At 38.3% G+C, this 123950-nt stretch overlaps 8 protein-coding genes, 2 long non-coding RNA genes, 2 other non-coding genes and 1 pseudogene across 16 annotated transcripts; 4 read left to right on the plus strand and 9 right to left on the minus strand.

The window, feature by feature from the left end:
• Window positions 1-15158: 15158 nt before the first annotated feature.
• On the minus strand, window positions 15159-22921 carry LOC131329528 (heat shock protein 90-6, mitochondrial-like). Its single transcript, XM_058362694.1, has 20 exons — window positions 22623-22921; window positions 21271-21438; window positions 21118-21191; window positions 20180-20305; window positions 20009-20102; window positions 19802-19885; window positions 19556-19699; window positions 19336-19449; window positions 19108-19167; window positions 18890-18964; window positions 18664-18768; window positions 18317-18457; window positions 18123-18215; window positions 17955-18032; window positions 17451-17705; window positions 17201-17303; window positions 16694-16868; window positions 16495-16600; window positions 16277-16366; window positions 15159-15546 (listed from the first exon to the last, which is right to left on the minus strand). The coding sequence occupies exons 1-20, from the start codon at window positions 22734-22736 to the stop codon at window positions 15373-15375; spliced, it is 2373 nt and encodes a 790-aa protein (XP_058218677.1). The 5' UTR covers window positions 22737-22921; the 3' UTR covers window positions 15159-15372.
• Window positions 22166-22273, minus strand: LOC131331603 (small nucleolar RNA snoR100). The gene has a single exon (XR_009201417.1). It is a non-coding gene; the product is annotated as a small nucleolar RNA snoR100 (small nucleolar RNA).
• A 1075-nt stretch (window positions 22922-23996) lies between the features above and the next one.
• Window positions 23997-32617, minus strand: LOC131329490 (probable serine/threonine-protein kinase At1g54610). Of its 2 annotated transcripts, XM_058362630.1 has the most exons (9): window positions 32182-32617; window positions 31283-32045; window positions 30242-30526; window positions 29730-30047; window positions 28559-28786; window positions 27530-27630; window positions 27010-27124; window positions 24581-25045; window positions 23997-24440 (listed from the first exon to the last, which is right to left on the minus strand). In XM_058362630.1, exons 2-9 carry the CDS (start codon window positions 31706-31708, stop codon window positions 24219-24221), a joined length of 2160 nt encoding a protein of 719 aa, XP_058218613.1. In that variant the 5' UTR covers window positions 31709-32045; window positions 32182-32617; the 3' UTR covers window positions 23997-24218. The 2 variants fall into 2 exon arrangements, with proteins under 2 accessions (XP_058218613.1, XP_058218612.1); XM_058362629.1 differs by having other exon boundaries at window positions 31283-32617.
• Window positions 32618-43276: 10659 nt separating this feature from the next.
• On the plus strand, window positions 43277-44355 carry LOC131329261 (uncharacterized; annotated as a pseudogene).
• Window positions 44356-46816: 2461 nt separating this feature from the next.
• LOC131329534 (mannan endo-1,4-beta-mannosidase 2-like) lies at window positions 46817-51446 on the plus strand. Its single transcript, XM_058362704.1, has 5 exons — window positions 46817-47597; window positions 48149-48346; window positions 49400-49522; window positions 50034-50245; window positions 50806-51446. The coding sequence occupies exons 1-5, from the start codon at window positions 47241-47243 to the stop codon at window positions 51212-51214; spliced, it is 1299 nt and encodes a 432-aa protein (XP_058218687.1). The 5' UTR covers window positions 46817-47240; the 3' UTR covers window positions 51215-51446.
• A 687-nt stretch (window positions 51447-52133) lies between these two features.
• On the minus strand, window positions 52134-53380 carry LOC131329254 (uncharacterized). Its single transcript, XM_058362352.1, has one exon. It carries the CDS (start codon window positions 53057-53059, stop codon window positions 52397-52399), a length of 663 nt encoding a protein of 220 aa, XP_058218335.1. The 5' UTR covers window positions 53060-53380; the 3' UTR covers window positions 52134-52396.
• An 8507-nt stretch (window positions 53381-61887) lies between these two features.
• LOC131330516 (probable ubiquitin-conjugating enzyme E2 25) lies at window positions 61888-70597 on the plus strand. The gene is made up of 6 exons (XM_058364137.1): window positions 61888-62070; window positions 66521-67081; window positions 67175-67238; window positions 67502-67641; window positions 67726-68037; window positions 70140-70597. The coding sequence occupies exons 1-6, from the start codon at window positions 61993-61995 to the stop codon at window positions 70380-70382; spliced, it is 1398 nt and encodes a 465-aa protein (XP_058220120.1). The 5' UTR covers window positions 61888-61992; the 3' UTR covers window positions 70383-70597.
• LOC131330518 (uncharacterized) lies at window positions 64610-65914 on the minus strand. Its single transcript, XR_009201134.1, has 4 exons — window positions 65833-65914; window positions 65685-65756; window positions 65502-65615; window positions 64610-64994 (listed from the first exon to the last, which is right to left on the minus strand). It is a non-coding gene; the product is annotated as an uncharacterized LOC131330518 (long non-coding RNA).
• Window positions 70598-71411: 814 nt separating the features above from the next.
• LOC131330517 (major strawberry allergen Fra a 1-E-like) lies at window positions 71412-72622 on the minus strand. The gene is made up of 2 exons (XM_058364138.1): window positions 72430-72622; window positions 71412-71882 (listed from the first exon to the last, which is right to left on the minus strand). The coding sequence occupies exons 1-2, from the start codon at window positions 72599-72601 to the stop codon at window positions 71599-71601; spliced, it is 456 nt and encodes a 151-aa protein (XP_058220121.1). The 5' UTR covers window positions 72602-72622; the 3' UTR covers window positions 71412-71598.
• A 310-nt stretch (window positions 72623-72932) lies between these two features.
• Window positions 72933-102778, minus strand: LOC131330515 (two pore calcium channel protein 1B). 3 transcript variants are annotated; one of them, XM_058364133.1, is made up of 24 exons: window positions 102433-102778; window positions 99439-99582; window positions 99146-99253; window positions 98919-99014; window positions 96199-96329; window positions 92499-92559; window positions 91835-92001; window positions 89480-89585; window positions 89217-89294; window positions 87134-87195; window positions 86210-86282; window positions 85036-85101; window positions 84802-84945; window positions 82115-82172; window positions 81144-81251; window positions 80000-80063; window positions 78195-78363; window positions 77814-77878; window positions 77254-77344; window positions 76074-76160; window positions 75148-75225; window positions 74281-74315; window positions 74085-74192; window positions 72933-73398 (listed from the first exon to the last, which is right to left on the minus strand). In XM_058364133.1, the coding sequence occupies exons 1-23, from the start codon at window positions 102580-102582 to the stop codon at window positions 74105-74107; spliced, it is 2229 nt and encodes a 742-aa protein (XP_058220116.1). In that variant the 5' UTR covers window positions 102583-102778; the 3' UTR covers window positions 72933-73398; window positions 74085-74104. The 3 variants fall into 3 exon arrangements, with proteins under 3 accessions (XP_058220116.1, XP_058220119.1, XP_058220117.1); XM_058364136.1 differs by lacking the exons at window positions 91835-92001; window positions 92499-92559 and having other exon boundaries at window positions 102433-102777; XM_058364134.1 differs by lacking the exons at window positions 72933-73398; window positions 74085-74192; window positions 74281-74315 and adding an exon at window positions 74341-74373.
• LOC131330519 (uncharacterized) lies at window positions 92566-96309 on the plus strand. Its single transcript, XR_009201135.1, has 2 exons — window positions 92566-93745; window positions 93839-96309. It is a non-coding gene; the product is annotated as an uncharacterized LOC131330519 (long non-coding RNA).
• Window positions 102779-106735: 3957 nt separating the features above from the next.
• LOC131331435 (callose synthase 12) lies at window positions 106736-116374 on the minus strand. Of its 2 annotated transcripts, none has more exons than XM_058365367.1 (3): window positions 115165-116374; window positions 110445-114776; window positions 106736-107255 (listed from the first exon to the last, which is right to left on the minus strand). In XM_058365367.1, exons 1-2 carry the CDS (start codon window positions 116191-116193, stop codon window positions 110463-110465), a joined length of 5343 nt encoding a protein of 1780 aa, XP_058221350.1. In that variant the 5' UTR covers window positions 116194-116374; the 3' UTR covers window positions 106736-107255; window positions 110445-110462. The 2 variants fall into 2 exon arrangements, with proteins under 2 accessions (XP_058221350.1, XP_058221349.1); XM_058365366.1 differs by having other exon boundaries at window positions 106736-107129; window positions 115165-116373.
• Window positions 112754-112834, minus strand: LOC131331714 (small nucleolar RNA J33). Its single transcript, XR_009201513.1, has one exon. It is a non-coding gene; the product is annotated as a small nucleolar RNA J33 (small nucleolar RNA).
• Window positions 116375-123950: the final 7576 nt, after the last annotated feature.

Below are 123950 nucleotides of genomic sequence, written 5' to 3' on the forward strand. Positions count from 1 at the left end.
AAGTACCAAAAAATTAAATTTTAATAAATAGGCGCATTATTCATCGTCCAAGCTTTTTAAATTATCAAGAAAAAACTAAAAGCTTGACGTCCAATCACATTGTGATACATCCAAGAACTTCATTATTAGGGAGAAAAAACTTCACAGATGAAGTGGACAAAATCTCAAATACTCACAATTTGCCACATCAAGTGACCAGCACTTCTCAACTTCATCAATGACAACTACTGTATTGTTCTTGATGTGATCATTTCCGCAAAATCAAGTCTTCAGTGTGCTCATCGTGAATTGGAGGCAAACTGATCCAATCTACTTACGGTTGTGAAACTGTCAAATCTTCATACGAAAAAAATCCTTCCAACATGTTTTTATCTTCAAACACCATGAAATGAAAACTCAACAAGATGCATAGTTGTACTCTAATACCAAACTGATGGCAAAATATTGAAGAGAAGGAAAGAAAATTATAAAGGGATAAAAAGGTGTAAGCCACCCAAGATAAGACTCCTAGAGATACAGATAATCATCACTTGAGGTATCCAACAAGGGATACAGGGCTTAAAGAAACTCGCCACATATCGAAATCCATCAAAGGATAAGAGTTAACAAGAGGACTTAATCTTCTTGCAAGCCAAAAGCCATTAAACTCAACACTCAAAACAACTCATTTCATTCATAGTAGAGTGTGTGTGTGTGTGTGTATATATATATATATATATATATATATATATATAGAGAGAGAGAGAGAGAGAGAGAGAGAGAGAGAGAACTTGTTGCAACATTCCAACATATAGGAAAAATAAACTTAGATTTTCTAGACTATTATTTAATAAAAATAAAGATAGTTGACTACTGAAAACTAGGAAGACAGCTTAAGAACTTAAAAGACACCTAAAAACTTAAATAGACTCTTAGATTGACATAATGACTTCTTAAATGACTTCAAGGACTTTGACAGGCAATATTTTCTCCCAGTTGAGAGAAAACTCATCCTCAAGTTTCCATGGCTTGAAATAGTTTGGATTGCTAAATCTTATCTACATCAACCTTGTACCTATATTGATTTTTTCACACCTAAACTTTAAAACGTTGCCAAAAACTAAACGAACTATCTCCTTCAAATTGTATTGTAGGTATGTAACACTTGAATTCTTACTTGCAAAGCCTTCAAAAAAAATTCAAAATGAATCTACATTTTGAGTTTCAATGGCTTGAAATAGTTTGGATTGCCGATTCTTGTCCGCGTCAACTTTGTACTCTATATTATTTTTTTCAGATCTGAATTTTAAAACATTGCCAAAAATTAAATAAACTATCTCCTTCAAATTGTGTTGTAGGTATGTAACCCTTGGATTCTTGCTTGCAAAGCCTTCAAAATTTTCAAAATGGAACCCACCACGTGTTTGGAACTCATCCGCTTTTGAAATTTCTTCATCAACAATAGTCGTTTCTTCATTGAAATTTGACGGTTTACTCCAATCCGCAATTGGATCAAGAATAATTTTTGATAGTAAAGGGCCACTCAACAGTATCATCGTTCACCTTGAAATCATCCTTGTCCTCCACATGAGGTGGACCTTGAAGAGTTAAAATTTCTGTAAAACTCTTAACATCGAAACTAGGATCGCAGTGCTCAATAGCCAGTGAGGCAAAATTCTAATGCCCGTGGATAATTAAGAGTCCATCCCCATCTTTATATACTCATCGTACATTGAAGGCAACCTCCAATTTTTTTTATTTGTGGTCGTGAAACTGTCGAATCTTCATACGAAAAAGTTTCTTCCAACATTTTCTTATCTTCAAATGCGCCATTAAATGAAAACTCAACAGGATGGATAGCTGTGCTCTACCAATTTGATACCGGATAGTTGACAACAAATTGACATAGGAAAGCCATTCTCTATGTTACCTGAAATCATTGGGCACCTACCTCTAGTCAAATTTCCCCATTAATCTATCATTACTCAGTATTACCGAATAATGCCCGTGTTTATATTCTCTGTCATTCACCCCCCCTGGACAAACTAATTAGTTCCCATAAGTGTTCTAGAAGTACAAAATTTCCCCTCCTAGTCTTATCAACAAAGCATATTAATTTTGGGTTCTTGTGATTAATTTGTAGATGAGTTTTTTTTTTAGTTAAACTGACATTGAGATTTCAAGTTGAATCTATTGATTACGAAGTGACCCTACTAATAGGTAAAATTTTTGAATCCACTACTGATTACCCCCGAAACCTCTCACAGAGGAGAGATATTTCCCAATTGAATTTGTTGCAACTAGCTAGTTGCTTGTATACCCTCAAAACAAGAAAATGACAATGGACATATAGTATAGAACAAGATATGAGAGGATAAGAAAGAGTGATAAAACATTCACCAGCACCTGTACGGCTATAGCCACTGATACATATTTCTATAGTTCTAGCTAAGATAAATTTCCAAGAATTCTTAAAATTATCTTTTACAGAAAGAATAAAACATCGGAGTAGTATTTATTTATTTATTTATTTATTTGCCACAACGATAACAAGTAATATTATAGATCAAGAAAACAGAACATGGCAGAAAACTCAATCCATAAACAAGGATCAAAAGGAGGGGACTCCATTCAAAAACTACACCCAACTCCAACTAAACCCTCAACTCCAAACAAGCGGAGTATAGCAAAAAGTAACAGAACTACCCACGCAGGGGTGAGAGAAGCCCCACAAATGTGAAGAAATCTGGGGACACCAAAGAAAAGAACCAAAAGACCAAAAAGAAAAACCAACCCAAATCCAACCCTAACAGAAAACAAGACACCACTCCCGAGAAACGCCGAGCAACATCGGTGTTGTCTGCAGATGCTCTGCCCCCAGCGCCGAAATATGAGAAACGCCAGAGGAGCCAAACCGACTCTAGATCAACGTGCCTTGCACCCTGTTAACGCCAGATCGAGCTCCAAAAAGAACCAAAGAATCCAAAAACGTCTGTCTCTGCCCCAACCAAAGACCGCCGCAACCTCACCACCATAGCCACCACCGAACCCATCCACCATCACACGCATAGCAGGAACTTCGGATCTAGGAAAAAAGTGGAAAGAACGAGCTTTGAATAATCAAAACAAAGGAGGTAGGAAGAATCTGTTCACAAAAACACCTAAAAATCTCAAAATCAAAAGATTGGGAGAGAAAAATCCCACGGAGGGAGAAATCCCTCCCCTCCTGCCGCCAAAAATGAGTGTAAAATCCATTAGGGAGGAGGGGAAGGAGGGGGCTGCCGTGGCTTTTGGGATGACCTAGCATAGAGAAAACTCAAGATGAATTTGGTCCATAACTTCAATTTCCTTTACATTTTTTGTTTTGTGTTAATGAATACATATGGGAAAACTAGATTCTTGGAAAATGTTTGTTCTCTTTATTCATTAATGCTAACAATAACATCTAAAATGGTAAAGCCACCGAAACCGACCGGCACGCGGGTTCCATGCAAAAAATTTGAGCCGTTCAATCATTATTTATAAAAAAAATATTGAGTGATCTTGAAATTTGAATAGAAAATGACAAGACTGGATCAAGTATCTAAACTTATATATTCAATTGAGCGGATTTTTCACAAGGACCACTCGATTTTTTTTAAAAAGAATTATTTAATGGTTCGGATTTTCCGTATGGAACACGGATTGGGCTCTGCGTGCTAGTCAGTTCCTTGTCGGTGCAGCCACCGTCGGTGGCCATAGACGGGTTCCAATAACATTATGGGAATTATTGTGCATCAGTGATCACTGGATTGTCCACCTAAAGAAACAGCAAACGAAGGAAGAAGTATTCACATGAAGAACCACATGAGATATAAATGACCTACAGCCCCAGAAGAGGGGACGAGAATTCTTATTCATGGGCTGCCAAGCAGAGCACCCTCAGTATAGATACAGATATAGGAGATCAAGAATCGAGATCTTCTCATGTGATAATCCCAAATGAACCTTTATGTGATGCAAAACCACTACAAGAATTTTGGGATCTCCCAACGGTTTTTTAGTAACGGTTAAAAAAACCGTTGGTATAGATGGTGTTTAGCAACGGTTTTCCAAACGTTACTAGAAATAGGACTATAGCAACGGTTTTCATGCCACCGTTACTAGATTACAAGACTATAGCAACGGTTTTCCATAACCGTTACTAAAAACCGGACTATAGCAACGGTTTTTCATAACCGTTACTAAAAACCGGACTATAAAGACGAAAAAATTGGCTTATTAGCTTATTTTTTGTCTTTATTCAAAAAAATTAAGTTTTGATTGAAATTTTTTACTTTTATGATTCCTCTCGTCATGACGAAGCAATAATCCCAAAAAAATTGATGAGAAACTAACAAATGCAAAAAAAAATTGAATAAGGACAAAAAATAATCCGAACAAGCGTAGCTATCTTTACTATGTAAAAAATAGACGGTTCCAATGGAAAAAAAAAAGGTGTTTGTATAGTATAAACCGAATTTAAAAACTTGGATTAAGAATAAATCGATAAAACTCTGATGACATAAGCTAGCCCAACTGGTTTGCATAGTATAAATATTAAAAGGCCCTCAATATTACACAAGTGCTGGGCTAGCCCAGCTGGTTCGTACTCGCGCGCGCATACGCGAGGTCCTGGGTTCGATTCCCAGGAGAAGCAAAATTATTGTGTTGCCTTCCATGCGCCACGCGAGCAACAGGTGGGGGGCCACGTCAGCGCCACATGGGCGACAGGGGGCCACGTCAGCGCCACGTGGGCGATAGGGGAGGCCACGTGGGCCACAGGTGGGGGCCACGTCAGCGCCACGTGGATGTCACGTGGCTGCCATGTCATATTGTACCCCAGATTTAAAAAAAAAAAACTTGCCTTTAGCAACGGTTAAGAAACCGTTACTAAAAAATTACCCCAGATTTAAAAAAAAAAAAATTGCCTTTAGCAACCGTTGCTAAAGAAACCGTTACTAAAAAAAAATCTGTACCAACGCTCGTCAAAACCGTTGCTATATATCTACACCAACGGATATCTCGCAACGGTTTGGGCAACGGTTGGTGAACCGTTGGTATAGCTTTTAGCAACGTTTTTTTGTGTTTTTTAGTAACGGTTTTGACCGTTGTTAGATCCTAATTTTTTTGTAGTGAACAGAGCTGATCAGGAGTCCAATATTTGACGATCCGAACAATTCATTTTGTATGTCTCGATGTGCTTAATTTCCTTGTAAAAAATCAGGTTCGTTGAACATTGGTATCCATTTGTAATAATCATATTTGTCACAAGAGGAATAGATAATTTGACCGTTTATTTCTCTTCAAAGAAATATGATTAGACCAAGTTTTTAGCAATCTCGATAAACTTGATTTTTGACAAGGACGTTAAATATGTTGAGACTTTCTTTTTTTTGAACGGCAAAAGAATTTTATTAATCATAAAGTTGTTACAAGACTAATAGGCGCAAGGAAACAGTATCATGTTCAAAGAACAATCTTCTGTCCAATTCAAGACTCAAACCTACGATTGACAAGAAAACAATTGAGAACACCCTAATGGGACGAAGCCCACTTAAAGAGATCGAAGCCTAAACACCCTAAATGAGTCTAATAATACTCCCTGTCATCCAAACAGTTGCCACAAACGGGAAATGTTTATGAATGCATGAACGTTTTGGATCGTTACATAGGATCTTGATCGTTCCCATTTTGCATCACACAAGGGGCCGCATGAGAGGATCTTGACTCAGGATATCAGTGAGGGAAATAATCTCAAAACAAAAACAGCAAGTCAAAATGATCCCACTAAACGGAGTCGATCTCCCACTTAAATGTGAGCCAAACGGAGTCTTCATCGAAATGGTCTTTTAGTAGTGAAACTAAAACCCAAAAAACAGAACCGGCCGAAAAAAAGTGGAAACAAAAATTTTGGTTCGGTTTGGATTTTGTACTGAACCGGTTCGGTTCGTTTTCTGAAAAAAAATATTCCGGTTTCAATTTAGGTTTTGGTGTACATCAAGAAAAACGAAGTTTAGACCGAACCTAGCTAACCAGACTGATTACAACCCTATTAATATCCTTTGTAAAAACAGATCACAAGCTTAGATTTGGCTTTTGTAAAACCACAGATGACAAGGCAAATCCCGTTAAATTAAAAGACGCAATCCCTTTAAAATTTACGTTAGTTAACTATGATTGTAATCACACTTTTGATCTCTCACTCTTTGTTAATCAAACTTTTTTCACTTTTTTACCTTTTTCTTTTCCACTTTTTTGAGTAGAATTAATCATCGTTATTTACCCAGTGTCATCCGAGTCATTGTTACACTGTAAGAGATAAGATCAAAAAACAAAAAAAAACAAAAAAGAGGATCAAGTTGGGACAATTGATGGTGAAAAGAGAAAAACGATTTATAATTAATTAGAGACACATAAGCAGGTTTAGTGTGGTTAATTAATCATTAAATTAGTCTATCGATCTTTGATTAGATGGAGTAGTTGTACGCTTCCGCCTAAGAAAGTCACACTAGACTAACAAAAGATAATCATAGCTTGGCAAGATTACCCCACATTGTTAATTAGATTTGGATAAGATTAAATTCCTTGCTGGATTGGTCCCAGGGAACAGTTACTAAATAGTACTAGTTTATATGTAGTAGTGTAAAATAAAATGTGGATTAATTAATCGTGGTAGCTAGTTTCAGTAAGATCATGGTTGGAGCCATTGGAGGTCAGCACGGGCAGTTGCCCCTGTAAGGAAAAAAGAACCTCTACTATTCTATTTAAAAAAAGATTTTTCTATGAAAGTACGTAGGCTCGCCCCCATTCTAGTATTTCCAAACCCTACGTTGATATACTTGTTTATTTTTATTTTTTGTCTTGATACATGGTAACCCTCCGTGTAGAGAAATTCTTGGCACCGTCCTTGAGTGAGATTGGGGTGGGGGTTCATCTTGTTGGTATTTTTTTTCATCCTTTGGGTCCTAGATGGCATATGATTATCGAAAAGCATGGGTGCCTAGTTAGTTGAAATTCACGTTGTTCGTTGCAATGTTATCATGCCTTTTTAATCTTTATAACCTACTTTCGAAGATTGATAAATTCGTTTTTTAGCTGTTCAAAAAATAAGATTTCAGTAGGGTCGCTAGGGAATGGGGTGTGTGTTGTGCACACGTTATGGACCCACCTCGGATCGTATTATTTGATCTGAACCATTCGTTTTGTTCGTCTCATCGAGTACGTAGTCCGTGTTTAAATTCAGGTCGATCAGACATCGGTAACTATGTTTTAAAAATACATTTCTCTTCGAAAAGAAACAGTCGAAGAAACAACAATAGGTGATTTTTATTTATTTTTTCAAAAGTGAGTTAAATGTTCGCCGATCAATCTAAATTTTTACATGGACTATGTACTTGACGAGACAAACAAAATGCATGATTCAAATCAAATAATGGGACCCGAGTGGGCCCTGTAACACGTGCAGGCACCCTTTCCTGGGTCCTTATGATTCAAGTATATTTCTTATTAGCACAAATTACACTTTGATCCTCCAATCAGATACATTGTCGGTTGTATTCGCAGAGTTCTTAGTTAGTGAAAAATTTGACCCTCTTTGTGCTCTAAACTCTAGCTATCATAGCCCAATGTAACGCGTGACAGACGGAGTTTCTGGGTTAAGATAGAATTCTGACAGTGATAATCACTGGCTAAAATACATATGTATATGACGCCGTTAAGTTTAACTCAACAAAACAAAATTTATAGGCGATGATAGAGCGGTGATAAGAAACAGAAGTGCAAAAACCATTTACCCCTGTGAAAACATATGACATATGTTGATTTGATCAATGCTTGTGAGGATGCATGCACGATTTCGTTTGTCGACCGGGAAAAAAAAAGGTTTATTTATCTTCAATTGTGGCATTAGGACTCTGCTTGAAAGTTGAAAGCATTGCTCAACTGATTAAAATTAGAGCGGAAAAAATCTAGTGGTGGCGAGACTATATAAGTTGGGCATAATTTTTTTTTTACATATAATAATTGCATTTTCTAAAATTCTTGTTGTGGCGATCGCCGCCACTAAACCCCCGATCCCATCCTTGAGTATAAGTTTCTAGTTCGTTCTCATTAATACTCCAAAATTTTGGGCCACCCTCCTTACAAGCAAAAACTTGTATGGAAGGGTTTTTTTACTTTCAATTGTAGCATTAGGACCCAGCTTTTTAAAAGTATAGCGCAACTAATTAGTTAAAATAGTGGAGATAAAGTGTCTTTCACGAGTACAAATTTCTAGTTAATTCTTTGGGCAAAATTCATTTTAACCCCCTGTGGTTTGGGAAATGTGCAGACACATTTCCTATCGTCATGTTTTCCATTCATATTAACATAAATAGCATTAAAAGTCCGATATGCCCTCATCTTCTCTCTTGATTCTTCTTCTTCCTTGAATCTAACCATCCATCCCATGTACTAAAAGTTGGATCTGAAGCGTTGATATAGTAAAGTTTGGCGAATACTAGTATACTACATCTATACCAAAATTCAAGTCAATCAAAAAATGAAAACCTCATGGTCGAATCAAATTTATTGGGAAGTAAATTTTAATCTTAAATTTATCATTCATTTTAACAAGAATTAAATCACTGAGTTATTGATGTCTGATTCGAGTTGATTTTTTACAGAGATACTCTATTTAGAATAGATTAGTACATTATAGACGGCTCAGATTATATTTTGGTGGAAGAGTATTTTTCCTCTTATATATATATATATATATATATATATATATATATATATTTTTTAAATTCAAAATTCAAAATTCTATTAATATGGATGCAAAGTATGACGGTAGGGGGTGTATCTACATATTTCACAAACCACAGGGTGTTATGTGCACACTTTTGAACCATAAGAAGTGTATCCGCACTGGCCTGGCCTTGAGATTTCCGAGGCCCTAAGCGAGATTTGAAAATAGGGCCTCTCATTTTCTAGTATATTTATTAGTTGTTCAATGTAGGAAACAAGCTAGCCTTTTTTTTTGTTGTACAGATTCAAAACTTTGCGATAAAAAATGAAGCTGCCAGGGATCATACTCAGGATCCCGCGCCCTTACACGCGCGTCATAACACCAAGCTACATTTACTTGCAAAATTGTTCAAACATATAATATTTAGTATATTTTACCATTTTCTTATCAAAAAAATATATTTTACCATTTTGGGCCCTATTATTTGGCCCAAAACGAGAGGCCCTAGACGGTCGCCTGGTGAGCTTATGCCCAAGGACGAACCGCACGTAGCTTAAACCGTAGGGGATCAAAATAGACTTTGCCCTAATTCTTTCGCATTAAGAGGGGAAGAAATTCATCGGGTCGATCACCCTCCTCTCGCAATGAAAAACTTGTACGAAATGGCTATGGTCTCAGGTTTACCATGTGGTTTTGCGACCTAAAGTTGTAGTTGGTGGGATCCATTTTGTATTACTAGTATATTTTGAAGGGGAAAAAAGTTGCAATTGAAGATGAAAGTTGGAGAGGAAGTGAATCCAAAGGAGTTGGCCTATTGGTCAAGGCCTGAAATTTAGAAGGTTGCTTTCTCCTCAGGTTTTCAGTTCAAAACATCTTAAGTGCTATCAACTTGTTTGAGGTTAAAAGAGCTTTGTTTTGGTTTTAAATGGGCTACCGCTAGCGTAAACTGACCCGAATACCCCTAGTTACAAAAAAAAAAAAATGGAGAGGAAGTGGGGATTTTATCCCATAAGCGTCACCAAACTGACTTCAGATGTCATGCATCATTAGCATGTACACCAAATTAAAATATGTCATGTGACACTTTCTCTTAGAACAAGTGAGCAACGCCCATTTATGTATGGACTGTATTGCAATTTATACATATATCAGGGAAATAGTGTATAAAATCGATTTTAAATCAAAAGAAAACAGAACAAGAAATACGACGACAAAAATTGTAAATACATTTAGGGGGCGACTATTCGCAACCCCGTATTTCTGCCTTAACCCACTATATTTCGGTAAATAGTTGTTGAAAATCATACATAACATTTCGGTAAATAGCTGTTTAAAAGAAGATTATATTTCGATAATTACATGTCGAAAATATGTTCAACCTTCGGTAAACAACTGCCAAACATACATTTTCGGTAAATAGCTGTTGAAAAAAATATTATATTTCGGTAATTGTATGCTGAAAATGTATCTCAATTTCGGTAACTAACTGTCGAGTATAATTGAAAATTTTTAACGGGCTAAGGGAGAAAATACGGGGCTGCGAATAATCGCCACCTACATTTAGGGACAAAGGCATGCAGGGGAGGGCCAAGGGTGCCCACGCATGGTCCCTCGCAACTTTTTAATAGTACTCCCTCTGTCCCGATTTGTTTGTCCATTTTCACTATTTAGGACTTCTTACAAATTTGTCTATATGTTTCAATTTATAATATTTTTTATATGCAATATGTATCTTGTTTGATAGATCTCAATTGATCTAAAATATGATATTTTTCAAATTATGTAAAACATTATAGATTGTAAGATATAGAAAAAAATTTAAAAGACACGTATGTCGAAATTGGACAAATAAATTAGGACGGAGGGTGTATCTCGTAACTTTTATACGATTTGTACCTTTTAGCAATACGATTCGTAACATTTTCTCTATAATTCATAACATTTTGGGGGGTGCATATGATACACACCCAAATAAGAGGTGCATATGATTCTGGTTGATCTCAAGGACGCACACCCAGCCCACTGCCTAGCCAAACGGGCGTTGCAGTCCTCCTCTACATTTCCAGCAGCACGGGGAATTTCGTTTTGGATAGGAGCTACCACGGGCCATTTCTTTTTGTTTATTTAGCCCCTTTACTCATTTTGTTGTCCTTGTTGTTCCCCTTTATGTTTTATTGTATCTGTAACTCTATAACTCCATCCTTTTATCAATGCATTTCTATCATGTTTCAAAAAAAAAAAAACTCCCCACAAACCTCCTCCTCCCCCCCCCCCCCCCCTTCCCCGTTTTCTCTCTCAATTTTGGGAAATAAAAAAAAAAGGTGATAATGTATATAATAACAAGAGAAATAATTTAGCCGTGGTTCGGGCGAATGCACAGACTTTGAGAGTTTTCCTCACGTTCTAGAGTTTGATTCCCTACCGGGTGAATACTCTGAAGTAAGTGGGGGCTGTGACTGGTGTAACCACGCTAACTCTCCCGAAAGATTGGGTTGCGCAGAGGTCTGATTGTAGGGCTATTCCTTTGTTTAAAAAAAAAACAGAGAGAGAGAGAGAAATTATTAGAAATTGGCCTAGTCAAGTTTTATATTGTGTATGAGATTATACGCAAAGGGCATGCAATGAGCAACGGCCGGCCACCTAGTCGCGAATTATCCTTCAAGTCTATGAAGCGCCAACGTGGTGTCCGGGTCAGAAACTGGGACACACCGGAGACATGGCGAAATTGTTAAATTTAATTAATTTTTTTAGGGGACATGACGAAATTGTTAAAACTGTAATATGGTATTTGTGATGTATATGATGCTTGTTTATACATATTTATGCTTCATGCTTTCACATATAACTATGTTTCCACTGATATAAAGTAATTATTATTTATCTATTCCTACCGTGTGTCCTACCGTGTCTATGTCCGTGTTCCCATTTGCTTAGAAATTCAGTGTATGTATCTGTATTCGTGCTACATAGCTTTAAGTTAATTGATTGATGGAAATTGATGGAGTTTTTCACTAAGTAATCATACAACGATGACGTGCAAGTTATCATTTTTTAGGCGTTAAATTCTTTTCTTGCTAGCTATAATTACCATGACCTCTGCAAGCTGGTTTCATCCACTATTACAAAACACAACAGTTTCTGTTAAATATGTCCAAACATATAAACGAGAGCAATTTCTACGACCGTTAAATCACTTCTTATTAATTTTGTAGCCATCAGATAATTTATTTTTAAAAAAAATACAAAGAATATTCATTTAATAAATACGTTATGTATCTCTATGAAAACATTGTCTTTTATGATCAATAAGGAAATATATATCAAAATGGTAACTAACGCTTTGTGTTAATTACAACTATAGCATAGAGAAGTTAGGTAGAACAAATAATTTATCTAAGCTGAAAACGTCTATGTTTCATTTCAATGTGCCTTTAGGCATAGGCATCCGCTAGTTCCTGATAACATTTGCTAGTTGTACGTAATATTTATATTCAATATATATGCTATCGGCTAGCTAGCTAGCTAGCCGGATTAACTTCCCAGGTTTTTTAAAGTCAAGTCCATATATTCAAATTCAATAGTGTAGATTAATGTTTGAATATCATTGGTTGTATGTTGAAGTGAAATCCGGTTCATGCATTTTAATTAGGTGAAAGTACATCAATACTCCCTCAACTATCACTTTTTCTCATAAACACCCACTCACATTTAAAAGCGCCTATAAAGACCCCCTCAACTATTGAAAATTGAATTAATCGCTAACTCCGTTAATGGAATGAATGAAATGACAAATATACTCTTTTTACGTCTCATTCTAACGTCTCTCTCCCTCTCCTGACCGAACACACCCCTTTCTCCGACGCAGCCAAATCCAAACCCCAAAAAAAATTCCCAAATTTTTTAAAAAACTATATAATTTTCTCCAGATTCAACCCCAACAACAACAGAAAAGAAAATTGCTTTCCACCACTGCCTCAACCCTCCCTCCAATGTACGACACCAACGCCATGAACATCCAACAAGAACAGCAAAGAAACCAGATCGAAGGTGAGGAAGACGATGACGTCACGAGCGGGGAGTTAATCGACAAGCCCAACAACATCCGGTTCTGAGACAATGGGAAGGGTGAGGAGGGGGGAAGGAGCGCGATGTCATTCTTTCAATGTTGCAGGAGAACGGAGAGAAGTGAGAGAGAAAGCCCTAGAGGCCATGGACGACTAGGAGGCCGTCGTCGAAGAGGTCGGGGTGGGTGATCTCGACGCCGCCGACGAAGACCTTGGAGGCGTTAGGAGCGAAGGAGGTGACAGTGAGGCAGCGGCGGGGACTAGGGTTTTAATCTTGGTGGCGAAGGGGAGGGTGCGGAGGTAGTGGAGGGAGAAGAGGCTTGGGACGGTGTGTTCTCAGAGGAGGAGGGGGAGGGAGCAGGAAGGGCCGCAAGTGAGGAGGGAAGGTTGAGACAGTGGTTGAGAGGAGGAAGGCGAGAGTGGGGAGTTGCAGAGGGGGGAGAGAGAGAGAGAGAGAGAGAGAGAGAGAGAGAGAGAGAGAGAGGGTATATAGTTGTAAAAGGGCATTTTTGTACAACAAAAAAAAAAGCCAATGTGACCTTCCAACAAATGGTTTTGAGACAGAAGGGTGTCACTTGGGTAATGAGAGAAGTTGAGAGGGACTCCATGGGCGCTTTTAAATGTGAGGGGGTGTTTATAAGAAAAAATAATAGTTGATGAGGTGTTTATGTACTTTCACCTTTTAATTATAGTATTTTGGAATTTAAATACAAATGCATAGGACAACTCCATTCTTTCAAGGTCTCTTCTCTTATTGCTAAATATAGCATTTACTTCAAACTTAGTTGGTAGACTGGCTTATAAATATATTTTTTTCTCTAAGCTAATAATGTCTCCATATCTAAAAAAAGGAGTCTTCCCACATGCAAGTCGGTCATTGAGGAGACATCCTTAGGTAAAAGACCTCCAACCAATGAGCATATATAATAAAGTCTTCATTAGCATGATCATTTTGCATTAACAATTACATTAAACGTGATACTTTCATGGATCCCCTACCAATAAACCACATACTTAGCTTTGGGTTGGTTAAGAAGACACTAATAGGTGGCTAGCTAGGCAAATACCCACTAAGCTAGATATGTAATCTCTTTGGATATCATTACCTCTCGAAAGTACTTGCTAGTATTAAGATGCTCATGCCTTTTCACTGTTTTCTCCACTTGAAAGACCTCTTCTTTCCCATTTTTTAGTAAAATATTTGAAAGAAGTTGGTTTTTCTTTATGTCACCCCTTCTTTATGCTTCCCACAACATCCAAAGACACACGAGCACACAAGTTAGTCCTAAAGGTGCCAATATTGTAGAATCTTGATAATGACACCACTATATATTTAAGCACTAAACCTAGTAATGTACTTTTAAGAAGTATCTCTGCTTTTTTGCTTTTGTACTTGTAAAATCTACCCCGTATCTATATCTGTGTCGTATCCGTAAGTGTATGTCCACGGGTCTCCCAAAATCTCTAGTGAAGCAAGAAAGTACTCCTACTAAAGGAAACAGATTAAAGGTAAGTTTTTGGTGATGACGAAAGAAAACCTTGACAATGCAAAAGCACAATTAGGAGGATGCAAGGATGGATGCCACCGGCGTAAAACTTACAAGATAAACAAAAATGATATGCCCACCACACCACCCACCCACCGCACCATCCATCGTTCGCCACGGGGCAGTAGGCCCCACGGTTTAAAAAAAACAACAAAACATCTACATTCCCCCGCCCTTCCTGTTTGTTTTTCCCCAAAGCACGTTTGGCATCTTACAGCGATTCCATACAATGAAAAGAAAAATTACAATCAACCCATCACAAAAAAATACACAAGAAAAGCAAAGACAGAGAGAAAACTAATGTCTAGATCCTAAGCCTAGCCAAAGGCTCACTATACACCCCCTCTAAGAGTTGGGTCACGTGGAGTTAGCAATCTATCCATCCAACCGCCCCGGTTGGCACAGAATCCAAATCAAAGACAGCAAACTCATTGGCATTTGAAGCCTCCGTTTTTGGAGAATTGAGTCTCCAACTGTCCAATTGTGTCCAAAATTTGGAGACCAAATTCAAGTATTCATTTTTTAGAACCAAAATGGAAACGGGTTGTGGTGCCTTCATTTAGGAGAAACCATTCTTCGTCATGTCGAGATAGAGATTGGGTTAGAGATTGCAAAGATAATTTTTTGCCAATAAAAAGAAAAAAAATAACTCCATTTTTTTTTTTTTTTTGGGGGGACCCTACTAGCCTTCCTCCTCTATTAGTCTATCACTGTGCCCTGTAACAGGTTTTGTGCTTGGAAGAACCTGTGTGAAAAGATTCCCATAGAACAAATCCAAGTGCATTTCTGGCGAAAAATCTAATGACGAATGCAAAACACTACCACAGAACAGATCCAAATGCATTTCAACCATTAGAATCCATTTGAATTCATCAGGCATAGCAACAAATACCCCTTATCATAGAACACATCAACCAAGTTTCTCAGCTCAATTTCCCCTCAACCAATGCCTCTTCTGAATCTCTCATCTATTACTATATACCGATGCATGAAACTACAAATAAATAATAAATAAAAAAATGATATCTGCTTCTCATTTCTGGCCACCAGCTTCAACTGGCTCAACAATGTCAGCTTCTATCGGCTCTGCATTGTTCGGTTTCACAAATGATTGATGATACTCAGCAGCAGGTGTTGCCCACTTGTCTGATATGGCCATCCCCATCATCTCGTAGATCTTCCCACCAAGTTGTGCTGGGTTATCAGGCTGCAAGAATCAGAATATCCAATTGTTAGGATGCATAATTTTCTTAAAACAAGTTAATGGAATCTATTTCCAAGTCATCTCATATTCATTCTGCAACATCGGTTAAGTTTTCCATCGCCATAATTTCTACTTAATTAGGAGACTAGGCTTGAGTCTTCCAAATCCCCGTCACCTCATCTGAGAGGTGGGCCCTTTAGGAGGTAGTGTTGCACTTCTTGAGCCCAGGTGTGGTGGAGATTGTGCGAGTTACTTACCTTCAAGATAAACAACATTAGCAAAGCACGTTGGCAACCACCTGCCATTCATTCAAACTCGCGGACAAATTGTGGGCATCCTATTATTCAAAAACCAGAGTACTCTCACAATCCACACCAACAAGGGCGATCGCTTCATAATCCGAGCCACCCACGACAAGCATTATCAAGTAAATGCTGTAACCAGCCATACAGTCCACCAGGGAATGTGTTGCCAATTGAAATTAAACTAAAATTCCAAGCAGGGTGTCATTCCAAAGGTATTGCCCTTGGAAATAAGTACCTTGGATTTGGAGCACAGATGCATCATTACTCATTAAAAGTGTACGGTGATTTAAATTTGTGCAGTTCATGGTAAGAGATACCTCCAGTGGCCCCATTTTGTTCGCAAGCCAAATGTCACACTAGAAAGAGCGACTCCCACTACCCCAATTTCAAAGCGATATAAAGTAGAAGGTGTAGAATAAGTTACTTACTGTGAAACCACTGGAAATCAAAGCAGTATCATATAAGAGGTCAATAGCTCTCAAAGCTTCTTCATCATTCGGGCTACTCTTGCAGGCAGCCTGAGCATACAAACAATACAAAAGGAAATGAAAAAAGAAAATTGCTTGCAGTCAGGTGCGGTTGGATATGCAAAGAATGTTAACGGTTGTGAATCTTATGATCTTAATTATGGGCAGAGCAATCATACGTTCAAGGTCCTAATAATAGGGTGCTGAGGATTGATCTCAAAGACCCTCCTGGCTCTCATGAATTCCATGCTAGAGGTATCACCAACCGTTTGGGCCTTCATCAACCTGCAAGAGATTCACCATTCATTAACAATGTCAAATTAACTGTTAAAAATTGTATCAAGTACTAATAACTAATTAACAAATAAGCGACTTCACCTCTCCATATTGGCAGACCAACCAAATTTGCCAGATACAAGAACACAAGGTGACGCGCTCAGACGATTTGAGATTTGAACACTGGCAACTTTGTCACCTAGCCTGTTCTTAATCCAGTCACAAGTCTGGCCAAACTCCTGCTTCATCTCCTTTTCCTTCTCCTCATTCTTATCACCTGAAAAAGTTCAACATGCCAAGAGGTAACAAACTAAACAAAATGTTGGTGTGAATTGAAGAACTTTCCACTTCCTCTAGGTAATTGGATCTCACAACGCACATTACAAGAATTCTGTCACTCAAATTCGACTAACCAAATCACCACCTAACAATTTACCAAACCTTCGAAACGCAGATTAGAGTCACTACAACCTAAGCACATTCTAACTTCTAAAGTAAGAAACGCTAGTAATATCAAGTCGTGTGGTGGAAAACAAGCAAGATCCCAATATCATCCAGCGCCATAGTCTGGACTAGAAGTTCCAAAAATGAGAGACTCAGTACACTTACCTAGATCAAGGTCTTCCTTGCTGATATCAACAAAAAATTTCTCCTTGTATGATTTCAGGTTCTGGACAGCCACCTCATCAATTGGATCAACCAAGAACAGCACCTGCAGCAAAGACACCAAAAGATATCAATACGTGTAGATAAAGCATATGACTATATGAGGAATCCATATTGATGCACAGCTCCTTTTTCTACTCAGAAGTATATCTAATCATGTATCTATTATTCTATTCGGAAACACAACACATACTTCAAGATCCTTCTCAAAAAGTCTCTCCAAGAAAGGCGTGTTCTTCGCACTTGTCACGCTGTCAGAAGCAATGTAATAAATATCCTTCTGGTCAGGTTTCATGTTCTCAACATATTCATCCAAGCTGATCATGTAATCCTCGCTCTGTGAAGAGAAAAATCGAAGCAAAGGAGCAAGACGCTTATGGTTCTCACGATCTTCAATGCAACCCAATTTCAGGTGTTTGCCAAAGTTGTCCCAGAATTTCTCGTAATCCTGGAATACAGCGAAGGGCAAATCGATCACTAAGCCAAATAGGAGGAAAAAGAAAAGGCAGGACAGAAGGAAGGGAGGGGGAGCACTTGGAAGCCTCTCCTCTCCAACGTAAATCTATGGGTATATATTTGTATATTGTATGCCCATACAGAAAAAGCTAAGGGAAAGGGTGCAGAGTTGTATTAAGAGACGGCATATCTACAAAAAGATGCAAACAGAATTAAAAAATAAAAATAAAAAGTGGCATACATCTCTGTTCTCACTCATGGATATGCCCAAAATCATGTCAAAAGCCTTTCGAACCAAACGCTTCCTCATAATCCGTACCTGTCAGAATGGCATACAAGATTTTGGCAGCATTTAGTTTACTAGAATTATGGAAATTATACATCACTAAAGCATAATAGATACACTTACAATACGACTTTCTTGAAGAATTTCACGCGACACGTTGAGGGGAAGGTCATTGGAGTCGACAACACCTTTAATGAAGCTTAAATATCGTGGGAACTAATTCAGATTTGCACCCAAAAGCAAAGCAAAGACCATTAGTTAGCTTGGCTTCATCACATAAAACCTTCTCACGAAAAACAACACCAGATCATTCTTACCAACTCTCCATCAAAGTCATCTGAAATGAAAACCCGTTTAACATAGAGCCTAATGTTCTTTGTCTTGGGGTTGGCTATGTCATCCTTTCCCATGGGAGCAATGGATGGCACGTAGAGTATGGACCTGAATTCCACCTCACCCTACAAACAAAGAAAAAGTTTTACCCAGGTAAGCAAGCCAGTTACCACAAAAACAGATGGGTAGTGAAAAGATATGTATTCTTCCTATTGTTATTCATATATACTGAGTCAGATGTAGATGTCAACCAGCCAGTGATCTGATGCTTCATAATTGAGATACAAAAAAATCTATCATTGCAGTTCCTTTCAAACCAGAATGTTAATACCTCCGTTGTGAAGTGTGAAGATGCTGAAGGCTCCAAGTATTCATTGAAAGTCTTCTTGTAGAACTCATTATATTCCTCTGTAGTGACATCCTTAGGGTTCCGAAGCTGAATGCACAAAAAGGGGGGCAACTCAATTATCCTTGAGGACAGTACCATTAAGTACATTAAGATTATTCTTGAGAACAGTAGCATTAAGCATAGTAAGAAACAGCATAGAAACGCTCACCCATATGGGCTGAGTCTCATTAGTAAGCTCCCAATCCCAGTACTTCTCAACAACTTTCTTGGTTTTCTTCTTTTTCTATGATTAGAAAATCACACAGCAAAAGATTATAAACGAATAAACCAATGAGTCCATACCCAAAGAGTGCAAATAAGAAATGAGAAACAAAAGATAATAGGAGAAGCAGCTTTTTTATTAAAAATAAATAAAATTGGATTTACCTCGGTTTTATCATCTTCCTTGTCCTTATTCGCATCGGCCGGATCCTCCTCAACCTCAACCTGTTATACAGCCAAATATTAGTAGAGGGAAGGGCAGAAAGATATCGTCCTAAGGACAGAAGCACAATTATTTGTGTATGCAATATCCTACAAATCAGCAAGGATAATACCAAAGCCCCAGAATATGAAAAGAAATTGCAAAAACAGACACATACTCAGCTTTCTTACCTCTTTAGTATAGCCCTTTTCCTGCCAGGTGTAAATCGGGAATGAAACAAACTGGGAATAATTTTTCACAAGCTTCTCAATTCTTTCTGGATGTGCAAAACCTTTGTCATCGCGCTGATTGAACAAATATAGGGGGGGGTGGCGGGGGAACCAGGGTTAGCTGCGAGATTTGGCAAAAGAGATTAGAAACTACCAATCTTTAGTGCTAAATTGCAAGGACCTTTAGATACAGTGTGAGGCGAGTCCCTCTAGGAATGAGCTTCTCAGGGTCAGTCTCCTCTCGAATAGTATATGCACTAGAATTGGCCTCTCCTTTCCATACATATTGCTTATCAGATTTTGGACTCTTTGTTGAGACAACGACCTTCAAGTAACAAAAGGTGTGAGACATGGCTAAAACCAATAAGTCCACATTCATGGGCAACAGAGAGATGGTAATGTTGTTCAGTTTAAGAAGGCGTCATACCCGGTCAGCAACTAAAAAGGCTGAATAAAATCCCACACCAAATTGACCGATTAAATTGCTGTCAGATCCGGAACCCTTGCTCTCCTGGAATAACAGAACTTTGCTAAGTAAATGATGTAACTCTACTCAAGTCTGTTCAACTGCAAGACGCAAATGTTGCTTAGAACGGAGGCCTGGAAGGTGCAGATAATGGATAAATAGGTGCACCTTTAATGCCTTTAAGAACTTTGCAGTTCCGCTTTGAGCAATAGTACCCAGGCAGTCAACAAGTTCTTGACGATTCATTCCAATGCCAGAATCCCTGTATAACACGCATAAAATTGAGATACCAGTAGGAACGAAATTAACAAATAGAGTTTCCCAGTTCGAAATGCTTACGTGAGTATAACAATCCCATTATCTTTGTCAGTCTGGATACGTATATCAAGATCAACCCCATCCTTCAACAGTTCAGGCTCAGTAACACTGAGAAACCGCAGCTTGTCCAAAGCATCACTTGCATTGCTATCGTTTTATAGAACACAATCACAATTAATTAGCATCAATTAAAATTGAATCCAGGGTTAATCGATTTATACAAATGCATTAAACAAACTTCTAATAGTTCTGTATCCGCATTGGTGTAACTCAGTTTAAAACAAATATCAGCAGAAAATTAGTTATTCGTGGAACTTGTAGACCATCACTGCAATCACGGGGCACATAATACACCTAAACTACCAGATTTCAAAACAATTGAATGCATGATAGATGTCTACCAAAACATGATGACCTAAAACATTACAACTAAAACAAGTAGAACCTCTTGCTTTTGTTTTATTGTGATGTTCACCTACCCCAGGCTTGCTTTAATAATCATAGACAACTCACCAGACTTTATCGATAGTATTTTTGCATGGCCTTAGGAGCGTAGTTACCATCCATTCACTAACAAAATCAATATGCTCACAGGCCAGACAGTTATTTCTCAGGTTATAATTATCACAATTCGCAAAAAGAAGTAGACCCTATTCCTTTTCATTAAATTGCTACATCCTTTTACCCAGGGCTTGCTTTTATCTTGTAAACAGCTCCCCTATTACAAGAGATCAGTACTTTCCCAAGGCTTTTGCCGCATATACACTATCCATCGCCTTCCAAACTCAACATGCTGCTCAAATATGTGCTAGCCAGCACTTTTCTCAGGTTTCAAATATTGTTGATCAAGACAGATGCAGTCAAAGAAGCATTCCTAATCTCCTATACTCGATAAACAAAAACAATTGTAGTAAAGTAAAGAGACCCAGGCACAAATGTGCTAGTATAGCATAACTTGCCTGATAAGCTCCCGAAGAAAAACTTCCTTGTTGCTATATAAGCTGTTAACAATAAGGTCCATGAGACGACTAACCTGTCAAAAGAACCGAACACGTTACAAAATAGCAGTTTATGATAAAAACCAAATCAGTTCTACTGTCCAAGAAATGTACCTCCGCCTGATATTCATATTTCTCAGCTGGAGGGTCTGATGCATCAGATGCTGCAGCGGTTGACTCATATCGGTTGCCAAGGAACATACCATTTTTCAGGTTCAATGAATCAAGAGAAACTTTGGTCTTTCCGGTTAGCACAGAGTACCATCCGACCTTAGTATCACTCTGTCCAATCACAGGTAAAACTAACATATTAAAAGCAGACAGGAGAACTATCATCAATTCTAATCAAGCAAAGTCCTACAGCATAATGCTTTGTCTTGTTAAATCCACTTGAACAAGGATAACAGGGAACAGAATCAAGCACCAAAACGGGTACGAATTTCAATTGAAACAAGACAAACCACCCCAAAGATCATTTCGCAAAAAAAATAAAAAATCCTCCTGAACCCCATGGAAATAACAAAAATGGAGCCAAATATAAATGAATGTACACTACAGCTACACCATTTCAGAGCTACAAGCAGACACCAGGCAGCTCGAAATGAAACAGCATTAACGAACTACAGACTTTCAAACTAATTAAAGGATAATATGTTACAGACTCAGAAACTGCTTGATTCGCCATAACAATTGGACTATGAATCCAAAGGGAATGCAATAACTGGAGGAGGGATATGCATCTGTTGGATAACCAATTCTCAAATCATGGGCTATGCAATCCTTCAGCAAGGCTATATTGGTGATTCACTCCCCATTAGACCGATGGAATTACTACAACAACAACAACAACATAACAGGACCCATCTAGTCCCCAATCATTGGGGGTATGGGCGGGGGATGATTGGAGACAGACCTAACCTTTGACAATATATGCACAAAGTAGCTGCTCTCAGAATACCACTGAAACAGTGGCCCCCCTAAACCTCCAAAAACCGAGGAACTACAAGGACGTTTTGTTGTAGAACCATGCCCCCAAATCAAAGCCAAATGGCATCAGAGAGAACAGGCCTAGAGACCCAAATCAATTTATGTGCACATTACCATGCTTCCTTCATTGATAGTCCAGAGCATCGGTATGCACAAAAACCATGCACGTGCAAGTCCAATGGCGTACTTACAGTTAAGTCCATGTACGCGCAAGTCCAATGACGTACTTACAGTTAAGTTCAATTTCTCGGTACTTCAATCCAAACACAATAATACATCTAGAAAACGCTGACACCAGAGAACGAAGTTGGATTAAAAACAATAAATTGGTTCAAAATCCAAGTTATTACATGACTGTTAAATACATCCATACACATTTAAAGATACCATCTTTCACTAATCACACTCTTAAAGGATCGTTAACAAACGAATGACACACAAGATAAATCATTCCCAAACCCTATTCCGATAAACCCTACCGATTCGTTGGGGAGATAAACAGGAGAAGTAATTGAGGCAGCTGCGGCGTTCCTGTACCGTGCGCCACGGGTGTGCAGGATAGCGGAGACGGAGCGCCTGGAGAGTCTGTGCATGCTAGAGACTACGGAAGGACGCAGAAACGGCAACGGGGGAGAGGGGGAGAGAGAGAGAGCGCTGATTGCGCTGGGGAGCAGTGGATTGGAGAAAGGGACTAGGGTTTTAGTAGGGTTTGTGGCCGATTTTTGGGGTTTATGGAATGTTCTGGAGATGGGTAAGCGCTTGATTTCGTTTCGTTTCGATTTTTTTTTTTTTTTTTTCAGCTTCTCTTGTATATAAACTAGTAGTAGTAAAGAAAATACGGCAAAACCAAATTCCCTTGAATTGAGATGCCCCTTCCATTAACCTTCTTAAAAAATATTAAAAAAAATTTTGCAATTTTTAAATTTAAAAATAATATACTTATGAAAAATAATTTTTTAATTTTTTTTTTGCATCGGATAAGATCTTTCATACTTTCAAATAAGATTCATATTATATATTTTTAAATTTCGATAAATCTATTATTTTTAAATTTGAAAATTACAAAAAAATATATATACTTATTTGATATCCTGGAATGGACTACTTAATTAAGGTTGAAGAAGCACGAGAAGTAGAGGCACCAATTGTAGCGTAAGTGGTTTATGTGTTTTCTTGTAAAGTCATCAACGAGTAGGCCTACACATGAGAGATCCTGAGTTATGAGTTAGGATTCGTTTATTTTCAATTTACTCCCCTCCAAACAAAATGAGTTCCCTCCATACCTCTACTCAATTATTTTGGCTTCAACCAGAGCCACACAAAAGTAGGATTTTCAAAAGTATATAAGAGAATTCTACCCAAATATATGCAATTTTTTTTTAAGATATGGCTCGTACTACATAAGAAGTATGAACTTAGCTGAAAACATTCTAGTAAAATTATGTTTGGGTTATCAACTTGTGGAAGAAAATTTCTGAACTTTTTCTTCATGATTCATGAGCACAGAAATTACAGAACCAAATAATTTCGTACATGAGCAGGCTCCATAAGATCCAATGACATAAATAAAATTGACCACCTATTATATATAGAAGGGCATAAGATCCTCAAAATTATTACATTCTATGAGACAGTTCAGCTCAAGCAATCATATAGGGAAAATTCTATAATCAGTCCAATGGGCTGATAATAGTGAGTGTGTGAATGTGTATTAAAGGGTATAAAAAGTACACAGAAATACGTATTTTCCTTGTCTTTTAGTGTGCTAATCGTCTGCCCAGTGGGCTGACAATAGCAAGACCGATTATATAGTAACTAGCAAACTGCCTATGGACTACTACAAAAATGCACAATTTGGTTCAAAATTTGGTGATTCCTTTTATTCTCACACTCCAATGTTACAAAGTACTTCTACTAAATTGAGGAAGATTTATGGAAATTGATTTTTCGCACTCCACTTTTGAAGGGAAGATGTTAAATATGGAGTGCCAAAATCACTGTCTAACTCAAAATATATGTACACAAACTATAATTTTACACGAGACCCCTCTCTCTCTCTCTCTGCGTGTGCTGATTTAGCCAGCGCCACGACTGGAGACATATATTTGATTGGTGGCCGGTATTTGCATGTCCGAATCCTGACCTTTAGCTAGCCTCGCCTTCTCAAGCCTTGCTCGTCGACCAGCTTCTTGAATCCGGCGCTCGTGTTCTTTTAGCACTTGATCCATGTTAGTATCTGATGGACGAAGTAACGGACCAGAGTAATGCATCTTGTTGCCCTTGGACCCATGACCATTCTAAAGAAAAAGGGGGGGAGGGGGGGAATCAGGATTCAAGCATATCGAATAAGGAGGGACAAAAATATAATCACATGATGAAACCGATATGTAGCTTCAAACATGACATTTATGTAGAAACTTATAGTCAGGAAACTCACCAGAACGGCCTCTTTGACACTGGCTCTGGTTTTTTCTAAGCGTTGAGAACCGACACCGACAAAGATCCGATCGTTCTTCCTCATGGGTCCCGAAACTTCATATTGTACCGACGACATACCCAATTGATTTTCTGATTCTAGTTGTGAAGGAAAAAGTTTATCGGGGCACTCTTCAGACAACAACGCCCTTGATGCTACTAAACCAGATAAGGTTGATAAGTTTGCTCTGCTGGAAGGAAAAACAATATCATCGTATTTCTTCCCGGCCTTTTTCCATCCGCTCCCCGAAACCAACGGCCCTGAATTTGGAGCTCTTCTAGGATTTTGATCCGCTAGGTCTTTGTCCGCTTCTTTTGCAGCTCGTGTTTGTCTCTGTGGACCAATAGGAAACCCTGTAGCACCGTCCTCCTGATAACGGGCGAACTTCTCACTGCGGCTCTTTGAACCGGAGTTGCTTTGCCGGGTCTGTACACGAAACAATTTTTCTTCAATATTTAAGGAACACCAAAATGTTCAGGTAATCACTTTCACATGAACAAGGGGAAAAAAATAGTCACTTGCATGAAGAATGCATCGGAAGACCTAAAATAGTTATAATGGGTGAATTCGCTGAAAGAACTACGGAAATAAAATAACAAGGAGAACAAAAATATCCCAAACGAAGAATATGTAGGACACGGGTGTCCGACACAGTACAAGATAAAACCTGTTTCTATTCCTGAAGGCGTCAGATCAGAAATTTTGAAAAGATTACAATAGCATGCCGAGCAAAAAAAAGAAAAGAAAAGATTACAATAGCACTCACAAGATAAAGCATGTTCAATCCCATCTATAATTTTCGGCTCTAAGCCTTTCATTGGTTAGTCCAGGTAATATTCCTGCAGGCTGTGTATTAGTTTGAAATGAGGTCGTTGGTAACACAACCTAAAGATTGCTTATTCTTCACTTAAAACTGTAGTAGAAATTTCATTTTCCAGAAAGAAAAACAAAAACCTTAATTGAATTATTAACATAAAAAAACCAACAGCAATCTTGTTCTAGAGAGAACGATGAGTTAAGTCATAAAATATGGTCAAAATGAGGGGGCTAGGGCATCCCAAATCTTTTTTGATGTATCACAAAACAGAACTCAAAACCGTGGCAGCATGGTATTCCAAACTATGCCATCAGCAGCCCATAAAAAGAGAATCCTCCTCCGCCCGATCAGCAAATGGGGTATCACCTTCTGAAAGCGAAGTATCTATAATAAACTTTCATTGACTGATTCCCACAAAGATAAACACTGACGGATAAATAATTCTGAGCATAAAGTTTTATTGACGTTACATACATACGGCAGGGGCGGAGCCAGAAATTTTGGTTAGTGGGGTCAAAAATTAAATTCATATGCAATACATTTTTTCTACACACAAGTCCAAAAATAACTAAATTAAAAGGTTAATTATAAGATCGACATGCACTAATAATTCATTTTGCCTCATAATTGGCCCCAAAAGACTTGTTATATTTGAAAAACAATACATGATAGTCTCATTTCTAGCACTATCAACTCTCGAAAAGAAGAGAACGCTTAGGATTTCTATGCACTTAAAACAAGTTGGGGCAGTTTAGAGATTTTTTGTGGGGTCAAAATAGCTAAATTATACCTATTTCCTATGAAAATTTGGGGTCAAATTAATAAAAATGGGGTAAAAATTATACATATCCCAAGGGAAATTTGGCAGCCAATGGGGTCGGCCGCTCTCCCTTGTACCCATGTGCCTCCACCACATACATAAAACATCATACTTTTAGAGATTTTGTCTCCAAAATGGGAGTAGGGTCTCCATATTTGGAGAACCAAAGGCAATTTGGAGACCCAAATATCTAAAAAGTACGATGGGTCCCTCCTAGATTCTCTCATAAAGTGAAAGAGTGGGAATAAATTACAAAATCTCCCTCTAATATGTCACATCCATTCTCCATTTTGGGGTTTTAGAGATGGGTTGGAGATGCTCTTAGACCACCTGAATAGAGGTTTATTCTCAGCCACTGCAAAATCAACAAGGAAGCCCCAAAAAATAGCGAAACAAAGACTCAAAAGGCACCAACAAGAACAAAACTTGGATCAAACTACGTAGAATGCAACAAAGAAGGACTACCCAGTAAACAATATCAAAAAAGTCGTAGGAACCAAGCAGACAAGAACAGAATCCAAACAAGAAAAAGATATTTTTAAAAGATTTTGACTTTTGAAGCCTCGTGACCCCCACTAGCATGTTTGGCTAATCCTCATAAGACCAGGTTGGAATTATATAGGTCTACATAAGTCCAGTAACATCATGGGATTTTGCAGAACTTTTAATGTTTGAATACCCAGAAGGAAAGAATGCTTAGAAAAAGCAGAACGGGTGCAGGAAAAAACATGAATAACGATTTGTATCAGGCACCTGCAATGATTTCACTGCCTCGGCATTAGTATTTTGTGCTGGAACTGCCCGAGGTTGTGTTGCTGCTCCGGTTTCCTGGTCATCCCTCTGCCCCCTGCCTCCTGTCACTTCTTTCCTGTGAGAGTTGATGGAGAGCGTTAAAATTAGGATGACTCCATGGTGTGAAACTTAAGTATTAAAAATGCTATCAAAAAGGTTAAACGAGCAAAAGCTTCTTCTTTCCTGGTAGTCCATAGTGATTATATGCCTATATGTCATTCTTTGCTAAAGGAAGTTCCACATTATCGTATACATGCCAACAACAGTAATAACAAGACTGTAGAATATCTGCACCCATACGTAATCTGCGACTATGAGATGGACCATTTGACAAGGTGTTCAATTTTGCACCTTTCATACCCTAAATAATAGGACGTCAAGAGATGTTCTTGTCCGGTACTACTACATTCCAGGAATGTAAGTAGACCAACAAAAAGTGTGTTGCTCTGTAACAAACATGACAATCGAACATAGTGTGCACCTTTTAGCATCTTCATGCCGCAATTTGGTGTCAATCTCTTTGCTGGGAGGATATTTTGGCAGAGATGAAGGATCACAAGCAAGCGGTATTGTGGTAAAATACTGTTCGAGAAAAAAATTATAAAATTAAAAATTGAGGAAAACTAACAAAATTTAAGAGTTAGTAGAGTGATATGATAGCATTAAATCCATCCTAGATGTAACTAATATGACAACTGAAAGGAAAACATGAAATGAGATTTACAAAGATTGCAAACTCAGAAACAATGGTCAGTCAGTACTGAGAAGATATCTTCTGAATTTCTCCATCTTATTAATACATCTTCTTGGTAATGTGTTCCAAGTCTTTCCCCAAAAGAAAAGGAATGAAAAGGTGATCATTCAGAAGTTAAAATACAATGGGAAGAATGTCAACGAGCTATTTGACAACTCTTCCAAGCAATGTGCATTCCTAATGGTGAGAACCATACTTCATACATCCCATGTAGGGTGTTAGGAAAAATTTCACAGGAACTCTTTCAAGAAAATGTGCATTCCCTAATGGCTAGTGCACACCAACTGCCCTTTTACCTGGATAAAATCAGCAACGTGATTCTTGTTAACTTTCCTCCATATTTTTGTGTTCCCCACGGTATTAGACATAACATACAAACCGCATATTTGGCTTTGATGTGGTCAATAATGTGATTCTGGTTAAACATGTCATTCAATTGCCTTAAATTAAGGAGTAGAACATCAAGGAAGATCCAAAAGAAGGACTTCTCATTGTTAGGCTTTAACCTGAAAATTGCATCAAGTAACTCCTATTGTAAAATCTCTTCCCTGTGATTGGAATTTTTGCCCTAATCAACAAAAAAGTCTCTAAGAGTAAAAAGAATAAAAACTATTATCCTTAGAAAGGAAGCATTTTATGTTCAAGAGAATATGTCACGAAAGAAAGAATTTACTCTATTTTGCATCAAAAGACCAACAAAAACAAGATTTCATATGGACGCACAGAACTATACAGACAGACAAATAAATAAATTACCTCACTTTTGAGTGCAGAAGCTGCTGTTCCCCGATTTTCAGGATCTACAGACAATAAGGTCTCCATAAGCCATACAGCAAGAGGAGGAAAATCCTTAAACGTCTCCGCAAGACGTTGCTTATAAGGTTGTAGAGGTTTGAACACCGTCGAATGAGGTAACTTTGACTTTCTCCAATAGTCTTCCGACGGAGAGCCACAAAGCTTGAAGATTTTATGCAATTGCTCCACCTAAAAGATACAAACATGTACATTCTTAGTTGTCATCTCAACGGAAACCAAAATATGTACCAGCTACATCTTTACAGTATGTAACCAAATAAAATGTATTTGATATTTACATTATGTTGCACATAACTTAAATATATATGCATATGAACACAATAGGGAAAATGCCCTACATGACCATAACCAGGATGAAGGTGAAGTGTTCAGTTAAACTGCTCATTGTACCACAGAGAAAGGACCACTTCTGAGTTCTGACCCGGAAACATTATGAATGTTGCTGGTGCATGAAAGACCCTTGTAGCATGTCATTCACCATACAGCATATTGGATTGTTACTCATTTAATTGCCCAATTCCTGAAGACAACTAAGAATACTTCAAATAATTTTCTCTCAACTGCTTGATTTTCCAAATTTCTTCAGAAGTGTTTCAAAGAAAGGGTTGGCAAAAGGCCTTCTGAGCATCATCCTTTTTTCCTGTGTTCGCAAAACATCTGCTGAAACTGTATAATAGGCCCAAATTGTTCCATTTTATCATGATGATAAAAAAAATACATTCACTGAAGCTAAGCATGGAATGTTCATACTCTATTATGTTAAATAATACTCCACATGAATTCAGAAACCAAGCATTTTGGATTAGATCCTCCTTCAAATCTTTTCTCCCCCTATAGAAAATCAGCAGACAAGGCTGAAGGCTTAATGAATGCTCCCTATATTCAGTCCCTTTTGGAAGTTCCAAACTGAACAAGTCCACGCATTTAATCCAAGCAAATTCATACAAAAAGTACAAATTTCCAATATTGCCCCTTTCTCCCTACTTCCAAAGTATTAATAGTGACTTGTAAGGGACAATTTTGGAAAACTTAAAAGGACACTTCAAAGTGGGGCATGCATTGTGGGACATCCAAATTGGAAAGATGCTCACAGAATAAAGACGGACTGTACCTCCGTTCTACCAGGCATTATAGGCTTGCCAGCATATATTTCTCCAAGTATACAACCAGTGCTCCACAAATCCACTGAAGCTCCATAATGAGCTGCTCCAAGTAAAAGTTCAGGTGGACGATACCAAAGGGTCACAACACAGCTTGTCATTGGCACTCTCTGGTGAGGATCAAAAAAACTTGCTAAGCCAAAGTCTGCAATCTTCAGTATTCCATGATTGTCGACTAAAAGGTTTGAACCTTTAATGTCACGATGCAGAACACCACGACTATGACAATGGTCAAGTCCACTTAGTAGCTGTTGCATGTAACATTTGATCTGAAAAACACAAAAGGAAAAAAGGAGCTTTACTTTGAGCATCAAACACCATTTTGCAGATTGCTGGGTACAACTCTTTCAATTAACCACAAGAAGAAAAGCAAAGTTGTAACCATGTGGCATGTGATTATATTGAAAGGAAAAAAAACCCGCATGAAGTGCATTCCAAGCTTAAAGAAAAATTAATCAAGTACCTGTGGTTCTGAGAATTTGACACCAGGAAGAGATGCAAGCCCCATAAGATCATGTTCCATATACTCGAACACAAGGTACAAGCTACAAGAAGTCCTTGATGTGACCAAGCCTTCCAATGCAATTACATTTGGATGATCAAGCCTGCGCAAAACAAGGATTTCCCTTGCCATGAACTTGACGCTTTCAGGATCCATGTTGTCAAACCTCACTCTCTTTAAAGCAACCACTTTCATGTGAGTTAGATCACGAGCCTTGTATACATTGCTATAAGTTCCTTGGCCAATCTGCAACAATGAAATGCGATACTCCAGCATCAAAATCAGGACAGAGAGTAGCCAAACAGAATGCAGGATTTACGCTAAACATGTAAACAACATGCGAAGAATAGCATGAACTTCTAACAAACTAAACCAATTTCTTAAACTAACGCTTGCTAACAGTTAGGAATGAATAAAATGCTACTATAAGCATTCTTACTTTATTTAAACAAGAATTAGAGAAAGATTATAATTTTAGTAACTGCAACTCTCTCAGCACTCCACAGTTTGCTTTTAGAACTTCGGTCCATTGATGCTAGTTAAAAACCTACTAGTTTTCAAGGTTAATGAGTTAAAGCCTTGAAGATTGTGCACTTTCAGCATCCATTTAGAAATATATCATAAATGTTAAATGATGTTTACTCAACAGTAACCAAGAATAAAATACCCTAGATAAGTTGTAGAACACTCTAGGTGTAGATAGTTTTAGTTCAGTCGAAGAATATCAGCAAAGCGTATAAGTGATCATCACTGAACATAGATTTTAAAGGTAGTTAGGCAGAACTTCGCTACAGCACTATTGCCTTTCGACATATTTTATTACCATAAGTAAAAGAACTAAGATCAAGACGCACAACTATCCATCCTCCATGAAAAGTGAAAACCATTCAAGCTTTAAGTAATGGTAACCTTCGCGCCACAATTATTACCCAGAGATAGCAGTTTCATAACTGTAATAAACAAATAACGGCAGTTGACCATTACATCAGAAAAGGAACATACTTTGTCTAGCCTCTCGAAGGTATTAGCACGCCGTGGCACCCATCCACTGATAGCCTCTCCAGCTACCGCAGCAAGCCAAGAAGGCCAACCTGCAGCAACCTGTTCCCCTTCTGTAGCTTTTGGGATGCTTGCTATAGCTGGATAATCAGGAGCAACTATTGCACCACCATCTAACAACCTCTCAACATAGTCCCCCCCGACCTGATTTAAACCGGTGAACTTCTTATCTGTAAACCTGACTCTATTGTCACCACCATCTAACAACCACTCTTTCACCGGAAAATTCTCATCTCTCTTTGAAGAAATAACTCGAGGTGGTACATCTGAATTCGACAACCCTTTATTCGACTCTCTACTCAACTGTCTCCCCCTCAGTGTCTGTCTGACATCTTCTACAATATTAGGCTTTCCGCAAACGCAACCCATGAATTACCAATAAAAACCCAACACAACTCCCCAAACCAAACCGAGCCTTGTCTCACAATCAACAGAACTCCCCCTTTACTAATAATACATAAATCACTTGCAATAACTGTAGGCAGCATCAACCAGTCACTCTACCAAAAACTTCTCTTCTTGATATCCCTATAAAGAGAACAATCAACTGAAGTTCTGATCCAAACAGATAGAGAATCACCAGCAAAACCCCCTAAACCAACAACTAACTCTATCTGAAAAACCCTCTTCTACTTGAGAAAACAATGAACTCAACTTGATCCAGACACAGAATTCAACTCCTTTACCACCAATTTATCAGCCAATACTACTCCCATGCAATAAAAAAAACCAGAAATTCAATCAGCCATCAATGCTACAATGCTATATAAATTCCTGTATAGATTCTATAATCCAACAGGACCTGAAACTTCAAACATGGAGAGCAATCAGTGCGCATGTACCTCGAATTGGAATTGAGTGGGACCAACCCAAAAACCCCTGATCACTGATTTGGGGCTTTCTGCACTTGTCTGCCGTTTCTTGGAAAAGACAGTGGATTGAAAAAGTTTGGTTTTGAAAAAACCATTCCGTTGTTGCTTTTTTTTGACCATTTCAGCACAGTCGTAGTACAAGGATACCCATATACACTTGCCCAAAAAAAAAAAGAAAAAAGGATACCCATATACAGACGCACTCAATAAAATATACATACAACCATTGAAGGCTTGCCGGCGAGGCTCAGTCTCTTTTCTTTTATTTCCAGAAATGTAAAAAACAACTCTTTCTCTGTCCAATCTCCAACGTCTCTCTCTCTCTCCCTCTCTCTCTCTCTCTCTCTACTGAAAAGTAGGAGTAGTAGTTGCAGCTGATTAGTGGAAAATGATAGTAGTATAATGAGGTTGATTTCACCGATCATAAATAAACTTCTCATCAACAAGAGTAAAAAATTAGTAGTAATACAGCCGCTGATCATTTTTTGTTTGATTTGAATATACTATAATTTTTTTCTGATGGAGTTGTTCGAGTTAGTGGAATTGACTACGAATTCCTAATGGACCAAATTAATTACTCCTACTGGTATCTGGTAATAGGTTGGAGTTCATAGCTCAAGTGATCAACTATAGTATGTTTTTTTATACTCCTGTCTGTTTTGGTAATCGATGTCCGGATCAACTTACACGTATCTTAATTAAATTCAGAATCACAAAATTAATGACCAAATAATTTTCTAAAAGTCACAAGGGTTTTGCTGGCGAACGGAGTTGAACTTGGTGAGTCAAGCCACTTTGGGGTAACTTTTGGGAAGTCTTTTTGGCATCGTCTTTTTGTTATTTTCTCTTAATGTTGACTAGCTTCTGGTATAATTCTTACGTCACATCGTTCAATTAGACGAGAAATCGAAAAAGTATAAAAATGAAGCCCAAAGTTGAAAAAAAAAAAGTCACTAAAGACAACCATAAATACAATCTTCGAGTCTTTTGGCCATTTGTAAGGAATTTTTTTCAAACTTTTGACTTTATTTTTATACTTTTTCGATTCTTCTTATCAAACCGAATGATATACGTAAAAACAATACCTAACTATAATAAAAATTAAGAGAAAAACAACCACAAAGACAATGCCAAAAGTCAGTGAATAGTTAGGCCAAAGGAAGCGTAAGCAATCAACCATGTTAATTAAGTTGGTCCGGATCGTCATGCCTAGTAAAAGGATCTCATCCTGAGCTTAGAATGTGATTTAATTTTGCTCATTTTATTCGACTCATCCACTAGGTAATGCTTGCAAAAAATGTTTAAGTTCATCAAAATCGCGCCAATATAAATGAAACACGTTTATTTTGAAAAAAAAAATTACTAGTATAATATAGAGAATAAACTTTAGAATATGCATGCGTATTTTGTTCACAGGATTTGATGTTCAATCAATCTAATTTTTTATATTCATAACTTACTTAACGATAATAAAAAAGAAACAAAACTCACAGCAGGGTTCCTGCCTTCCTGGTATAAAAATTCCAATTTGGTTTCATAATTACAAGTAATTATCATGATATTTGAAAGAGAAATATTTTGTCACGTTACTTTGTCAAGATAAGTTTGATAAAATTATAAGGTTATTGTGTGTAATTAATGATGTTTTCTCAAGAATAATGTTATAAGTATATTTTTTTTAATTCTAAAATTCAGGAAAAAAAAAAAAAAAAGGTTGTTCACAAATTAATCAGGTGTTGCACGTACTTGGAGCATCTCCCGACCTCTAAATACCAAAATATCAAAAAATAGCTTGTACTCCATGATCCATCAATAACTCTAAATTTTTTGTCTGATTTTTTACAGTATTGTTTAATTTTTCGTTTATCCTTTCGTTGTAATTTTTTTGATTAATCACTCATCTCGACAAATAGTAATCAGAAGAATTTAAAAAATATTGACCAAAATTGAAAAAAAACTTATAAGTCGACACTGAAGGCAAAAAATAACAGCTATTTACTAGTTTTTTGCCTTTTGTGAATTTATTTTTTGCTTTTGGTCATAAATTTATACTTTTAGACTCCTCTTGTCAAGAAAACTAATAAATTCAGAAAAATATAACGTAAATCTAACAAAAAATTTTAAAAAAAGGACGAACCAAAATACTAAATCAAAAAATACAAAAAAAAAAAAAAAAAGAATAAATATCACCACACCCTTTAAACTTCACTTTTTAACTTTTAAATTTTAGTACACGACTAAAATAGAAACGAAAAAAAAATGAAAAAAAAAACTAAGGTTAATCAGATATTGGAGGCTAAACAATCGGCTCGGACCGTCAATTTTTTTTATTTTGCTCATAATTTTATTCCATAGCTGCTGATGTCAAATTAATTTGATATTTTGCATGAATGATGTGTTCAATGTGTCCTACGCAACGAGCTCGAATTGTTAAATATAAGATCAATGGTGAGTCTATCATCAAGGCCTTCACTCTACAATAAAAAAAAAGGTGTCCAGTTGATAAACCAAATCTTTTTTCTTGTACGAGATATGGATTGAAGCCAGTAGAACTGTCGACACTGAGATTACAGCAATCTCAGTTAATTTTGTTTAGACTTTTGGATGATCAACTCAATCAATGAAATTAAATGCAACAGATGTATGCATGCATGACTCTCGAATTTTGAGTCTACAAGGCACGTTTCTTTGATCTCGTCGTGGTCAATTGGACGGTCCGAATGCGTATCCAGTCCGTCGATGCGGCTCTTAGCTTATCTGGTTGTACCTTTTTGGCTTTCAAAATTCAAAAGAGAGGCCTGGTGTTCTCTTTTATGGAGAGACGTCGAACCCCCTGTCGTTGTTATTAATACACTAATTTTCCTCTGACACCCAACTAATGTACTACACAGTATTGGCGAAAAAATTGGACGGTGGTCCGTACGTATGCAAATTATACCAGTTTACTATAATATTTGGACTTGATCGCAAGTTTAATAAACCATGGGACGTGACTTGCAAATTTAAAAACTATCCAGCTAGCCAGCGTTGTCAAATAGACTTGTTGAGAAAAATTAGACGTGGGCCGATACGTGGGTGTGTATGGTTCCAAGATGCTGGCTTAAATTTCATTAATCTAGCTAGCATTAATTTTACACAAAACATTTCAGAGTGCAGCCATTGCTTTATTTTTAATCTTGAGGGATAAATGATCACACTCTCTGAGCTACAATACCAGGACATGCACGTACTACACTTACCATGTTTTGCGCACCAATTATAATTAGCTCTTGTAGCTGTGGCGAAGAAGTACGATGACCGCATGTTGGATGTCTCTTTCAGTTGGTCTCTAAAGTTATGAATGTTGTTGGAACATCGATCAGGCAAGCCACGAGACATTCTTAGGGAGAAACAAGTGGAAAAAGTTGTTGAAGCGCTAATTAGTCTTGGAGAGTTTGCAAGTGGGTGAGGGTTGAGTCAAGAAACTAGTCTCAAAAGCGGTATGGGGATACACATGTTGGAGCTATCATTATAGTTCTTTGGTTAGCTTAATGAGTATGTTTGCATCGGTGATTGATGTGCTTGAAATAATCGAGGAGGATGGTACATACTTGGAACAAAGATTAGAAGTAGCTTCATTGTTGGAGTCAATTCAATCATTTGATCGGACGGCTTCGAACATTTGGAGTTTGCCGTGCAGTAATAGTTGACTAGGGATGTTCTTGCCGAACTTTGGGCAATCAGAACTTGGATGTAATAGTTTTATGGGGGACGGCATCGAACGGTCTACCATGCCGTGCCTCCTAGCTTAGGGATTCCATAGCGCTTTTACTTTGATGCCCTCGAATGACTTGATCAACTTTGTAAATGGTTTTGATATTCATTCTGATGCCTTAGCCTTTTTTCATGTCTTATAATTTTTCAATTCTGATTGTTTTTTGTTGTGACATCATTGTTCGTAGCCCCCACTTTGGTTAATGGCTCGGCCAATGTGCCAAGCCTTAGCCAAAGTAAGAAAGCCTGAGAAAATTTTCAATGAGTGCCCCCACTTTGGCTTAGGGCTCGGCCAAAGTAAGAAAGCCTTACAAAAATTTCGATGAGTGCCCCCACTTTGGCTGAGGGCTCAGCCATGGTGCCAATCCTTAGCCAAAGTTAAAGGACCGAAAAAAGGTTTGTGGGTGCCCCCACTTTGGTTTAAGGTTCGGCCAAAGTGCCGGTCCTTGGCCAAAGTAGAAAGGACTAGCGGATTTTTGAGTTTGTGGGTGGTTTACTCACCGAAGCGTGAGCGTAACTGAGCTGTGGCCAACCTTAGTATTTTGCCAAGCCGAACCAGAGTGTAAGTCCCAGCCGTAGTGAGGGTCTTAGGTTCGGCAGACCATATGTCCGGGGTGCTTATATGGGCATCATAATGGCCGAAGCGGTGGCGCGGGCGCCGTTTGTGCGGGTGTGACCGAAGTCATCGTTAATATGCTTGGCAAATGCCGAGGTTAACAAGTCCTGCCAGAAACAAACAACAGAACCTAAAACTCAACCACTCCTACTAAAATGCTGTCATTATTTTTTTTTTATCAGCAAAAAGAGATGTGTAAAACTCGATAAAGGGTGTAGGGAGAAGATAAACCAAGCTAAGCACGAGCACCATGACAGCATGAAGCAAGTGAAAGCCTAGAAACCTAGCAAAAAGGAAAACATCCAACGAAGTGTTCAAAGCAAAGGAAAAGCAAAAAAAGGTACAAGACAAAACAAATACTACAACCTAAATAAGTTTAAGTTAAGCCAATGCCAAGACTTGTCTGGGTAAAGGACAAAATCGAACATGCCACATATCTGAAAACATCCAAGCGTGTATCATCTCCAAAGAACTTCCACTGAAGCAGATTAAAGGTCCCAGGTATGACTGTTATACCATGGCCTGGCCAATATGAACCATCATATCTCAAAACAAGAGTCATTAATGCAACAATATTCATCAAAGTATCCACATATGCAACAGGCATCTCCGGAGTTCCTCCCGCCTGATTAGAAAGCAATGACGCGTGGATCATTATACCCGACCTGCTTTGAAACAGACTGCATACGTTGAGTTTCTAGTTTTCTCAATGTAGATCATATGGTTGAAGCATAGAAATATTTTGGTTGGATTTCAGCCTACCTTTTTTTTTTTGACAAGTACAAGTTCTTTTATAACAGACCAAACCAAATACAACTCAAGACTAGGATTCAAGGAGGAAAACATATCTCAAAAGAAAAGCACCCTATACAAGCTGAGAACAAACCTATCGGGTTCTATGCAAAGAGATACTGTACAAAATAAGTAAAGGAAACAAAGAAATCACTACGTATCTGTTTGCTGCAATATATGCCAACTTGCAAGACCCCAATTGTCACATTGGGTCTTATTCTCCACAGAAGGCTCGATCTTCCTCATCGAGCTGAGATAAGCCCATATTGATCTAATAACAAAAGCTGAGCTAGCTGCTTGATCATTATGGAGGCGGGGGGCTGCTGTCCCCCGGGGACAGCAGCGTGCTGCTGGGCCCAGTTTTTGGGCCCACTCTGGTCTCGCTCCGATGATCGGAATCGTTCACTTTATAGAACTCGCCGAGTAGAACAACCATCCAAAAAAAAATCAACTTAATTGGATATCGTTAAGTGCCTGATCGGAACTTTTTTATGTTGAAAAGAATGGACCCGAAACACTGGATGTAACCCATGAACCGAGAGTTATATGGGCCTGATTAGGCGTTTAACGATATCCAATTAAGCTGATTTTTTGCATGGTTATTCTACTCGACGAGCTTTACAAAATGAACGATTCCGATTATTGGAGCGAGACCGGAGTGGGCCTAGAATCGAGCACAGCACCCCCCCCCCCCCCCCCGCTTCCGATCATTATTAGACATAAAATTCTGTTGAAAGGTTCCTTTCCATCCATATAAAGTAAACTTGAATCTCAGTAACTACACAACTTTCAACAACCCCATGAGTCAGAAAGTATGAGCCCCATTGAAAACAGCATCGATAGCCGATGGAGTTTCTTCTTGTGGTCATATTATTATCATCCTTATGTTTTCTACTAATGTTTATTTTGTGCATTTGGCTTTTGACCGCAATGAAGTGGGTGATAAATATGATTTGATCGATGCTGCAAAACTCAAACACCTTTTTTTATCGAGAACTCAAGCATGTTGATTTAGAGGGACTGGGGAAGGTGTTGCGCAACCCCGTGCTGCGCAGCGCGCTGTGCACGGCAAATTGCCGCCGCCCTCACTACAAGAAGTAATGGTTTTAGGGACCAAATATGATTTGATCGATGCTGCAAAACTCAAACCCCTTTTTTTATCGAGAACTCAAGCATGTTGATTTAGAGGGACTGGGGAAGGTGTTGCGTAGCCCCATGCTGCGTAGCGTGTTGTGCACGGCAAATCGCCGCCGCCCTCACTACTACAACAAGTAATGGTTTTAGGGACCAAATATTTTGGCTGCAAAAGCTAAAATTTTAGTTGCCAAAGACATTTCGGGACAACATTCCATTGTCACGAGGTTTGTGCTTAAAAAGTGGTCCAGGAAAGTCCAAAACCCAGTTTAGGGGACCATATAATAGTTTTGTTGCTAAAAGGGATGAATTAGCAACCAAATCCACAAAAAGTCCACAATAGTTTCATTTTCTTGGACAAAAAAACTGGTCCCAAAAGGCCATCTAAATTTTGTCCTTAATAAACATTTTGTTGCTAAAAGCTTATGTCAACTACCGATAAATATGGTCTCCAAATGCCTTTTGCTTTTAGGAACCAAATTACTAGAATTCAATAACCTCATAATTTTGTCACAAAAAAATGCATTTGGTTGCTAAAACATTATTTTTCTTCTACAATTACCCATCCTAATTGCCATGAGCACAATCTGTCCAATCATTCATTTTCAACAGAAATGATAATAGAGTAAGATCATGGAATTAGAGTAAGCCTTTTGGCTCAGAAAATGAACAATCTTTCATTCTTATTTCAGTGGCTAGACTAACATCTCTTTACACTTCCACATCTGTCGCAAAGTGTATATACTGTACAAACTAAGAAACACAATCCAAGATCCACTCCAACCTCACTTTAATAGCAGGAAAAAAAGAAGAAGAGGAGTTTGAAAGCCAAGAGACATTCATTTCGTAACAAGGAGTTGAGAAGATCTCGAACAGACTCGTATCCAACTCGCAAGGCTTCAAGCACACGTTCGAAACCACAACGTGGCAAGGAATTCTAAGCACGCCTTTTTGTTTTCTGATTCTTGCTGTTCTGGTGATTCTATGGGATCGTTACAGGGGCTCGAGCTAAGGTTTCCTCCTGCAAGATGGTCATAACATGTTCAAGCTCACTGGAATAGATTGGGGTATACAAAAACTCACAATAATCTCCCAGTAATAAGAAAAATAGGACCAAATAAAACAGAGTTCTTCTACAAGATTAAAATGTTATCAGCTGCAAAAATAAGTACGAGGTACAACTTTTTCCAAGTTTGGCGATAAAGGTGCAAGCCTCATGAGAAGTCCAGTTAGTCAATGCAAATATTAGCCAAATGAACCAAACACAACCAAGTGACCTGACTAGCCTGACTCTAAAACTCTTGGCCGTTGATCAAACTGAACTGCACAACTCTCACTTGAGTTTAAGATAACAACTATATCAACTTGAAATCAAGAAATTCAATGGTGCATATGAATGACATGACTGTTTTGGTTCTGAAGTTGGCCTCTTTTACAAGAGATTAATCCACAGCCAAGCCAGCCAAGAAAAGAATTTCAGATTGACTCATTGTGCATGTTTCCAAGCATTCTAAGTTGACAAGTATTTCTGAGCTATGTTACATGGACAAGTGTAGAAATGCCATATTGGTTTTGAATTGTTGTGTCCAGTACACATTCCACACCCACATCGGTATTGTGTTGTCTCAACAATGGTGCTTCACCCAAAATGGTGGAACCACGTAACATAGGTTGTGAGATGCAACATGACTTTAGTGAGGACCAAACATTAGAACCATCAACTAAATAATGTAGACACCTATATTGTTGATAGCTCGCGTCAAAGTGTAGAGATCTTATAAACAGATTTCATCAGGAGACCCCTGGTTGTTAATTTGTCTTCGCTGGCAATCTTATGTGCAGAACTGTAAGTGTTTTTTTGCGAATCAGGCTGTTTCACCCTATTATTTCTGAAAAAATCCTTACCGATATCATATCGAGTTGATTTTTTACAGAAACTCTTAAAAAATTATTTCAAAAATAATGAATGGTTCGGATCATATTGGTGGGACCCGAGGTGGGCTCCATAAAAGTATATGTACAAGATTTGTGTAAAAATGTATGTGTCCTTAGATTTATATTGTAACTGAATTGTTGTTCTACTCTTCCCAACATTTTCTCGTGTGGTGTACCCGTATCCCAGTTGAATTCCTGCTACACACTCTTCGCCCCTCCCTCTTCGGATAAATCTTAATCGCTTTCCTTGTTGTTCATTTATATACGTTTATTCACTGTCTTCAAATTACAACAATGACTATTATACATAGCTTCAAATAAAAAATAAAGGTCCAGATTTACCGTCGCAAAGGATTTGTCTAGAGCTAGCTATATATGTATGTATTACTTGTAAAACTTGAATTTGATTCGACGATTTTTCTACTTGACTCTTCAACCAGTTTTTGGCATATTTTGAAAGTCAACAATATATATTCTTGATACATGACCAAAAGAGATCATGATTCATCACCCCCCAGTGCAAGGCATCCACCACATGCACTTACCTTTTCGTATTTTATGGATCAAGACTCCCAAAGACAACAGTTTTCTTTAGGAATGGGACCCTAAGGGAATCTGCAGGGTTGGAAAGTGAAACAAGAGGTCGTCAAGACAACCCAACAGAGAGAGAGAGAGAGAGAGAGAGAGAGAGAGAGAGAGAGAGAGAGAGAGAGAGAGAGAGAGCTTGAAACCAAAGCCAAGTAGCCAACCACAAGACTAGAAGAGAGTAAAGGGAACTGCTGTTTGTTCAACTTGCAGGATGGATACATGAGCTTTTGGTCCAAAGTCTAAATCGATGTGCTTTGATCTTTCGTTTCACCGGTGCCATTAATATAGCGGTGGTCAGAGTGGAATCTACGAAAAATTGTGCTGTAGTAGTATTTGCAAATGGACAAAAAAATCAGGCTATCCGTGTCATGCAGGTGTAATGCAAAGACATTGTGTCGTGGTTCAGGACCACAACGTCAACTTTGGCCATCGAGGACTTAGATTGCTCCCGGAGTACCACGTGGTATTGTTTATGTGGTATTCCAAACTATTTACGTAGCGACCAATTTTGCGTTATCATTCACTCTTAAAGACATGGATTGACTCACATTGTATGGTAGTGATATTGACCAATTTTGCGTTATCATTCACTCTTAAAGACATGGATTGACTCACATTGTATGATAGTGATATTTTATTTACGGAAAGTACCACATGACAATTCTAGCGGGTGCTTGGGAGTATCTGACTTGTGATTCATATTATAGAAACTAGTTTAGTTCTAGATTTTACAATTTCCAGGAGGTCCAAACACGTAGAGTTTCAACTTTCAAGTCTCACCTTTTCACAGAATTACGGGGTATTTCCCGAACCAATCTACAAGTTGTAGACTACAGGCTTTTTGTTTTATTCTTATTCGAATCTTTTTCTCGTTTGTTAGTTTTGCGTCAAATTTTTATGTACCATTGGTTCGTCTCGATGAGAGGAGTCAGAAAAATAAAAAATAAAAACAATTTTTACACAAGTATTTTTTGAAATATCCAAGAAAAGAAACACAAGTCATTTTGGGGATTTTTCTTGGATATCAAATACACAGTTGATATTTTGTAAATATCAATTCGCGTTCTCGGATTACTATTGCAATTTTGCAAGTATCAACACATTTTCCACTCATTATCCCTAGATTCCCCACCATAAGGACCCGTTTGCGAGAACGATATGTTGTATGCTCGAATTAATCATTCGTCCCCAGTTTGGTCCGGTATCAAAGCATATATTAATCCAAAGCGGTTCGTCTGCTATCAAAGTCTGAGACTTAAGAGTCGATCTCTCCTAAGACCTCAAATTCAAAACTTTTCATGTGCAATCATTTCCTTTGGACCCAATCTATGCGAAGTTTTGCTCAAATTTTAATAGAGATCCCACCAGCAGAGATGAGAGTGATCCCCAAAAACAATCGAAGAGCATGTAAACTAGTACGTACACTTAAGTTGTAAGAAAAACAAATCAAGCACATAAGTACATATCTCTCCTTCTATACAATACCCATTTTGTGTCTCCTATCATATTCTCTAGATGCTAGAGGTGTGCACGGGGCGGGGCGGGGCGGCTTTGACCCGACCCGATCCGACCATGTCAGGTAAGAATATTTAGGCCCGCAAATTAAACCGCACAGGTGGTAAGAACCGTCCGCAAACCCAATTCTTTACTTCAGGTCCGGTTGGGTTGCACCAAAAACTAAATTGAGCTTTATGGATTGGTCGGGTCGGGTCCGACCCAATGGGTAAGGAACGCACTAACCCGAACCCCAAATCGAAATTTGATTTCTAACAAAAAGTAAACCCGCACCCGTCCGAACCACATGCTCGACCTTGCCCGAGACCCTTTGGGTCCAGTTGGGTCGGGTCCGCAGCCCCGCGGATTTTTTGCACACCCCTATCAAATGCTATAATTTTCTCTCTCCTTCGTGTCTCTCTCCTTCGTGGATCTAGGGTGGCTATGGTGCTGCCTGCATCGCAGCGCTACAGAGAGTTCAATAATTGATAGCTTGAATTTTAATTCAAACAATAGACGATATAGATCTGTAGGAGTTCGGATCAAATCTGAGCCATCCATGCTAAAATAAATGACCGAATCGGCTGCCCTAACACATTATAGTGAAATAGATGGCCGAATCAGCTGCCGTACAACACTGCGGTGGCGGGCTGCACCACAGCATCTCCCAAGTCCCAAGCCGTCCTTCTTTGACAATTTCCTTTGCATAACAAATCGATCCCCTGCGTTGAAGGGAATACTAAAACCCATCAGGCCATCCATCACCTTTCCCGCAATTTCCCCGTGAGTGTAATTATTCTTCCTCCCATATATCCATCTAGAAATACGTACGGATTATCTCTCCTTCTGTGCACTAAACAAAAGTCCAAGTCCACACCCCAAGAAAGAGATAAACGAACGTACAGAAATAGAAAGAAGGGATAAAAGGAGATTCTCGAGAGAGAGAACCAAACCACAACTGCAAGCATTGAGCATCCATGGCAGCAAACACCACAGAACAACAACAACAACAACGTTCAACATCACTCACCAAATCAACGTCAGCATGTTCTCTGTTCATAACAAGGCTCATGATCCAAAGATGAACATGGGTGTTCCTATCCATTCTAGTCTACGCAATCCTCCTCTCATCCTCGTGGAACATCCTCAGATCCGTACTCTCTTGGTACGAATCCACCATTAACCCGTCTTCTTCGACTTCAGGGTGGTGGCCGGCGCCGGCCCTGTACGTGGCGGCGGAGCTGGGGGCGGTGTTGGGGCTGCTGTCGATGGCGGCCGCCGTCGCCGTGGCTGTGCCGGCCGCCGTGGTGACGTGGATCACCGTGATGGTGCTGCTCACCTTCTGCGGGAAGCCGCGGAGGGCGGTGGAGGCGGAGGGGAGGAAATTGACGGCTGAGATTAGTGGGTTTGTGGGGAAGATCTTGATCAAGGAAGGGAATGTTGTTGCTGTTGTTTGTGCCGTTTTTGGGTACTTTGCTCTTGTAAGGAGGAGCAGAGGAGAGGTTGGGGATTCTTATTATTAGGTTGTCAAAATTTGTTGGTACTTTTGTAAATACAGGTTAGTTACGACTCCTATTGCGGAATTTACTTCGATCTGCATCTCCCTAGTATGTGAAGAGAGTTTGAGAATCGTGTCTAATATAAGACATAGGCAAGTTTTTCTTTTGATGTAATCTGTTTATCTTCTTTTATTTTTTTATTTTTTTGGAAAGCGGAATTGAATCTGTTTGTCTTTCGCTTGGTGGAGATTGTATCATAATTTGTAGTCTGTTTTCGGATGGAAAAAAAAGGCTTTTCATGAATGCAACCATATGCTTCTCTATTCAAGAAAATTAAGTTATGGGTTTGAAGTAAATTAGTAAGCACTTGATGGGCTTTTTCCTTGGGGATTTTTGGGAGATTGATTAAAGGTTGTAATGCGCCTCAACGGTTTTCATGATATCGTTGTCAATTACCACGATTCGAATGATTCATTTTATAGAGTTCATAGAGCATGAGATAAAAGCTTTTCATGAATGCAACCATATGCGTCTGTTCAAAAAAATTAAGTTAAGGATTTGAAGTAAATTAGTAAGCATTTGATGGTCTTTTTCCTTGGGGATTTTTGGAAGATTGATTAAAGGTTGTAATGCACCTCAGTAGTCTTCGAGATATCGTCGTCAGTTACCATGATTCGAACGTTTCACTTTATAGGGTTCATGCTCTTTTTAGGGTTCATAGAGCATGAGCATAAGCATTTTGTTTGCTGCAAATATAATCTAACGATTCGAGCATTTATAACTACAAAATCAACTTATATTTGTCTCATAGGAGTTTATTTTTGGATCATACTAATAATTCATTATTTAGAAAACGTACATTTTCAGTTAAGGGATACCGATATCCAATCAACTTTAGTGTATGAAAAATAAAGTATGTGACAGACTTCATAAAATGAAACGATTAGATGCTATCTCGATGAATCTCACAAAATGCTCCTTCGTGTATTTTTTATTTTTTTTGGTAATGCAGGGTGTTCCGGACTATTTTGTACACACTTCAAACTAATCTCTACATCCCTTTAATTTTATAGCCGTTTCACACGCTTACGCGTGAGGGTAATGTAGCCCAAAAGTTGCTGGCAAGAGTTGCTCTTTCGGCGTATTAGTGCACTACCAGAGCCCAAGTCTCATCATTCTTTCAAGTGTGAAAAAGTATACAAATGAAAGGTTAAGTTTGTATTTTCCGCTTGACAAAAAAGAAAAGAAAAGAAAGGTTAAGTTTGTAAATTGATGTCATAAAAGAACAAAAATGAGGTGTGGTTATAAAAGGTTGTATGATAATCCATTACCTTTTATCATTGAATTTGAAGAATTTGCTAAAGATGTTCTAAGATTACCTTCTGGTAAAGAAATATACTACTTATTTTGGTTCTCTCTCTATGTATATGATTGACCAAGGCCATGCTTGTTACCACTCATAAGTTACTAGTTGTTTAGTTAGTTGTCTGACGCGTTTTATTTATTTATTTATTATTATAGAGAAAATTTCAAAATGACACTTGAACTTTGCACCAAATGTCACAGAGACACTTGAACTTAAGTTTATTTCAATTAAATATCTGTACTAATAAAATTCTCAAATTTAGATACTTGAACTTAAGTTTATTTCAATTAAACACCTATACTAACAAAATTCCCAAATTTAGACCCCCGCCGTTATACTACGTCCCAAAAATTGCTAACATGGCATTTCCAACCCGTTTAAGTTGCCTCATTGCACATGTTTTTTTGCCCAAACCCAGTTCTTTTTTCTGCTCGACATACTTCTAATGATGGGTTTCGCTTGGGTGCATCGTCCCCTGTTGGAAACATGTGCAATGGGACAACTTAAACAGGTTGGAGATGCCATATCAGCAATTTTTGGGACGAAGTATAACGGCGGGGGTCAAAATTTGGGGATTTTATTAGTACAGATATTTAATTAAAATAAACTTAAATTCAGGTGTCTAAATTTGGAAACTTTGTTAATACAGGTGTTTAATTGAAATAAAGTTAAGTTCAGGTGTCTCTGTGACATTTAGTACAAAGTTCAGGTGCCATTTTGAAATTTTCCCATTATTATAAGCAAAAGTTCATGGGCTTCCACGACTATAGCCCATCAATAAGTTAATTTTACTCAGCGCAGTTTTCCACAAGAAAAGATGCCCTACTCCGAAGTCCCAACTAGAACTATAAATGCTATTGATGGGCTTCATAGGCTTCCACAGCTATCGGGCCTTGGTGCTTGATTGACGTTATATCATCTTACACAGTATGTACTGTATTAAACTAGGCCCATTGGGACCTTGATTTGTTTACAAATTAGGACTAAACGTATCCAAACACCACTCTTGGCCTCGACATTGCTACATTGAGGTTTCTTACAGATAGTTGTGTTATGTGGTGTGATGTGATTGAACAATACTCTCTTGTGAAAATGACGAGTATCAATACCATACATGTACTTTCTTTCTTTTTCAACAAAAAAAAGTGTCTAATAACTCGGTGAACAGATGTTGAAGTTTAAAAATCGTAAAATGATATGTGAGGGCATATTATTAAATTTGAAAAAGAACAGACAAAAGTCCTGTGCGTCTATTATTTACCTTCATTTTGTACCATGTTCATTTGACTAATGTTCCAAAGCTTAACTATAATCAAATGCGATGCGAAACAATCTCAATTTGTACAATATATAGTATCAAATTTGGCACAGGAACACGAGGTGCAAAGAATATACTCAAACATGAAAACAAGAAAATGTTAGCAGGTCTAATAAGACAACAACCGACACCAATATTTCACCACAAATTACAAACCCACCTCCAATCACTACTAATCTTTTTCCTTCATAATTTTGTGACAGCTTCTATTGGGGCCTGTTATTAGGCGTGCTTCCTCTCCAATTCTCTCTCTCCATATACACGTTTTATCTGAGTTTCTGTCCCACTTTGATGATTTTGGAGTTGGGTTTTCTTTCGATTGATTGGGATCTGGGGTATCCCAATCATTCTTTTCCCATCTGGGTTTCCCAGATTTTGGGGCTGGAGAAATCTAAGGTACACAAATGATCGTCTGGGTATCTGTGATTTTGTTGCAATTTGTAGATTTGAATTCCCGTAGATAGAATCAAGAATCACTTTTGATTGAGGGCATTTGTTCTTCTTCTTCTTCTGGTCAAAGAAGCAATACAGAGAATGGTAGCTGGAAATGGACTGTTCTACCCCATCATTGGCTTTGCATCATTTCTTGTTTTGATTTACTGGTCATTTGGTGATTTATGGGTCAATTACCGTAATGGACCCGAGTTGAGCTTTGTGCAAAGGAATGGGACTCATTTCATGGTTGATGGTAGAGTCTTCTACGTTAATGGGTGGAACTCTTACTGGTTAATGGACCATGCTGTGGATCATTACACTAGACCTAGGGTTAGGGAAATGCTCCGAGCCGGCGCGAAGATGGGCCTTACCGTGTGCCGAACTTGGGCCTTCAACGATGGTGCCTACAATGCCCTTCAGATTTCCCCTGGCAGATATGATGAGAGAGTATTTAGGGTAAGGGAAATTCTTTATTTGTTAGTCTAGCTTTCCTTATTATATTTTTCCCAGCCCTGATTTTGGTCCTTTATTTGGTCTTACAATGAATTTTAAGAAATGTATTAATTGAATCAAGCCAAAAACATGCATCCTTATGGATTCAACATGAATTGAAGTACACTCTAATTTATTCCTGGACTGGGGCCCTGATTTGTTATAACCATATGTATCTTTCAGCGGCCGGCTGAACGAAACAATGGACTGAAATCGAGAAATTAATTCGGTTTGTCCGGATATTGATTTTTATTTGTTGTGGTTTCATCCATAAACACTGGGTATCTGCAAATCTCAATGAACTCTTTTGACCTTCCTCCACAATATGTCTCCCTGATTCCTGCAGAAATAGAAGGAAAGAAAGGGGAATTCTTAAGTTTGTCGACATCTAAGCGGAGTGAAATAAATACAAAATTGCTGTGAGCACTTAAATTGTTCTAGTTTGGTCAAAGCCATTGTATATGATCATCTGTATCGTTGATCCTATCTATTTTAATGTGGAAATCGTATGGCAGGCCTTGGATCATGTCATTGCAGAGGCCAGGAAACACGGAATACGGTTGCTTCTTAGCTTAGTTAATAACTTGCTACCATATGGTGGGAAGACACAATACGTCAAGTGGGCATGGGAAGAAGGAGTTGGTTTGAGCTCTTCTAATGATTCATTCTTCTATGATCCATCAATTCGCAATTATTTCAAAAATCATGTCAAGGTGATACATCTTATCTCTTTTGTTTATTGTTGTTTCTTTCTCCCCTTCTTCAATCAGCAGTCTTTGGGCATTGCCTTTCAGCTTATGTGGGTAGGACTTCCTGTGATTTTATCAAGTGCCAAAAGAATTTTCATAACATGCCAATAAGACCTTTGAGTCTCTTTCCAAACTTTTGGAGAATCAAATAAATCAATAATTTGGTTTTGACGCATCAATATTTTTGTTTCGTAGATGGCTAGTGCTGCAGGAAGAAATTGCCATATGCAAAATTATGAAGTGATCATTTCCTTCCATAACTAGGTGCATCTAATTAAATGGTTTTGAGGCTTATAACCAAGTAAACTAATTTGGGTGCTTTTAAGACAAAATGAAGTTGGGTGAAATCCTTATGCGGAATTGTCTTTTAGATTTCCCACTGGCTGTCCTTAAGTTATTTACAAAAAATGATCAAAAGCCTGCTTAGTAAGTCCAGTTAATCATGCAAACAAGCCAAAAGGCCTTTGGCCGAACTGCATCAGGTGTGCTTTTAGGTGCCCGGAAAAATGAGCTCAGGAGTTAAACTCCTCTTCCAATGTACAAATCTAACTATTCTAATAATACTGACTTTTGCCGATCAAAAATAAAAATAAAATCATGCAGACAATTTGTTGTAGAAATAGTAGTGAGATTGTGAAACATAAAAAGAACATCCATTGGGCTAGAACTTGAAAAATCCGTGTTTAACAAGAATGGGTATTTCAAATGGATCATTTGCCAACAAAAAATATAAAGAAACAAGTACTAACTTGAGAACCATTATTGTAATGACTCAAAGGTGATGTATAGAAAACAAGAGGATTTACATAATTTAACCAATCAATCATGTCTTCTCCTTTTGTTTTGATAAGCCAATCAATCATGTCTTTGAAATTGCTTTATGAAAAATCTTCGGGTTCAGCTGTATGAACTATTGAAATATCTTTCATTATGCTGGTTGGCTGCTGAAACTTGAAACTGGAGTGATGATCTTTGTTTTGGATATTTCACCAGTGCAATTAAATTTCACTCATGTAGGCTTTGCTCACACGGAGGAACACTATCACTGGAATTCAATATAGGGATGATCCCACCATCTTCGCATGGGAGTTGATCAATGAGCCTCGCTGCATCTCTGATCCTTCAGGCAATACCCTCCAAGTAAGCTTTAGACCTCTACCTGGCTTTATTCTCATGTCCATAGAAAAGACCAAAGGCATCCAAAATTGTTTTAGTTTACTAAGTAGGCAACTAAAGTGGTTTGGAACTTCTAATCTTTTTCTGAAGTCCTTGAGAGTAAATAGTTCCAGGTCTGAATTTTTAAGGCTGACATAGTTTTAGAATGTTGAGATTTGAGAATGTGGTAAAAGCAGAATAGATTCATTCCTAACATGGTTGATTTCCTTAATTTAAGGTGTAACAAAACTTGTACCTACTAGAATTTATCAAGTCATACAATTTCAGACAACTCATTTGCACTCATGTTTGCTTTTCTATAATTTACACCTTTTTAGTTGTTTTACAATAGAGGGGAGAGAGAGAGAGAGAGAGAAACCAAACCGAACCACCTGCGCTCTTTCTATGGTGGTTCATATACATCCAAGTATGAAAATGACTTCATGACATATTAGTATGCAAGTGCACTTAATGACATGTAAGTCTACAAGTGCAGGATTGGATAGAAGAAATGTCAGTTTTCGTGAAATCAATTGACAAGAAGCATCTGTTAACCATTGGCCTTGAAGGGTTCTACGGTCCCAAGAGTCCCAAAAGGCTAACCGTAAACCCAGGAGAATGGGCAGCTAACCTTGGATCTGATTTTATTCGCAACTCCAAGATCTCAACCATCGATTTTGCCACTGTTCATATCTACCCTGACCAGTGGTAAGCTTCTGTTAATGTTTCTATAACACATTCTTGTACTTCTTAAACCTTAGAAACGGCGAAATTGAAGATTTTAAGGGCCTTCTGAGGTTCTGTTTTCAGTTCTGTTTTCAAAAGCTGGCCTTTCATTTTATCTACTGTTAACAAGGACCAAAATTCAGCTTCCATGTATTGTTTTGATTACCATGAAAATGGAAATGTTTCGAAACATTTCTGCTGCTGACAAAAACAATATCGACAATTGCTTGGAAAAATTTATAGGAATTTCTACAGCAATATGGAAGCTGAACATATATGGCATAAGAGTTACTGAGAAATAACTACTGTATCAGTCACACTAACACAAATTTTTTCTCACTATTCATGTTATCTTCCATATTGCATCGTATTTTTGTGCAGCTTGCTATGTTCCAGTATGCATTGAAACCATACAATCTTGACTTCATATGTAGTATTTTGCTTTGGTGTTCCTGGACAACAAAACAGTTCGGCCATTTCGATAGAAACAAGTGGAAACTGTGCTTTTTGATTGTCAGCTAAAACTTTTCATTCTTTGGTAGGTTTCCTGAGCAAGAGCTAGATGAGAAACTAAAATATGTCTCCAAATGGATGGTTTCTCATATCGAAGATGGTGATAAAGAACTGAGGAAACCTATCATGTTCACTGAATTCGGCTTGTCAAATCTGAGCAAAGGTTTCCAGCCATCTCAGCGCGAAAGATTCTACAAAATTGCTTATGATGTCATCTATGAATCTGCCCAGAAAAATGATTCAGGCGCTGGATCTTTTGTGTGGCAGTTCTTGGTTGGAGGGATGGAAGAGTACAACGATGATTACGGGATTGTCCCTTGGGAGAGCCCATCAATGTACCGGTTGATAACTCAACATTCATGTCGGCTGGCAATATCTCAGGGTGTGCTCCCTTCGCAAAAGGAGCACTTGAAAGAATTGTGTTTGCAGAGACGGTAAATTTTCTGATAACCAAAACCTGAACGTCTTATATGCCGGTGATTGGTTCCCATTTTTTATGGTTTAAGTTTGTTCCAAGTGTGCAGGATGTAGGTTGTTAGGTTTGTAAGTTAAGGTTTGATAGCATCTATTTTTAATGTAAATGAAACTGCAGCATAAAAATGCAGCAAATTGTTGTAAAATGTAGTATTCATTGTGGACCAAAAGGAAATAAAATTAGAGTTCATGGTAATTTTTTCCCTGTGATTACTTTCTAGTTGCTCTTCATGTTCCAACTTCCAAGCACCAGTGTTGAGAAATATACTATTCTCTCCGTTCTTTATTTTGTGTACAGTATTTCATTTTAAGCTGTCTCTTAATAAGTGTTCATTTTATAAAATTAGGGGGGGTAAAAATTAGTACATTGTCTATTTTATCTTTAAAAATATATTTCATTTTGAAAAGTTAGTAAATAAAAATGTAATGATGATGGATAAGTAAGAAAAATAGAGAAAAAAGTCGATATGAAATGTATAATGATGATGTCTTTTTAATAAATTAGAATTACGAAGCATGACACTTAAAAAAGAAGAGAAAGAATACCATTCTCTTGTGACATTAAAAAGGGTCAAGGAATACCATTCTCTTGTGACATTAAAAAGGGTCTCATCACAATCTCATTTGACAGTCCGAGTCATTCATTTCATAAACCTCTAGGTAGTCACCCATCCAATCAACCTAATTTTTCCATGGATCATTTGACCCATCACGACATTCCATCATCAAGACTACAAGATTAAGATTTGGATTTGGGTATAGATAATTACTTTGGGTTTGGGTATGGTAATCGCAAAACCCAGACCAAACCGATCCATTGCCATCCCTAATTAAATCGACTAATTTATCATGTTAATTTACCGCTGGTCTACGAATCCTGCTATGGTTTCAATTGCATGTTCATCTCATTTCGAACTTGCAGTTGCAGATTAAAATTAAACATTCTTTTTCTGGTCAGACGGAATAGAGATCTAACATACATTCAAGCACTGGGAAGACACCACTCTACCAGAAAAAAGGATCCAAACAAGCAAAAAGATAAAAAAAAAAAAATTGTTTTGTATTTCTGATAGTCAAGAGACTTGGACACATCCCAACAGAGCCAAATCAATACACGAGAATTTGACCCGAAACTAACAAAGGCAATCAACGAAACGCGAACCTCGGCGAAGTCCTAACCCCACCACCACTCTCCCTCTCAGCAGCCCTTTTAGCTCTCTCCTCCTCTATCTCCCCAACCCGCCTCAGCTTCCTCACCTTCAAATTCTTCTCACCCCCACCGCTCTCCTCAACAACCTTCCTGCTCCGAGTCCGCACCCCCACCGTCTCCTCCTCCGCTCCACCACCACTCTCCGCCGCGACCCGATCGAACTCCTTCCCCAGCTTCCTCGCCAGCCTCTTCCTCTTCCAATCTCCCTCCTCCTCGTCCCCCGTGAACCGCCTACGCTTCACAACCGCCGGGGCCGGGGGCGGCGACGGGCTCACCTCCTTCTCCTCCTCCTCCTCGTCGTCATCGGAACCGAGGATCTTGACGGCGGCAGCGGAGAGTCCGTCTCGTTTCTTCTTGAGGGTTTTCTCGCGCTGGGAGCGCAGCCTGTTGACGTTGCCTTCGATGCGGCCCTGGAGGCGGAAGCGCTTGAAGCTGAGGCCGCCCATAGACCAGTGGGCCTCGCGGGCCCACGACATGAACGGGTCGGAGACCGGGGAGGGCGGGTCGACCCGCTCCGAGCTGAACTTGACGTCGGTGTAGATCCGGGGCCTGGGCAGGCTGCTGCCGTAGAACTTGCCGGGACCCAGTGATACTACCATCTTTGCTCCGATCGTTGAGGGATCGAACAGTTTCTCTCTCTCTGTGTATAGATCCTCTCTCTCTCTCTCTCTCTCTCTCTCTCTCTGAGTGAAGGCTTGAGGAATTATGTTTATCAGTAGGGTTGTATGTATATGCGTGCGTGTATATAGAGCTGTGTGTAATTTTGGCGGGAGTTTTGGCGCCAAAAGAACCGCGCTGTTAATGGTGGTTCCATTTAATTTCTTTTTCTTTCTGGTTTTTTCGCGGCAAACCAATGCTTTCGAGGAGTGAATATTCAGTGTGCTCGGAGTACAGTCAAGTAATGCTTGAAGAATCTTTTCCACCACACATTTGCTGTTGAAATTCGCATTATTGTACGGTGTAAAAGGTCATAATGTAGTACCATCACACACTTAATAATTTCGGTGTTTGAGAGGGAAAAGCATTGAAATTAGTATTTGTTACTATATTTAACTGCAAAGTAGTAGTACTTGTAAGCAGTAAAGAAATGTCACAAACGGGATTTCCTTTTTTTTTTAATTCTCTCTCTCAATATTTCGTAAGTACGTTTTTTCATATTCCAAAAGTGTTTGGACTAGCAGCGATAATTTATGCTCACCTTAATTTTTCTCTAAGAAATCAATCTTACCATCATTAATGAGTACCCATTTCAAACCGGACCAAAGTTCTCTATTATGCTGAATGGTGGCGTAGTTGTGTTTTTTGTCCACGAGCTTACAGAGGTCATAGGCAATGGGATACAAATCTTCCCCTACATTTTCCTCTTAGTCATGGAGGCTTTCGTTTCTCTTTTACTATGGAATAGTGAAAATGGAGATTTTTCATTCACGGCTCCTTTGGATGGTAAGAAATGATAAGATAAAAAAGGGGAGAACTCAATCAAAATATTTCATTTCTGTACTTTTCTCTGCATTTCTCATCAAAATAGTCAATCCAAACGAGTGATTTTGCTAGAAATCAAAACCCTTTCTTTTCTTTTCTATTATCACTTCATCCAAAGGGCTTGTCAAAGTGTCCCACTTTGGGAATCTCTCATGTGCATGACCTATTTATTTTGAGTGGTGCTCACTTGAGATCTTGACGGATAGTGTTGAAGACCTTGAAGGAATTCCATAGTTTCTCTGGTTTATAACATAACCTGCTCAAGAGTGTCATATATTATGTTGATGTGCTTGAGAATTCTAAACAAGTATTTTCTGATTTGATGGGTATCTCTAAAGGGAAACTTCCAGTGAAGTATTTGGTGTGCTTTTAATCAATACCAGACTTACTTCCTCAGATTGAGGTATGTTAAAGGACAACATTTTGGGACGGATTCATAGATGGACCCAAAAGTTTCTGTCCTATAGGGACAGGGCTCAATTAGTCTAATATGTTCTCTTCAACATTCAGAAATATTGATGTGCTATTTTGATCCTACCTCAGAAAATTACGAAGGAAATTGAAGTCTGCTTTGTGCCTTCCTATGGTCAGGAGTTGAGATCAAGCACACTAGAGTAAAAGTTAGTTGATCCAACCTCTGTGTTCCCAAGAATGAAGGGGGTTTGGGGATAGATCTATCAAGGAATGGAATAACGGTCTTGCTAACCTTCACCCACGAGGTAGATGATAATGTGCCAATAATTTCAAACAAATTTGGATATCAATGCATATCTCACGAATATCAATAGACTTTCACATATATCAATACATCTTTCTCGAATATCAATGTACTTTTTACCTATTATCCTACACCATTTGGGCAGATGTTAGAATAATCCATGGAATAAAGTCATCAACATGAAACATTTCTGGGCTTTAAGTTAAAAAGTTGATACTTTGTGGGTGAAATGGGTCCATGTTTACATTCTCAAAGTGCAGAGTTTGTAGGTGATACGGATCCCTGGTGAAGCTTCTGGGGTTGTGAGAAAGTTGTTGAAGCTCAAAAACATCTGTCAAGATTGGATGACATAGGGCAAATTTCACTGACCTCCCTCGAGGTTTCTGACAAAAACAAAAACCGCCATTAAGGTTTTTGAAATGTCACTGCCCTCCCTTACTTTTCAAAGTATTCTATAGATTCCCCCTTCAAGCTAATTTGGCATAAACGCTGTCAAATTTAGGATGTAAAAGACTTCAATGCCCTCTCCAATCTTTTGCTCTTCCTTTTCGTTCCATCATTATCTTTCACCCTGTTCATTATCACTGCTTCCTTGACCATACCAGAAGTTGAAGGAATTTGAGCATATACTTTTGAGAGAAAAGAAAATTAAAATAAATGTAGAGTATAATTCAGTTGTGTTCAAAATTAAATGAGTTTTTAAGATGAAAAAAGTTCGATTGGGTTATGTGTTTTTTTATTCAACTTTGTTTTATCATTTTAACATATTATATTAGTTTTTGGTTACATCTAGTCTAGCCATGCTTGAAAAGTTTTAAAAAAAAAAAAGGTGAATAAAATTCAGTCAAAATTTACAAACTTGAAAAATTAGCCATCTTTGACTTGGCATTTTGACTTTTAGACTCTTTTTTTAATATTTATAAAAAATGTAATGAATATTTTTTGTAAAATCCTTTACTTTTAAAGATTGAGATACACTAGATATACTCAACAATAAAAATAAATTGACAAAATCTCAAAAGGATGTAATTGGAGTCGTATCAAATATGTGGAGGTAAAGTCGGTTAATAGAACAAAAAAATTGTGGGTTAGTTGTTCAGCCTAGAGAGAAAAATTATGACAAAAAACAAAAAACTTTCACATAAGACGAGAAAAATACCACACAATTGATTAATTTTTTTGGTCTAAAGTGTCATTTTATATGAAATTTTTAAAAAATATTACAACAATGGAGATTTACTTCGTAGTATGGAGATAATTTATATCGTGTTACGTAGATTTACATTTTTTTTGATAATCGGATGTTCGAGTCAGCTTGGTTGCACCTTAATTAATTCCGGGGTCTTAAAGTTAACGACCAGGCAAACCTCCTATTGCCTCAAGGTTTGAAATGTTTAACTTTCGTGAAATTCAAACTTGCGATATCTTACGGAGAGATATGTAGTTCTACGAAGTATTGGGTTTTGGCTGGGAAATTTGAGTATTTTATGGTTGAGGGTAATTTCGGTACTTGGTCAAATTATTATAGTGGACATCAATAGTTCTGTTTGATTTCCAAACGGAGAGATAACAGAAGGGGGGAATCTAATAATGTCAGTAAAAGTGAGGGAGGGCAGTGACATTTTAGAAACCTCAGGGGAGGTCAGTGAAATTTACCCAAAGATGAAATATATCATAATGATGGCAGAGATACCTTTCTATAGACTGAAAACTGGCATCCTTTGTGTGCCCTATACCATAGGTTTGGGGAGTCTGTGGTGGCTCACAGAGAAAGTGCTTTAAGAGCAAAAGTGGCCGGCCTTCATCATTGATATAGGGCTTTGGAAATGGCCTTGGCAAAGTAACAGAATCATTATGGTAATCATTAGAGAAACTCCAGTTGGTTTTCTTCCTATTCCATCCAGCTTTGATGAGGTTATTTGTACATTTGACGAAGGATGGTAATTTTTCAGCTAAGTCTACTTGGGAGGCATGCAGGCTCAGGAACTCCTTTCAACCATGGCATACTCTTATATGGTTTGGTCAAGGTATTCCTAGATGGAGCTTCATTGAGTGGATGGTTGTTTTGGCGAGACTTTCTAGCAAGGACATGTTAGTGAGGTAGGGCATGGGTGGGTCCCCTCTATGCTTTCTTTGTCTAGGCCATGTTTCCACTAACATTTTTCAGCAACAACTTATGGTATTTTACCAATTTTACATTGATCAACAAGTTATTAGTTAGTGGAAACAACTTATTGGATAGTGGAAACAACTAACGACTTGTCAACAACAACATGCATCATCTCCTTAACTTATTCCCTACTGGAATGGGTTGGAATCTCACAACCATCTTTTCTTCGATTGCCATTTTTCCTTGATGGTCCGGCGGCAAATGCTATCTCAGAATGGTATATCTATTCCTATTTTGCCTATAGCCCGGGAGTTGGAGTGGTCAATCCAAAAGAAGAAGAAAGGCGGGCTTGTTCGTTTTTGGATTTGGGATTTTGGATTTGAATTTGTAATGATTAGGGTAGGGAGATAGGGATAATGATTGGAGAGAGATAGAGATAAAAAAGAAAATAATGATTAGAGATAAGAATAATGAATGAATTTTAGAGTATGAAAATAATTTAGAGTCTAAATCTTAAAAACCCAATCGAACAAGTCCGAAAGCTTTCGGGGTGCCCTTTATAAGCTGTCATTGGCAGCTACCATTTACTTTCTTTGGAGGAAGCGTAATTTGAGAATCTTTCAAGGTAAATCCAGGAATGCGGATTGAGTGTCTTTAGTACTACATTTGAGCTAAGGTTAGTGCTTGATCTGTTGGGAAAAATATGTGGAATTTTTCACAAGTAAATCACGAAGGAAATAATAAAACTGCAGCGAATATAATCCAAATACGCAAAACCACAAGCCAAACGAACACAAAGAATTTTTGCGTGGTTCCCTCAAAATGTGAGGTACGTCCACAGGACCGAAATCCGATTCCACTATCAACGAATGTCTTACAAATGAGTTTACAAAGAGATACAATATCTCACAAACACTCTAAGATGTATCCAACAAATTTCAGCAACAAACTTCAACAACAAATAGGAAAGACCTCACCAAATTGATGAACCAAAACCCTCCCAAAATAGCCGGAACGGAGAGTCCAAATTGGAACAAATCTACCCCAAAAGCAGCGCACAAAACAGCCCCAAATATTGCACAAGCTGTCGCGGAAATAATGCTTCAATAGCTCCAAAAGAGATTTGAGAAAATGGCAGCCCCAATTAATTCTCTTACCCACCGACGAAACCCTCACACACAGTGCACTATCTTGGTTTTTCTTTTTCCAGATAACAACACCAATAAGCTTCCAAGGGCAAGGGAAGCTAAGTAATCTCTAACAAAGCATGTGCAAGTCATGTGCCATTGCATAGAATGTTCCACAAAAACTAACCCACAAAAATATAACTCTTTTGGGCCAAACAAAATATTATTGGACTAACAAAAAATCGGGCTTCACTAAGAAGGGAACCCAACATGATCTTATGTCAATTTCTCTGCCAAGAACTGAAGTTATTCGACTTATTATTTGCCGAATTGGCTCTGAGTGGGGTTTTAAAGAGGAAGTGGGACATGCAACATTAAACGTTGCCACGAGAAATTTTCAGTGTCGGGTGGGTATCCCACATGGTACTCGCCGGACCATTTAATACACATTTGGACAGCTCGGATTGAAATTTTTTCTCTCTCCTCTCATTTTAACATTTTCTCTCTTCAAATTCGAGCTGTCCAAAAATGCAATGGACGACTTGGATGCACCCAGCGGACACCACGTGCTACCCGCCCAACACTGAAATTTTTTCCCGTTGCCAGAGATGAAAAGCCGACAAATAAGCAAGGAAAAAATGACTCTAACCGCAAAACAATGACTTGTCATTAAATTTTTGGTCAATGATATTTTTAGATTGTTCAACCACCTCAACAACTATGAGATGTTTTTCTCTTTTTGGGATAAAAAAAAACATCATTTCCCCCCCCCCCCCCCCCCCCCCCCGGTTTTGGCCTCCGTTGGAGGTCCTTATCTTCCCCGTGGGGAATTTCTCTTCCAGTATTGGGAGTTTCCACTTTCCCCCCTCCCGGGGCTGAAACCCATGGAGGGATTTTAGGTTTCTCTTTGTGCTCATTGTTTTCTAGTAATTTTGGAGCTAGTCCACCTACTCACTATTTGGCTACCACCATATCAAAATTATGTATGGTCTGCTAAGCATTATGTGATGTTTCGGTTTGGGTGATGTAAGTTTTAGCTCTTTCCTCTATTTCTGTAATAGATGCTTTTGTAGATACCTTATGACTTTCTTCAACGAAATATCTGATAGATCAAACAAAAAAAAACAATGTTTTTTCTGTTGTTACACATTTGGTTACAAATTACTAAATTAGGCCTAGTTTCCCAAAAAAAAACTGTTTTGTCGTTATTCAATTTGTTTGCGCATTTGTTAATTTTGCGTTAAAACTTTTGTAAATTATTGGTTCGTCTCGATGAGAAGAATCGAAAAAATAAAAAATTATGACTTTACTCAATTTAGATTTATAAATTTGCAATTGTTTGGAATTGGTGAAATGTTACGAAATAGATTTTGTATATTCACAATCTTAGCATTTTTTTAATTTTTTTTACTTTCAAGAGAAATCTAAAATCACTACATTTTAGAAAGCTGTTTTTCCTTTGGTCCACTTTTATTCCACGAACATTCCATTAGTGGTTTTATGTTACCGGGTGATGAACCCTTTTAAAAATAGAGCACGTTTAAAGTAGGGTAGCACTAACCTTAGGGTTTGGGAGAGCTGCAATGCGTACAGCAGCTAAGGGTACAGACAACGCGTACATCGCAATTTTGTACCTGTTTTGAGTCTCACAAAAATGATCAAAACCGCTCATTTAATTCAAAATATTTTGTTTAAAATCCCCCAAAAAAATCAGCTGGCTGAATTCTGAAGCAAAGCTGGATGTTTCTTACACACTCCCACACTTACCTAGGATGATCAATTTGAACCATGGAGTTTACTAAAAACTAGGATTAGGGACAAAATGAAAAATGATTCCCTCCCATACACTTTGCTTGAAAAGGGCAATTGCTTTTGAAATTTGGATCCAAATCACTCTTGGACGATATTTGAAAGTTGAAAAAATGTTGAGTTATGTTTTGATAGATCGTTCTAATAGAATGTGTACTTTTTAATATTTCACATAACAATCTTATTATTATCGTTAATTTCTTCAAAATTTAATCCCGCTCCGACCATGTACGAGTACAGGAAAAAATTTCAGTGCCGGGTGGGTACTACGTGGTGTCCGCTCCGCGCATCTGAGCCGTCTATTGCATTTTTGGATGGTTCGGATTTAGAGAGAGAAAAATGAAAGAGAAAGTGTTAAGATGAGAGGAGAGGAAAGGAGAGATAGAAAATTTCAATCCGAACCATCCAAAAGTGCATTGAACAGTCCAGATATACCGAGCAAATACCACGTAGGATATACCCACCCGCCACTGAAAAATTTCTCGTACGCAGAGATTGACGGACCCACAGCATCTTTGTCCCCAAAAGAACAAAGAAACAAAATATACGTCTCTGAGGGCCTATGTACAAACAAATGGGATCCTCTCTCTAATCACTGAAATGACTAAACATGAACCTCTTTTTTTTTATAATCGAAAAAAAAAACCATGAACCTTGGGTCATCTACGAACTCCTTTTGTATTATATAATCGAAATTGTTCACTTTTTGTATAGTTCAACGAAAACACCCAAATATGCCCATAATCATATCGATTGGATGGTGAATGATACCATTTTGACACATTTATAATTTTTAGGAAAAAATATATGAATTTTTATTGCTAAAAGTTAAGAGTTTTTCTTATAAAAGTTACGATGACCTACTAACCCGATCTTTAGGTTATTTATTATAATGTGGTCCAATTTGGATCACACAATAGGTGTATATGATACACATATTTTAAATATGTGCATTATAAAGAACAAAAGAATTGGGATCATGTACTTGCCGATATTTGATCAATCTTGACACGATCATTCCTAAAAACATTGTTCGTTTTGAATTTTAAAGAAAGTTTGAATAGAAAAAGATAGATAGAGAAAATGTATTGAAAATCTTGCGCAAGGGTTTTAAAACCGTCTAACGAACAAGTCCCATTTTAGCGATCATAAAAATAAATAAAAATATAAGAGTAGGACCCACAAAAACCTCAATGGCACGGCCCGGTAGAGGACCGGAGAGTCCCACCAATTACAAGCACGCTTTATTTCAGCTGTTCTCTCTCTCTCTCTCTCTCTCTTAAGGGAAAATTTTAAAATACCCCAAACTTTACACTTAATGTCTAATAGACTCTCAACTTCAACAAACTTTAATTTTACTCCCAAACTATAACTCCGTTACTCCCTCCGTTCCAATTTGAGGGTTTATCTTTCATTTTTTGGACGTTCCAAAATGAGTGTCCCATTTGAAAAGTAAACACCAAAGAAGCTAAAATTTTTCCATTTTGCCCTTTCTTCTCCAAACTTAAATACTCATTAAATAATATTGTGAAAGGACAATTTTAAAAAGGCAAAATTGGCACCAATAGTATAGAAATGAATCTGACTTTCACCTTGGGAAATGTGACTTTTAGCTGAAATTGCAGAGGCAATTTAAAACATATAAGAATGGAAAAACACTTAAGGGAAAAATTGGGAACTGAAAAATCTGTCAATGCAATAATGAGGTTTTCTAAAATAGTTGGATTCCCAAAGAGGGACTCACAAATTGGAACGGATGGAGTAATCAATTAATCTCCCACCGTCCACTTCTGTCAAATTGAAAACGAAAAATGGTGACATGGACATCAACGGTGAAGGAGAACTTTTAAATGACTTACTTGAAGAGAAATTACGCACATGACTCTCACGCCATACACTTTCTCACTTGACTTTTTTTTACTTCCCAAAAAGGGATCCTAACTTTCCCCGAACCTTTTTTTCAGTCTGTGGTCTCCACCACTGGAGAAAACGACGATCCCTATGGATTGTGGAGCCTTAGAACAGTGATGTTAATTGAATAACGGATGCGTACTTTGGGAGTAAAATTAAAATTTGTTGAAGTTTGGGAGTCTATTAGACATTAGGTGTAAAATATGGGGGTATTTTGAAATTTTCCCCTCTCTTAAAAGTTAAAAACCTCCTATCCTATAATTTCTGTTCCTTTTCGGGGCAAGTGTCTCTCTCTCTCTACAAAACACCACTTCCACTCTCATACATATCGCCACTCCTCATAATTCATTTTCGATCACACTCTTCTCCTCCGCGATGGATACAGAAATCGAACAGTTTGCTTCGCACGACTCCGGAGAAGCGTTGGCCGCTAAGAAAGCTAAGCACAATGAGGTAATTTTTTTGTTAACTGAAATGGGCCTGATTTTTTTGTTTGCCCTAAAACAGTGTGTCCTTGTCGATTTACCGGTTTGTTGATGCCAATGACGTGTGATTGATTGAGTGCGACGTCGGAATTCGACCGATTTTAGCTTGATTTGTTGATTGTTTGAGATCGTTCTGATCCTTAACTGTTCGAATTTGTTTGGACTTGGTCGTTACGTTTCTAGTTGTGTATATATTGATACGGTCGCGTGCATGTGTATGTAAAACTGTTGATGTATTTTTGTGTCTTTCTATGTATGTACAATTGAGCATATACTTTTATGTGTTCGCAATGTTTTACCGGTACGTATAGTCTTTTATTTTGGTTAATTTGCTAGGTGATAATTTGACACCTAGGAATTACATCAAAATCTGCATTCAACTACGTAAGAAAGTCCAATAACACATGTCGCAAGCATACGCTGAGCCAACAAATGGAACAACCGCAGATAGTGGTACTACCTCCATTCCAAAGTGTTTGCCCGGCCCACAAACGAGGACTTCAAAACAAGTGTACTAGATACCATGAGTTATTTTAATTTATGAAAAAACTATGAATTTTTTCTTGAAAACAAGTGTATTATTTTTAAGTCCTCATTTTGCGGGCCGGACAAACATTTTGGAATGGAGGGAGTACCATTTTAAAGGGTGAGAAAGAAAGTCTACTCGCAGGGAGGGGAGGGTAGCCGAATCCCGGATCTCCTTAGGAGGGGCAAGAGCTCTAGCCATTGGGCTAGCCTGGTTGGTTTAGGCAGGAATGGTCATTTGCAAGGGATGGTGTTGCCCATTGGTAATGTGTGTGTGGTCCAGTAGGGAGTTTTTAAAACGTGTGTTTTTTCAACTAGGCTTTGGACATGTACGGTTGAGTAGTATTCTTCGCCATGACCAATTGTTCAGGTATATTTAGTTAGAGACTCAGAGTTATTGGGAGAATATTTATCTCTTTACGAGAATCGAATAGGTGCTTGTGTATGTTTATATAGGAGGTATTTCTCTGCAATTTCCCAACATGGAACAAAAGGACAACTTTTACACTCAGATGCTGATAGATTTCATCGATATCATTTGGAAACGAAGTTTGGATTTAGATGTTGTAACCATTATCTTTTCCTTCACCTGTGACCATCTACTTTGATGTCATATTTACCTCCTCCCCTCCAGCTGAAAAAAAGAAGGAAAATTGTAGTACTGAGGTTAGTGGGTGAACTATTAAAAAATTCAATTTTGTTTTGTTTACTTCCATAGCATGTACTCCATAAAAATGGTTGTGCGCTTAGAAACGATTACATAGACAATGTGGCACTAGCTTTAAGTTGGTGTGGGTGCATTGTAGGCTTTGGAAACCATAGAAGTTTCTTTTTGGCTATCTTTGCTTATTACATAGGAATTCATTATTTTTCATTTGTAGGGATCGGAGAGGGGTGTATTACATGTTGCCACCCTCCCTCCCACCTTAGCAAATCTGAAATTAAAGCACCATAAGTTACGCTTCCGAGTTAACTTAATTTAGTTGTGTCTACAAGAAGCTTGGAGTTTGTTCCTTTTGCTTTGAGATAAGTATTTGAAGCACACTTCTGTCCAAAAACCTTTCTTCTCTCTATCCTCTCTTCCCTTCAAATCATTTTTTGCCCTCTCCATCTCCCTCAGTGCGTTGAATATCACTAGATGACACCATCATTTCATTCGCCTACAGGCGTACACTGCATAATTGTGATACCGGTGCACCCGCCTTCAACCAAATCACCTACTCTATGGCACCATTGCATGGCCAAACCATGGTAAGGCCACCACACCACCATCCTGATACATAATTACGGCACCATCACATGGCCACATTATACCAGTATAGGTCCACAACAACCAAACAACACATCATTGTTATTCTATCACACGACTTCTTTATCTGGAATTCAGATTGTGAAAATCCACCAGTTTTATTGGTCTGCAAATATGCACATACATATATATCTTCTTTGTATTATCACTACGTACATGACCCAAACATCTCGCAGTCCCGCACTAGTAGCCCTTAGTTTGTGCTATGTCGGTGTAGATGAGTATAGTTTTATATATATCGTGTTATATCCGTATGTTATTTGTAAAGAGAAAGTGGAAGGAAATGGAACACATATTGGGACAAAACCTTTGCGAGGAGGTCTGCCAATGCAACCATCTCCTCGAACATGATAATCATCTTAATGTTTGAATAGTTAAGACGCAGTATTGTAATTCATAGATTCGTCTGCGACTTTCATTTAGTCATTTTTATCTATTTCACTGATTGAAGACTTCTGGAGGGTTCTACACGGGTGTGAGTTAAAAACAGGTCATGTTCATTTAACATTTGCTCGAAAAGTTATCAAAAACTAATCTATTGTGCCTTATTAGGCCAATGTTCAACCTCTTTATTTGGCTTCGGACTTTTATCCCTGTTTTAATGCCCCCTTTTTTTAGTTTTAGAATGATATATTTATTTGTTTAGATTACTGTGGTTTATAATTCAACTAGTGCATGGCCGTGCCTGAAGGCACGGCGTAACACGTTTTGGTCATACGCTTGGCAATATGGGAGAGAGCGAGGGAAAGGAATGTGCTGGTCTTGTAATGATTTGATCACATTGTTACCTAGGGGAAAGGGATGTGCTGGTCTATAGTGATTTGATAAAAAATACCATTCAAACGAAAGAGGAACAAAGTTCACAACAAATAAACTCCCAATTGGAATACTTTTTAAGATACATATGTTATCCTGGTAAAGCTTTTAAGAACTTTTAAATTCACTTTGTCGTGTCCCCAGCATATCCCCTGGTAAAGGATACCTCATGTGGAGTGTCCAGACATGTCTCCATGTGTTCCCGACGTGTCGCGTGTCCTTGCAGTGTCGGACCACAAAGTCTATCCAAAGTCAACCAAAACGAAAATTAAGAGAGCTACACAAAAGTTGGCATAAATAATTAATTCACTCCCCACTATTTTTACTCTGTCAAACATGCATTTTAACAAACACAAAGTGAGCATCTTTGAAAGACAAATAATAAAAGTTGTAGATCAAAAAAAATTACCATCCTCAAATTTTTGTTTGGGCCATTTAGAACTTAAAAAATCCAAACACCCCAGCTTGCAGCTTATACTATAAAGAGAAACTAACTTCTTATGTGTTGCCCTCAGTGGAATGATATTAATGGTTCAAACTTCATAATCATGATAGCTGCAAAAAATCAAAATAGAAAACCCATAAAATTAGAACGAAGAACCAACATACCGTAAAAGTGAAGGAAAAGATGGATAGAAATCACCTAATTTCATTCAATAGTCTTTAGAAATGTCTCAAAAGTACCACAAAAAAAGAAGTCTCTGAAGTGCCAAGGAAAAAAGAAAAGAAAAAACTATCAGAGGTCATACCGCTGGACATGAATTTTCTTTTCCCTTCCCTGCAGTGGTTATCTTTTTCTGTTCCTTATCCGCGACTGTTTGTTTTTGTTTTTCCATAGCCATTGCTTCAGCCTTTCGTTTATCCTTTCCAACAATAAAGAGTAAAATTAATACCAAACTTTTAATGTATAAATCAAGAGCTTGTAGTATTACCTCACGCAAGCGCATAATGTCATGCTCATCGCGAATCACAACACCAGTGTTTCTTTCTCGAAGAACTTGAACCTATATGTGCAAAGTCAATAGAAAGGAAAAAATTGTTGTAGATGATAAAAAAAAGAATAACTGTAAGAGGTCATACCACTGGACATGAATTTTCTTTTCCCCTCAACGATTGTTAGCTTTTTCTTTCCCTTATCCGCGATTGTTCCCTTTTGTTTTTCCTTAGCCATTGCTTTAGCCTTTCGTAAAAAAAAATATCTGTATAAACCAAGAGGCCATGACATGAAGAGGAGTCTTACCAAAGAGGGAGAACCAAAATGATTTCTTTGTGGGCGCTGTTTTTTTCTTCTGTGTGCGCCGAAGAGTGGGGTTTTTTTTTGGGGGGAGAGAGAGAGAGAGAGAGAGAGAGAGAGAGAGAGAGAGAGAGAGAGAGAGAGAGAGAGAGGGGAAACACGATGGAGAAGAGGAAAAACGCTGGGTAGATAGGTGTGGGAAATAGGTTGGAATCAATGATTCAATCCAACGACTGTAACTTATTGAAAGTGTGATCCGACGGTTGGAGGGGTGCTCATGTTTGTATGGGTAGACAAAAGACCGCTCTGTTTTATAATATAGATATAGATGTTGGCCTAGGTATCATCTGAAAATGAAAAATAGGAGGAAGAAATACAACATAGATCCACCACATATTCCCATACACATACCATGAATTGTGGACAAACTTTTACGGTTCCGATTGCTCCCCTTCTTCTCCTCTTCTTCTGCTGCTTAATTATTCCTAATTGGTCTCTTTGATTAATTAAACATTTACTCACTGTCTCTTCCAGGATGCCATGGCCAAGGATGTTGAGAACTCTAATACTATAATGGGGTCAACATCTGAATCACTTAACTCAGACAATCTTAATGGGTCCAATTCAGATCCGTCATATCAAAATGATAATGACGTTGATGATCCAGTTGATGAAGGTGAAGAAGTTTGTGATTTTGAAGATGATAATGATGATTATATGTATGAGGATGACGATGATGATTATCTGAGTATGCAAGCCCAATTTGATAACGTGGATCTGCCTCCTGGGGTAGAGGCATCGGTTTCTTGGTTGAACGATCCTGCTCCAAGTGCAAATACCCCAGCTTCTACTAGTACTTCGTCCCTGAGTGACGCTGTTGGTTCATCCTTCAAATTTTTTGATCCTGCTGCTAGTAAGTATGAAACTGCTGCTGCAAGCAGTTCAATGGTTCTTGTGGAATCAAGTTCTGCTGGAAAAGAGCAAGAGGAAAAAGAAAGTGAAGTTATGATAAAGTTTCAAAGTTTTAAACAGTTTGACACTGTTGATGATTTTTCGGATCATCACTTCAACGGTATGGGATTTTCAGGGCAGCAGGTAAGTATAGTAAATTTAACCTGCATCTTGTTTCACAGGTTTGTGCGTTCAGGAATTTTTTTTCTAATCTTTTTCTGCTCTTTTCCTTGGTAGCCTCCCAAGACTTGGACAAAGAGAATTCAGGATGAGTGGAAAATCCTGGAGAAAGACTTACCTGGTGAGTGCTGACGCATTTCATTTAGTTGTTTGTGGGTTTGGTATATCTGGAAGTATATTTGGTCACCCTAGCCGATCAAGCTTCTTTGTTCCGAATTGACTGCAGATGTAGTTCACAATATGTTATCATCCTTTGCATGATATCCAAAGAAGCATTCAGCTTATATGTTTATCCTCGTCTCGGATACCTATCTTTTCTTGACCTTCTCTAGCTAATTTTGTAAACCATCTATTGTACCGACTGATCATTTTTCATTGTCACAGATACTATATATGTAAGAGTTTATGAAACAAGGGTAGATCTTTTAAGAGCCGTAATTGTGGGACCAGCAGGAACCCCATACCATGACGGTCTGTTCGTCTTTGATGTTCTCTTCCCTCCTACCTATCCTGATATACCCCCGGTATGAGTTTGGTGCCAATATCCTTGTTTTGATAAGTATTTTATACCCCATTCTGAATCGTGGAGATGTCTTTGTTTGTCTCAGATGGTTTATTACTATTCTGGCGGACTTCGATTAAACCCAAATTTGTATGATTGTGGGAAAGTCTGCCTCAGCTTACTGAACACATGGAGTGGTGACAAGAATGAGATGTGGATGCCAAAGACATCAACCATGCTACAAGTCCTTGTCTCTATACAAGCTTTGATATTGGTTCCAAGGCCCTTTTTTAATGAGCCTGGGTACGAGGGTATGTATACTGGGGCAGAAGGAGAAACTAGATCAAAGGCATACAATGAGGATGTGTTTATTCTATCTTTGAAGACAATGATGTATACTCTGAGGAGACCCCCAAAGGTAGTATTACTGTTTTCATCAATGTTCCTTTGTTTTTACCTATCGTTTTCCTTGCCTAGATTTCTGTTTCTTTGTTTATCACGATAGTATGAACTCTTTTTTTCCTTCGTTGCTCACGATAGTGATGCCTTGTTGATTACATATGTGGCCAAGGATGCTAATAGCAAAGCTAACTTGGCTTCTTGGTAACTGAACCTGAATAGGATGATTGCTTGTGCTCACTAGGTTCAGGCTTAAAGTAGAGCTTTTTTTTTTATTATTATTGCAAGCTGAGAGATGCCAATGTTCTTTCCAATAAAAAATGGAGGTAGTCTGCAATCAGCTATCTTTAACCTCCGTTCATTGGACAACTGAGATGATGGTCACGCACCTCATGTGTTTATTACCACAAGGGGTAAAACTTATAGCACTATCTAATATTCCCACTAAGCTGAAGCACAATTCCAGCATATGAGGTTTATGAATTACCCAGTGGGGTGGCTGAAGCAAAATTTCATTAGGCAACTCAGTGCAAGTTGCATTAGTTTTGAGTAATACGCAGTTGAGCTTGTCACTTACTGAAACTTGGTGGATCAGGGAGACCAAGAACAAGAGTGTGTGTTGGGTTTTTCGGTAGGAAAGCCATGAAAACATATATGATACACTACTATCAAAACTTTCAATAAATCAAACTACTATTGTTTGAATTGACTAGAATGAGCTCTCTTTGTACATCACTGTTGTCTTCATGCATCCATGTTTGGTTTTAAGGGAGATTTTATGAGTCCTTTATTTTGTGTGTTGATTTACATGAGGGAGCTCATCATGTAGAAGAGCTATAACTTGTTTCTCAATAAACCCTGTGCATTAGGCTGTATCTGGATGACGGATTTTAGGGACGGATTTGTGGAGCAAAAAGAAAAGTAACGAAAAACAATTGAATCTGGACCTTCAGATCCATAAACTTTTCCCGTTGCCTTGTTTTTTTTAAAAGATTTTATAGCACAAAACCAACCATTACAGGTGCAAAGCGGCGTACCCCAGAAACAAGAACCAACAACAAACTCCCATTACAAAGCAAAACAATGCATAAGAAACAAAAGCAGCATTAACTCCTAGGGCTAAACACCTGGTTTCCGATAGCCCAGGAGGAACAAATAAGCCTATTAGTATCAGATTTCCTAACCGCTCTCCAAGAAAAAAGAACCAACAACAAACTCCCATTACAAAGCAAAACAAAGCATAAGAAACAAAAGCAGAATTAACTCCTAGAGCTAAACACCTGGTTTCCGATAGCCCAGGAGGAACAAACAAGCCTATTAGTATCAGATTTCCTAACCGCTCTCCAAGAACTAAGCATGGATCTGACATCATTCTCAATCCTGGCCACCAACTGATGTTCAGAGGAGCCAGTCCCTTGGAAGATCCTAGCTTTCCTCTCTCTCCAGATATGATAAAGACAATTAAAAAGCAAGTGTTGAAGAGAGATACCACCTCTATGGATACCAGCCCATTTCACCTCCTCCGATAGATCAAGAACCTGCCGAGGAATCCCATTCTTCACCAGAAAATACGACCAAGTAAAAGAAGAGAAGGAGCAGCCAAAGAATAAGTGCAAATGAGACTCAAGCCCATTACAACAGAGAGAACAATAGGGATCAGAAGTAATCCCCCACTAGCATAATCTGTCCCTAGTTTGAAGTCGGCCCAGAATAATCATCCATTGAATGACAGACCACCTGGGAACATGATGCGTGAACCAAACAACTTGATACCATTCAACTTTAGGACCAGAAGCTTGAAGATTACTCCAAGCAGATTGCACTGAGTAATTTTTTTGTTCAGTATGATTGTTTAGTGTAATTATACTATATTGTTAAGTTGTAACCATGGAAATTTCTGAATGGAAAGTGTCTGGAACCCTAGGTGAATTGTAGTGTTTTCCACGTCTCCTTTGCAATAACTGGTTGAATCCACAACCTTTGCCAATCTTGTAAGTTGATTCGAGTGGCCAAATTTGACCAGAGTACTTGTCTCTCCGTTTATTGCTCACTTTGTTCTTTCTGGAGATGCTCTCTTGGTGTTGAGTTTGTGATATTAGGTTAATCTTTTTTTATGTGCAGTATTTTGAGGACTTTGTTGCTGGTCATTTTCGTGTTCGTGCACATGACATTCTGTCTGCATGTAAAGCTTACATGGAGGGTGCTGAAGTAGGATCTTTCGACAAAGGAGTCCCCCATTCTAATACTGCACTAACAAACAGACCTGATTTCAAGGCAGCAGTAGCTAGAATGATGAATGGTCTAGTCAATAACTTCATGAAAAATGGGTCGGAGGACTGCGAACAGTTCCGGATCCAATCCTGATTTCTGTCGAGACTGAAGTTGGGGCAAATATGCGGCAGTTTAGGCCTTTTAGCTGCCTTTTCATGCTTATATATATGGGTTTTCAATGACAGTGCACAGATACCAGTACAGAGGATTGATTATCTTTTGGAACCCAAATTGGTGTATGTAAGGTGGGATAGTTTTAGTTACAATGCATCACATCTCTAATTGAAAATTAATCTACCTTTCTTGTTCATGCCCTCTAATGCCATCCTTCCCTTTGAGTGAATGCCCGTTATATCAATTTTTTTTCTTAGCTTTTGTAAGTTTTTGATGAATTTGTTTGGATGAAGACTGATATTGTTGCCCTAAGATTTAATGTACTTTAGCAATGTCTTTTAGTGACGGACCTTGACTTGAATTAGTTGAGATGTGCGTAAGTTGGTATTGTCACTATGTTATAAAAAAAAATACTGACAAATGAATACCTGGAAGTGACTTGTTGCGTCTGTTCCGTTTAGCTGCTACTGTAATTCTCGCACTTATGTTTTTATAGGTAACTTCAGTCATTATTTCGGGGGATTGCAGCCTTGAGCCTCTGAGCGTTCCCATGGGGCATTTTAGAATTAAAGTATCCAGATGAGTGTGTCAATAATATATAGGGGAACGGATGGGTGTCGTGCACCCCTTCCGTAATGCAGTGTCGTGCAGGCATTGTGGGCCACTGATGTGAGTTGCGCAGATCATTTTGTAAAACTCGTTGAGATATGCTTTGATGCCTTCTCCACCCTTGGTACTTGTTAGATTCGCAGTGCTAACAGGGATTGCCACCTCATAGTTGCTCTCTCTCTCTCTCTCTCTCTCTCTCTCTCTCTGTGTGTGTGTGTAGGTGTGCATGTTACTATTGATGAATTGTACCCAAACGTTTAAGGGACGAATCATATATGCGTATAGTCACAAATAGAGCAGCAACTTGAGATTAGTGTAACATATATGGAGTTAACAACTAGCAGAGGTTGATAAGAGAACAGAATCGAACTTTTTTTGGTCGGATTAGAGAATCTAAAGTGAACTAAAAGATAACACATTATATTAAAATATGATAAGTATAAAGTCCCACAGGTAACAGACGCAGAACATATCGAGACAGGTATCTGCATAGATACTCATTATTGTATATAGCTTTAAGCATTTTATTATATCTAGGTTCTGAGTTTTGAGCATATTTTATACTGCATGACTGGCTCAAAACCAACTAGTAGCCAAGCTGGAAGTTCTCGAAGGACTTGAGGAATCCAAGGGCGGCATCCCTTGCCTTCTCTGGCGGTGGTGTGGTGGCCGTGAGCGGCTCAAACTCCACTTTCCATTCAGCTTTACATTTCTCCCGTTCTTTTCCCTCAACCGGAATAAATGAGAAAGTGACCTTGTATGGATCATACATCTCTTTCAGGTCACCTCTGATGACACTGTATGTCACGCGACGCCCCGTCTCCACTTTCTCAATCTTTTGGGTGGATTCTTTGACATAGTCGCTTACGGCTGCATAAAAGCAGAGTATGTCAGGAGAGTTTCAGAAAATAACCTTGGAAACTACTAATTCATTAGGCTGGTAGGTTCAGAGATGGAGTGTTGTTCCAATCAAGTGCTCCATCAGCTGAAAGAGGTTATTGAACATGCAGTTTCAGAAGCTAGAAGGTGAAAACATGCGCAGTTTCTCTAAGCTTGAGTGGCAAAACTTTGGTATTGGATACTGGGTAGGTTGTGTATTGTCTTCGTTTTCTTCCTCTTTGCTTTCTTTTTCATTTTTGGTTTCCAAAAGCCAAAACCATAGAGAAGTTTTAAAATTCCATCGTTCCAATTTATAAGGTAAATCAGGATTTGGAAACCACTTTCTGCTGTTTCCAACAGACTCTTTGCTTTCAAAAAAAAGGGAAAACCCAAAATCCCTAGCCTCGGTCCTAGAAATTAGAAAACAGTTCCATCCAGTGGCGGGTATATATTTTGCGTGTGCTGTGCTCTGTGCTGTGCTGTGCGTGTGCGTGTGTGTGTGAGAGAGAGAGAGAGAGAGAGAGAGAGAGAGTTTAACCCGGGCCAAGCTTGAAAAGCCTGACACTTTCTGGGCTGCCATCTCCCTGAAGGTACTCGGCAGCAGCCAGCATTTCCGGGTTTATTTTGCTGATTATCCCATCGTCCATATACATCTCCCATGCTTTCTCTGCAGGAATGTTCAACACAACTTCACCTTTCATGCTCCTCATCTCTCTCTCTCTAGTTTTTTTTGTGGGTATGGTTAGGCAATTTGTTTTCTCAAAATGCAAGACTATATATGGAGGCCTGTCGGATTCTCCCTGGGGGAGGCTTACTTACAAAAATGGACATGCAATAAAGGCCACAAACAGAAAATGTAAAGAACAAATACAAAGGGACAAGTAGTGAAACAAAACAAAGAAGCTTGTGGGTGGGGATCTCCCTATATGGTGCCGAAGATAAACCTCTAACGTCAGCTAAAACACATCCACCTCCCTTTTTTAACAGATGCAAAACTCTTCTCAAAACAGGCAATAATGGGCTTAATTGACGTAATAAATAGAGTAAGACAAGAATCCACAATTCATTCACCACAGAGAGGTATTCTTATCCACATTCGATTGCAACTGCTTAAAGATCATACATATTTGACAACCCAAAATGTAACGGCAATACTGAGCTCAGCAATCAAATGCAACAGAAAGGAAAAACACTGGTTTAGACAGCAGGAGAAAAATACAAGAAAAAAAAAGACGGAACAAAAGTATGTGGGGATAAGATGGAGAGAGAAATGGTAGAGTGCCGTTCATTTCATTGAATTTGTACGCAAAAAGACAAAAAAGATGACGAATCATAACACCCTGGTATGCCAAAAGCCAAGATGGATGATGATTCAAGCTTCAGACACACTCAATAGACTCCGGGAGTGTCATCCAAAAAGTGTTTTTGTATTCACACGGCAATATAGGAACACAAAGTTAGCGAACATACTTTCTCAATCCATCTTGCTTCTCTACTTCCCGAACGCCTGTTGAGATATTCAAATAGGAATCAGTTACAGGATTCGGTGTGCATCTGAACGGTTATCCAACTTAAAAGGCCATATGGCTATTCACAACTTGTGAATGGCCATATGGAGGAAACTTAATTCACCAGCAATTGTAACAAGCATTTTATCAAGGCATCTCTTCAGCCTTTTTCTGTTTAATGGGCCTACGGCAGTTCAGCAGCAATTGTCCCAGGGAAGAAATTGTACTTTACAAGGATCTGGAAGTGCAAGCAGCTACAAACTATAACAAACGAACATCAAACTTGGTAGAAATTACCTTTGTATAGGAGTCTACTTTAGACTATTACGGTAGATCTTGCTTGCAGAATGAAGTTTATAGTTTTTACTCAGATGGCAGACAATAGGGTATATAAAGGGTTGACGGTAAGTGATCATAAATAAAACACTAGCACAACTAGAACTGGCAAACGATTCTGGCATTCATCTAATTGGTGAATCAACCAGATGAATATTTAGACTTTTGACTTCAAATAAAGATCGACTTGACTAACTAAGCCTTGATCAGGGCTAATATAGTTTTATATACTGCCCCAGTGTGTAAATATGATGCAGCATGAGGCACAGATTCTTATCGTTGTCATCCAAACCCTGGCAAGGCTTTTGAGTGGAAGAAGATATTTTCTTAAACGAATCCCAGATATTACCTGTACGGAGATGCATAAATTTATGGAACGGCTCTCTCCGTTTCAACCAGCTCAGAGCTTAACATATGGTGGAGGAGAGCATCAACTCTCTCACTACTTGATTTTGGCCTGCACCATGCACAGTTCCATCAACAATGATTACTTTTAAGAGAAACCAAGTCTATGCTACAAAAATGGAAACTTCTGCAACACTTACCCGATATAACGTCGCCTTGACTTTCCTCCCCCTTCCTGCATCGAGAATGCAGTGATATTACATACGTTTCCTAATTTAGGTAGAACTCCACATCTGGGTATTTACCATATGTATAATTCATATGCCAGATAGTTCGGCTTGCAATATGTTTTAAACAAACCTACCATTATACATATGAGTACCACAAGCAAAGCATACAATTGGTTTGAGAACCAAAATGCCTGGTCTCATCCCAACAAATTCAGGTTGGCACTGGAAAACAGTGAGCATTGCTAATAACACAAAGCCTGCTGCATTACTGTTTGTGTCAGTGGGAAAGCTATATCATTGTGATGTGATAATCCAGAAAAATCTAGCAAATACAGGACCACTTATTGCAACTTCTTTCAGTGTTTACAACAAAAATTGGCTGATAGATGGGGGAAGATGCCAAGTACTGAAGATTCAAGACAATTCCTATTGACAGTGTATGGAAAATCTCTAAATTACAAGTCTGCACAATGAACTCCTAATAACCACAAATCAGCCCAAGGGAACAGCGACAGTTTTCCTTTGACACTTGACTGCAGGTTAAGGAATTACCGATTCTAGAGCAGGTGCGAAACAGCTATATTTTCAACTATTATGGCCTTCAAAATTTTCTGATGGAAGCAATAGATTTCACGAATACCATTGGGACAAATCAAGGAGGAATAAGTAAAACACAGACTGGATGACATATCATTTCCATGATTTCTTGTACAAAAGGCCAGAAACTTCGATTTCCACTTCTGACCTTATGACATGTTCGTTGTTAATCAATGTGTTTCTTTTCATTTTCTTTTGCTTTCTCTTATCTAATTTTAGGTCACTATAGGAAGTACTAACCTGCTCCGGGTCTTCACATTTCTCTGAAGTTTCAAGCTCCATTTCAGCAAAGAAAGCCTCTAATACAAATGCTACGACCTGAAATTCCATTAAAATATTTGTCATCATTATCCTTTGGAAATTGACAACCGAAGAATTCACAGATATTGCATGCAAACACAAAATAGTTGAATAGCAGCGACATGGACATGCATCAAAGGTCTGTCATAACTGAAGAGGTACCCTAAATCAAATGCTAGGTCCTCCATTAGAAGAAGTCTCCCATCTGAACTGAAAGGTCTTTAAAATTCAAATTAAATCATTCTGAGGCAGTAATTTGACATGGGAAAACTCAATCTTTTTACCTGGAATTGAAGTTCTGCTTACATGATTTGAATATGCAAGAAAAGCAAAGCTAACTATTTTAAAACCTACCATAGCTAAATATATTTTAGTACTTCGCATTCCTTATGAAATTACTGGATCAAATAAATGTATAGCCCTGGACAGAACAGAACGGTGGAAAGGATCATGTAGCTGACCCAAGTTGACTGGGAACAAGGCTTGGTTTGGTTTGGTCTACTTTGTGTGCTAACTTTATGGATGAAAAATTTATTTGTATATATGTTCACAGTTCATGCCATTGGAGATATATGGCTATCCTGGTTAAGCTTAAAGACAACCAAAGGGTTGAGCATAATCACTTTTTCAGTTTGATTTTTCTCAACTTATTCCTCAACTCGATGCTTCTTATAATCCTCTTTGCTTCGGTCATTTCTTTAACTCCAAAGCTTGTGTCCATGTCTTAATGGATTCCTAATAGTATGGCCTCAAAATTGAGATTTCGAAGTATCTGGCTTTGGAAGAACTATATTTGTGTGGACACCTAAAGCTCACGAAAAAGGATCAACCGATCAAATGCGTAAGAAGCACAGTCTGAAGCTTACCAAGCTCAGAAGCAGCAGCACCGCTATTAGATAGAAACTAATGAAGTACATATATGTCCAAGAAGTTCCAGTCAAGTCTGTGTAACTCTGAAAAGTAATACAAGAAGAGTATCAGTGATTCCAAACTAATAGAAGGCTTTATTAACCAATGCTATATTTACGGCAGCACAGCAGCAAGGGAAAAAGATGATCCAACAAAAAGAAAAGGCCTTAAAAATCATAGAAACGGAACCAGATAAAAATGCTCTTTGGTTGTTGCTTCCTGTTCCAGACAAATTGAGAAACTGCCTACAAGACGTCATAGTCTTTGTGTGGCTGAACTTCTATAGCACATACAAATCTAATGCAATTCAACCATTGTTTCTGCCCCATAACCTAGGAATAGTATGCCTAACTTCCAACCCTCGCTACCCGGGTGATGCAACACACATCCTGCTCCACAGATAAACTCTACAAAAAGTCTGGTCTTGAGTTAAAGCAACACGTCTTCTACCCTATATCCTGTCTTTCACAAGCAGTAATCCCCGCCTCAGTTCCCAGTTTATGTTTCTAGTCCTTCATTCACTCCTCAAAGAACAGCTAGGTTTTCTAAGAAGGCAACCATCTCCGAATTATCTATTCTGTCTTTTGATCTTCATGATTGTTAGCTCTTCTTATGCATGATAAATTTCATATTCAAGATAGCAAGGCAAATCTAGTCACTGACACAATGTAAATCCCCACCAACTAAGCTGCATTAGTATTCATATACCTCAACACAATTCAGACAAACCTTTTCTACCAACTACATTGATGACTATAGTATTTTTCTGTCTTTGATTCATCTCCATCTGAGGCTGTATTCTTCAGCAACGTAAATTTACAGATTAAGTTGACCATGAGTGACAAGTTTAATTCCCTCTCAGCTCAAATTTGTTTTATTATTATTATATTCGGGGGGAGGGGGGACCCTACCTACTTTGTACCTACTATGTCTGCCAAAATCTATGGTTGCTAATGAAGATCTGGGATACAAAGAAGAGACCAAAAATGGCCTTTTTATCACTAGTTAACTAGGTAAAAAATTGTCATGGACAGCGGAAGTAAACAGCTAAGAAACATTGGTGCATTCTCCAGTCATATGGACATTGGGTAAATGAAGAGAAAAAAATAGGCCATCGTCATGACATACTAATCGTACCTGCATCCATACTTGCCAATCATTCATCACTAGTAAGTTGAATAGTGTTACCATCCCATTTGGGTAGTCATTGAAATTGAAAAGTAGGTAGCTATTTTGTCAAGAAAACTGAGCCACAAAGTTGAAAATTCACTCAGAGAAAGCACTTTAGCAAGTGAACTGAATACAGATACACACAGTGCCAGCTCATGTAGATAAAGTATTTGATTACGTACCTAGCTGTTAATTTGTTAACATTCTATAAAATATATGTCAAGCTGAAATACTCCAAATATTTATATCAAATACTCACTTTGTCCCATATTCTTGGTCCCTTTCACGACTTTTTAAGGAGACATATAATAGTTGTATTCCAATTCATACTGGAAGCCATTATTTGCCCCTTAATTCTTGTTTTCGAATAATTTAAAGCCATTTGTAAGAGATAATTTTGGAAAATAGAAATTCTATTCCTTGGGACATCCCAAAATGAAAATCCAAAAAATAGGGACGGAGCGAATATTACATAAGAGACAATACTGATAAAAAATATAATAATCTTTCTGAACGGCATAGGATACTCATTCTCATCAAGGCCTGTTCCGTCAAGTTTAGGGTTCCCAGCATGGACTATACCACCAAATATCTGCACAGAAAATAAGGGAGAAAAAGCTAGAGTTTAATGCGCTGCACCGATTCTGGTAAAGTAAAAGGGAAAAATCCTCATCAATGTCTAGAGTACATAGATTAACATTATCAGTCTGGAAACACCACCAGTCAATCAGATGGTAGGATAGTTGGAAATGTAGCGAAAACTTAGGACATGATAAGATATTAAAACTAGGAGAATAAGAATGACCTCCATTTTTAATTTTTAACTTGAACGATGCCAAAAAACCATGAGAATTAGATATAGGCAGTGGCCCCAGACAACAACACCGACGAAGGTGCAGGCAACTTACCTGTACACCAAGAGAGCAATAGATGCACATGACGCAAAATATGGTCCCCAAGTATGGCATTAAACTTGGTATGAGAGACAAGAATGTGGCTAAGAAGGCACGGTAACGTTGGACATGCATCAGGAGCCTAAAAAATCGTAACATTCTTGCAAGTATAAGATAACGGATCCTGCAAAGTGTGGAGAAGGAATAACATATGCATTATAACATTGACAAAGTGATTAAGAGATTAATCGCTCTAGGAAGTAACATCTAGTGCCAGACAAGCTGCTAGAAATCAGAAGAAATCAAGGAAAACAACTTAATGAAATGCCATGAGTCTATTTACACCATATAAGTTGGGGTTTTCTATGATGCTCATGCAAGCATCTCATGACTCATTTATTTACCCATTTCTTCGTCCTATTATTCATTCCGGCGGTTTGTTTCAAGATTCATCAAGTTTATGTACCATATCAATTGCAGACAACGGGCTATATGCTTCTGGACGTACATGTTAAAGGGCTACATCTATATCATGTATAAACTTGTGCGCAGTAACTAGTAAGTATATTGGTTATATTCACATTACACAAGCAGAACTTAAAGATGGATATTGTCTCTCAATTCATGATGCCTCTCCTCCAGGATTGAGCCACTTAACGAGTACTCCCTCCATTCCTATTTGATAGTCCACCTTTCCTTTTTTGGGTGTTCCAAACTGAAGGTCAATTTGACAAGTCAACACAAAAAAGGGTTCAACTTTTCATTTTTACCCCTTCTTCAAAAACAACAAAAATGTGTGTGTGTGAGAGAGAGAGAGAGAGAGAGAGTTGTATTCAATTTTGAATTCCTCAACTGGACTTTACCCTGCCAACTTTGCCGCCTAATTTATTGTACAAAAGCCATCCAAAAATGCGGGGCAAAATTGGAAAGTTAAAAATCTGTGCATGTAATAATTACACTCCCTTAAAAAGTTGGAATCCCGGAGCGGGACTAACAAATTGGAACGGAGGGAGTACCAGTTTAAATCTCTAATCTACTTTGGATAGCTTCTTTGCCGGGCATAATGGTCCCTTTGATTTGGTACTTGGTAGTTATCATCAGAGAGGAAAGGGTATATATTCACTATTCTCAGTGACAAACTTGATTTTTTTTTTTGCATCTATCACTTCCTCCAGAAAAAATAGCTTCTGGGTGTTGATTGTCATAACTGTAAGGGAACTGAACTGATATCAAAAAGTTGTTAGCAGTAAGCTTTGTCAGATGTGCTAGTTTCAGTTTTACACTATGGTATTTAATGCAGATAGAAGCCTATGATATCATATCCACGTCCAATTCACTTTGTGGGGATGTATATCGTGCAGTACTACTACTGGCTTTATGTCTTTAATCTAGAAACTATAATTCTCAAAAAGAAAATACCCATGTTCTATAAGTTAGCTTCAACCAGGTTTCTGTTTCCCTATTCCCCCCTAAATTTTTACATTTAAGATCCCACTTATTTGTTCCACCTCATTTTTCTGTTGGATTCTTTAGATAGGTTCAATGCAAAAATATCACTTTGCATCCGGCAACCTATGTTATTATATTGTGATTTGTAAAGAACTGAAAGCTGGAAGATTTAGAGAACATTAGACGATCCAAAGCAATGAAACCAAAATAGCCGCATGATTGGTGTATGCATAAGAGGTTGAATCTTACACGATGTTAAACAAGAGAAAGAGAAAGAGAAACCATCTAAGGAACTTTCAGAAAGCAGAGGCAAATGTAATCATCCACAAGATTTATCATATGCAAAGAATCCAACATTTGTATGTCCTTACCATTCCCCGTTTGAAAGAAAAGAGGAATCATCAGGGGACAAGAAAGTTGCTGTTTCGCCGATAACTGAAAGATCATAGATTGTACCTTAGCCTTATACCATTAACAAAGATTTCCAACCAACAACAAATAGAAAATACTGTTACAATGCGAAAGGAAATACTACAGAGCACTTGAAGCAAGGGCCAGTAAATGCTACACTGAAAATTCAAGCCATTGCATAGAGTAAGTTAACAAGAAATTCAAAAAGCAATAATCAAGTAATAGTTCTTTAAGTGCACAAAATAAATGCTTGTTGAATGCCCAAAATAGTTCCCCTTTGTTTTTCTTCTTTTTGAGGAACCGACATTTTTTCCTCTAATGCACAGAGAATAAGGATGCTCTTTCCCAACATTATTATGAGGTAAAAGACGGCTTCTGCAACATTCCATTTAGATGGTTACACATGTAAAGAACCTTAAGCATGTGACCAAACTTTGTTGTTATTTGTGTTCTGAACATCAGATTACCTTAATATAACCTTGTACTTGCAGAAATGTTTTAAATATCATAAGATTCATAACCTGAAACTTTGTGGAAATGGGAACACCTACGATAGCCATATCTTATTCATTGTACTTGCAGTTACTTGCATCCATATCAAGGGAATTAAGGAGAGCATTACCCATAGACTATGACCTGGATAAGTGAAATGGAGAAGTACTGCAGGAGCAGTATGTTACTACAGAACTCCTAGAAAGTAGTAAGTTAAAATGTAAGTCCTGTTTGACAGCTATAATGCCACCTACGCTGTACGGGACAAGTCTATCAACAAAGAAAGAACATGTTCAAGAATGAGGATCATCGGATTGATCATATAAGATGGATGGAGCTGTTTCGAAAATATATAACAAGTAATGAACGCAGTAGTGGTAGCCCAACTTCAGTTCCATAGGCTAACAGCAAAAAGGTTATCCAAGAGCGCATATGATGACATCATTCCTGCAAAACTAGCTGCTGCAGCACTATTTTCCATATTAATAACTTAAATGCACAAGTTTGAGATGTACATTTATCTCTCTCATATAGAACAAAATATGTATAAATTGTCATAGAAAGGCATAAAACAGATATTTCTAATGGGATTAAATATCTGCTGGCACTTACCTATGACCCACGTGATAAAGAAATCAAAACGGTTTTGACCATCCCTCCAATAGTTCTCAAACCCATATGCATAGATTTTTAGTGCCATTTCCACAACATATAACCACCCTGAAGAACAAAATGCAACTCATCAACTATTAATACATACAATAAAACAATTAAGCATACAATAAGCAAAATTTACAATATGGTAACAAATACACACCAATCAAAAATACAACCTTAAATGCATAACGCAAATATTTTCCAAATATAGTTTATGGAAAGCAAGTCGTTATTTCGGCATAGATGATAAGACTCCAAGTTATTTGACCCTGAGGTGGGAGGAACGACTAATGAGGAGCTGATTAGGACCCATATAACAAGTCTTCATTTAGATTGCCAATAATTTGCAACTAGGAAGGATTATGATATATGCCAAAGGGCAATGAAGTCACAAGACTCCTGAGATTTTTAAACACCTGTTTCGTCGCCTTACAAATCATCATCAAATTGGTAAATTGCAATTTGAACTTTAATAATCAAAACTTGATTTCTATCCAACAAAAAAAATGAAAAAAATTACGTAAGTGAAGAATCAATATCAACGCCCATAAAACTTGGTAAATCTTGTTTATGCTTACTAAAGCACGTCCGTAAAACTAATGCATTTACAAATATTCTCCAACCATTTTGATAGGAGATTCATTTTGAAATTAAAAACTTCCGACTACAGTCCTATAAATGGTTGATGTTTAGAAACCAATAGCTTCAAAAGAATTTTTTTTGTTTGTGGAAACGAGAGAGAGAGAGAGAGAGAGAGAGAGAGAGAGAGAGAGAGAGAAAGAGTTATGCATAAAGGGGGTCTCACATGGCCAGGTACCATAAAAGGGAAGAATAAACTATTTAAAAACAACTCAGAGAGAATGTTGTGCATGACAAAAATAAATCACTGGTTAATGCCTTGGAAGGTCAGAGACTAAAGCCCTTACCAAAGACAAACTCCACTTTTTGCCAAACTTGTTGAGCAGAATTATTCTCTATATCAAGCTGCACCACAATCAGAGCACAACATCAGCATACTTCACAATAAAGATTTTTAAACACTTCCAAGATACAGCGATCTGTCTTGTCTAACGAACTCTGAACTTACACTCTCATTTGGTTTCATTTTGGATGCTTCACCATCTTAAGTTACATATTTTAGCTTAATTTAGTCCAAAAGAGCTGAACGAAAAACGAGCTTAGAAATAGAATAATCAGGCTATGAGGTTGAACCAATAATGATTGAGAATGGATATAGAAGAATGGGCATACATTGAATCACTGGACTGTTCCAAATTCGCTTTGTCTACGAACAAGGAAGCTATATGTAATGCAGATCAAGTAAGTCAGCAAAATTCATTACAATATTATTATACAATATGGGTTCACTATGAATCTTTGGGTACTTATTACTCCCTCCATCCCACTTTATTGTGCCCGTTTCCTTTTTTGGATGCCTCAAAAAATTGTCTATATCTCTTAATTTATAATATTTTATATATTCAATATGGATCTTGTTTGATAGATCTCAATTAATTCTTTTAAACAAAGTTTTTGAAATCATAAAAAATATTGTAGATTGTGAGATATAGACATTTTTTTGTGAGGTGCAAAAAAGGAAACATGCACAACAAAGTGGGACGGAGGGAGTATGAGATTTAGGGCACTATCGAATAACAATAAATATAAAAAAAAAGAAATTCTTTCTATATATTCGAACCATTGTTGCTCATCTTTCTCTTTATCGAGAAATCGAAAGGGTTTAGCTGGACATGTTCATATAGTACCTAATTAGATGGTACCTAAGATTTTATGAGACCTGTTGGAATTCGGGTCTCTCTGGTTCAACTAATATCATTTTGGATGCTTTACCAATCTTAAGTTACATATTTAGCTTAATTTGGTTAGGCTAGGCCTTTGGAATGCGGCGGTTCTAGTTCAGGGGGTATGTCGTGGGTTTTCCCTGCGATGGTGGTGGAGCTTATTCAAGAACGGTATGGGACTAGAGTAGTTAGAAGACGGCAGAAGCTATGGATTTGATCCCCCTACACTGGATCAAATCTTCAACATGTTAGATACTTCGGAATTTAGAGCGGTGTAAAGGTCTTTTAATTTTTTGGCCATTTCTTTTTGTTCCTCGCTCTCCTTTGTAAATGGGTAGCATCCCCTTGATGCCTTTTCAATAAGATTTATTACTTACAAAAAAAAAAAAAAAAAAGGCTAGACCTTGGGTAGCCCTGGTTATTGGATGGTCATAGCCACTGACTCCTAGATCATAGAGAAGCCATGAGAAAAAGAAGAACTTAGAAAAACAAAGGATGTCTGCGCCAAGTGTTCAGGAAGAGCAAACCCTAGATGGAGACAACTGGAAGAAACCAAAAGACCCAATGAACACAAAGGGAATCAAAAGACTTCAATTAAAAGATCGAATGTAGACATGGCCTTCTATTGAAAACCCAAAACTAGAATGCAGAAAACGATCAAATAAAAATAATTGTTATGGGAGGATGGTCTCTCTCTCTCTCTCTCTCTCTCTAATTATTATGGGAGACCCAATGAACTCAAAGGGAATCAAAAGACTTCAATTAAAAGATCGAATGTAGACATGGCCTTCTATTGAAAACCCAAAACTAGAATGCAGAAAACGATCAAATAAAAATAATTGTTATGGGAGGATGGTCTCTCTCTCTCTCTCTCTAATTATTATGGGAGGATGGTCTCTCTCTCTCTCTCTCTCTCTCTCTCTCTCTCTCTCTCACACACACACACATATTCATGTTATCCTAGTTTTCAAGAGTCATGGATACAGCAATGTAAACATATCACAAAAATGACAAAATGTTTAGGACAGTTATTGGTCAACACAACCAACAAAAACTTATCACCTACTATGAACAATCCAATTACAAGTGAACAACGGGAATAGACTAATGGTGCCATTTCTTTAATTTATATTACACTTTTCGTCTTGGAGTATTATATCATAACATGTTCAACTGGATTTGCGGTTAGAGTTATCAAGGTAATGATTGGATATGCATGGGCTTAAGAATCGGAAGATGGGAAGGCCACATGTAATACTAAAATTATGGAAAGGAATTTGTTTCAATGATGTGTGCAGGCGAGGTAGGCAGTGGAGGATATAAAGAAATAACTTGTATGTGCTTGTAGAAAGCAACAGGGAAGAAAACAACAAAAGAATACGCAAAGCAGAGAGAGAGAGAGAGAGAGAGAGAGAGTACATGTCTCCTTGTATACACGAGGGACAATAAAAATTTTGGGAAGGAAAGGGCAGAGAGTATAAAAGCGTTAACCTAGGAAATGGTGATGCTAGTTTTATTGTTCAACGGTGGATAACACGTGGTTGAGACAGAACTTCAGTGTGTTGTTTATGGTAGTGAAGATGGTTTTGGTCTTGATTGAAGGTAACCGGGTTGTGAAATCTCAGTTTACCAATACACAAACATGATAAAAATGGCATAAAAAAAGAGCAAATGCAACTATACGAATGTACTTAACACACGAGTGAATTGGCAAACAAGTAAAGAGGTCAAATATTTAAACAAAAAATTAAATTAAACTTCTGATAACTATATAACTCAAAGATTTCCTGCACTATAACATTGAAACATACCGTTGTTTCGATAATAACAGCAACTAGATTCAAGATGAGAATGAAGGCCACTACGTATCCAAACATGGGGCCTTGAACAAAAGCCTTCAGCTTTTCAGACATGCACGAATGGTAGAATGCTGGAAATTTTTCAAAGCAAGAAGGCTACATACATGAAACAAAATGTTAAAGATGCAAGGTAGAAGCTTTTGTCTTTTCAAATAACTACAGCAGATCAAGATGAATGCAACTTACAGAATCTTCTTTTTGAAATTGCATTGCGATGGCGTGGCAAAGGTCAGCAAATTCATCCATATTAATCTACAGACAAAAAAAAAGTAGTGACCACAAAATAATTGCAAAAGCAAATACAGAAGTTAAGCAATCAAAACCGATATTAGTCAATTGGTTATAACTTATAAGCACTGCTTTATTCTAGCAGCAGAATGAATTTACAAATTCCTCTAATGCAAGTAAATGAGAGGTCAACATTTTAAAGGTACAGAAAACTTCTAAGCACAAAGATCAAAGCAAACAACATGCAAAGCTTGTTACGAGAAAATTTGCACAAGCCATACAAGCATTGCACAAAGAAGAAGTATTTTCTGGTCAAACAAGAAAATGTACTACTTCAAGACCCCAATAACATACATCGGAACTCCTGCAAACTCCATTACCCTTTCCTTTCTTACTGGTCCAAATGAGGGCAAGTATTACTATGACCATCCAAATACTGAAAACCTAATATTCTCTCTAATTCCTGAAAGTGAAAGACTCTTCCTCTCTGTGCTCAGTTGCTAGATCAAGTCGAAGGGGAAAACAAGATTTTCAGTTGCAATTTTTCATTATTTTGGCAGAGTAGACAGAAGAGCGTTTTTTCGCAGCATCATTATATACAAGAGTCAGGTCTCTGGGTACCCGTTTGATGTCAAAGTAACTACAAAAATCAAAACGAAAAGTGGGTAATGGCAGAAGGATGAAAATTTCAGGAACACACTGACGGAGGTTTTAGGGGTAGCTAGTGGAATAATTTCCACACTCAACCTGGGAGAAGGCAGAAAGTGAATATTATCACTATAATTTGTGGGAATATAGATTAATACAATATATGCATAGAACAAAAAAAAGCAAAACACAAATGAGGAACTCATTCCTTTGCCCTTTAGCACGAATTAATCAGCTACAACAGCATCGAATAATCTGCCCAGGTCAGTGCAGGTAAAGAAAAATTAACAGAACCATACATCTGAAGAAAGATAGAAAGGGTTCTAGAAATATTATACATAAGAGTGGAAACCCAAACGAAGACAAAAGAGAATTTTTATGCAAAACCATTCGTGGATACTTAAAGACCATTAGAATGCCAGGAAAAGAATTATGAAAATTCATTGCAACTAAAAGTTTTCATAATGAAGAACTAAGAAGATACCTTGAAGTCGTGACTGTCATCCAGCTCATCAAAAATCAACTCAAAATCTTCTCTTGAAATTTTTGGCAATGTCCTGCACGTCAATATTGAACAGATAAAGCACAATAGTAGGACTGCTTTGCAAGATGTATCTGAAACAATACCATTAATCAAAAGAGGATAAACAGGTGCAGTGGATTGAGAGGTGGGTGTAGGAAAATGTGAGGTGCAGGCAGCAAATTAGTTTTTATACTACATTAGGACTGGTAGAACCTAAAAGTCCAACTTCAAAAGGGGAGGTTAGTGTATAAAAATTATTCCATCTTTAAAAAAATTATCAATTCTTGGCAAAGTACCAATTATTCCTTCGTTATTCCATATATATGTTTATTTTTAAATAGGACAAGAATTTTGATGGATATTAAATGTTAAAATCAAACTATTGTTAAATTGATGTATTTTTGTAACTCAGGAACTATCTCCATCAAACAACATCGGTTTAAACAATGAGATAGTATATGCAAGAGGCATTTATGGCATTCTGAAACATCAAAATGCTGATAACATTTACTTGCTGTAGATTTATTAACATACCGTTAACATGAGAGATTGTCTTGCCACAGTGTCAGGAAAAGTTAGACGTTTTATGAGAAACAACCGGTGGTATTACATTATTCTAAGACTGAAGTTCAACTATAAACCAAACAAACCGTTTATAAGACATTTACCTTTTCGGCAATGCTCATCACTTGTTATTTGACACCATCTCATATGAGACAATACATGGCAAGATTTTATTCTCATTCACTATCCAAGTGTAGTATTCAAGCAAGCAGTGTAGCAAAACAGTAACAAAAAGTTGAATTTAGCATTTTTTTTTTCTTCTACAAAATAGCAGGAAGGAACAAACTTCTGGAAAGGAATGTAGTTGTGTACGAGCATGACCTGTACGTATTGAGCGCTTCAAACAAAAGGATACATTGATCTTTGTCAAGATATCCCTGATCCTGCAAAGGCAAGAAAAAACGCCCCATAAATGCAACCGCACCAAAAAAAAACAATGTATGGTCTCTAAAGATGAAAAGAAATACGAAATGAAGCTAGTGTAATCAGTAATGTCAGATCCAAACTATCAGATTGAATTGTATTTCACAGAAATAAACTTACAGTGTACAGACACTAAGCAAGGTCATTCAACTCATTACTATTAAACATTTAAACTTACTCTAACAGACACTAAGTCATGACATGGGTATAATTGTCTAACAATAGGACCAACATCACTTGAACCCGTGATACTATAAATGCACAAACATGAGAGATTGACTTAAATTCACAACTTGGTAAAAATAATTTTAAGTGTATTTAAAGCATCCAACATCTAGGATTCACCAACGCTCCAGCTGATGTCTCCATACGTAATAATGTTAGTATGCATATTGCTTATTATTGTATACAGAAGATCCCAGAGGAGGACCAACACTGAGGTTTTTGGGGCCCAAGGGGAACTCTTAAGATCGGGCCCTCTATACATCTTCACCCAAAGAGTTAGTAGAAAAACTAATTCGAAAACTTCCAAAAGATGAAAATCCAAAATATACTAATTTCACTTAAATATTATTATTCTCGCAATTGAACAAACTAACCTTGCACAATTAAGTTTATTAACGTTATTCTTTTCCATTGGTAGCACATTCAGTCCTAGTGACACGGTTAACCCAACATGAGATGTGATCAACTTTGACTTCAAAAAAGTTTTTTGCCCATGGCTAAAATAGCATGGTATCTAGAAGCCATGCAATTGGAAAACAAATATACCTTACCTTACGTACTTGAATAGTTCAAATGGCCTTTTTCAAATCCATTTGGGTAGCAGTTTTTATTTTTTAGGCTAGTACAAGAGCCCCAAATCAAGGAGCCCCATTTTTAAAACAAAAATGTTGCGGGGCTAAAGGGGGTGCCTTGGGTTCAAAATTTTGCAGCATAAGGGAGAGAAGCGAAACTTTGAGAAGCAGGAAAGTGCCAATGACTCAAAATCGGAAGACATTAGGGATTAGCAAGGAGGCAGACATTGAACATAAGTTTTGAATTGGATGTTGACACAGTTTAATCTCGGCAAAATTTTCCATGCATATAGCCAATGGAATTCTCATTCGTAGGCATTGGCAGGTTTCGCTAAACAAAATACAACTTTGTATTTCTTCTACTGTTCGTGTTTTCAAGACTAAACATCTATTCGGATTGGTGGAGTGCGATTCCTCTGTCACATAAGAATAGTATCAGAGAGTCAACTATCCAACAGATGTACCAAAGCTTCAGTGCCAGTACAGGTTTCACTATCTAGACGAGTTACCATCACGTTAAGTTGTTTCCCGAAGATGCCAATTTATATCTTCTTTACTTGAATGGTTCAATCCAAAGCAAATAACAACTTATTCCAAAAAAAATAAAAAATAAACGGATAAGCAAACATTTTCATCAGATCTGAAACTGAAATGCAAGGCCTGGAAATTGCTGACCGTAAAAATTTATATGGGACCGCAGCCATCGGAAAACAATATTCTATAATGGAATTACTAACTTCAAACCACATTGAGTATGCCGTCAAGCAGCTTTAGCTTTTATTAAGTATACGATGATTGTCGGTACATATCTGTGAGTGTCCTCAGAAATTGATGAAGATAAAAGTAGGTCTCAACAAGAACCAAGTGAGATTTGACATCAATTACCCTAAGACTTTATGAAAATATTTTAATTGCCACATAACAAGGACCTTTAATGATGAATTGCAAACTTCTACATGTAGGATCAAGCAATTCTTTTCCTTGATTTCAAGAGTTTCCCTCGAGATCATAGAAACAAGATATGATTATAAACAGGAAAACTGTGTCATTCCTATTACCCAAACAATTGAGCATAAATGAAGAATCAAAAGGGTGACGTACTTGTTTAATGGAGTATCACCTTCATGTTGGGCTATAAAACATTGAAGAGAAACTCAGTTAAAAGTTCCAAAAGCAATACTTACATTCTTATCAATGAGATTAAAGGCTTTTCCCAAAATTCGTTTCCTCATACGGTCCTTTTCAGCCACTTGTTTTACAAGCTATGACATTAAAAAAAAGAAGGGTAAGACGTGCTTCCAAGAGCGATTCAAGGAATTGAAAGATCAATCGAAACAAGCTAGTACTTCACATTATGTAAACTTCATCAAATCCAGAAAAGAGTAAAGATGGACACTGCCAGTTACTTGTATTATAAACTATAAAAAAAGATGAAAGGAACCTATACCTGACTTTTGAAGCTATCATATACAACAGCGAGGATCAAGTTAGAGACGAAGTAAACACCCAATAGCACGTAAAGGATGAAAAAAAGGCAAAACCAACGCGAAGTCCTGAAAAGGGACAAGAGCAACGTGGGAATCTTAATTGTCAATGTAGCTGCTGAAAACTGTGATAGGCAAAACCTGGACAATCTTATTATTTGGGCTATAGTTGAAACATCAAATGTCATAACATTGAACCAACTTGGATACACTAAAGAAATGCCTGCACACCACATAAAATACCTCCAAAATTACTCTCACGGGAATATGGAAGATCATAAAAGACGACAGAAATCCACATAAATTCACTTTGCCCAAATGGCCATAACGCTGGATTGCCAAAAGAGCACCTATCAAATTGAAATTAATTTCTACTTAATGAAGTTGGACAATGGTTATTTCTCAATGACATTCTAAAGTGAAGGCTGACCAGAAGTCCCCGAAGATGAAATAATGTCCACTTACTCCCCTCCTATTATCTTTCATGTGACTAAAACATTTTAATTGCTGGAATAGCTTTGCATGCAGCTGATAAATTCATCTATAAGGCGAACACGATCAATTAAATTCCCTACTCTTAAGGTTCAGCAAAGAGCATTAGACAAGCAAGTACAAGCAAAAAAATCAACAATGTACGAGTCTCTAATGCGATTAGAAAAATATTAATAAACTTCCAAGTATGCATATGAAATTTTTCCAATATCAAAAGTCATCTTGCCCCAGAAAATAACATTCCAAACATTGGTACATGTTTTAGAAACGCAAGAAAGGACAAAGCAAGTAAGGAATAGAGAAAGAAAACACACACAGTATGATTAACATGTTAACCCACAAGTAGCCAAGTTAGCCAAGGCAACGTTTCACAATATTACAAGTCTTAGGGTAAACTCTCCTCAGTTAAATGTGCATTAGGCCCCAAAAAAGCCCCAAATGCTAAAAACTCACACCTCACTTATTACCCGGCAAGGCCCCGTCAGTTAGGCTCAGATGAAATCTCACGTGTGCACCTTTTAGTACTCTCTAGGATATACAAAGATAAGTAATTCAATGGTCACAGATTATTTTGATCCATAGTCATATACAAGTATTTTGTAACATAGATTCATGAGCTTATGGCGGAAACTTGAACTGGATATCTATAGTTAACTTCTAAGAGTGTACAATCGTACAATACACAAGTTGAAATTATGATTGCAGGGCTATAATTTTGCAGATTTGTCATATTTAATTAAGTTGATGAATGTCCCTTGCTTACAAGACAAACCAGAATTATGTCAACCCTCTTAGTTAAAATCTGTTAAGAAAGTTCAACTTCATATGTCTTAAAATTCAATTGCTTTAGTTGTACATGCACATCATATACGGGGACCTTCATTCATTCCCACAATATCGTGTGCTTCTAGAAGACCTTAGTGCCTTGGTGCACAGTGCACACCTTGAGCATTTAGCATTATCCTCCATCTTCCCAATGGAGCTTTTTAGAGCTCATGCCTTTCTATGGATTAGCCACCTCTAATGCAGAATGGTTCAAGAGAAACAACCATGTAAAGGCACACCTACATGTTTCAGGTCATGTGTCAACGTATCTAACTCTTAACTAATTTGTCATAAGTGCTAAGAACTACAAAGCTCACTTCAAAAATGACATTTCACAAATGCAGGACAAGCTCTGACACTCCCCCGCTTGCACGTGGAGGGCTAAAAAAGGAGCCAGAACATTATGATCACAACGAAACAAAGATCAATAATTGCACCGAGGGGAAATCGAGTAATGTGGAATAAAAAGTCTTGTACAAAAACCTCCGAAATCCCAGCTTAGATACCATGTTAAATCATCAACTTCAAAATAAATTAGTCATGAGTGGAGAGGCCCAAAAAGATCAAATACTAACTGGGGAGGTGCAATCTTACCAATGTGGAACAGGATCAAACATGGTTCTAATCCAAGTAAAATCTTTAAGCTTCAACAGAAGTACATAACATCATGAGGTTGAGGTGCTAACGAAGTAAACTAATACACATAATAGATAGATATAGATAAAATAAAGTAGCTCATGAGGTGTCCATGAATGATTCAGAAAACCACGCATACGTGTATCTCATACTTAAAACACAACAAATCACAAATAATCTCAGTTTGCAAAGTAACTGGAACCAAACAAACAAATATGGAATGTTTAGTCGGACTCTTTCAAATATAATAAACTCTCTCCAGTAATAACTCTACCAGAACAAAAGCATAATACAATAACGGAATAGAAAATAATAATCGCGCATAAGGGGAAAAATCACAAAATTATACTTCTAAACCCACTTACTTATACGCAGGAATCCATACATCCGGATTGTTGGATGTGGTGAATAAAATTAACATTTGGTACAATGTAGTGCCAAAAGAAGTAAAAATTGTCTTCCCCTGTTCTGTATCTTCAAACATGACATATGCAACCCAACTGGAGAACAGAAGAAATAAAAGCCCAAGAGCCTGCACTTGAAGAAAATAAGGAAACACTAAGCACCAATGGTAGATGTTATGCCATGAAACTGGTGCAAACTTACCCGTGATCTACATAAAAATGAACGCAAACGAAACTGTGTTCTTCCAATTCTTATTAAGTTGGATACAATATTCAGTTGCACAAGGCAGCATATGAAATGTGTTGAAGTTATAAATAATAACGTTATCCCTCTCGCTAACAACTTAAGCTTTTAGATGAGCTAGCGGTTAACAATCTAATATGGTATCAGAGCAGGCATTAGAGGCAATAGATCCTGTGTACGAACCTCATCGCCTACCTAATTACAAAAATTTACTCGTGTTTAGCCCGCTTATGGAGGAGAGCCTAGCTTCATGTGGGGGCCGAGGGGGCATTTTGAAGGTATAGATAATAAAGTTATCCCTCTCTCTCTAACAACTTAAGCTTTTAGATGAGTTGCCAAAGTAAATAAACACAATATATTATGATGCAATGAAATACGAACCACGACATTGAAGTAAGTGCTTAGCATTCCAGCTAGGATGAGGATAGTATCCCGTAACTCCCTAGCATCAATGGACAAGAAGAAAACAAAGGCGAAAAAATTAGAGACTAGACCAGATAAACCAAGAAAAACTTCTATTATTGACCAAGAAGAAAGCAATGGAGCATAAGTAGGTTCACCAGGATAATTAGCTGCAATGAAACCAAAAGTGCTTTTTCAGAGTTTCTAAACTTCTAATGCTTTTCTATTATTTTTTTTAATCATATCTAGTCAAGCATGGCCAAACGCAATTAACTAACAATCATCTGCGCACTAACATGAATGCATCGAAATGATATTATTTTGCATTTATCTTTTCCACTGAGCGGAAGACAAAAAGTTGAGGAAAGCGGCACCAACAACAACTTCACACAAAACCTCTCAAACAAAAACAAAAAAGCATTACAAAAAATCTGAAGTTTAAGAGAGGAGAAAATGAAACATCCAAATTATGCTTTCCCCAGTGTGCTAGCCTCTATTCAGCTGGGTTCAACAGAAGTTGAGGATTTTACATGCATTATTAAGCGCGTAGAATCTGTAGATAGAATAGTAAAATTGCTTAATGAAAGTATCATGCCTCTTAAAATATTTCAACTTATTTTATTTACATCCAAATTGTGCTTTCCCAATGTGCTAGCCTCTATTCAGCCAGGTTCAACCAAAGTTGAGGATTTTACATGCCTTAGTAAGCGTGTAGAAAAGCAGATGGAATAGTAAAATTGCTTAGAGAAACTATCACGCCTCTCAACGTACTTCAACTTATTTTATTTTCTCACTTACAGCAATCCAAATAAGTACCTTAAGCCACTGCTTTTAGCTGATAACAAATAATTAGTTTACCTAGAAAAAACAGAGGTCGTTGCTCCAGATTCAAGGTTTCTATAGGAAATCAATCTTAACTAAACCCGTATCTTCAAAGATGAAGAAAGCAAAGAAGTACTAGTTGCCCATAGCATGTGGACCAGTCTAAATTAGATGGTTGGCCAGTTCAGTGACTTCAGTCATCTTTTACCATTTTGTCCAATTACAGTACAACCGTACAAGAAAAATATGACAATTTTTTACTTTTGTTTCGAGTTGAAGAAACTCAAGAGTCAAGGGGATAGAACTTTACTACATGCTTATTGTAGGCGTCCATTTTACAAAATTCAATGGTCCAGGCTCGGCCGGGTCTTTAAATGATTGGTTGCAAGTTCCCAGTGTAGCGAGTTAAAAGTTGCTCCTCTCGCATAAAAAGACTACTTTAGATCGGAAAGTGAAAATGAAGACTTTCTTTTTTAAAAACCAGGTGTCCGGAATAGCTTTCGTGCAACTCGACTAATCTTGGGCTCTAAAATTAACGACCGGGCAAACCTCAAGTTGGCCCAGATGGTTTTTTGTTGGCAGTGGAAGTCAAACCTGCAAGCTTGGGAGAAAAAGTCTACTCAATGCCATGCTCCCACTTGACCAATCCCTTACGGGTGAGTAATAATTACATTTTATGAGCATTCAATAGAGGTGTCAAACGGGCCGGGCCGGCACGAGCACGGCACGTTTAGCGTCGGCACAGTATGGGCCTAGCATGACACGCCACGAACACTAAAGTGGGCTGGGCCATCGTTTTGGAGCCCACGGCATGGCACGGGCACTATTAGTCATGGGGCACGGCACGAAGCATGGCATAGACACGTATAAGGGCACAATAAAAATACTAGTGATGCATTTCTAGTTGAGAATGCATATGATTGATAGTTGAGTAGTGAAGCACAGAATGCATATGATTGATAGTTGAGTAGGTGCCAACCTAGTTAGGATGTATTCAAACCGTATTGACGCATTTCTTATTTATAATTACATTCATTGTATTACAAGGTTTAATTATCAATAAAATGTTTTGTATTTTTTGAATTAAATGTGTTGATTTTTAGTTGTAATTATCAATTTAAAAAAATAATGGCAATTTTTTAGAACTTTTTTTTAGCTTCACAAGTCTCGATTGTGCACGGGCACGAAAATCAGCACTGCACAACACGACACGGCATGAATTGTGGTGGGCCATGGCTAGGCCAAGAATATTTTGATAAAGCATGGCACAACAAGGTTAGTAAATGGGTCTGGCAAGACACGGCACGAAGCATGCTAGGCACAGGAATAAATGGGCTAGGCCGGCACGGCACGGCCCATTCGACACCTCTAGCATTCAATGACAATTGGAAGACACATGTGGTCGCGGAAGCCGCTGAATTGGTGTTGAAGCATTATATTTTTTCAGGTTGGGGTTTCAGGCTGAGATCTTTAGCCCTTCTGAAAAGGCCTAAGCCTTATAAAGGAGAAGGACAAGGTGGCCGTGAAATGAACAAAGGCAATTTGCTTGATACGGCAATATAATGGGCTAGATTCTTTTATCTATTTTCCTCAACCAAAATGAGATGGATTTCTAGATCAGCCAATAACATGGAGATTCCTTGAGCAAAATATGGCCTCCGTCAATTTTTGCTGTGAAATCTCCTCTCTAACAATCCTCACTCCTCAATGAGAATAGGTAATAGTTAATGATGTTTAGGTGTGGACGAGAATAAAAATTGACAATGTACCTCAAGCTTTTAGATGAGCCGGTGCAACAATTTAACGAGGTGCCATAACTGACAGTAGATCCTCAAGTTTGAACCTATGCACGTTTTGGGGCCATTTATGCAGGAAAGTCTAGTCACAGTAACAAACATAACATTACAAATAAGGATTTCCATCTCGCTAACAACTTGAACTTCTAGATGAATTGGTGGCCACCAATTTAACACACGCTTTATCTTCTTCACTTTTCTTTCCCTTTTTCTATAGCCATACATCAAATACGAGGACCGAGAACTCTAAAAGAGCAAAAAGTAAAAGTACCAAGGGTTAGAGGTTTTCAGATATACATTTTTGTTTCTTTCCACACGCTTGTGAAAATAAGAAAAGAAAAATAAGAAAAATAGAAGAAAAAAAATCGAACTGGAAGATGCCAATAGACCTTCACAAAAATTTTGCCTTGTTTTCTTTCCTTTGTATCGAGGGAAGACCACACCTATGCAGAGCAAATTATATAACAGCCAATTTCGCACCACTAGGCAGTTCTACATACATAATGCATGACAAAGAAAAGAATGGCAAATACTAATCACACATCTTTAGTTTGGTGGTAGAATTAGATCTCAAAGAGTGCAAAACACATACTATTTACACAACACTTGCTACAGATGATGTGATATGCACCATGTAGTTTCCTAGTTCCTACTACTTTCATATGCATGATAGCAACAATAGCTTACCACTTGACACTCCATTCAGATTGTCTCTCTCTAGAGTTTGGATTCTTCTATAGCATCCAAGATTTTCATTAAATAATTACAAGCTTAAAAAATGAGGCTGCCTTTCTTTTTCCTCTTTTTCCCCTTAAACTTCAATAGTTCTAACGGTTCGAAGAATGGCGCCTCGTGATGAAAAGATCAGAATGAGTGTCATAACTCAAAGGCCAGTCAACAAGATAAAAGTGCAGACAGTAAATTGTAGCTCCATCATGCCATTAAAAAAGTTAAAAGATGGACAGAATCGAAATATATGCGCCAATACTCACTCCACATAGAAGATAAACCTAGAAAATTAATAAATTACTCGAGAATATTGACGAGTGGGCATTATTCACCTAATGCTGAGAATGAAAACAACAACCCGGATGTAAGGGGCAACCCTGAATGGAAGGTTAAAGTCGGTCACTGGAGATACATACAGAACATCGACTAATAAATCAGCAACCAAGATTAACAGGGAAATGACCTGAAAACACAAAGATAAGAAGACTAGTAAGTTACAAACAAAATTCATTTTTCCTGGTAAAAAAAGCAGAAGCAGTATACATTAAGGGGAAAACTAATATTGTTCCTGAGCAAAGAAATTACATAGTTCAACCAAGCAATCAATATTGTGACGAAAGGATCGAATAGGCTAAGTCAAAAGAAATCACAATTGTAGGCATGTAAATTTAAATTTGTCTACGTACAACAATACTAGAAGACCTTTATAACTTGTGGGAGAAACTGCACCATGTATCCTTAAAATACATAAGTTGTTATTCCCTACCCGGATGATGCATTTACCTTCACGAAGTTACATTGAAAGTGATGGCATGGGTTCCTTTCGGGTGTTTGTTGGTGTCTTACCAACTTTTGGATTTTTTTCTTTTTGTTTTTAAAAAAGTGAGGTGAGGTGAGGTGTAGTGATAGGTGAGGTGCTACTGTTTGTGCATGATGCTCCATGGTGTATCACTACAGGGTTTCTGTTTTGTATCATTTTTATTAATGATATGGGAACTCTTTGCTGATCAAAAAAAAGAGTGATGGCACGATGATTGTCTTGTGCAATGGAGCTCGGAAAATACACGAACCATATGCAACTTAGATGCATAATTTGATCCTTTTCACCGGTTTTCAATCTACGGTGCTTCATCAGAACAAAAAAATAATAATAATACAACCATGTCAACTCTTTGGAGAAGGATCAAGAAAAACAGGTTTAGAATTTCCGAGAAAAGCTCCAAGATAAATATTTTTGTGACAAATTTACACCTGCCCTCTCTATGAGATTTCTAATGTACAGTGTTTAAGAACTGAATGTCTCCAGCCTCCTATACAAAATCGAACCAATAGCTATTTTTTACCGAGAAGAATGCCCACACAATTTTCCACTAACGGAAGGATCAATGGAATTAAGTATATGAATGTGGAATTGTAACATAACAAGTTACAATATAAGTATATAACAGCCCCTACGGAACAACCTTAGTGTAGAAGCGATTATCTAGAGCTTCATAAATTCAAAATTCAGGCATAACGTATAATGATATGTAATGGCACATTACCACTAGTTGTAGGTTGAGAGCGCACAGCCATTCTTTTAGTTTCACTCTAAAGCTTACACCTTTTGATTTACTTGAACTGTTGGACGAACAATCTGTAACATAATGATCCTCCGTTGAGACCACATGTGTGCCAAGTAAATCACACCTTGCATGCTAGCTGACCCTTTATTAATTATTGGTGCATCAATAACCATAAAATTATTGTAACAGTTTTCATGGCCAAAATGTCATTTCAAGCCGTCCTAAAATATATCTCAATATTCTTTCTAGAAATTGGATAAGCAGTTTTGATGGCCTAAGTGTCAATTTTCAAGCAGTCGTAAAATATCTTTCTGGTGTTCTGCAGATTGTTGTCCTCCTAAAAACCAATGTCACGAGCGTGAATTGCTAGTTAATTCAACAAGCTTCTCAAAATTTTCTGCAGGTGCAGTTGGAAACCAACACAATAAAATACCCATGTGGAACTACATAATATGTTAAACATTGCCCTTAGTCCACCCAACCACACAAAATAATAATGAACCTCAAACCAGCTAACAAGTTCAAAGAAAAAATTGCAAATTGATAGAACAGCGAATAAAAACACATACAAATCCACCTATGGGGTCTTGAGTTTAAACACCACATCAACAATTGGAAAACAATGTAATACAATACAGCAAAATCGCTTATAGTTGTAGGTGTGGAAATTTTAGAACATAAAAATGCAATTGACTTGCATTGACCTATACGTGAAAAAAATCATTCCCAGATAGGGAAAAAAGAAAAAAGGGATGAGTGTGAGTCTCCAGCAATAATTAACAGTGCTAATTACCACTATGCAGAGGACATTGCAACATGATTTGGAGAAGCATAACATATGAACAAGCCTCTGTATAGCACAGTATTTGCTCTCCTACCTCAGTAACTAAGCCAAATATTCCACTATAATCACACCCAAAAGAGATGCTTCCAAGTGAAGATGTCAATCATGAGACTAGCATTATCTTCAATTTGTTTCATATGCACTTCATTGACCCCTCCTAACATAACTATATATATCATGGAACCAAGCAGCCAAAGACACAAGAACCTCCTCAAATACTTGCAAAATTTGTAGCCAACCTCAAGCATAGCCACTTTGTTATTTTTCAAGCCAAACCTCCATGGCACCAGAACAAGTAACTTTAAAATATTACGTTAGCATTAATTCTTCTTCAAGCAGATTCATTTAAGCACTTATAATTTAAAAACACGAAAGATGTGGTACTTGCTTGATGGATGATACCAACGGATCCCTCTCCTACTTTTCAGTACATAAGGCATTTCATCTGAAATTAGCCTTGATAAAGGTGATGACACTAAAAGTGTCAGCAAAACCAACATAGCAAGTCATGTCAGGAATCAGTATTATTGTTATCCTCAAGAAGCTCTTGCTTTGCCAGTTCAAGTCACTTTAAAAAACTGGTTAATAGGCAGATTAAGGGGCTCAGAAACAATTTCATGAGCAAACTTTTTGAACCATGTACCTTAAGTTTATTAAGATGACTTTTCCAGTAGATGCGAAATCCTTCATATGATATGGGAAAGAAGGTATGTAAGATGAGAATGATAACAGTTACACCCTGCGTGAGAAGTAGAAAATAGTCAAAGCAAAGGTTTACAAACATAGTACAATAATACTAGCAATAATAATAAAAACAGTACTAAAACAGTTAAAAGATACAACAATCCGTTGGGAAAACTAAAGTGTTACCTCGTAAACAAGAGACTCTACACCAGTTAAGTATGGCAATTCTCCTAGAAAGTAATACTCTCTATTACTGCAAGAATCTTCAGAATACTTATGGCACCACATCGGCTTCTGCGCAGATTAAACAACCCACGCATAACTAATTATTATCTCACAAAAATGCGAGGGTTGATTTTCCGAAAACAGAGAATAAATAGCACGTTCTTCATCTCTTACTTCAAAAAGGACCCCATGACAGATTGACAGGATATAGATAGAAAAGAAAAAAACACAGGAGTAACGTAAACTATACTAACCTCAAGGAAATTTAGAACTATCAAAGCAAAATAATTAAGGGCCCAAAGAAAATCCAATCGAATATATATGAAGTAAATCTTTGCTGCAGTTTCATAGCTTGACTGATCCAGAATTTGCTCAGGTAGACCAACACCATCTTCAGCCTGTAAATGCATCATAAATCACTCAGGAAGAGTAAGGCAATGGAAAACAAAAAACTCTGAACTTAAAAAGCAACCATCTGTATTCAACAAATAGTTTTAGGAAAACAGGCAATTCCCCCAAGTTACTACTCCAGTAAACAATCTTCCTTGGGACATGGATATTTCCAGGTAAAATACCTTAAGACAGTGAAAGCGTTGTGAAAACCAACATAGCTTAGTTACTGAGTTGTTTCACAAGAGCACAGTTTGTTTGAAAAATCAACAACCAAACTTATCTTACTGGCATGTTAGATAAGAATATCCCTACCCCATTATATGTTACTCCCTACAACACATATGGTTTGTCCATTTTATACAGTCATGCTTAAACAGATCAATCAAAAACGCATTGTCGTTAATGATTTTTCATTTCTTTTTCCTTTTATTGGGTAGAACCCTACTCATCCAGGTACACATTCTACCCATCCCTAGTACTCAGGGGCTCATATGTTACATGGTCTTAGGTAGGACTCAGGGGGTGTTCCGGTTTCTTGGAAAAACAACTTTTAGAAAAAGAAGGTAATTTCAAGCTCAAAAATCATGTGTTTACGCAAATAATTTTCCTACCAATATGGATCTTGTTTGATAGATCTCATTAAGATCTTTTAAACGGTGCAAAAAAAATTGAAAAAATATTTTTCATTTTCATTATATTTGAGTTTGAAATTACCTTCGTTTGAAAAAAAAAAAATACTTTTTTTAAAAGTGGAACACCACCTCAACCCAAAAACTAGCTATTGAAAAGAGGATGTTGTGACACTTCTACACTTCACATTGCTTTCATACCCCAAGGATGTGGAACTTCGCTTCAATGGAGTACTCCATTTCCTCAAATCATGTTAAACATTACTTATAGAACTCAATCCCGAAAGCTAGTTAGTTAAGTGAGGATACCCTCATGCTTAAACACAGCACATTAATTTTCATACACATGCGATGGCGAATTTCGCTTTACACCCTTCCTCACGCGGAGCATGCTCACTTGGTCACTCGGATGCAACTGTCGCGTGTAGGCAACGGACACTCACCCTAAAACTAGCATGACTCAACCCCAGAATGGCCAAAACTAGCTATTAAAGTCAGGATGTCTTCACACTTACATATTGCACATTACTATCATATGTGGGGCTTCACTTCACAAACACAGGTTGGACAGTAGTAAAAGAGAGTAATAATGTTAGGTGGGAGGCCAAATTCCACTTCAATTACGAGATAAGTGCCCAAGTCCACCTCAATTACGTGAAAAGTACCCAATCTTTTGAACAATGACGGCTAAGCTATTCAAAATATGAATAGGAACATATTGCACGACAAGTTTGTTCCCGAGTGACCTAGAATTCTTGCGAGGAAAGGCACCTCATTTAATCTCTCTATTACATGCTTGCTCACTATGGGATCAAAGTGCCTCTAGCTGACCACCTTGGTTGGGCAGCACTAACGGTGCTCTATCTTGTAGTTAGTACAGTAAGACTTTAATGCTCATCCTGTCACCAAAGTGACATCATTAAGAACTAGGCTCAACTTGTTATCCTACAGTTTCAAAAAGTGAGAACTTTTATTGGAATAGTTTGAATGTTCTTGTTTTTGTAGATGAATCACGAAGACAAAAACAAAAAACAAATATTCACACAGATAAAACCATTTACTAGTTTCAGTTTAAGGATGGCTTTCACGAGATGAAGACTACTAGACGAAATTCATCATGAAACAGGAAAATAAAATCCATTCAGTACCGGAAACTCTCTCTCACACACTAGAGGACAGAACCCGCAAGTACCCTTTAAAGTTTAAATAACATAATCAAGAGATCTGGAGAGACTGTGGTGGCTCATAGGGGAAGAGCATTACAGGCCAAGGTCTCTTCTATCATTGATGGGAGTGTTTGGAAGTGGCCTAGGCAACGTAACAGGGCTATTATGGAAATTATGAGGGAAACTCCTGATGGGTTTCTGCCATCTCCATCTGCTAGGGACACGGTTATATGGACTCTAACTGCAGATGGTAAATATACTGCCAAATCTGCTTGGGAGGCGTGTAGGCACCGAAATCCCATTCAACCTTGGCATGCTATTGCGTGGTTTGGTTATGGAGTTCCTAGATGGAGCTTTATTGAGTGGCTGACTGTTTTGGGGAGATTGCCTAAATTTTGAAGCAAAGTTGGATGATTCGTAAACACCCTTTCCGATATCAGATTGAGATGATTTTTTACAAGGACCCTAAACGAAGTATTTTGAACAAAATTAGCGGCTCCAATCATTTTTGTGGGATCCAAGACGGGCGCAAAAGCGATCTGTGTACCTGTAGCAGCGTTCTTAAAGACATAAGCACCAAACGCTTTCAAAGAAAAACCAAGAACCAGTGCCAGATGCAGAACTTATATCTAGTAGGGACCCAAACCATATGTAATCTAAATTGACAACAAAAAGTACACTTTATAAGCATATATTGCCAATTGCTAGGTCCTCTAAAGAAAAGAGACGAGATTGTGTGCATATATACAGCCGCTATTTAATTTTATATATACGTGGCCAAAAAATGATGGATAACATGAAATTATGGGAAACTTTTCCACATGTATATAGGGATTTAAAGATTTTATTTTCGCCGTAGAACTTGCAGAGGCCATTCCAATAAAAATAAAAAATAAAATCCAATTACTATGCGGAAATATTTAGACTTGTGCACGGCACCCGGCTTGCGGCCCCCCCTGCCAAGAACAACAATTGTTTATAACATGCGGTATAAAATGCGGGTGCGTATACTATAAACCTATAGTCACGCATTTTATGGGACATGGAGGATTAGACAAACCAGATCAACAAGTGCGGCGGCTTTCTGATAAAGCGAGCCCTGAGAGATGGCGTCTGATCTTCGAAGGAAATGCGCCGACTCATCTCTCCACCTGCTAAAGGTGCTTTTGAGGCCGCCGCTGCTTTCTCCACCGAGCAGAGCTTTCTCCATAGTATTTTCTTCACGGAGCGAGAGAGTACAATCGCATGTGGGTGGATGAATCCGTTGCGCGTATGGCAGGAAGTTTGAATCGATGGATAAGAATTCAGAACTACACAGTACACAAGCGGGGAGAGAGAGAGAGAGAGAGAGAGAGAGAGCGTGGCAGTTGAGCTGGGAAATCCAGAGATTATACGTGTCAAATAGGTCGGCAAATTTGATAGAGTACATACGGAGGGCTATAAGGGGGGGATAATATGGTGTCGCCGTGTCGGGCCTGTCGGCAGTATTCGTGTCTGACGAAAATGCGAATTTTAAAATGGGGGCTCAAAATGAGCTGGCCCGGTCTGATATTTTAATATTATTGGCGATTTCATAGACACGACAAGTAGTACTATTGGAGTTTGTATTCATTCTTTTTCTACATGGGTGCCGGAGCAATGGGAGGTTCTTATACTACGTCCGATGGTTTAAGAGTTGATTGCGAAGCTCGTGCCATGCATTTTACTTGAAATTTGATTGAAAAGGTATATGCATTTTTTTCATACTCATTTAGCTTAATATTTTTTCATGCAATATTATACTAAAGTTTGTCAACGTCCTAATCTTTTGTGAATTTACATGTGCGCACTAGTCTTTTTTTTATTGATCTTGTTTTATTCGAAAGGAAATTTTGTCTAAGGCTTCTTAAGCATTTACACCTTAGTAGCGTGCTCCAACATATTTCATTGTTTGGTGACATAAAAGCATATTTTTCACCATTTTAGGGCAAGTGTTACCTCGCTCACTTTTAGAGAGAGAGCATTATGTCTTTTACTCTTGTGTCTTCATTTGCATTTGGATGAATTGAATCTTGTATTTAATTATCTTTGTTCAATCTAAAGAAATACTCTAATAATCCATGTATTCTCTCTTTAGGTTGATTATTTTGCATAAAAATCTTCATTTTACTAAATCCATACATTCATGTCAATGAATCTACATGGTCGCACATTACCGGAGTCATTCTAAAGTGGAGATCGAAATGTTTTACTTGAGCAGTCCATGGAGTCAAGAAGGGACACGGGGTGCTAGGCAAGAAGTGGAGTTAAGTGTGACTTGGGGTTAAAGTTGGTAATTCCAAGCTTGTACTGCCTTCGTCCCTTTTTTAGTATCCAATTACGTAACTCCTACTTATTAATAAGATATCATCATTAAACTTTTTATATTAACTCCACTTTCCATAACTAGAGACATTATTATTATATTTTTGCTTGCTAACTTTTAAAAAATAAATCTACTTTTAGGAGCAAAATAAAAAACAAGTATCTATTTTTTTCCAGTAACTTTAGAAAATGTACACTTACTACGGACCAGCTTCGAAATTAAATATTGGACTTTAATAAAGGAACGGAGGGAGTAGTCTATAAGTTTCTACGTATATCTCGGTGTTTGCATTCTTTAGTTTTATTGTTCTTTACATAGATTGCTTATTTGAATTACTTCGTACAAAGAATGGTTAGTTGAGTTGCGTTGTTGATTGCTTTATGTTTAAATTGGTAGTCCTATTCACCGGACTTCCCAGTAAGGTCTTAGCATTATTTCAGGGTAAGTACACTTAACTGTTAAGTTCTAATGGGTTTTGGTGTCCTCACAACTTTAAAAAGCCTTGTATAAGATAGGATGACGATTTATTAGTTACAGCACACAATTTATACTTCACCAAGGGATGTGAGACTAGCCCCGGCTGACCTCTTTGGTCACCGATCAGACAGTCCCTGCACAGGTCCCAACCGTCCGTAGGTCGGTCGACCATTAAACTCCCAGGAGCGAGGCGTCACAATTTCAATATAGGTTAGGCCCATGCAAAAAACCCGTCCACCCGCGGACCCGACCTCAAGGGTCTCGGGCGGGGTCAAATATGTGGTTCGAACGGGTGCGAGTTCACTTTCTGTTAAAAATCAGATTTTGGTTTGGGGTTCGGGTTGGTGCGTTCCTTACCCGTAGGGTCGGACCCGACCCAACCCAACCCAACCCAACCTGAAGTATTTGGGTGTGTAGTTGGGTATGGTTGTAGAATGACTCTATGACATAACATGCTAGTCATGACTCATGAGCGACAAAAGAAGCGAATTTCATTTTCATTAAATAGATAATAAAAAAAGAGTTTAAAAATACATGGAGTAATTTTTAAGTTCTTTTAAAAAATTCAGATGTGGCTACGGTTGCTTTTTCAATGTGGACAAGTGGGTTCTAGATTCGTACTTTTCCGGTAGCAAAATATGTTATCCGGGATTCCGGGGTGGGGCAAAATAAAAGTCGTTAATTGAGACACAATTGATTATTAGGACCCACCACTTTAGGTTGTTTCCGACTAGGTCCTTTTCCACATTTGGCATCAATCTGCCAATATGTACCCAAAAAACGATAAAAAACAGGAAGACCACACCATGCGTGTCGGCTCTTACATTCTGAGCCTTAAAGTAATGAACGGACATTACATCCAATAGCCCCAATGTCACACCCCAAAATGGTAGCAACCGGCTATGAACCACAAAATTCAAACTCGTAGAACATACAGTCTAAAAAGAAATTAAATTAAATTCCAAATCAATGAACTACTAAACAACCAATCATTTGTTTTTAGATAGTTGGCCTCCGTGAAATTCGAACATGCGACCTCATGGTCAACTCCTTGGGTTTGTCGGCTCAAAACATTTTTCAAAAAACAGATGACCAAGCGAGCTTGCATGCACCTCGACTGATTCCGTGGCCTTGAAGTTAACGGCTGGACAAATATCCAGTGACCCCAAGGTTTGAAATTATTGGCCTTCGTAGAATTCCAACGTACGACTCCTTAAAAGACAAACCATTTAGTTATTTTCACATGCTCACTTGACGCTCAAACATTATCCACACAGTAAACCAAAATCCCAAAATTTTGCAGCCACATTGAGATTTGGTACGCAAATGCCACATATAAGTTTATAACCAACATTAAAAGCTACTACAAACAAAACCTTCAACCAATCTTGTCCATGCAACTTCGATGCGAGCTTCAAATCAGAAGCAGCACATGAAACCTGCTATGTTACAATACTTTTGTGTCCAACACTTGTGTACCACCTTATGTGGGACCATTTCGAGGTCCCACAAATGATTTAAGCCGTTCAATTTATTCAAAAATTTTACAGGGACCTTTCAAAAAATATTTTGAAATTGAAAGATTCGGAATATTTGTGTGGGACCTCAAAATGGGTTTCACATAAGATGGTGTACAAGTGTTGTACCCATAGCCATTTTGGCAGCACATAGGTGAAGTGAAAGACATGTGTAGACAAACCAACCATTCAGTTAAAACTTACAAATGGTCACAGCACCCCATGAATCTGCTCAGAGAGAGAGGGAGAGCGTGCGCGAGAGAAAGAGAGTTTTGTGGTTCATTGAACAGGGGAACAAGATTGGGTATAACAATCTCGTTTATTCGCGGTTAAATTTTTGGGAGGGGGGTTTTGAGAGCATAGATCTCGTTTTGCTAAGGTTCTTATTTTTTAAATATTTATTTTCAACTTTACAAGACTAGTCACTCTCCCACAATACATCACATTTAATTAAAAAAATAAGTACTTATTTTCCTCAACAGGACGGGAGAAGCGACAAAGAGAGGACATGATTGAAGGGTGAAATATTTTAAAGTGCGTTAAAAGTTCGGCAGTTTGTTTAATTTTTATAGAAGGTGAAATGAGGGGTTGGATAATGTACAATGGTGTCAAATACTTATTTTGCCCTTTCGGTTAAAAGTGATCAAATCTTGCTGCCATAACCAATGCAACTACAGTACAATTTTATTTTTACATCAAAATAAAAACAGATGAGTTATGTATACATTTCCCCTACAAATCTACACAATTTATTTTCCAGATCTGTGGAAAGGTTTGCAATCGTTGTTTCTGTTGGCAACCTAACCACAACTAAAGGGGCAGACAAAGGTGGGCCCCAAGGGGTATTTTGGTAATGTGGATATAATTTGGACACCTGAGGGGGCATCTAAAACTCATCCCCCACCAGTGGATATGCATATCGGAAGACAAACGCCGGATATCCTTTACCTGGATTTCTATATCCGGAAACATGTCCATATCCTGCTCTCATATGCACCAAACAAACAGGCCGTCAGGGAAACATGTGCAAACGAACAAGTATAGCTGCATTTGTGAGCAAGAACACCCAAAGAATCTCATAATCGTACTACAAAACAATGCTATCCTCTACTGAAACTACGAGCTGAGAATGGACAAAGCAGCTATACTCTTCAAAAACTGTGGGGATGGCAATTACAAACAAGCAGCGAGTTCCCCAGTTTAAATGTGAATTGTAACTATGAAAAATTGACTAATTACACAACAGTACGGGAAGACGAAGCCAGCGATAGAGAAACCAGTTGACATCGGTCGCTCCCAACTCAAATGAAATGCAGGTGAAACCGATAGGCAGCAGCCGCTATCACACACACCCAAGAACCTCTAAAATATTGTCTCTCAACTTGTATACCGTCAATACGCCTCACGCCAACACCAAACCTGCAATATCCGTCGCAGTAGCTTTCAATATCAAGAGGAGGTTTAATATACCGTTGAAAATTAGTGTAGAGGAAAACAACCCTGCCAGCACTTTCACTAAAACTTGGTTGCTCACAAATTAAAAATCTGCAGTGGCCCCAGAAGCTCACATGAATAACCAAATACTAGATGAATATGAAAGGAGCATGAAAAATAAAGAAAAAAGCACCAACTTCATGTTTGTATTGGACTATATAATACAGGTAACCACATCAAATGTACGGTTAACACCATTATGGTCCAAACTAATAGCCATTGGATTTTTTTTTTGAAAATAATAGGCATTGGATTTTATGCCCCACAAAAGATGGGATATACGTTTTCCAAGGGGGATATTGTATCATTAATCCCCTCACTACTAGTCCAATAAGATTACATAACTTATAATATTATATATCCCTTCACTACTAGTCCCATCAAACAAACAGGCCCTGAGGGTATGCTAAGCTAGAACTGCAGTTAGTTGAAAAGATTCGTTTATGCGTGGACACAAAAAGGCACTGGAAAGGGCAGCCTAGTGCCATTCCATTCCTGTAACTCGACATGCCATTGCCATAATTACCTTCGATACAGGCTAAAATAAAGCAAAAAAAGAGAGATCCATTAAATCCCTTGAGGGGGACAGAAACCTTTGCATGCATGGATACTATTGCAGATTCAGAAAACCTAGAATGCCGCCACGCAGACAGTGCTTTTGGTAAATGCAAGACAGAGGAAGCTTCTATCTTTCAAGGTTCTAAATGAAAAAAGATTTTCCACTGGGGTTGTAAACAAAAGGTGAGGTGGATTGCTTGGTTTGAAGATAAGAGGTGAAGTTGGGTGTTTGGTTATAAGGTTAAGTAATGTTGGCTTTTGGATGGTGTTTGAAGGGGTTTATTGGAGAATGTCCAGGATTTCAGTTGTTTGATGGTTGTGGTAGTGGGTTATGGGATGTTGGGTGATGGAAGCACTAATTTTGGTGGAGGTTAGTTTTTGGGGATATGTGATAGGGGTGATTGGCTATGGGTAGAAGGTGAGGTGTAGGTCAAGTTGGATGATAAAATAGACAAACATTGTACCTAATTCTTTAGATGAAGCAATATTAAAACCCAATTAGATGGTGTGACAAGTGGAATTTTGAAATATATTCACCATAACCTGAGCTAGGAGCAGCTTAGAAATGCGAAGCTACTTAATTACCATTTATCACTCAACGTCAACAACACCACGGAAAAAGTAAAGGGGGGTTTCCCAGCAATATGATGATAGGTGAATTCAGATCCATTTGGGAAACTGTAAGTCAAGCTCCCTTTGCCGCTCAGAAGCTAATGGAAGGAAGGTAATGCATATAGTCAGAAAATTAAAGAACATCCAATCCAGTGGGGTAGGCCCTTGTTAAAAACCTCTACGGCGGTTTGTCTAATTGTCCCTCAGATGTATGCATGAAAGCCTAACATCATCCCAAAGATTTATTACCTTACCGCAAGTATTGTGAAACCAAAAGAATATATCTAACATGGCCAAGGGTATGGATTTCGGGAGTAGGTACTTGCCACATCTCAGTTTTATGTAACAAACATATCCAAGGAAATAGTAGAATACGACTAGATTTTTTTCAGATACCATATTACCTCGTTGTAGGCAAAATGGTGTTTAAAAACTACTAGTGGTACAAATGCATAAATAGAATAAGGGGTTGTCTCAACTCTCATGCATACTTATTATGCAATGGCAACTACTAATGCATATACTTAAATGGTGCATGTCCGGCCAGACATGTCAAACGCATCCTAAATCCTAGGGAAATCCCAATCGCCCACCCTCCCATAGTGTCCACTAGATCTTAGGGAGTCAAATGGTAGCTCATATGAAGGCATAATCACATCACAACAAAGCACCACTTCAAACCTTAGAGCATAGATGTTCATGTACTGCCTATTAAAAAAGTCACAAACTAGTGAAGAGACCTTCGCTGAGAACACATTTGAAAAATAAAAAATACAGTAACCACTAAAACTTTAGCTCAACAGTCACTAAAAGTCTTTGTTGTGGATAGGTGGGTTTGTGTGATTAAGGGCCGGAGCATATTTAGGGGAAAGGTGGGTATTTTATATTGCAAGAGGGATGAAATAATATTTAGGGTGCACGATTTCTTCAATTAAGCTGTATGATTAGGTCAGAGACAGTGACTAACCCAAGGTGCAGGGCTATTTTGAGGCATCCTTCATATTAAGGAATCCAGGATTCAAATCAAATGAATATGTTGAAAGAATGAATGTCATTTGTAATCTTTCCCAGCCTAAAGGTGATTGCAACCAGAAGCTAACTGTATCTGAGATAGTTGCTGAGTAAAATACTTGTCTTAGAGGTTTGCTTTATTCCCATGTACTTCACGTTTGTTTAGCTAATAATTACATCTACGCTGTTTCTCTTTTCGGAAGAATGTTTCAGGAGGATTTATATATCATGTTTCAGTGCTTTTGGTCGCCTTATTTGTGTAAACCGGGCTAGACTTCCAGACTCAACTTATTTTCTGGAAGTTGCAGAAATCAATGCTTAAACATAATTTTTCCCTTATTTCGCCTTTGATCAGAGTCTTATTTGGGTCCAACTTCGACTATAACTGTTAAAACCTCAACCTAACAAGCAAGTACCACAAACTTTCACACTTAACCCCTAAACGACACCATGAGGTTACCAAAAATCAACTAGAAAGTTGTTCCAAAGACCAATCACTAGACCACAAGTGTGAGACTAAGACATTGGACTACAGCACTTTAATTCTGAATTTCAGATATCAAACGCGGCAATTAGGGTTGCACCCAACATAGCAAGGTATATGATTGCCATGGGTGATGTTCAGACTTTCGGGAGAAGCATTTTCCCAAAAACCCTGGCCAAACTAAGTCATTCAACAAAGAGAACCAATACTTACTCCACTTCATAATTGGTCGAACCTATCAGTTTCCCATCCAACTACAAAAAACCCAACGAATTCCCTAAAGGCCTTACAAGATGAACTGAATGTTAATAGTTTCCTAAATACTAGGTTTCCATGACTAAAGGAAAAGCTCTTTCTACACAAGCTTCAACATCGGAGGAGTCGGCTTTTGAAGAAACTAAAATATCTGCTTGCATCAAAAACAAATTCCAGAATAAGAACTTTTGTCAACGGAAAACAGTTTTCTACTAACGGGAATAAAATCCAAACATAAAAGAACAGAACATAAAAGAACAGTGACGTGTATAAAACAGAAAAAGAATCCATTGAAGAATGGACCAGGTTATAGACAATACCTCAACTCACAAGTCTTATTATTTTTTCCCTGTCAAAATTTGGAATATCTTCAGGCCCCTAGTGAAAGCTTCATTGAAAAGAATCCTCGTCTGCATTGACTGGAGCCCAGGCATCCACGATAATATTGCCACAGGAGCCATAACAATTACTCCAAACATGATCTCATACATCCGAGCCAGAGAAACAACAATCTCCCAAATCATGGTCTTCTGCAGAAACGGACGGAGTACTTGGGCTATTAAAAGGAATCCCCACCCAGTAGGAACGAATGCCAAAAGACTTGTGAAAAGATCCACAAAAGTGAACTGGGTGAACTCCAGCAAGGCGATGATCAAAAGAATGGCAAGAACAATAACAAGAAACTGAACCATCCGATAGTAGATGTGTTCTCTCGCAGAGTACTTGTCTCGAGCATAAGCTATAATTACGTAGATGACGACAGCCACGACCACATAGATCCAAGAGAGCAAGTAAACAGCAATACTTTTACTATCAGCCGCAATATCCAACTGGTATATAATCCCATACTGGAAAAAGAAAAACCGGAGGTCTAGGATTATTTCCAGTATCTTTCCCCAAAGACCACTAGTTCTCAGATGATCCTGCTCCTCATACCACCACTGTTCCCAGCTCTGTTCCGATTTTGCAAACACACCACCACGGTTCCAAATCCAATCCATGAAGTCGCCAAAATCATAAACCGTCTTCAACCAGTCAAAACCTGAAGGATTGAAAACAAATGGAGCCATGATCCATGACACCACCAAGAACCAACTTGTGAGGGTTAATGCTATGTAAACAAAGGTGTCCTTAGCTACTGGGCTGTATGAAGCGTACACTATGAGTATCAACCCAAGCTCAATTGCCTTTACAAAATGACTCCGAGCATAAAGTCGATAATTTTCCGCAAAACTCTTGTGCTGCACCACAAAACCACGCCCAGTTGCTCGATACTTTGCACCGCCGTGAAGAATAGTTCTACCAAAGTAGTGGGCCCGAGTTCCCATTGAGAAGGTATAGAATACAGATGACAGCTGAAGCTGCATTGTTATGAAGTCCCGGATGGCTCCAAGGAATCCTTGCTCAAGAGTATTCTCCACAATCATCGGTAGAGCAGTGAATATACCTAGTTGGACGATCAACTGCTGGTTTAAGATTGCACCAAGTGCATTGTTGTTGTTTTCAGCCAATGCAAAAGCCTCAATGCCACTGAGAGCTAGATAAAGCCGGCCCCACAGGAAGCCATAAACCGTCAGGATTATCATCTGTGTGCTGAAAAAGAAACCCACGGTAGTGTAGAAAAAGGACAGCATCCGGAAGAAGTCAAGCCTGTGGCCCAACCTGTAAACATCTCTACTCAGGACTTGTTCGCCGTTTCCACTTGAAACCTTGGCTTCAAACATGGCTATTTGATTCAAGCCAACATCCCTCCCCTTGCCAACTTGGATGTATTCATGGTGGGTGACATTGCCACCTCGCAACGTGCAATTAAAACCGGCAAAAATATCCTCGCTGATATTAATCACTCTGGAAGCTTTGCTTATCCCTCCGCGAGTCAAGAACCAGAATCTATCAAAAACATCCGGGTGCCCATAATGCATGCGAACTTTCAAGGGGTTTGCCAACACACGCTGTCCCAAGGTCACAAAACTCATTTCTTGAGCCGACATAAACCACGCAAGTGAGGAGACAGAGCCAGTGAAAATATGTTCCCTAACTCCCAAGATGGTGGGCTTCCGGATACCATAATACTGCCTGTACTCCTCCAACAGATTCCGCATCTTGAGAGCTTCCTCAAAATAGTTATCTTGGTTCATGTCAATAGTCTGAACCGCATCACCTCGAGTGAAGATAAGGGCATGGTTCTGGTTTTCAGGCTTCCCCTCTCCTAGCTTCAAGGGACCAGGCAACTGCACCCTGTAGATCTCCACTTCCTTCTCCAACTGCTGATCGTACTTCACAAGAACAGAGTAATACTCTTTCTCCTCCCTCCCAGAAGAAACCTCATCAACATAGGCCACTCGAAGAGCCTCGTTGTCTTTCATCAGATACAGAATTTCCTCAGCATGGGGGTCTTTTTTCGCCTTTTGGGTCCCATATATTTGGCAAGCAACAACGTAAGTGTATTTCATTAAAGCAGTCCCATATTCATGGCCTTTGAACAACACACTCACTACACTGTCTGCTCTACTCAAGCTCCTCATAGATGATGACCTAGCTGATCCAAAACCATCCATACCGACCCTAGCTGATCCGAACCTTTCCATACTGCCGGTTCGCCTCATTGAAGCAAGTTCCCTCGATCCGTCCCTGATGTCCATCTCTGATGCAGAATCAAGGAAAGCCAGCAATTTAAGAGCACGATAGTAATACATCATTCCCCTCACCGTGCGAGAGAGCGTCTGGCCTCTGTATGATGCCCAAAGCCTAAGATCCCTGAGCTTCTCTGTCGTCCATAGCTCTTCGATATTCGTCATTCCCTCACGGCGCATGCGCTCCAAGAAGTTCTTCCACTCATCCGCATAAATGGTCTGCAAGTAATACAAAATGGAAATCCCATCTTCGTTATCGGTTCGAAGCTGTTCTTTGCTGTAAATCACTTCTTCATTGTAGTAAGGGGTCAATACACTAAAAGCCATCATTTTCTCAACTTGGGGAGCACGGGGCATGTTCATAAAGAGGGAGTTGCTAAAGAAAGCGATACGGCGTCTTGCTTCGAGATTTGTGGGGACATTGTGCATAGAGTCGCGAGACGTAAGAATGGTATGCAATCGCCTAGCCTGGCGGTAAAATGTCTCGTTATCTTCTTCAGGCAACTCAATGACATTCTCGAAAAGCAACCCCTCGCTTGAAACAGGCCTACGTGAAGCCAAACCATCATCCCTCAGCTGCTCCATGCTCCTACTCTCCTTATAAAAGTCTCTAATGACAATCTCATAGAGTGCCTGTACAACATTCACCAACTTGTTAATGTCTTTCTTGGGCTTGATCAACAGCCCAAGAAGAGCTATCAACTTTTCATGGATCCGAGGAAGAACCACCATCTTAAACGTCTTTGTGAACTTCTCAATATGAATCGCCTGATCGATTTCTTGAAACAAAACCGCGACAATGGAATGTTCCTCGCTGTCGCGCTTGATAATAGCCAGCAACAGGTGCCTGACACTGTCATAAGCTTCAATAACAGCGCACCGCCTGTACTCGTTCTTGCATATTTTGTACCAAAGCCATTTATCAGGTGCATCTACTAACTCTTTGGCCTGGCTCAGGGCAAGCAGCAGCTCATTACAGAGGAGTAAAGCAGGCCAGCGGATAACACTAACCTTCCACGTATTCTGAGGCAACTCCAACAACTCAACGTCCTGATCACTTATAATGTCTTCCTCTCTGAACGTGGTGATTATCTCATTCCATACCAAGGTAAACTTGTTAGCCTCTACTTGGTTCGATTCAAGCTTCTTAAAGGGTTTACCGAGACCATACCTCAGCTTCAGCCGATGGATGGCATCCTTGAACTTGCTCTTAATGGTTCCCCTGGCATTCAAAAGCAGCTCCTCGGGCATGAGGTTAAACTGCATTGCGCTGGCAAAGAACTGGAACCTCAACCTCAACTGCTCCATGTTCCGTATCTCACCCAAATGGGCAAACAACCCAACTGCTGCTCCGACGAACGAGGAATAGATCGAGTACCAAATCTGCAAATCCATGAAGTAAATCAAGACCACGGGGAGCCACAGCAAGCCGACCGCAAACCTGTTGCTGTGACCAAAGAACTGGTGCCAATCGTACGTCACATCCCTCAGATTCAAGAGGGCCTTTGTTGGACTAATCATGGGCCTGATCTGGAGGAAGTAACTGAAGCAGAATTTGGTAGCAAGCACTAGAATCCAGAACAATGAGTACTTCACATTGTCCACTAGACCTTCCCTGAGTCCACGGCCCACAAACGGGCGGCTCTGAAACCACCAAGTCAACAAGTAGAAGATCCTCCAATTGGTATTCTCCAGGAAATTCCTAATCCAGGGCAAGATAAAGAGAGCAAGACCTAGAATCTCAGGAAGCACATAAACCAATGCCAGCTCCAAGAAATTGACCACCCTCTTGTTGGCAGCGCTAGACCACCCCCTATCATGCTCTTTCTGCGTCCAAATCTGGGCGTAGAAAACCCCGAACGCCACAATCCACGTGGCTGCAACCACGCTCTTCAACACCATCCTGACCCCGAGAAACATTGTCTCCCACGAGACCAGGCTGTACTGCATCCCGGCATCGAGCAAAGATTGGAGGAACCTCATCCCACTCCACGTAAAGAACAGGGTCAGGAGCCTAACCTGTAATGGCATAGCCAGGAATCATGGTTAGTTGGCACCTTTTCTAACACACCTCAACCCAAAAAAATTGTGATAAGCAATATTGCTGGAATAATATAAAAGATTTTGTTCTACAAATAATGCAAAACTAACATATTTAGTAATAAAGTTACTCACAACTCAAACCAAATGCATGAATTGTCTCAGCGGATTAAGGAACTAAAACACAATATTTAGCAATCCTGCTCCAATTAGAAAGAATAGATTTCTCTTTTCAAATTTCATTTCTGAATCTCCAAATTCGAATTGCATTGTCGGTTCTATTGATAGAGAAAAAGAAACAAGACTATCGTAAAACTTGTAAATACTCCAATTACTAAAATATAATGATCCCTCCGCCACTGCTAACCTGAACGTCCCGACTCTCCAGCGCATTCCAGGGGTACTTCTCCCCCGTCCAGGCCACGATGATGGCGGCCTGGAGGAACAAGATCAGCATCACCCACAGCTTATCGAAGCTCCGAAACAAGTTCCAGAACGACCTCTGCTCCACAAACCCAGTCTTCCCCACGCCCTTTCCCTTCCTCGACGTCACGAAGAAGTTGCACCCCAAATCAAAAGGCCACTTGAGCTTCGAAAAACACCTCCTGCTCCAGAAATATTCGTTTATGTCATCATAATTCCGCCACGCCGAGTGCGGCGCAGTCCCATTCCTACTGTTCTCCACCTCAGCTTTAATCGTCACGTAAATCGGTTTGACGATGCGGTTTAAGAACGCGTTCTCGCCGGAAATGGAAGGGAGGACGGGCCGGCCAGTGTTCTCGTCGATGTAGTCTTCGAGGATCTTGTTGAGCTCCATGGCCATGTTATGGAAGACGTAACAAATGCACTCGGGGGCGAATCGGAGGTTGGCTGCTTCGCCCCAGATGAGGAGGTAGAGGGAGACGTAGAGGAGCTCGCGGCGGTGGTCGGACTCGCGGCGGTTGTTGTCGGAGATCCAGACGTTGGACTTGCGGCCGAGGTAGGAGCACCAGGCGGAGTAGTTGCCGAGGAGCTTGCGGCGGAAGCGGCGGAGGACGGAGGGGTCGAGGGAGTCGATGTTGTTGGGGGGAGGGGAGAGGCGCATCTGGGCGTTGGCGAGGTGGAGGACGAGGTGCTCGCGCTGGTTGCGGACGTTGTCGCGCTGGAAGCCGAAGAAGAGGCCGAGCCAGTCGAGGAGGTCGCCGTCGCGGGGCCATGGGGTGAAGGGGGGCTTGCGGAGCTCGCCGACGGAGCGGAGGGCGGAGGCGGCGGCGCGGACCTCTGGGTAGCGGAGGGAGGGGTGGTCGGCGAGGAGGTTGTGGATGGGGATGATGTTGTATGGGGTGTCTTCTTCTGGTGGGCGGGTTGGACCGGGGTTTTGGGGTTGGACCGGCGGCGGGCGCTGCCGGAGGCTCATGGGGCGAGCAGATCTGGTGGGTGGGATTTGTTCTTCGTTTTTTTTTTGAGTAACTGCGGGAGTGTGATTGGGGTTTTGGGTTTGAGAATGCGGATGGGATTAAGGGCGAGAATCTAGAGAGAGAGGGGGCGGGGGGGGGAAGGGGTGTGAGACTTCTCCTTGATGAGAGTGGGGGTGCAGAGGAGAGGGAAGGTAACGTGCGACGGAAATCATTGGAAGGTCAGAACTCAGAAGGGTGGAGAAACTGGGTGAAGGTGAGCGCGTTGGATCGTTAACGGCTTGATTTTTCGGCTATTACTTGGACTAGTTCTCTTTTACCCTTTTTAATGGAAAGAGAATAAATTATTTATACCATCGATATAAATATTTGTTCTTTTGATTTAAATTAATTATATTACATCACGTCATCATATTTTATTTGATTAAAATTACTGTTTTACAACGTGACGTGATATAATTAATTTAGATGAAATACGTCAACCTAATGGGCGTAGCATATGAACGAGGATTCCGTATATTTTAATCTTTTGCTGCAATGGGAGAGAGGTCTGGTACTCTGACATTGGTTGTCCTTTAGGATTTCTTTAGTTCGAGAAATTATTCGGTGCCCCAAAGGCAACGCCAGGTGTTGCATCCCTCCTGTTTTTTTTTTTTTTTTATTCGCATGTGCCTTCACCTTAAATATCTATTGACACGCGTTTTCTTCTCCCCTGTCCCACTAGACACAACATTTTCTCTAAAATTAAGTGTTTCAAATTTCAATACTTTTGAATGGGTGAGAAGATTTTATTTTTTTATCATTTAATTCTAAAATGTCATAATTAAATTTTAACTATAAGGCTCTCGTTGATTAACCCTAAGAAAGTCGTAGAATTAAATATCTCTTAGGACTAACCAACGAAAGCCTTAGAGTCAAAATTTAATTATGACCCTTTAGAATTAAATGATCAGATAAATAAAATCTTCTCACCCATTCAAACGGATTGAAATTTGGAACACTTAATTTTTCAATCTTCAGTTTATATATTAAAAAATATGGTTAAAAAATTAAGTGCTTCAAATTTCAATCCGTTTGAATGGGTGAGAAGATTTTATTTATCTGATCATTTAATTATAAAGGGTCATAATTAAATTTTGACTCTAGGGCTCTCGTTGGTTAGTCCTAAGAGATATTTGATTCTACGACTGTCTTAGGGTTAATCAACGAGAGCCCTATAGTCAAAATTTAATTATGACCCTTTAGAATTAAATGATCAGATAAATAAAATCTTCTCACCCATTCAAACGGATTGAAATTTGAAGCACTTAATTTTTTAACTATATTTTTTAATATATAAATTGAAGGTTGAAAAATTAAGTATTCCAAATTTCAATCCGTTTGAATGGGTGAGAAGATTTTATTTATCTGATCATTTAATTCTAAAGGGTCATAATTAAATTTTGACTCTAAGGCTCTCGTTGGTTAGTCCTAAGAGATATTTGATTCTACGACTTTCTTAGGGTTAATCAACGAGAGCCTTATAGTCAAAATTTAATTATGACATTTTAGAATTAAATGATAAAAAAATAAAATCTTCTCACCCATTCAAAAGTATTGAAATTTGAAACACTTAATTTTAGAGAAAAGGTTGTGTCTAGTGGGACAGGGGAGAAGAAAACGCGTGTCAATAGATATTTAAGGTGGAGGCACATGCGGATAAAATAAAAAAAAAAACAGGTGGGAGGCGACACCTGGCGTTGCCTTTGGGGCACCGAATAATTTCTCCTTTAGTTCTCTTCGATCATTAAAAGTGCTGAAGTCTGACGTTTGTATTTTTTTAAACGGCTGTGCTATTATGACTAAAATTAAACTTTCTCGTCCACCGATGCATAATAAAAATGACCGTCTTGCTATTTTTCAGTTCATTGGACTGACGATAAACACATTAAAAATAAAAAAAATATGTATTTCTGTGCACTTTTTATATCTTTTAATACACATTTACACACCTACTATCGTCAGCCTATTGAGTTGATTTTAAAATTTTTCTAAAAATGATACTCACAGAACACCAAATACAATTTCTCACGTATATATAGGCTCTATACACACTATTATATATGAATTCCACATATATATAAGAGATTTTAAAAATTATTATATTTGGATCATTATATGAGTAGCATTATTCTTAGATGTATAGCTGATAGCCCCAGTCTTCTATTTTTTTTTACCCTATTTAAAATATGTCATTCAGCCTCTTCCTTCTGAGCTAACAACCATACCCTTTACTTTCATGTTAATCTTAGGGACTTGGAGCATTCGCAGTGAGTGCGTTATATTTGTGTATCAAAATATTTGTTAAAGTATGTGTTAGAATAAAAAATGGATTCTACAAGTGTGTGTTAACTTAAAAGTGTGTTAGTATATATATGAGTACCTCAAAGGGTTAGTTAGGAGTGTGTTAACTCTTTAAAATAATATATCAAAACAACGGCTACAATAAAAACTTTTACAATGACTATATGTCACCAACGTCATTTTTCTATAATGAAGGAAAGGCCAACGGCCATGTTCCTGCCACTCCACTTCCCATTTAAAAGAATTATGTTTAGAGCATGAAATCTCATTGCCTATTTTGCCTTTATTCTAACTTTTGGTATTCAACGCATATATAGAAAAACAATGAAAAAGGCAATGGTAAATCAAGCTAACGGTAAATTTTCAAAAAAGAAAGTAGTGTGGGCATTTATGTTTTATGGTTGAAGTTTGAATTTATAGGGATAGGACCCACTTATTGTTTGTTAACTTCTTTGCTAAACTTGATAACCATACTAACACACTACTACATTTAGCACACTCTAGTACACTCTAACACACAAGCATTGTGACACAAAAAATAAAATTTTGTTTGTTAAATCTTAACACACACAATTAACATACTAGTTAACAAACCCATTGTGGATGCTCTTATAAGTGAACTAGCGTATGCCCGTGCCTGAAGGTACGGCTCGAACAATCAGCACACAAAAATAAATACTGAACTTGCGTGTAATATACAGCTCAAACAATCACCACACACAAATTAATACTAAACTTTCTTGCAATATACAAACTCGTGTCCAACAAATTCAACTATGCGATAAACAATAACGCAATATATCCATTGATAAACATCACAATCTTAATGAAAAGGAAATATGGGTAGTTTAAGTTTTTTTTGGTGGGGGGGGGTTTGTGTTTGTGTAAAGAAAGTAAAGAAGTAAAATGTGAAAATGATATGAACGATGTATAGAAAATTTTATTTTCGGTGATTTCCGTGATATACGTTTGACAGCTTAGAAATAGAAAAAAGAATGCTGGCTTTGATTTTGGTGTCTCGGAGGTTTTGATTTCGATTTTGTACAAAAGTTATATATGACTTTGATTTTCATTTGAATAATGTCTTAATGGGTGGTTTTAAATACAATAGCTTAATGGGAGCAATTTATGAGAGAAAGATATATATATATATATATATATATATATAGAGAGAGAGAGAGTCCGGTTCCCTTGAGGGATCCCGCACGGGCTTACCGTGCGGGACTCCCATTTCCCGATCGAATTGGGACGATCTGAGCCGCTCAAAGTGATCAAAACGTGATTTTAATGGTACCCGCGAGAAATCAGCAAAAAAAATGATCGGGAAGGGCTTGATCCGAGCAGTTTTTTATTGAACGGTTCAGTAAAAACTGCTCAGATCAAGCCCTTCCCGATCATTTTTTTTGCTGATTTCTCACGAGTACCCTTAAAATCATGTTCTGAACACATTGAGCGGCTCGGATCGTCGCAATTCGATCGGAAAATGGGAGGTCCGCACGGTAGACTGGTAAGGGATCCCTCATTGGATCCGTGGTGTGTATATATATATGTGTGTGTGTGTAGGTTAATACATTAGGAAACCTTCATTCATTCTTTAGGTTAATACATTAAAAAACTTTCATTCCTTTAATCCAACGGCTATAACCCTCACTAAATACAATTGAACGACTGTAGATGCATCTATGTTTATATGTATAGACATTTTCGATGAAAACCACTCTGTTTATAATATAGATTGGCGAATGGATTGTAATTTTGGTACTCTAAAAATTGATGAAGGGACTTCAAAATTAAACTGTGTTGATACACAAACGTCATCGTTTTGGAGTCTCTCCATCAATTTTTAGAGTGCTAAAATCAATTTCCTTGGCGAAATTCATACAGTACCGATGGGCAGGTAGGTCACTTAGAGTAGGTTTAGATTAAAAAGTTGAGTGACTATTTTTTTTTGTTCTCATTCAAAAAAAATTGCATTTGTTTGCTTTGCGTCAAAATTTTGTGACTTAATTGAAAAAGTAAAAAAATTTGATCGAAACTCATAATTTTTTAAATAAAAACAAAAATAAGCCAATAAGACAACTTTTTTTTTACTTATTTATTTTTTATTTTTTACTTTTCCGATTCTTCTTACCGAGATGAATCAATAAGTCACATAAGTTTGATACAAAACTAACAAATGCGATTTTTTTTTAAATAGAGACAAAAAAATATTGTTATTCTACTTTTCAATCCAAATCACCCTTTAGAGTCCCGACGGAGCCGCTCAAAAATTGAGCGGGTCAGTGAAGTATTGATCCCCTTATTTGCCCCACTTAGATCTCACCCAAAGAATTTGAAATGTCAAATAATTTTTTAAAGTCTGCATCAATTTTTGAAGTGTCAATATTAGTCTCCTTCAAATATTGAATACATTTAGAAAAAACTGAGAACAAATGGAAGGGAACGTCGAAGTGAAGTGGGTTAACTTGTGAATTCTACGGGGATGGGGATGGGTCTCCAAATAGGTGTACTTTGTGTAGGGAAAAAGAAAAATTTTCGAAAAAAAAAATAGCCCCCGTACTACTCCTATCTTTTGCTAGGGGAGGGGAGTAGTGGTTTGGGGTTAATTTGGTCATTTAAGTCTGAAAGATAATCATTTCAGTACCCCTTGATAGGTGTACTGAACTGACGACAAATTTTATGGAAAAGTGGGCGCGTGTATCTCACTATCATCCACCCTCTGGGCTGATTTTAGCATTTGCCATAAACGTTTGTACTGGCGATGTAAATAACTAAACCAAAATTAACAGTTCTTATTTTTTTTAAACCATAACTTGACTAATGAACTGTAGAACCAGACCAAATAGGACGGTTCACTCCAAATTTGACCTATTTTGCGATTTGGGCGGTTTTCTTCGGCACCCTTCTCGGCAGTTTGCCAGACATTCCAAAACTTTCCGGCTCCTTGTCGGACCTAGTTTAATAGTAATTAGATCCAGTCATATTGTAAATCTCGTTGAAACCCATAAGTATATTTTAAAATCGCGTTAATTGAATACCAAGTTGTATGTGATCGTAGTTAAAAAAAAAAAAACTTACAATTGAATCTTTTTGGGTTCTATACCGGACACCATTTTGATTTACAGGAATTGATTTTGTCACTCCCCTTTTTGTTAATGTCACTTCCCTTCTCTTATAAAATAAATCATCTAATAAAGATATAAAGAATGTAGCATTAACAAAAATGAAAATGACAAAACACTCCCCATTTTTATATAAAAAAAAAAAAACCCCTGAGCCCGGAGGAGGGGGCGGCAAACAATAAGTCTAGGTACTAGGAAACTCACCCATGCCCCAACCCAACCCATGATGCTAACGTGGCATGAGCCGCATGTTAGCTTTAAGTTTAAAACAAAAAACAAAAAAAACCCTCTCTTCTTCTTCCACTTCCACGGTTTCAAGTTTCAACCCATCTCCCACGGTTCCACCCTCTCTTCCGACCAACAACCACTACTCCACCACCAAACTCCACAGATTCCCACCCCCTCAGACTTCATTTTGATAGCCGGACGGGTGCCCCACGTCCACTTCTTCCACAGATTCAACCCACCTCCAGCCTCTCGCTTCCGACCAACGGCCCACCACTCCTCCACCTAACTCCACAGGTTTACAACAAGGGATCTCTCTTTGTCAATTTCGTTCCTAGAGGCGGCTCCACTTTGGAGCTTGGGTATTCACTTGAACACCCTAGAAATTTTATGGGGTGCATTGGGTAGCATGTATTTTCATTTTACCCCTATTTTGAACACCCAACCAAACAAAGTTTAAACACTCATCAACATGAGGGAGTCAAAAATCAACTCAGATTTGAACACTTTATTCAGTTTTAATAGGGCTCTATGCAATTGGGCGGTGAAATTGAGCCACATGATTAATCGATGTGTGCGTAAACAGACCTAGACACTTAAGATATCAAAAAAAAAAAATCACATTTGAATGCCTAGCAACCCATGTTTATACTAACATTTCAGTCTTGTTAAACAAAGTTAGCTGATTAATATGTTTTTTGAACACCCTACCAAATACTATTTCAGGAGCCGCCACTGTTGGTTCCCATATTAAAATAAACAAAACCCTAAAATAATTTTTTATCTAACACTCCAACCCCATATTTTCGATGAGCCGACTCACAGATTTGGGAAAATAAGCTTAAACCGAATCAAAATGGAGCCTGTGCCATGGATTCAAATCTAAGAGCTGAAGAGAGGAGGTTGTTTACTTGTATCCGATTTTTTTAATGAAATGTCAAAATAAAGGTGGGCATCTACTTTATGGGTTTGGTCCTGGTTCTTGTTATCTTATTCGCATTTAAACTCGTGTAATCCATTTTTTGTTTGGTTCTGGTTCTTGTTATCCTATTCTTGTTCCATCACCAGTGAAATCCCATAAATTACCTAACAATGCTACATACAAACGAAAGAAAGCGGTAGAAGCACTAATATCTCCATGAACGAATTACTTCGCCACTGTGGGGGACCGGTCCGGTGGGCGGAATGAAGTCTGGGGGATGGGGGGTGCGAATCTGTGGAGTTTGGTGGAGTGGTGGTCTTTGGTCGGAAGAGGGTGTGGAGCCGTGGAGGCGGGGTTGAATCCGTGGAAGTGGAAGGAGAAGAGAGGGGTTTTTTTTTTTTTTTAAAACTTAAAACTAATATGGGCCCATGCCACATCAGCATCATGGACAAGGATGGGATCGGGGGAGTCTAGTAAGAATTTTAGAAAATGCAATTATTATATGTAAAAAAAAATTATGCCCAACTTATATAGTCTCGCCACCACTAAATTTTTTTAATATACATTTCGCCACTATTAAGATAAAATCCTGATTCCGTCCTTGATCATGGGTTGGGACATGGGTGGGTTTTACAGAGTGCAGTTCTCCGGCAACCTGCAGAGAATTCATTTTCTTTTCTATCACTTGTAAAGATGGAGAACATCTTCACCTGGAGTCATTTGACTCATTTGTGTGTTCTACACAGCCTACTACAATTATTGAAATCACAACTTTTGAATCTCACCGTGAACATTTAATATAGAAAAATTAATATTGATCGGGTATCATTCAAACCAATATCTCAACGTGTTTTTTTGTTTAGTTTAAATGAATTTCGAAAATTGATTAGTTCAAAATGCTAGCAAGTTGTCTTTGACTACGCGTAATATTAAAAAATGAATTGTGCATTCATATCTTTAAAAACCATATCGACATGATTTAAACATAGCTGATGTCGTCGATAACATTAAAAAATGCACGACTCGGATGATTTTCGTGAGCCACAAATAATTCTAATTTCACGGTGCATTCCCTTGGAGAGACCGATGAGAAGCCAAGCCAGTATATTATAGTTCAAAATTAACAAATCTTATCCATTTTTCTTCA

Source organism: Rhododendron vialii, chromosome 6a (assembly GCF_030253575.1).
Source record: "Rhododendron vialii isolate Sample 1 chromosome 6a, ASM3025357v1".
NCBI classification, from domain to species: Eukaryota; Viridiplantae; Streptophyta; class Magnoliopsida; order Ericales; family Ericaceae; genus Rhododendron; species Rhododendron vialii.

What these genes read in the sequence shown, in the direction of transcription:
- LOC131329528 (XM_058362694.1), bottom strand. Translation starts at nt 22,736, where the DNA reads ATGCACAGACTCTCCAGGCGCTCCGTCTCCGCTATCCTGCACACCCGT. An exon ending in TTTCTTCGGGAGCTTATCAG is followed by an intron (nt 20,306 to 21,117) that starts GCAAGTTATGCT and finishes ATAAAACGATAG; the next exon opens with CAATGCAAGTGATGCTTTGG. An exon ending in CCTTTTTAGTTGCTGACCGG is followed by an intron (nt 19,700 to 19,801) that starts GTATGACGCCTT and finishes TGTTACTTGAAG; the next exon opens with GTCGTTGTCTCAACAAAGAG.
- LOC131329490 (XM_058362630.1), bottom strand. Translation starts at nt 31,708, where the DNA reads ATGGGTTGCGTTTGCGGAAAGCCTAATATTGTAGAAGATGTCAGACAG. An exon ending in TCAAATTCTCAGAACCACAG is followed by an intron (nt 30,048 to 30,241) that starts GTACTTGATTAA and finishes TGTGTTTTTCAG; the next exon opens with ATCAAATGTTACATGCAACA. An exon ending in GTGTCAAAGAGGCCGTTCTG is followed by an intron (nt 24,441 to 24,580) that starts GTGAGTTTCCTG and finishes CTTTTTCTTTAG; the next exon opens with AATGGTCATGGGTCCAAGGG.
- LOC131329534 (XM_058362704.1), top strand. Translation starts at nt 47,241, where the DNA reads ATGGTAGCTGGAAATGGACTGTTCTACCCCATCATTGGCTTTGCATCA. An exon ending in ATGATGAGAGAGTATTTAGG is followed by an intron (nt 47,598 to 48,148) that starts GTAAGGGAAATT and finishes ATCGTATGGCAG; the next exon opens with GCCTTGGATCATGTCATTGC. An exon ending in CTTCAGGCAATACCCTCCAA is followed by an intron (nt 49,523 to 50,033) that starts GTAAGCTTTAGA and finishes CTACAAGTGCAG; the next exon opens with GATTGGATAGAAGAAATGTC.
- LOC131329254 (XM_058362352.1), bottom strand. Translation starts at nt 53,059, where the DNA reads ATGGTAGTATCACTGGGTCCCGGCAAGTTCTACGGCAGCAGCCTGCCC.
- LOC131330516 (XM_058364137.1), top strand. Translation starts at nt 61,993, where the DNA reads ATGGATACAGAAATCGAACAGTTTGCTTCGCACGACTCCGGAGAAGCG. An exon ending in CCTATCCTGATATACCCCCG is followed by an intron (nt 67,642 to 67,725) that starts GTATGAGTTTGG and finishes TGTTTGTCTCAG; the next exon opens with ATGGTTTATTACTATTCTGG. An exon ending in CTCTGAGGAGACCCCCAAAG is followed by an intron (nt 68,038 to 70,139) that starts GTAGTATTACTG and finishes TTTTATGTGCAG; the next exon opens with TATTTTGAGGACTTTGTTGC.
- LOC131330517 (XM_058364138.1), bottom strand. Translation starts at nt 72,601, where the DNA reads ATGAGGAGCATGAAAGGTGAAGTTGTGTTGAACATTCCTGCAGAGAAA. An exon ending in GCTTTTCAAGCTTGGCCCGG is followed by an intron (nt 71,883 to 72,429) that starts GTTAAACTCTCT and finishes GCTTTTATGCAG; the next exon opens with CCGTAAGCGACTATGTCAAA.
- LOC131330515 (XM_058364133.1), bottom strand. Translation starts at nt 102,582, where the DNA reads ATGGAGAAAGCTCTGCTCGGTGGAGAAAGCAGCGGCGGCCTCAAAAGC. An exon ending in TAGAGTCTCTTGTTTACGAG is followed by an intron (nt 99,015 to 99,145) that starts GTAACACTTTAG and finishes CTTCTCACGCAG; the next exon opens with GGTGTAACTGTTATCATTCT. An exon ending in AAAAGTGGAGTTTGTCTTTG is followed by an intron (nt 81,252 to 82,114) that starts GTAAGGGCTTTA and finishes TTTGTTCTTCAG; the next exon opens with GGTGGTTATATGTTGTGGAA.
- LOC131331435 (XM_058365367.1), bottom strand. Translation starts at nt 116,193, where the DNA reads ATGAGCCTCCGGCAGCGCCCGCCGCCGGTCCAACCCCAAAACCCCGGT. An exon ending in TGGAGAGTCGGGACGTTCAG is followed by an intron (nt 114,777 to 115,164) that starts GTTAGCAGTGGC and finishes ATGCCATTACAG; the next exon opens with GTTAGGCTCCTGACCCTGTT.